Consider the following 144179-nt stretch of genomic DNA (forward strand, 5'->3'; position numbering starts at 1 on the left):
GAATGGTTTGATTATGAACATTTCTCGAAATATCTTAATTCGTGTTTATCAGTACGAACAAATTGATACAGGTTTGTAACAACATGATAGTCAGTACAGGTGAGATTTTTGGGTGAAATATACCACTGCTTTGACACGTGTAGCCTTCTGCAACAACACTACACAAATGCATTGAATTGTATGTGTGTATAAATGCACGTTTTTACAACCATTAAGTAATCCTTTAAAATAATTAGGATTATGATTTTTTACCATAATGTGTCCTCCGAGCCTTTGCACGCAACACTGCAGAGGTGCGCTCACGAGGACTCTTTTCTGCGTGCATGTGTCTCTCGTTCGTGCATGGTTTTCTTGACAGATCAGTTTGAGAACCAGCCGCTATACATTTTTTTATCTATGAATAAAAACAAGACCCTACGCAGGGCGATCTTATTAAATACAAATACTATGAGAGCGAATTAAGAGCATATGGTGAAGTGTGGTCTCGCAGTACGTTGATGTCAAATGCTGAAAGTCTTTCATTACGCTGTTATGCTGACTTAAACTTTGGGTTCTCAGATGGTGGAGGAGAAGTTTCACAGAGCCAGTAAAGAAGTGGCTAAAAGGATCGTTATGATGTCGGATGCCAGATCCACCTAAACTTTCATCTAGAGCAGTGTTTCTAAATCCTGGTCCTTGAGTACCCCCTCCTAGAAAGTTTTATATGACTCCTTATTTAAAACACTTGATTCAACTCAACAGCTTGTTAGGGAGACCAGTTAACCATTCTGGAAGGAGGCTGATTGGTTGTTTTAAATAAGGAGACATCTACAACTTTCTGGAAAGGGGTACTTGAGGACCAGGATTGGGAAGGACTGATCATGACGAAGATGGAAAGATCCTATTTCATCAAAGCTAAAGAAGCAGGAGACTTGGGACACAAGCACAAGCTCACTCCAGACATGGTTTCTGGCTTTCAGGTCTGTATAACATTTATATACAAAATCATTAATTGTATCTGTAGAGCTTAGTGGTAAAACATTGCATTAGCAGTGCAAAAGGACAAGTGTTCGAACCCAGGGAACACACATGGTGATAAAAATGTATACCTTATAATTCACCATAGGCCATTTTGGATAAGCATCCGCCAAATGCGTAAATGTACCTAGTCAAAGCCAGATCATTTCAGTCCTAACCTTTTGTTGTCACATCAAGTTTTCAATCCATACATTTTTCTTGGAAATTGAGCCCTCTCCCATCAGAGCTATGGGAACACACACAATTCTGGTCTTATTGGCTGTCACCACTTTACAGTTAATGATGAGAACTCCTTCACAAAGACCATTAAAGATCACATAACACACACGATTTCTGCCACTCCCATGTTAATCTTGGTTATCTATAGAGTAGTATTTCATCCTTCATATTTCCAAAGAGTCTTTCGTGTTGTCAGATTCATAAAAGACAGAACACCTTTTCCAGGTTTTTTTTTCCGGAAAAGATGATCTCTTGAAGGCGTACAGTGGGCGGAGCTAAAGAGTTATGAGTACACACAGCCTTTGAATTCTAATCCAACAGCTGATACATCAAAGTAAATAAAGCTTAAATAAAAACTGTTTTTTACATAACCTTGGCTTACAGTCAGATGCAGCCATTGGCCCAGAAATACTCTTGTCACATGCTCAATGGCTTTTTTGACATTATGCATTAGTTTAGCCTGAGGATTACAACTTTTAAACGATGTCAATAAGTCAAAATGCATGAAATGGCGTTAAACCCCTCCTTTAAGGACACTATCTGGAATGACCTCTCAAACAGATACCAGGTGTTCAGTGTAATCATATTCTCACTTGTTTTTAATTAGGATTATTTAGGGACTCATACTATGTTTTAGTCTTACTTGCAGGTTGACAGCGTCAGACAGTTTTTGGAGGAGGGCACAGCGTTGGATGCCAGATTCAAGTCAAAAGTGTCAGATGAAGTGTGGTACAGACTGGAGGAGGAGCTGATATAAATGAACAGGTGTTAACCATTATTAGTTATCTACTTCTCTTCGATTGTCGATATCAATATACATGACCCTCATATTCTATTCCATACAGGCTCAGGGCCAGCAGATGAATCAGGGGCTTAAAGAGAGAGCAGAAGACCAAGATGACTGCATATCTGATGAAGACATCTGTGCATCTGCCAGTGAAACAGTGGTAAGAAAATATAAAGGCATTCTGTTTTTTCCCCATTTAATTATTAGTGCAAAATGAACTGCATGTTTGCATGTACCTCAATAGTGATTTATATTTTTCTTTATTTCCTGACCTATTTGTTCACAGAAGAGGCCAAAGCTCTCTGCCCTCGAGAAGCTGTTTGCTGTAGAGAACATGGAAATAAAGTAAGAAAAGAGACCACCAGCACTGATAAGGCACTACAGATTACTTCCATCTCCTCAGTTCTCAGCGAGTCCAGTAACCCTGGTGGTGTGACATGAAGGACAAGGCCAATGCTGTTTTTGATATGGCTACAGGGTATCTCTGTGTGCAAGCATCATCCACACCCTCAGAGCGTGCATTTTCTACTGCATTGAAAATGTTTTAATGATACCTAGCCCTATATCAGTGTTTCTCAAACTTTTTCAGCACAAGGACCACTTTATCTTCAGATTTTTTTCTAAGGACCAACTAACAGAATCCCACTCTAACACGCCTCCAAAACAACAACAAAAGTGTAATATGAAACTGTTTCAAGTCAAAAACTAATTTTTTAAACACAAGTGCAATGATATGTTCAGAAATTATTATATTAATTTTATTTCATTACAAAAAGTAAATGTGAAATGAGTTGCAGCTTAATATGAACAACAAACTGCACATGTGAAAAAACTGCAATTAAACATAACAGCCTAGGTCCCACTTAATGTCATTCCAAAGAGCCATTAGTTTAAAACTGAGGTGGTGGGTATATGAAGTCTATGGTTGTAACTATGGTAACAATAAAATGCTGAAAAAAAATGTTCCCCTTAATTTCCAAAATCACTGAAATTACAGAACTAACAGATATGTGGATTTTAGCTGCTTTCAGTTGACGCTTGATCTTTTTTTTTCTCCTCTTTGGTTTAGCCACCGATCCATTTTTACGTTATTAAAACAGAATGGCAAGAACTGATATCACAGTTTCACAAGGGCATTAAAAATCTTTTTAAATAATTGACAATTTTGTATAAACACTTGCCTAGTTTAGGTCATCTTTTGGCAGACCACTGGGGGGTTTGGGACCACACTTTAAGAATTACTGCCCTATATAAATGTGAAGTAAATACTTATTATTATAATATATAAATATATTATTATTATATATTGATGGATTTTTTTTGTCCGTAGGTACAGATTAACTAGTATCAGCTTAGTAACCACTGATTAATCTAAATGTTTTCAAGTTAACTTCTCTTTTGTGTTCTTTTGCAGATGCTTTCATAAAACATCATAAGGTGGAAACTGTTGGACAGTTATGATAGGCTATGAACTCTGAGATGGCAAAGAGAAAGGAGACATAAGCCTGCCCCCAATCCAAATTTATGCTTTGATTTTATATCTGAAGTCTAGTATTTGTTGCTGGCTGGATTCATGTTGTTAATGTGCAGTTAATGGATATACTATATATGTGCTTAACATATATATTATGTGCATAAATGTATACCCCATTGTTTGTAAAATCTGATTTCAGTGCCCACTGATTTATTGGGGCAGTGTGATAAAAATTTCGGTCAAATTAAATTATTTACAAAAGCTGTGTGTTGAGTGGTTTTTATTTGTGGGAAATTTGTTTACACTGTATGTGAAATATACTAGAGGGGCTTTCACATACATTTTTAAATAGATTTACTTATAACAACAAAATAATATGTTGACAAGTACTAGAAAGAAATATATATGGTCATATATTGCAATATAAAACCATATATTTACATAGAAGGTTATCTAAATGTATTTTAATATAAAAGAAATGAATAGATGTAAATATTTACATAATATTATAATACATAAGATATTTTAACGTAGTTGATTAAGATTGACACAAAGACGTCATAAATGTTCTGTCGTCATAACAAATGATTTGTTGTCATACAGACGAGTACACAGTGTGTGTTCTATATTTAAATTATTTGTCTCTCATTGGCCAAGCGAATGGAACGTTTGACGTCACCGAACATATAAAAGGCCTGCCCTGACGTGTTCACTTCACACACTGGTGAATCTCTAAGCGAAAGCTATTGAAAACCACCACTACTACTCTCCTGACTTTAAAGACATCAAAAACCAAACGATTACCTTAAGTCTTTCAAACGACTAGTCAAGCAACAGCTGACAGTTATTTAATAGACTTTTAAAGACATTTTCAACATCATGTCTGATTTGAAGGATCTCGAGACCAGCAGGGGTGGTATTCTGCGAAAGCAGAATTCTGCCCCTTCAGGTTCTCGGGTAACCTTCGCCCGTCCGCGGGCTGAACCGGATGTGGAATTGAGCCATTCAGGTCAGTAAATATTATTTACGCCTTTTCTCCATCCGAAGGTTGCAGCTTACGAAGGTCGCATATGCAGGCTGCACATGTCTGGTTTATTTAAGTTAACTGAGCATTGCATTCGAAAGTCGTAAACATATTACAACAATTTAAGATTAACTGAAAATAATAGCCAACCTTATAATTGTTAATATTCTGCAAAAAGACGGTTTAGATGACGTATGCAGCCTACAAATGCGACCTACGAAGGATAACTACCTTTAACTCATTAACCTTCTGCCCGGTTGCATAAAGCACCTTAAGTGTAATTTTCCCTTAATTTCACCCTTATGTTTCCTTTAAAATTAAGGGTGTTGCAGAAAAACCCTTAAGTTTTTTCTGTTGCGTCTCCATGGCAACAATAGTATTTTATAACAACAAACCGGGGTCGCTGTCATGAAACACTTTACGATTACCTTTACCTAAGCGAACCATTTAAGGGATTATATGCAAAACACTTTAATTATTCTCTTACAGTAGTTAAGGGGAATTTACCCCTTAAGTGTCATACTTAAGGGAAAAACTTAAGGTGCTTTATGTGGAAATTAAGTTCAGTAGCTTTACTTTGCGCTATACAGACGAACGTTGCTATATGCCTGTATTGTTGGTGGAATTAAAGACTCGTATGCATGAGGCGTTTTGTTGTAGTTGATTTAATATGAACTGTGTCTATTTCAAATACGGGTTGATGCGAATGTCTGTTTCTTTACACGACCCTCCCGCCATCATATGGCAGAGGTGAGGTAATAACTTTTCCAAGTTTAGAAACCGACGCATTAATTAGCATTACTGAATGTGAATGAATTATTCGACGCATTACTTAAGTTATTAATTCAATAATGTCTCTAAATTATGAAATCAGGGTCATAATAAGGTAAACTTTACATTTTATAATGTTACGCGTTCCTTATTTTGTCTGATTTGTTTTGTTATGAACAAAGCAGAGTGTGATTTATCTTTGGACTCGTCGCGCGCGTGCTTTTGTCTGGTGCGGTTTCTGTCAAACGCAATAACTGACGATATTGTCAAACATATTTATTTGTCAAAGTGCTTCCATGATGTTCTCGTCAATGTATTATTTTTTTGAACCGTGTTATGCGCTTTGTTTTGATATTTGAGCATGAACTAATGAAAATATATATGGGATCGGTGGTAAGATTAAATGACGTCACCGGAGTTTTGGTTTAGGTGAATGGCTATTTTAAAGGGAGGGGGGGCACGGGGCAAAAAAAAAAAACGAAATGCGCGACCTGTTTTTTTACTGCTATTTGCACGACGCCTCATTTTGTGTCACCATACAGTTCATTCTTTAATGGGTCTACGTAGCCCAAACACAACTTTAATAAATCTCACTCATAACCTCGAGAAGAGGACTGACTTTCCTCTTTTATCGCACCACACGTTCATCTAACTCACGAAGCTTGAGTGCCATCTAGTGGTGCATTAATGTAAGGACATTACAGCGTGTACAGTGGGGAGCGAGATGCTCAACGGAGGTTGTGCGTCTCTGCCCCCGCAGCTTTAGAAATGTGGGCTGTCCCTCCGGGGACAGTTAATGATGATGAGTCTCTTTACACTATTATAATGACACATTAATATATATAATTTTAAAACACTCATTCTATATATTTTTCCACATTTTACAATAAGAATAAACGCAATAACAGTGTGGAATAACACAAATATATAACACTAGCATATATTAAATATTATGTAACAGGTTTTATAATGTAACAAAGTAACAATGTGTTAGATTTCAGAGAAGTTTATAATGTCTTCTTTTTGTCTGTTCTGTCCAGTTGGTAGATGGACTGAGAGCATGTCTACTAGACCAGCGCAGGGGCCAAAAGGCTGGTATGTACGAGATACATACCGGGAGTTGGCCTACGCTCCACCCTCATATTATCCCAAAATGTTTATCCTTCTGGGGAAAGCAGATGAGGGGGTCCCTGCAGGTCAGTTTGTTACACCAGTGGTTTGCACGACGCCTCATTTTGTGTCACCATACATTCAGCTCATTGTTTGATGGGTCTACGTAGCCCCTCATGAAGTCAAACACACTTTAATAAATCTCACTCATAACCTCGAAAAGAGGACTGACTTTCTTCTTTTAACACACCACACGTTTATCTAGCTCACGAAGCTTGAGTGCCATCTAGTGGTGCATTAATGTAAGGACATTACAGTGTGTAAATCAATCCTAACTATAGTTAGCTGCTGCGGACCTAAGATCAGCATAGGAAATGTATATGGCTAATTTGAAGGACATCTATATTTTGCTCATATTCTGTACCTTTTGTTGTAAATTGAGTCTTTTAAACGATCTTATGCCTAGAATTAGTGAAGGAGGTTTGCATGATTCTTTGGTTCATAACTATTGTGAAAGTTTGATCAATTGTGCATAATGACATGCAATAAATGCATACAGAGTTACAAGACCATCACTACTTCCGGTTCATGGTGACTTTCAAGGGCAAACACTACATTGTGTTTATCCGGGCCTGCTAATAAGAACACAAAAATCATTCATAGTGATCAGGACACTGGGTTTAAAGTGACAGCACATTGTTTTATGTCCGTTAAATGGAGGCTTGTAACTATAAGCAGATAAACGCTATGCTAACTTGTTGTTAACGTGTTCTGATGTTATAAACACTCATTTGTCAGCTTCCCGCAGCCTTGCGCCCTTTCCACTTCTGTCATTTGCATTAAAAAAGTGCCAGTTATAAAATTCTTCAACTATTTATCCACAATGTGAAAATACCATGTTAACTGTTAATGTGTTTTTTATGTCTGATCTGTCCAGGTGTTAGACAGAAAAAGCTTACATCAACTGAGAGGCTCAGGATGTCCATGACTAGAATGGAAGCCTCACGAAGGGCCCGTTTAAACTCGGATGAGGAGGCACGTTGGGCCCTTCTACAGATTTTGAAAGATTGGTGTGGCCCTGAAGGTCAGTCAGCACATCATTATTATGAAACCTCAAATTTAATGAAAAACATTTGACACATTAACTTATTATATAGATAGTAAAACATACATTAAGTTACTGTGTACTTGTCTTGGGTCTAGCATAGCATGAGGGCGGTGTTTGGTATTTTTGGTGTTTACATTTGTATGTATTATGTAATTATGTTTTTCATGTGAAGTTTTTAAATTAAATAAAATATGGTTCACATAGTTTATTAATTTAATAATAGTGATGATGTATAAAACATTGTGTTTATGCATAAGTAGCGGGCGGTGACTTCTCTTCCGAGGGGCACAAATCCGAAATATGTGTTCCGTGTGTCTTGTGTTGCTCGTCATGTCAAAATGTGTGTTTGTTGCGTCATGTAAACCTATGTGCATCATGCGTCATTTCAAAATACGTGCCTGCTGCACATGCATCGAAAGGGTTTATGACAAAGAGACGCTTACGTTCACAAAATACTCGCAAGACACCAACTTAAAACTAAACTCTGATTACAAATGACATTAATCGAGTATCTGGCAAACGCCTTTGAAGCGTCTGCAGCAGACACGTATTTTGACATGACGCGTGATGCACATAGGTTCACATGACGTGCCGAATATATGACGGACTAAATACATGTTCGCATTGTTCGCCCTCGAAAAAGAAGTCACTGGCCACCACTGGTACACATACATGTCTTATGTGATAAATTTTTGTTATTACTATTATTACAATGTTTGTGAAAATACCACAGTAACTGAGATCTAACACATTGTTACTGTATTAAGAAGTTTAAAATGTGTTCTTTGTGTCCGGTCTGTGCAGCTGATGAACGAGATAAGATCACGGGTTCATCAGCTGAGGGGCTCGTAAGTCTCGTTGAAAGCAGTGGGGAGCGAGATGCTCAACTGAAGTTGTGCGTCTCTGCCCCCGCAGCTTTCGAAATGTGGGCTGTCCCTCCGGGGATAGTTAATGATGATGAGTTGGTCCCTGCAGGTCAGTCTCTTACACTGTTATAATGACACATTAAATATATATAATTTTAAAATACTCAGTCTATTTATTTTTCCACATTTTACAAGAAGAATAAACGCAATAACAGTGTGGAATAACACAAATGTATAACACTAGCATATATTAAAAATTATGTCATGGGTTTTATAATGTTACAATAGTAACAATGTGTTAGATTTCAGAGAAGTTTATAATGTCTTTTTTTGTCTGTTCTGTCCAGCTGGTAGACAGACTGCCATGTCTACACCAGCTCAGGGGAAAGAAGTAACAAGCTGCGGTGAACGAGATTCACAACGGAGGTTGTGCGTCTCTGCACCCGCAGCTTGCGAAACAAGGTTTGTCCTTCCCGGGGCAATTGACGATGAAGAGTGGGTCCCTGCAGGTCAGTTTGTTACACCAGTGGTTCTCAAGGTTTTGCCTGGAGGCCCACTGCTCTGCACATTTTGTTTGTCTCCCTTATTTAACACACATGATTCAAATCATCGGCTCATTAGTAGAGATCTCAATGAACTGAACTGATTGTGTCAGATGATAGAGACATACAAAATGTGCTGAGCAGTGGGCCTTGAGGAACAGAGTTGAGAGCCACTGTTACACTATTATAATGACACATTAAATATGTGTGTGTGTGTATATATATATATATATATATAAATTTATATAAATTTACAACACAAATTTTTCCAAATTTTACAATAAGAATAAACTGTGGAATAACACACATGTAACATTAACATGTATGACATTTTTATGTAATAGGTTTTATAATGTTTTTCACAATACCATAATAACTATAAAGTAACAATGTGTTAGATTTTAGAGAAGTTTATAATGTCTTCTTTGTGTCCGATCTTTCCAGTTGTGTCTACATCTGCAGCGACTTTAGATGAAGAGGAGAGAAGCTTACCAGGTCAGTGTATTACACCATAATAATGACACCCCAAAAAGTATTGTTTAAATTAAACAAACAAACGTAAAATGAGAACGAAAGAAAACAACTCAAAGGCAAAAATCTAACACGGGTTTCACATTATGTCTTAACTGTTTTCTAAGCAAGGTTTTCTTTTAAGGTTTAGAAATTTACATTCGCCATTCTGGCACAAATCTCTCGTGTGGGCAGGACTTAACCATACTTTAATCCCATTGGCTAGTGAGATTTGAATTACAGATCTCTGATCAGGAATAAGGGTGGGACAATAAATTGATATGCTGATTGATCATTGTCTGTCTTCGTGCGTTACAAGAATCCATATTGTGGCATCAAATATCGATATAATAAATTAATAAACATGACTGTATATATATTTCCCAGTGTTATTAATTTATGGGTTTCCAAAAAACCCCTATCGATCGGGCTCTAATCTGGTGGTAACATCTGTTGTTCATCTTTTCTATTTTTGTCTTTTAGAACCAAAACCAAAAAGCCGGAAGAAAATCCGTGCTTTCTTGCGCAGAGCATTGCAGGCTATCAAAAAAGCTTGCTGTTGCTGTGGAAATGAGGATATAGTGGAGCCATTTTGATCCTCAGGTGCCCGTATAGATGAAGCTGATGTGTAGAACGGTTCTGGTCTTAAGCAAACGGGTTTTTAAGAACCACCCTATTGCCGGTCAGGTTCGTCATTCCTTGGATATATCAGCTTTCCAAGAAGCAGCTGATCATATGGTCCATTCGACCATCGCCCATGTGCTCCGGCAGATCAGCTGATTTTAAGTCGGGTTCTTCTTACCTGCACCGAGCTCGTGATAAAACACTGGCAGTATAGTCCCTTCGGACTCGAGCCGGCGAGCTCTTTTCCTTGGAAACATGCCCGTTCCAAGAAGAGGATGATCTTAAATGTGGTTTGTCTGCCACGGGCGTCATGCTCAACCGATCATGCTTATTAGTCAGTCAGGTTTGTGTAACCTGCACGAGCTCGTAAGAAACACAGGCAGTATAGTCCCTTCGGACTCGAGCCGGCGAGCTCTTTTCCTTGGAAACATGCCCGTTCCAAGAAGAGGATGATCTTAAATGTGGTTTGTCTGCCACGGGCGTCATGCTCAACCGATCATGCTTATTAGTCAGTCAGGTTTGTGTAACCTGCACGAGCTCGTAAGAAACACAGGCAGTATAGTCCCTTCGGACTCGAGCCGGCGAGCTCTTTTCCTTGGAAACATGCCTTTCCAAGAAGAGGATGATCTTAAATGTGGTCTACGGACCACGGGCGTCATGCTCAACCGATCATGCTGATTAGTCAGTCAGGTTTGTGTAACCTGCACCCATCTCGTGAGAAACACAGGCAGTATAGTCCCTTCGGACTCGAGCCGGCGAGATTGTGGAACCAGACTATTGCCAGTCTGGTTCATCATCTTTGGACATAACAGCTTTCCAAGAAGCAGCTGAATGGTCAGGTTCATCTAGCCTGCGGTCAAGCGATGGTGATCGTGAGTATAATGTTATTGTGTTCTGACCTTTATTGTTGGCTTTATTTTTTTCCCTTGTCAACTGTTTCTCTCCTTATTTTTCAAATCTCTGTCCAGTTTTGTAATACATGCATTTTAGGGGTGTCACGATTCGTTTCTCAATTTTTACTTCTTTTTTTAAGACAAAAAAATGCTATGCCTATTATTATTATTATTATTATTATTATTATTATTATTATTATTATTATTATAGTTTCACATGAACATGCACATTGTGTGCTTTTCCTCGCATGGGGTGGGGGGGGGGTTGTGGGCTTCACTACGTGGGAGAGCTTGTAGAGAGAAGATTCCTTCTTGCACGCACATGCACTTAATGCACGCGTCCTGGACTCCTAGCATCTGAAATAACCCAGCGCATCATAAGCAGCTGTGCTTCTCTCTGTCTCACGTGCTCGTGATCTAGCATCTGTCTGAAGTCTAAACATAAACAAAAGTAGTAATCCTTAAGTATTTGTTCAGTTTTATGCGATTCATGCGAGCTGAGGCAAACTATCGCCTCTCTCAATCTCATGCACGTGCAGAGAGCTGCGCTCTGTCCAAAGTCAGATCTTTAGTTAGTAATCCTGTTTATGATATGCATTTCAAGGAGTTGTAGCAATACATTATGATCTGCTCTTTATTGTATGCTTTAATTTTCTCCCTTGTCGACTGTATTTTATTGTTTCAAATCTCTGCCCAGTTATCGTAATAAGTGTGTTTTTCCTTTTATATTGGAAAAGTGTGCTTTTCCTTTTTATTGTCCTGATTGGCTTATTTAAAAAAAGATTTAGGTTTTTAAAAGTGGTTTCACTCTTACTTGATCCTAAACTTCTTGTTTATTCTGCTAGTAGCTGATTAGCATTTTATGTACTGAACAACTCTCCATTATCTGCACATACTTTAAATGAATATTTATTTTTGTCTGTTATGTTATAAGCAGCACTGCCATTGGAGTTCATGTGAGACACAATTCTTGTGTTAATTTTGTACTGATTGTTTTTCATTTCTTTATGTCATTGCTTTATGAAGTGGGAAGACAGATTGGAAGAGGTGCCTTTATTAAAGTGGATGAGGGGACGCGCAAATCTGATGGCATGAAGGTAGAACCGCTCTTTATCAAATTGTTTTGCCAACCCTACATTATATATGACTTACATATGATTATTTCTCTTTTGTACGTCACCATCAAATATATTAAGAAGTCTGGCAAGGAAATCTACACTAAAATACCCTCGAACCCAAGGACATTGAGACAAACAGACCCAGTTCCGGCCGCCGTGGAGGTCAACACACCACTGATCTACTGGCCGTCCTTCAACATGATGCCCAGCCGATGCCTGACCAACGACCACCAGCGGAACCTATTTAATCTCCTCATCCGTTTACAAATATCTCCCAAGGGTTTTTTCCCTCCTAGGACTTTTTTCCCTCCTTGCAAAAAAATTTGGGAGGTTTTTCTCCTAGGGGGTTTTTTCAACCCGGGGAGTCAGCCGACATTGGCTTTACATAGCACCCTCTTCTATACGTTACATTATTAATACGCTCGCTTGTAAAGTTTATTCATAGCCGCTGTATTTTGCTACTTATATTGTCTGTCGAATTTTCTGTGTTTTTTCTTGCTTCTATTAATGTAAAGCTGCTTTGAAACAATTACAAATTGTGAAAAGCGCTATATAAATACAATTTCAATTCATTTTGAGTTTGAAAGATTTAATGTTTTTAATATTTTACCTTTATTTATTTATTGATTTGATATATTGTGTTTTTTTTGTTCTTCTGTCAGTGAAGCATATTGTTAATAATATTAATGTACATTGTAAATACTACACCACAAAAGTATTTTTATTTTATTTTTTAGTTCTTGTTGTTAGTTTTTTTTTTTTTTTTTTGCTTTAAAAGCATTACAATAAATGTGATGCCTTTTATTTTCAATATAATGCATATTTTTACTAAATATAATAAACACACATAAATATGAAAAGCAGTTGTTTTGTTCTTTTTATCAACTTAATCCAATAAAAAATAAACATTTGTGACAAACAGTTAGAAAGTAAACTTTACCATTTCACAGTACAATCCATAAAGCCACAAAGGTCTAAGAGTTAATAACGAATAGTATTTACGTCACTGTTCAAAATTGCTAAAGAGATCCTAAACTTCAGTTTACCGCTGCACGTTTAGGATGTCTTCAACATCTAACACATCTGATTCAAAGTGATCAGCTATGATATAAGATTAATAGAGACAAACTCAAATTGAAGATATTTCCCACCTTAAAACATGTCTGAATAAAATAACATTAAAATTATTTAGTAACCTTCAAACATTTGAAGAGTTTAGTAACATTGCATAAGGAAGCATAAGATCTGATATCAAAAACATGCAGCGGTAAAGGATGCTCCATAAAAGAATGCTGGACAAAGCAATAAACACACAGATAGCTGTGGATGCCAAGTAATCCATGAACTTTACAACAAATACATCAAGTTGAATTACATCATCCAGGATTTCTTTATCTTATATCTGGCTAAAATCCGAGCTGTCCAGCAGAACTCTTTTAGCTTCCTGAATGACTCTGTCGGCCTGAACCCAACTGAGACAGACTAGATGCTCTCGAGGCGACAGCTGAAAACACTTTCCCCTCAGATCCATTTGGTCTGTAGGATTTTAAGCCTTTGAATTGAGTGCTGGCACTGCTGAGTACCACTTTGGTCCTAGAGAATGTTTTTCTTTATTTTAACCATGTATAAGCTATACAGTAAAAATCAATCAATCAATCAATATACAGTATATAAGATATTTTTTAAATCACACACTGTAAATATGATAAAGATGCAGAAACAGATAGTTGCAAAATAAGATATTTTAATAAGGTTTCTGTAGTTTAAGAGAAGTAAGTTTGGCAACATGATGGAGCCTTATCTTTAAAAACACAGACACAACCAATGACAACAAGTCAGACTGATGGTTGTCGATTCCAAACTGGGTCTCCGCAATGTGCTCTCTACGAAGGAAAACATCTTCTGTTCCAGATCCTCCCGCACGTGCATGACTGTTGACATCTCAGCTTGTTAAAGCTCGGCGGATCAAGCAGCTAACAGCACCTTATAATAATAATAATACACATTTATTTAGCGCCTTACACAATACTCACAACAGAGAAACTCTTGTAATTATTACTTTACTTTACCCCACCTCTCCCTGCAGGGTGAACACCGGCTGGCGAACATTAGCTGGCTACGATTTCAGTACAGTAATATCAATAATCCTGGCTCATTCTCAATTGTCTGGTAATATTCTATTCACAAAATACAACCAATAGTACGCTAATGTTAAAACTTACTTGTGAAAAGTAATCCCCCGGGGTCTATTTACGATGGTCCGCCGATTAGAACAGGAAAATCCTCCACAGTACTCTGGCATCTTATCTGCTGCCACGCAACGAAACTAGGAGTACGACCGGTTTAAGATGGCGGCCGTATTTCTCAGTCCCCAGTGGCCAATAGGGCATCTAGTTTCTATATGATATCTATGGCCATAATCAATAAACATTTTAATAATCAATCACGTACATCAAAATATGGAATGATAATTTGTTGATTAAATATATGAAATGTATCATATAATTTATTTTATTACAAAACAACAATTTTTGGTTAATTTTTAATATGGACCAAACAATAAAGAAAAATAGCCAATAGCATGCAGCTACTTCATAAAATGCCAAGAGAAAATTTTTGCACATTCACATGTGTCTGCTTTTATATAAATTTGTGATTTTTATTATTAGCCTTTCAAAAACCTTTTTACCTAAAGAGATATTGGTTTTCTCAAAGGTACCTATTAGTACTAAATGTATATGTATACATATGTATATGTAAATAGGGTACTGTCCCAGTGTCAGCTATTTATTTATTTATTTATTATTATTATTATTATTTTTTTAACTGTATAGTCCAGTCTTTAATATAACTTCCATTGATCCTGCAATACCAGTTTGATATATCTTGTGTCACTTTATCATCCAGGAAAGGGACAATGTTGTCATTGACCAGGTGCATGAGGTGTGAATACAAGATTTGTTCTCGGTTACATAAACAAGACCCATATTAAAGATGCATGCTGTATCTGTTACAGGTAGAGTGACACATTTGTCAAGCTCTTTGTCTTTTAAAGCCTGAAACACGTGCAGCACTGTCTCTTTTCAAATCCATGTGAGGACAATATAAAGACAAACATGCCAATATATGTAAATATTCCTGTACCTCAATGGTAGTGCATTGCATTAGCAGTACAAAAAGTTGTGGGTTCATGCAGGAAACACACAGACTGATAATTGTATAGACTATACTGTAATGCACTTTAAATCATTCTGAATAAAAGCATCAAAAGCGTAAATGTGGTACAGGATGGTACGAATGAATTTCCCTATGACCCAAACATACTAAACCAAGTGTATATGGACAAAAGCAGTTACACAGCTTCTGGTGTTTTATTGTGTTGTTGAAGTTTGTTAATGTAGTTAGTTTTATAATAAAATTTCACATTTGTGTTTTTATTAGTATTCGTCATTCGAGTTATTTTTAGGGTTATGTTGTTATGTAACGTTGTTTCAACTCAGAGGCCGGGGTCCACTAGGGGGCCTCAGCAAACTTTGAAAATGACCTAAAACTATTTAAAGGGATAGTTCACCCAAAAATGAAAATTCTGTCATCATTTACTCACTCTCAGGTTGTTACAAATCCGCATAAATTTCGTTGTTCTGATGAACACAAGGAAAATATTTTGAGAAAGGTTTGTAACCAAACCATTCGTGGACCCCATTCACTTCCACAGTAGGAAGAAAGAATACTATGGAAGTAAATGGGGTCCACGAATGGTTTAGTTACTAACATTTCTCAACATATCTTCCTTTCTGTTCATCAGAACAAAGAAATGTATATAGGTTTGTAACAACATGAGGGTGAGTAAATTATGACAGAATTTTCATTTTTGGGTGAACTATTCCTTTAAAATTAGAAAAAAACAATCATTAAAATAAGCAATGACAACAAAAAAATCAAGATCTTGGTGTTTGGTTATTTTCATAGCAAACATACATCATTCTTGTTATGCCAAGCTCTCAAAAAGGTTCAGATCCAGTGGTCTTTTATCCAGTGGGTGTCAGTAGCAGCATGCAGTATAACCTCCAACCGAACTCACAGCCAGTAAATACTGTAGTAAACTTGCCAACATCCTTAAATAAAACACAAATAATACAAACTATTCAGAAATGAAGAATTGGAAGTTTGCATTGCATTGAACTTGTTGCATATTCATGTTTTTTTTCTCAGAAAACCTGTAAGGATGAAACTAGTAGTTACAATGTATAAGAATAATTATCTTTTGCTAAAATAGGTAAGACTTCATCCAAATTATAGCAATTATACAGAATAATGTGCTTAAATAAATGAACCTCCATTGTTTTCTTCTTTCACGCTTCATCAAAGCTCTCATTTAGAAAAAGTCAAGTTATTTTTAGTGTGCGTGGGCTGAAATAAAAAGCATGCATTATATCTCTAGGCTTTTGTGTTCATTGCAGCCATTTTCTCTATGACTTTCATACTGGAGTAGTCCATTAGCTCAATGGTTCCCAAACTTTTTCAGCGTGTGGCCCCCCTTGTGTACGGTGCATTCCTTCGCGGCCCCCCAAAGAAAATATGTGACAAAAAACTGTTCTAAAACTCAACATTTTAATAAAAAAAAAAAAAAAAAAAAATTATACAAAAAGTAGTGCTTTTGGTTAGTAGCCTTATTTTTCTAGGTTTAATTACACAGAATTCATGATAAATTAATGTATTTCATAAAATGTCATAAAGCCGGGGCCCCCCTGGCACTATCTAGCGGCCCCCCCAGGGGGCCCGGCCCCCAGTTTGAAAACCACTGCATTAGCTCACAACACACAAAGGGGAAATATATTGAAATCTGACTTTTCCATGTGCAATAATTGGGTCCCCAGTGCTTGTATCAACCTAGAAAATGTGACAAAGAACAACCCAGTAACTTAGTTTTGTTAAACCATTCTGTGCAAACATGTGAAAAAAAAGGTCATTGAAATTTGGCGCCCCTTGTGATGTCAAAAGGGGATAATACGGCCCCTTAATCTGCGCATTTTAAAGGACACATCCAAAAACGGCACATTTTTGCTCACACCTACAAAGTGGCAATTTTAACATGCTATAATAAATTATCTGTGGGGCATTTTAAGCAAGAACTTCACATACGCATGGGGACACCACAGATTTATTTAACATCTTAATTGAAAAGTCCCCTTTAACACTAGTATTCCAAGTGACGCAAGGGTACACCTATAAAACTGTTCTTGTGCCTTACATCTATTTCCACCAACATATACTACCCTGTACATCTATTTTAAAAACACCATCATTAAATTTGTATTGCATGGTGGGTATTTGAGAACTGTACTGAGACCAGTGCACTCGATGTACTTGTGAATAGGAGCACTGGTGGCATTTTGTTTAATGACTGTCCTGTTCCACTGCAGAAAGATAAACGAAGCCCTCAGCACCCAGCCTGCTTAGCACCTTGTTAACTTTACACGGTCGTGCAATGAGCACAGCATCCAGCATTGAATGTGATGTGACCTGTGAAGTCATTGACTGTGGAAAAATGTGTCTCAATCGTGAAGAACCAATTGAGTAGTTAGTACACTGCCCAGAAAGTCCCATTGTCCAATAGTTTCAGTGCTTTTATAAGTTCACTCCAAGTAATTCCTAGAATGAGACACAGCCATTGTAACTTGCCTTCTTTTGATTTTAGAAACTTGGTGAAGCAACCAAATTGTGAACAATGACAGAAAAAATGATAAAAGATGTTGTCCAAGGGGCAGAATCATTTATAAAGGTTTATAAAATGTAACATTTAGGTGCAGAGATATGTATACATTTAGTAACAATTTACCTTTGAGGTACTAATATTCACTAATATGAACTCTTTAGGTGCAAATGTGTACCGGCCAAGTGACAGCTAGGAATAATGTTTGAACATTTATTCTGACAGTATATACATCCATGTACTTCATTTAAGTTTTTGTTAAATTGAAAGAAAACAACCACTGCAAGATAATGCGTCTCTTTTCTTTCAATGTCAAAAAAGATGCTCTCTAATACGTCAGCTGGCAGGCGAATTGGAACATTTGTTTTTAAAGAAGCTCACTTCATCAGAATAGGAAAGACCTTGAAGCATTCAAGCCTCTTGTGCCCACTTCTATGCTACCATGGAAACACTTACAGCGAATAGAGACTGACCTCTGATTTTAATTCTTTTAGTGAAAGTGTTGTGTTCCCACCATTCCTTTGAGCGTGGGAGACACTATCTGTGCCGCATCTGAATATGGCGCTGTGCTATCATTGGCTCCGGTTCGTGCGAGGAACATGCCGTTCATCTGCACTTACAGCTACACATTGTCTAAATTAAGCCTGGCATGATTTATGCCAAGCTAGTTGTCAATGTCAGATGTTTATTAGGATTTTGTGTGAGTGATTGTTTGAGGATATTATGTAGTAGTTTGTTTAGTAATTTATTAGATGATTTTAAGTAAGCAAACATTTACATTTATGCAGACGCTTTTATCCAAAAGTACATTACAAAGTATGAATTTTTATCAGTTTGTGTGTTCCCTGGGTTCGAACCCATGACCTTTTCCGCTGCTAAGGCATTGCACAAAATATAGTACACTATTATAAAATACAGAATAATACAGAGACAAACAACCTAAGGCAACCCGAGGTCAAGTAAAACTGCATATTCAGCAGTGGCGGCCAGTGACTTCTTTTTTCGAAGGGCCACAATGCGAAGTTCGTCACAACATGTATGTGTGTGGTTCGTCATTTCAAAATATGTGTTCTGCGCATCGAGTGATCCTATGTGCATCACGTGTCTTGTCAAAATAAGTGCCTGCTGCAGACGCGTCTAAAGGGTTTATGATAAAAGAGACGCTTGCGTTTGCCAGATACTCAATCTCATGGGTAATCAGAGTTTACTGTTAAGGGAGTGTCTTGCGTGTATTTTGTGAACGTGAGCGTCTCTTTTATAAGAAACGGGTTTGACGCATGTGCAGCAGGCACTTATTTTGACAAAACACGTGATGCACATGTTCACATGACACAACAAACACAAATTTTGAAAACACAAGCAACACACATGACACTCCGAACACTTATTTTGAATTAGTGACCCTCAGATGAGCATTCACGAGCCGCTACTAATATTTAGTGCAATAAAGGAAAGAGAATGCAAGACTTGATTTTAAACATCAGGAATCGACTGGGTTGTCAAATAAAGGAAGGTCAAAAAGGTTTTTTGTGGTAAGTTATTGCAGAAATGTTTATATATGCTAGAATGGAGCTACGGTAGTTGGATGAAGGTGAGAGGGCAATAGGCTCGGACCACCCTGGACTTTTTGCTATCAGGGTAGGAAACATCAGCATTGAAAGATAATAATTTCAGTTCAAATTGATTTCACTTTTATGATAAATTATGAAAACGTTTTTCTTAGAATGCAATGTGCAAAGATGAACTGTTCGCACCAAGGCTGGTATGTTCTGCGAAAATAAATAGTGTGACTGTAACGTAGCAAGCTGTACTTGTTTTTTGACCATGCGATGCTCATAAACAGAAATTTTAAACCAGGGTGAACATAAAAATGTTCCATCTCATTTGGATTATGTTGATCATTTTGGCTTTGGTGTCCCAGCCAGACTGCAGCCAAATCTCCTACTGCGTTTAATGATACGATCATTATCGAGATGAACTCAACGCCTGATAATGTTTCTTAAGGGAACCTGCTGGTTGATATCTAATGCTGTGAACTTAACCTAGAACTTTATCCGTGCCTCACCTCAGAAGCGTTACAGTGGTGAATCTATGCCAGAGAGCAGCAGGTTTCTGCATACACAACTGATTTACCTGACAAAGCCAGCCAGTGTTGTTTGCTAAACTACTACTAGCATTGTAAAGATGAAATAGGTCATTTCTGCAAACAAAAAGTCCTGCCCCAAACTCACACCACCAGTTGGGCCAATATTGCTTGAGCAAAACATACATACTTTTTAGAGAATAATCAACCTGTACATAGTATACTTACACTGTCAGAAAAAATTGTCCAAAAGGTCCCTATACCCGTCACTGTGGCAGTTCCCTTTTAAAGGGCCTATATAATGCAAAATCCACATTTACAAGGTGTTTGGACATGATTGTGTCTTGGCAGTGCCAGTGTGTAAACACAACCATACAATGAAAAAATCCACCCACTCCTCCTTATTTAATCTCCATTAAACCACAGCAGTCTCATTAGACATGCTGTTTATATTTTCTTGCTCCACCAACGGCCAATGACTGACTGGTTAACTTTACCCAAAAGCTTTTCTAATTGTGTTTGTAAGCACATCGTAGCACTAATGCAGCTATACTATTGTCCCAGACTGTATTCACAGGAATCAAATCTATTTTTAACCGAAAGCTGTAGCTCATTTGCATTTAAAGGTACAGTCTTGTTCAAAATAATAGCAGTACAATGTGACTAACCAGAATAATCAAGGTTTTTAGTATATTTTTTATTGCTACGTGGCAAACAAGTTACCAGTAGGTTCAGTAGATTCTCAGAAAACAAACAAGACCCAGCATTCATGATATGCACGCTCTTTAAGGGCGATTTATAGTCGTGCGTAGGTGCTACGCCGTAGGCTATCCGTAGCCTGTGCGTAGCTCTGCGTAGCCTGACGCGCACCTCACAAAATTCCTAACAGCGCGTCGGACCTACGCGGACCGCAAGCTCTGTGATTGGTCCACCAGAACCCCTCCCGTCAGGTAAAAAAAACTGCGTCATAGGTATTTCCGGTTGAGACGGTGAAAACAAAGATGAGCCAAGTCGAGGAGTGATTTAACTAAAACTGCAACATAAGTCGCTGTTTATTTACTTACATCATTGCTGGTCTTCTCAAATTATACACAACAAGTTGCTATTTTTTCTTCGTTTGTGGGTTAACTTGCTTAGCTTCTTCTTCTGTGACGACTTCTGCTGCTACTGTGGTTACACGCGTGATTACTGCCAACCAGCGGTTTCGCGTGTCTTTGCACGTCGACGCGGACGGCGACGCACAAGTATAAATGAAAACCGACGCGGAACCTACGCCGTCGCTGCTACGCCGTAGGACCTACGCACGACTATAAATCGCCCTTAAGGCTGTGCAATTGGGCAATTAGTTGAAAGGGGTGTGTTCAAAAAAATAGCAGTGTCTACCTTTGACTGTACAAACTCAAAACTATTTTGTACAAACATTTTTTTTTCTGGGATTTAGCAATCCTGTGAATCACTAAATAATATTTAGTTGTATGACCACCGTTTTTTAAAACTGCTTGACATCTGTGTGGCATGGAGTCAACCAACTTGTGGCACCTCTCAGCTGTTATTCCACTCCATGATTCTTTAACAACATTCCACAATTCATTCACATTTCTTGGTTTTGCTTCAGAAACAGCATTTTTGATATCACCCCACAAGTTCTCAATTGGATTAAGGTCTGGAGATTGGGCTGGCCACTCCATAACATAAATTTTGTTGGTTTGGAACCAAGACTTTGCCCGTTTACTAGTGTGTTTTGGGTCATTGTCTTGTTGAAACAACCATTTCAAGGGCATGTCCTCTTCAGCGTAGGGCAACATGACCTCTTCAAGTATTTTAACATATGCAAACTGATCCATGATCCCTGGTATGCGATAAATAGGCCCAACACCATAGTAGGAGAAACATGCCCATATCATGATGCTTGCACCTCCATGCTTCACTGTCTTCACTGTGTACTGTGGCTTGAATTCAGAGTTTGGGGGTCGTCTCACAAACTGCCTGTGGCCCTTGGACCCAAAAAGAACAATTTTACTCTCATCAGTCCACAAAATGTTCCTCCATTTCTCTTTAGGCCAGTTGATGTGTTCTTTGGCAAATTGTAACCTCTTCTGCACATGCCTTTTTTTAACAGAGGGACTTTGCGGGGGATTCTTGAAAATAGATTAGCTTCACACAGACGTCTTCTAACTGTCACAGTATTTACAGGTAACTCCAGACTGTCTTTGATCATCCTGGAGGTGATCATTGGCTGAGCCTTTGCCATTCTGGTTATTCTTCTACCCATTTTGATGGTTGTCTTCCGTTTTCTTCCACGTCTCTCTGGTTTTGCTCTCCATTTTAAGGCATTGGAGATCATTTTAGCTGAACAGCCTATCATTTTTTGCACCTCTTTATAAGTTCTCCCCTATATTCAACTTTTTAATCAAAGTACGCTGTTCTTCTGAACAATGTCTTGAACGACTCATTTTCCTCAGCTTTCAAATGCATGTTCAACAAGTGTTGGCTTCATCCTTAAATAGGGGCCACCTGATTCACACCTGTTTCTTCACAAAATTGATTTCTCAGTGATTGAATGCCACACTGCTATTTTTTTGAACACACCCCTTTCAACTAATTCAACTAATTGCCCAATTGCACAGCCTTAAGAGCGTGCATATCATGAATGCTGGGTCTCATTTGTTTTCTGAGAATCTACTGAACCTACTGGTAACTTGTTTGCCACGTAGCAATAAAAAATATACTAAAAACCTTGATTATTCTGGTTAGTCACATTGTACTGCTATTATTTTGAACAAGACTGTACATGCATGAAACATCACTTTTTTGCTCATGTCCAAATAGGGGCTTTTTGGATATGCTATTACAAATGATCTATGAGGTATTTTGAGCTGAAACTTCACAGAAACATAGGCACACACAAGACGTTTACATCTTTTAAATATTTGCATAATATTGGCCCTTTAAAAAGCTCCTACCATTAAGGTACAGACATACACATTCGGTACCAATATGTCCTTTTGAGGTACAAAATGCACCCTTTGGTACAGTATAGACCTCTGAGGTACTAATTTTTAAGGAGCAATTGTGTACTTTTTGAAAGGGTAATGCCCCAGTGACAGTAAGGGGCCATTTTTTTAATCATTTTTGACAGTGTACAGTTATATGCACATTAAAGTTTTACAACATTAATGCAAAATACACACTTTACCCTCTTTTAATCTTTTTATTGTTCATTATTTAATTGCAAACATGCTCATATTCATCCTTAAAATTGCTATTGTTATTGTTGTTTGACCTTCCTTTTTTTATATTTTATGTCTTTGTAATTTATTGTCAGTTTCTCCTCTACACTCCTTTTCTTGTGAGAAAAGTGTCATTGTATCAAAGTACATATCACAACAAACGTCTTGGGGCACCACATGTCTTTACTGATCAATACAAATGTAAAATAGGACTGTTATATCACAAAATTCATATAAGAAACGATTGTGTAAGGCACAATTTCCTAATTATAAGTGATACAGTTTCCCGTTTCTGAGCCAGCAAAACATCTTCATAATAACATTGTGACTGCGCTTTCTGAATTATTGACTATCCGTTTATGGCTTTCACTGATGCCCCCTGGAACATCCCTAAACATGTGATCGAACCAACCAACAGCCTGTCTTCCCCTTTGTTCAACCATCTACAGTGATATATGGTGACTGTTACTGTATCTGTTATATTGTTTAAGTTGACAGGCTCATCCTTTGCTCTACGGACAGCTGGCATGCCCCCCTCACCCTAGAAAGGCACAAGGAGCAGATTTAGGCTTTATAGTAACTTGATTTTTTTAACGAGGCTGGCTGTATCATTGTTAGTGTAAACTTCACAGTTATTAGAGAGCATGCACTGTAAAAAAGATTTGTTGGTTCAGCCTTAAAATTTAATTCAACTTAAAAATTTTAGTTAACTCAAAAATGTGTAAACATTTTGTGTCAACTTATATTTTTAAGCTAAATTAACTCAATCAGGTAACATTTACTATTAACAGAGTTGTAACATTGGACACAGAGTTACATCATCTGTATTACCAAACTATTAAATCTGGAGCGTACGATTATACGAATGTAAGATTATGTTTCTAAGCCGACGCATAAGTGTCTCCTAAGGTGTGGATTGACATGTGATGTATAGCTTGAATATCACAGACTGAATTAGAAGCATGAATGTTTCCCAGGGGGGCTTGCTTAATTTGATGACATACTGTGTATAATAGTGAAAGACTGGATTGGTTATGTCATCCTTTGTGATTGTTGAATTGGTTTAAAAAGGATGCATCTTGAGTGTTTAGTGATGCTTGTGTAAGCTTTGAGACACACTCTAAAAAGTGGTTCTTGAAATACCAGACTTCTGAATTGTACAGAAGCCCGTTTCAGGGATCAGGTTACTAATGCGTCACACGCAGAAGAAAATTGGTTGAATTTTGATCTTATGTTGACTTAAAAACCTTAAAGGCGAGGTGCAAGTGAGAAACACTTTGGAAAAGGGAGTCGGGCCTAGTACCAAAACACACTTGTAGCCAATCAGGGACATGTCTACTAAACAACATCGTTGCCTGGGTTGCGTATGTGTGGGGCGGGTCTATCAAAAGAAGGTCCAGGTTCTATTGGGGTAGGGGTGTGTTTGTTTTGGTGATTTCAAATGTCAACATTGGCTTTCAGAGATCATGCACCCCATAAGACATAAGATGGTCTGCCAAAATTGATCAGAAATAATTCATTTTGTATAAAATGTTGGCAAGGTTTAGTTTCAATTGTGGAGATGGGAGATTTATTGCTAAGTTATTGTCTACTCTCTACACTGGATCAACTTAAACCAGTGTGTGGTTTGGCACAAACTGTTTCAGTATATTCTGTGTTGTGTCTGTTTCAAAGAGAGATCACATTCCTCTGGATGTTGACACCTGTGTGTGTCTAGCTATGTTAGGGATTCACAGACAGTGACGTAGCAATTCTCAGCTTACCTGTGAGTCAGTAAACTTTTGGTCTGTTGCTACAGTGCTACATTTTCTCTGTAAAATTACCGTATTTTCCGGACTATAAGTCGCTCTGGAGTTGCATCAGTCAAAAATGCTTTTTGAAGAGGAAAAAACATATATAAGTTGCACTGGACTATACGTCACGTTTATTTAAAAAAAATCCAAGTCGAAGAAAAGACATTTAATCTGGAAAGGCAAGTTATTCAATTAAAGCGGACCCTCGCGGCTGAAGACGGTAATGGTTTCTCTTGGTTCATATGAAATAATTTTGACGTATAAGTCGCACCTGACTATAATATCCAGAACCCGCCAAAATATGAAAAAAGTGCGACTTATAGTCTGGAAAATACGGTAGATCATTCCCTTGATTAAAACTTACCTTGGTTTCCATCGTCACAAACATTTAACCAATCATATCAACACAGTTGAACCATTTTTTAGTGCTATATAGCACCTATAAAGTACCTATGAAGAACCATGGGGGTGTTATAGCACCACTATAGCACCAGGAATGGTTCTATATAGCACATTATGGTTCTACACAGATGCTACAGTATATGGCACTAAAAATGGTTCCCCTATATGATTACAAGCCTGTGAACCACTTTTAGTGCTATTTAGGACTGTTTGTTTTTAGAGTGGATGCTACATTGTTGTTTGACCTGATGTTGCACATTTTGACATAACGAAAATTTGCATACTATGTAGTTTTTACACTACATACTTCAAAAAGTAAACGTAGGATGCTATTTTTAACATAGATGATGTGTTTTCATTTAATATAATTGCTCCATTATCGATGTATGCTCTATATTCTGACAAATAAAACATATCAGAAAACTTGCATACTATGCAGTGTGTATATATACTGCAGTAAAAATAAACCTACTGTAGCATGCTAGTTGATGCGTTATTATGTAATGCATTTTACATTTATCCATTTATTATAAATACGTTTCTGCTTGGCAAGTAAGGATAAGCCCTACAATAAACTGTCACACTAAACAGAACGGGACATTAAAAGGATTATGTAATGTGTTTCTCAAGGGTAACAGAATGCAAATGCTAGCATCAAATGATAAAACCAAACCTGCCAGCTGGCTGAGAATGAACATCAGATTGCCTGACTGCACCTGCCTTCATCACTCATTGCCCTATCATCAGGTTCCTTCCCTGCCTGGGTCAAACATGTCAGCAGCAGCCGTCGGGCACACAAGCAGGAGATCCATAGCATCCAAACAGTCTCATCACAGCCTATGCCGTAGCTGTTGTATACAGTATACAAGGACTGGATCATTATTTTTTTTTACCTTTTTGGATTCATCTGAGTTGAGGTGCCTTCGGTGGAAATGGGCCCTAGGGCAGAATCAGAGAGAAGAGAGGGAGAAAACAATGTAGATAAGGTGAGACGATGAAAAGGGCGATCAAACAATGTGAAAAAAACATTAACTTGAAACTACACACTGCATTCACAGGTGTAATAGTAGTTTTGGATTGTAGTGATTTTTTTTTAGATCTTTAGTTAGACACTAGGTGTAATGTAATTCACAGTAAAAAAAATTGTAGAATTAGTAGAATATTGTTTTGTATTAGAAGTCTTTAAAGTGTCTATGAAGCCATGGGCTGTACAGTATTCAGTTAAGTTTGCTGTATAAAGGAATGCAAATAGTGCCTTCATATTTATATGCAAAAACAATCTGACACTATCTGAAAATATTTGGGTGCTTGCGACATAAGACTGTTGTAAATCATTATTTATTTTAATGGCGTAAGTATAGTTTAAAATGTGACATCTTACTGAAATAGGTTTCCTGAAGTGAACCGCTTTACTCCGTAAACAGCATGAAAGACTCAGCAGAAAACAAGCCAAACAGAAACGCTATCTGTCTGTCAATTATTTTGGGCATTTAAGTCTGCTCACATTAGACTTGTTGACATACGGGTGAAGTTAGCTAAATTTAAGGCCCACTTAAATTAATTTGTAATAAATAAATTGCTTTAAAAAGCAAAATATCCAAAAAGTTGGATTTTAAAATTGCTTACGTTTTTCAACAACACATTTGTAGGCGTTTAAATTTTTTAGATAACATACATATTTAATCTATAGGGGAAAATCCTTTTACCAAAACAAGGTAGTCCCTAGTGTTTAGGCTTAAGGTTTCTACCTTCACCCAAGCAACATTAAGGCAAAACATTGAGGCAACTCATCTCTTGGGTTTAGTCCTCTGGTAAACCCATACGACAAGACAGATGTACGCAAGAGTGTTGCAATATAGATTTTGCATGTGTTGATGCATTTTATGTTTTCTTGATTAATTTAACTCAACAGTTAAGATTTTTAATGTTCAGTTACCCAACCATGGGTTGAAACAACCCAGCACTTTAAAGTTTACAGTATAGTGTAACTAATTTCAATCATTCGTAGCCTGTAGCTTGACCGGTTAAAGTATCAAGTATAGCACTGTTAAAAGTGTGAGGTTACTTTGGCACAATGGTTGGCTTAGTCAGTAGGGCACCTGTGCTCAAAGACTCAAAGTCTAGGTCAAAGCCAAAACGAAATCCAAAGCTTTTCAGATTAATTAGATGTCAGCTGTACTTGCCATCCAAACGTGAATAGATGCTGAATGTTTTCATTGTCAACCTGTCCCATGCATGCCCTTTGTATGGGTGTGTGTGTGTGTCTGATAGGGATTAACCTATGTGAGGTCTGGCCCAGACGGCTGACCTCGATATACAGTAGATAATGTTCCTCATGTTGCTTGTATAAGTAATGGAGGCATTGTCAGTTTATCTCTCATTGAACTAGTAACATATAGATTTGTATATCTCCAACATCAGTTGCTATCCAGCAGGATTTAAAGTCACTTTTGTTAGCGGCACTATTATGCTTTATGGTTAGGGATTAATGTTACTGAATGCAACTCGTCCCATGTATTCGTGTTTCAGATCAACACTACCTCAAATCTGCTATTTATTAATATTCCATTAATGATTCCCTCCATGTCTTGACAAACCCGAGCTTTTGAAATTGAAGCCAAGTGAACAGCTATGCACAATGAAACAGGCTTCATTTTATTCAAGAGTATGTAATAAATCTGTATCGTGTGAATGTGGACTGCTATAAGCCATGTGATAGTAGATAATAACACATCCACTTCACATGGAAAACCCCAGTGGCCATGTGTAATGTCAACAGATCCATTACATAAGCATAGAGTGACACTCTTAAATTGATGTCTTTCAATAGTCAGTCACAATGTTAACAAATACATTTGGTAGACACATTTACATTTTTCAGTTGATGGCCAGTGCGCCCTGACCGATCCAACGTGTCCTCTTTTTAGTGGTGTTGAGAGATCTGTGTATACAAATGAGACCCCACAGACCCCAAAGATGCAATGGTCAGAATATTATCCTTCACTATGAAGGACAAGACTTGTTTTCCCACTCTGTCCAAATTGGTCCACGTGTTACAGTGGAAAGCTACTGTGTGCCTGCCGAGGGATAAGGTTTCTTTTCCGTGCTTTGCGACTGTTTGTCAGGTTCCTGGGGGAATGTAAGGAATTATCTCCAGCGCTGTCTCCAGGAGACTGCTTCAGGGAGGGAGGAGTAACCAGAAGCCCCGACAAAATCTGCTTTGGCTGCCCTTGAATGGAGCTCCGCTGTCAGGGATCACTCATCCGATCTCCCCTGATGCTTCCCATAGAGAAAGAGGAAGATGATGCTGAGAGCCCCCACAGCTCGATCTCCGGCTCAGGATGGATCCCATGTGGGAACATCTCCACACGTCACCAAGCTCTCCCTCTGTGCACATTTCCATCCTTTTATCAGTGACTGCAACTCACATCTCTCTCTTAAGATATCCTCTTCACTTGAACCTATATACAGTATGGAGAGTGTTCATTCGCATAGCTGAATGCAGGAAGATTACAACAAATGGCTCAGGTTTGACCATGGAGCATAACTGAAGATCAAACAGGCTAATCTTAATCCGCGATGGTTTCTAGTTATCGCCAGAGTTTTCTTACATGCAGGTGGATATGATGCGGTATAACTCAGGCCTGTAGTTTTTTTGGGCATGGGGAGAAGCTATGGGTGGAGAAGGGACAACGCTATCCTGCTGTGGATTTGAGATCCTCCAGAACTGCTGGGGAACGAGACCGAATCAGAGGAATAGGAGGGTTCAACCCGAGGTAAAGATTTGTGGAGCTATGTCATCTCCTAAAGTATCCATCGCTTCTATTAGTACTAATGAATGATAAATAAATGTCTTATCAATGTTAAGAAACATTTTGTGTACCACAGTCAGTGCGTCTGAAAATGATTGACTTGATTGCAAAATAATAATTTATCATCTTTGATAGGATGTATTTACAATAAGGAAAGCTTAAAGGATTAGTCTATTTTCTTTAAAAAAATCCAGATAATTTACTCACCACTATGTTGTCTAAAACATTGATGTCTTTCTTTGTTCAGTCGAGAAGAAAATATGTTCTTTGAGGAAAACATTCCAGGATTTTCTCATTTTAATGGACCCCAACACTTAACAGTTTTAATGCAGTTTAAAATTGCAGTTTCAAAAGGACTCCAAATGATCCAAAACAAGGCATAAGGGTCTTATCTAGCGAAGAGATTGTCATAAAAAATATGCACTTTTAAACCATAACTTCTCGTCTTCCTCTGGTCCAGTGACATGCCAGCGCGACCTCACGTAATTGCGTAATGCCGTGGAAAGGTCACGTGTTACATATATGAAACGCACATTTGTGGACCATCTTAAACAATAAACTGACACAAATAAATTATTTAGTATCATTCCTTATACAACAACGTCGGAACGGTCCTCTTTCTCCACACTTGTAAACACAGGGGCGTAGTTTTGCATACGTCATCTGTGACCTCTTGACGTGATGTATTATGTGAGGTCGCGCTGGCGCGTCACAGGACCGGAGATAGACGAGAAGTTATGGTTTAAAAGTGCATATTTATTATTTTTCTTGCCAAACATGAGAAACGTTTCGCTAGATAAGACCCTTATGCCTCGTTTGGGATCGTTTTGAAACTGCAATTTTAAACTGCATTAAAACTGTTAAGTGTTGGGGTCCATTAAAGTCCATTAAAATGGGAAAAATCCTGGAATGTTTCCCTCAAAAAACATTCTTTTTTTCTCGACTGAACAAAGAAAGACATCAACATTTTGGATGACATGGTGGTAAATAAATTTTTTTTTTTTTTAAGAAAATTGACTAATCCTTTAATAGAAAATGTATTGAGCAATAATCTACTTACTTTCATTATATTAAGTTATACTTTGTATGTGATAATGAAATATCTAAAGATGCTGAAGTGGATGTGGACCAATAATACAAAAAATAAAATCTGATGTCAGGTGTTTTGAGCGGTGCATGCTTCATGATTTAAATTTTTGGACGAACTTTTGCTTTAAGACAAGCATTTTAAATTATAATGTCAAAAAAATGATCAAAGAATTGAAAAGGCTCTCTTCAGCATTTCCCTATGCCGGTCGAGAACTTAATATTGTTCTCACACGTTATGTTAATTACAAAAATCATAGTAAGATGCTGAATTGCAAAATTGCAAATAATCAGGTATGAATCATTTCCAGCTGTGAATATGTGAGTAGTGTTTACCTCACAGATTTCCATGGCCGCTTTCATTTAAGCAGAGCTGTTATTTTTGTAATATGGAGTCCTGAATGGGATGGACACGAGAAGCGGGCTGGCTCACAAGGGTTGGGCTGGCAAAAAGACGTCATGTGTGTCCCCTTTCTGAGCCCTATTGTGCTGAAGCAGCACTTCAGTTTATCCCATAGCTCACCATGATTACTGGAGCACCTCAGTGTTATGTAACAAAAACACTAATCATAATCAAACCTCTCTCTCTCTCTCTCTCTCTCTCTCTCTCTCTCTCTCTGCTTCGGTAGGCAGTCTAGGTTGCTCTCACAAGGGAGTAATTAGTTACAGTCGGAAAGCTTTTCCGAGACCGAGCTATGTTAAGATGTTACACGTGCACCGTTACAGTTGAAGATTTGACTTCCATAGTTACAGTGATGTCAACCTTGACGTTCTTGGAAAAGGTTTAATGTAATATGTAAAAAATCTGAACGTAGTTAACCCCAAAATAAAAATTCATTATTTGCGCCATTACCGAATTGTCTTTTTGGGAAATATTCCTTGAACCATTATCTCAGTAAATGGACCTTATGTAATTAAGAAATCAGTACTCCATTATTTTATTGTGCATGAAATGTGCATTTAAAAAGCACTAAATGAATAAAACTTACATCACCTGAATGTGAATCCATATAAACATAGTCGCCTAAGTGTGACATGTGAGAAAGGAGGTTCGATAAATAGTCACGTTGTATCAGATAGAGCATACAGCTTCCACCTCTGCCATTACATGTGAGCTGGGTAGTCTATGGGGAACTTGTGTTAAGGTTTATCATCAACACTATAAAAATAATGCAGCAGCATGAGAGTCAATTTAACCTAGTATTTTATGTTTAGACCTGTGATAAGTTTACATAACTTATAAAAACAAGTTGAAATGGTTTAACCAGTGGCGGCTCGTGACTGTTCATCCGAGGAGGGCAAATTCAAAATATGTGTTCAGAGTGTCATGTGTGTTGCTTGCGTTTTCGAAATATGTGTTTGTTGCGTCATGTGAACCATGTGCATCACGTGTTTTGTCAAAATAAGTGCCTGATGCACACACGTCAAAACTTTATGATAAAAGAGACGCTCACGTTCACTAAAAACACTCCCTTAACAGTAAACGCTGGTTACGCATGAGATTATGTGAGTATCTGGAAATGCAAGCGTCTCTTTTATCATAAACCCTTTAGACGCGTCTGCAGCAGGCACTTATTTTGACAAGACACGTGATGCACATAGGATTACTCGATGCGCAGAACACATATTTTAAAATGACATACCGCACACATGACGGGCTACATACATGTTGTGACGAACTTCGCATCGAGGGCCCTCGAAAAAGAAGTCACTGGCCACCATTGGGTTTAACTTAAGTTAAAGTAACATAAAAATATATGCTTATTTGACAAAAATTCTGCATTTTTTACAGTGTAGAAATGAATAAAACAATTATTATTTTACTTTCCTTCACAGCCAGTAATGGAAAAAAAATTTGTTAAACATTTGTCCATCAGTCATTTCATATTCAAAAGATTTCACTATTTTCATAATTTTAACCATAAATGAATATAGAAATTTCATTGGACGCACATGCGGTGCCGCATTTAGGCGTCTGACCCAAAGTTAAAACATCTGCTCTGTGGTTGTTTATCGGTCCGGCTAGCGACTAAACTGACCTCTTGAACAAATATCTTGTGAAAAAAGTTTAGTTTGCTAAAAATGAGGGGACATGGATCACAACTGTGCAGAGAGGTTTGACAGCCAGGTAAGAATTCAAAGATCTGTAGCTAGCATTGTATACAAAGTTATAGGTCAGTGTAATGGTTGATATGCTTTAGCTTGAACTAAGATCATTTACTGGTTTATTTTGCTTGTCATCTCCTCTAGAGGGACTCTGTTGTTATTGATTCTATGTTGAAGTCTACCGGAAGTTAAGTTTGGTCCACAAAAGCCGTTTGTGTATGTTGTTGCTGCTGAAAACGTCTATACTCACGCTCTCGCTCTCTTCATGTCAGAAGGCTCCCTTCTGACATCACAAGGGGAGCCAAATTTAAATGACCTATCACATATTTGCAGAGAATGGTCTACAAAAACTAGGTTACTAGGTGGATCTTTTTTCACGTTTTCTAAGTTGATAGAAGCACTTATACATGGAAAAAGTCAGATTTTCATGATATGGCCCCTTTAATTGTACAGCTCCATACTCTTGATGCATTTCAACAGTTGTATCATTTGTTTTAATTTGTTCATTTGTTCTAAGTAATTTAAGGAGAAGTATAAGATTATACTTAAAACACAGCATACATAAACTCTGTTTAATCTTTCATCAGTCGTTTGAACGTTAACACTACTCTTTCATTGCATGAAATGAAAGCAAAATTTGCAAAGAAATAAATACTAATTTAAAACAAAGTGGGAATGAGAAATTAATGACCACAATTTCCTTTTTGGCTGAACTTCTGTAGAAAATGTGTAACATTCTGCCTCCAAGGCTCAAAATAAATGTCCTGTATTGATTTTTTGCCAAAATAAGCACTCAAATCAAATATAAGTTAAAATCAGTGTGTTGATCTAATCAAAGCTAGGGCGTATTTGATTTGATCAGTGAGAAGTTGATTAATCATTTGTGGTGGGGCACTTTCACTGCAGTGTATTTTGTCCTCCCTATTTATCTCCCATTCAAATCAAAACACACTTAACTTACATTTAAATGCTTATTTTCAAATCGACTTACAGTGCATTATACAAATTATTTTGTCAGCTTGCGATTGAACACATGACCATTGCCAACGCAATGTTCCAACAAATGAGTTAGCCTACTACAGTAACTTTTAATGACAGTTTAGGTCGAATAAGAGGGCTTGCTCACTTACATTTTTAAGCAGGCTTTGACAATGATGGCAATATTGTTCGTTGACAGATGGAAACTCAAAAAGAGTGCACGCGGTAAACGGATAGTGAGGAAGGCGGTGCGAGGCGAGCTGATGTCAAAGCGCTTGAAGCACTCATTCACTCACGCGGGTCGGTTGTGTTATTAACGTTAGAGGCTGCAGACTACGAATGTAATGTCTAGGATGGCAATATGAGTTCAGTAATAGGTAGACAAATCTATATCCAGTCAGTAAAGCTGAACAGGTGGCGTATCTGAGCGCGAGCAGACGGACAGCTTCCGTTAATCTCTTGCTGACGAAAGCTCACCGGGAAAACCTTCAGTTCGTCAAGTTCTCATCCTACTGTTTGTACCTCCGGTAAAGGATTCTTTTTGGAATTTAAAGTTTCCCGTTGGATTTACTAGCAAACACCTTGTTTTGTTTTTTATGCCTTGTGACTGTGATGTGGTGAATGTCCGCGTGTCAAAAAGCGAGATGTTTCCTGAAATTAATAACAAGGTATGTGTAAAGGAGAACAATTTTTGTCTTCTTTTGCATATATTTTCAATATTTATGCCTTGTAAAAACTTTTTTAGATTTTGTTTCATACACATTAACATCAGTTTAGTTCATAATTTGTATTTTTTTGTTTTATTCTGGCTATTATCAGATTTAGTGACATGCACCTAACCGTTTAAAATGACTTCGTGTAACTTGATTTAGTCAGATTGAACAGTCATAAGCATTTAAAGGTAACCTGAGAAAACATTTTACTACGGTAGCCTACTGGTAAAATTATTTAAATCTCCCAAATTTTCTCAATTCACCCTACTGTTTTTATTATTATATTAGGATATTTAGTATAAAAATGCACAATGAATTTTCCTCAAATAGTGTAACGATCTCAGATTATTTCTATTCATCTATCTCTTTGATTGGGTTATTTGTTTGTTTGTCTAATTTAATAGTCTTAGAGAACTTTATAATGTTTGTTTATTTATGTTTCAACGCACTGAATGTCCCAGAAGCTTTAGATTTCATCATATTAGAGATGACATTAAGCTTCAATGTGTCCAATTGGTTTCAATGGTGATGGTCTTACCTTCATGTGCATCTGTACTATTTGTCCCACAGATTAATTGCATTTTGAAATCAATATTGTCCATCTTCTGACATAGATTTATGGCAAATAGACCCATTGAACCCTGTGGTAGGGGTATATTTGGTGTCTAAGTATTACCACTTGGGTTGTTGTCAGCAATACTATGAACGGCGCTGAGTGTTAAGAATTGCATACATTTATGTTCTTATCATGGGTGTGGTTTGGGGTTTTCTTAAGACCAAAGTAGTTTTTAACTGGATTAAAAATTCTATTTTTGTTGTTTCTGTGACAAACATAGTAAAAAGCCACACAAAAAGGTACAAGAAGGTACAAAAGGTGCATATTGATACCTCAAAGGTACACACTGATACATTTTTAAAGGTACCATACCAGAGTGTGGGATATAAACAGCAACATTTATACTGGGATAAAAAATGGAAGTTTAAATTGTACAGAATATAATATGGCATACAGTATTTTATACATAAAAGTAATACAAAAATTCCCTTTTTAAATGTATTAAATCTTAAAAATTAATAGTTATTCTCCAAAATTGCAAACCATCTGTAAAAAGTTGATAATTCATAGAGGTATGAATGTTATTTGTGTGTTTTTGCTGTGAAAATGACTAGCAGAGGTTAACCTGAGCAGGTGTGCTTAAGCCAGAGAAAAGAAGCTTTCATGGTAAATGGTTAGTTAGCTTGTAAGAAACTAAGTCTCTACACATCTATGCATTGCACACTGACTCACATTGTAACAGAAAACCATAGTTCTGCACACAGAAACTTAAAGGTGTTAATATTTGAATGAGTCTTTTAAATCCTGGTGCTCATTGCACGGCTCATCGTGCACAACCTTAAGTGTAATACATTTTTACAGCTTGTTTTCTAAATGCATCCATTTGTTGCTGCCACGTTTGTGTCCATCTACTCTCGAATACCATGCACGGCCCTTTATAAGCCCATATGCATGCGAATGAATGCAGTTAAGACCCAACACATCAGCCTAGGCTATACAGCCGAGCCACAAACCGTCATACTGTATGTTTTAGACTTTGTAGATAATCCCATTGGAGATTAAGCATATGAGAGTCACACAAATCCCCAAGGTGTGTATGGGTGACACCATTCCGTGTATGTGTCTCCTTTTGGCCAATCTGTTTGATTTATACTGTTGGCAATGACACATGTCCACCCTCTAAAGTCCTGTATTTGTATCCTGCCTTCTCAAGAGCCTTCAACTTTAGTGATTGCCCATCTGGCCTGGAGCTTTTCATCTTGTCCATATGTTATCTGTCACCACTATTGACGCACCAACCACTGATTAAGATTGATGTGGTCTTCAAAATTAGACGTGTCTGTGATTTTGACTGATGGTAGTCATCGCAGACCCACTTAGCATTGGTGGTCATGAGGAACATTAGTCAGGAGATGAATACTGTGACGTAGAGAGTACCGTGAAAGGGGTCCGTGCGTTGCAATCTATAGAAAAATAAAAGTCTGTTCAAATCTGTTAATTCAGAACATCGACCTTCATGAGTCATCGGATGTGTTGAATAACACAAGGCTTGTTTCTAGGAGATTTGATTCTCAGAGTTATATACAGTACTGTAGATGCATCCCACACTCATGGAGTTGCCTTTAGAGATGACTGAGTATGTGGGTTGTATGCATGTGCCCACTCGCCCAGCGCTCATGACGTCTTTCCTCCACTCTCTTTCACAGTCAGCCAGACCCGAGGCTTTTCCTCAACCTCACAGGTCTCAGGCAGAGAACACAAAAAAAGGGCCCAACTCCTACTCACAGGTGAGCTCTTATTTATAGAGTCTCAGACTGGATTTCAGGAGCAGTTGCTTAAAGCTGATCTGCTGATTTGAGAACAAAGTTTTTTCGTACCTTTATTCCAAACTGATTTGCAAAGCTTTGTGAATTGCTATAGTGCAAATAAGAGCTGTGTTTGGGGGTAAAACTTTGAGGTCATGTTGGATGCATGGTCACACTAGACTTTTCATTCCATTGATTTTCATTCATATGCATACGAATGCAGCAGACTGGAAACGGAAGCTCATGCGAAAAAAATTGTGGTGAACTCTGATCTGCGAATTTATATCACATGAAGATGTATGACCAGATGATTAATACATCACAGCGTGACCTTTTATAGGACAATTTTGCATAATTGTTGGTACATTTTGTACAAAAATAAAAAAATAAAAAAGCAATCACGTTGTTAACTTGTCAGAATCTGTGATGTGCAAATAAAAAACAACACTTCAAAAAAACGTAACATCTAGTTGGAGGTGATATACGCAAGGACACTATAGGCTGGGCACTAGGGCTGATTTTTGATTAATCGTTTTTTAAAACGTGGTCGATTAAAAATCGATTCTCAAAGAGCAGAATCAATCTTTTTCATATTTATTTCCGCAAACATTGAACGGAGAAATGGAAGCATTTTAGATTTCGCAAACAAGACGTGTTGTGGCTTTAAATTTATTTGTATTAATTTCCCACTTGTAAACTGCTGTTCACTGTTCTTTTTTATTAATATAGTATGTGTATTAAATCTATATTCAAAGTGTTGAATCGAGAATTGAGTATAAAAACCTACCTGAGAACCGGAATCGAAAATTTAATCGAGAATCGAAATCGAATCGATCTGGAACATCTGAATCGATACCCAGCCCTAAATGACACTGCATAGAAATTTTGGGTAACACTTTACAATAAGGTTCATTAGTTAACATTAGTTAACTACATTAGTTTACATGAACTAATAATGAATTGCAGTTATACAGCATTTATTCATCTTTGTTAATGTTAATTTCAACAATTAGTACTTTATTAAAATCTTGTTAACGTTAGGGACAAACAATTAAAAGCTTTATTTCTTTTAACTAACATTAACAAAGATTAATAAATAAATACTGTAACAAATGTATTGCTCATGGTTTGTTCATGTTAGTTAATACATTAACTCATGTTAACTAATGAACCTTATTGTAAAGTGTTACCAAATTTTGCATGCTGAAAGACTTTTTAACCTTTAAAAAGTGAAAAATTGGATTTACTTAAAAATTACTTTTAATAGGTTAAAACAAATAAAAAAATTCAAGTTAAATTTACTCACTGAAAAATGTTTGTTGAAAAAGTTTAATTTCTTAGGTGTTACCAATTTTAGTAATTTTTCACCTTACATTTTCTCACTTTCAGTGAACAATTTAAAGGGGACATTTCACAAGACTTTTTAAAGATATCAAACAAATCTTTGGTGTCCCAAGAGTACATATTTGAAGTTTTACCTCAAAATACCCCACAGATAATTTATTATAGCATGTTAAAATTGACACTTTGTAAGTGTGAGCAAAAATGTGCTGTTTTTGGGTATGACCTTTAACATGCAAATGAGCTGATCTCTGCACTGAATGGCAGTGCTGTGGTTGGATAGTGCAGATTAAGGGGTGGTTTTATCCCTTTCTGACATCACAAGGGGAGCCAAATGTTAATGACCTATTTTTCACATGCTTGCAGAGAATGGTTTACCAAAACTAAGTTACTGGGTTGATCTTTTTCACATTTTTAGGTTGATAGAAGCACTGGGGACCCAATTATAGCACTTATACATGGATAAAGTCACATTTTCATGATAAGTCCACTTTAAAGAAGCTTGAAAAATAAGTCTGTTGTTTGGTTTACTGGATCTGGATACATTCTAGTGTTCAAAAACATTTTGAATCATTTTTTTTTTTTACTGTAGCATATATGCTGTCTTAAATCGCAGCAGTCACTGATGTCCGTCTGGCTGGTGTGGCAATGCTTGTAGCAATGCTCCGAATGCATAAAGCACAGCATGCTAAGCCTTAAAATAACTACTTTTAGTAAAAGATAAACTATTCAACCTCACTGAGCAACTTATTGACTAATCCATTATGACCTATTAGTAAAACAGGATACTTTACAGTTGAATCAGTTGAATTATTGAATTGAACTGAAACTAAAATGAAATTTTTTTTTAACATGCAATAGCTGTTTGCCTGAATAATATATGAAAGTATCATTCAGCTGATGCTTTTGCAAGAATACACTGTTTCTTTTTGCATCATCTGATGTGCATAACATTAACAATGGGTGAGCCTTCAATGCTATGGAAAGGTGTGTTAAAACTTTAATGCTGAGTGTGAAATAACAGTTACTTTATTGTCATTATCAAAATGCCCCAAATTAGAAACCTTATAAAAAGCACTCATATTTAAGGACAGCATTTTGCACAGAGCTTCTTAATGTCGCTTAACCTAATTGTAGTTTCAACGCACCTCTGTGGTACCTGAAATGCTTAGGTGCACCTTGTTTACAGGCAGCTTACTGTATTCTTGTATGTCTCTGCAGGTGTCTCTGCTTTATATTTAGCTTCTGTTTCTATGCGTCACGATCGAGTTGGCAGATGTTGCAGTAGCCCCAGTATACGAGACCGAATATCGCGTCTATCTATAGATGCACTCGCTCTTTATTTTCACCCTGGAAGTTTGTCGAGCACTGGCTTTGAACCGCAAGTTGGGGAAAACCTGCAAGATACAAATGAGCACATCCCTCGTGCATTGTCCTACATTTGTATCAGAGCGAGGGTCTGTTTGATTTTATTCCTAACAAAAAATCTGCATAAAGAATTTTAATGACATTGTGAGCATGTGGGGCATTAAATATTAAAACTGAATTGTTTAGGGAAAATCTTTTTGCATAACATAATGGCATACTACATATTTAATAATTAGACAATACAATTATACATAACATAATGTAAATAATATACACTCTAAAAATGCTGGGTTATTCTCAACCCAGCGCTGAGCCCAGACCCTTGGGTGGTCATTTAACCTAGGCTGGGTTGTTTTAACTCATTGGGTCAAATATGAACATATTCTGGGTTAATATAACCCATTGGCTGAGCTCGTCCCTTTTTGACCCAATGCTGGGTTGAAAAAAACACAGCTTTTTTGAGTGTATTTCTTTTTTATTATTTTTAATAATTTGTTATAGTTCTCATGTTTTATACATAAACAACAATTATATATTGGTGGAATTTCTGTTAAACATTATTTTAATTAATCTATCTACTTATATTCATTACTAATATTTATATATTATATTTCTCTTTTTCTATGTATTTAATGCAACCACCGCACGAAGTATGTAAAACAACCTTGTACATTAAAAGCTATAAACTTTGTTGGCCACTAATATTCTGTACTGATCACTCGTATTTACTGTATTATTGTCTAATACCGCCAAAACCCAATAATTTAGATAGTATGTTCATTCCTTAAGATGGTCTGATCCCTGCTTTTGTCCCCACGTTGATGTTGAAATTCCATCCTCTACTCAGGGGGTCTAGTTCACCGGGTACATTGGCCACTCACCCTGTGTGAAGCTCATGTATCCCCCCCGCACTTCCATCAGACCTTGTTACTGATTTATAGAGTTTTTCATGTTGAACAGTACCCAGACGATTGTATCCTTTTGTTTTGTAGAAATGCGGGACAGGGGTTGGCACGTTGCCCCAGCTGGAGGCTCCGGTCAAGCAAGTTTTTGTGAGCAATGGCAAACTTCTGCATTCAAATGGAACCTTACCCAGTATTGTCAAACAGCTGGTGCAAAGCACCCAAGGGAATCAGGTGGGTTCACATTCACCAGTGGATAACTGAATATTTTATGGATATTTTACAGTTGACCTACAAATAAAAATACAGTCTTTATCTAGCCCCCCCCCCCCCATTGTCTTATGTTGTTTCCATGAAACACAAAAAGTGAAAGTTGGATCTACCTAAAAAATTAAATCAATTAGTAACACTTAAAACATTTAGTTTTATCAAATAAAATGTTCTCACTTTAAATTTTTAAGGTAAAAAATGTGAAAAAATATTTCAATTGGTTACACCTAAAACATTTTGAAGTTAAATTTAAGGAAATATTTTTGTTTTGTTTTTAGAGTAATCTAACTTTCACTTTTTACAGTGTATGTATGAAAACAAAAAAGGTTGTAATGTTGTGTGATAAAGGTTGTTAAGACTTGGTAAGCCCCTTTTTCAACGTGTTAAGATTCTTTCAAAGTCCTTTTGTGTTTGATGGAAAAATCTCTGAACTTTCATAGGGATGCACCAATAACACTTTTTAAGGATTGAGTACGAGTACCAATATGTTTTCCCTGGTTCTCGCCGATAACGATACTTGTTGTACTGTTTTTTTTCATGTGGCAATTTTCTAAGAACAACGCAATGAGACTAATGAACATATCAGCATCTTGATTTTAAACAACTTCAACTCATATGAAAAAACAAATCTTTCTTATGTGCTTATCATCACAAACTTTAAAGCCAAAATTTCACAGTGTCCAATAACCTCCAAAGGGCAAAACCAAGGACGTAATGCATGTAATTTTTACCTGCCTGTCACAAAGTTGTCAAACGCTAAATAAATCGCACACAAGACAGTCAAATTTGTCATAAAGTTCGTCACGTGAGGTATCGGTCTTTGGTATCGGGGTATTTTTATGAGTACGAGTACAAGTACATGAGCTTGGTTTCTTCGATCTGACTTCCCTGTCTTGTACCACAGGAGGAGAGACCGAGGCCACAGTTTCCCAATCGCTTTGGTTCCTCTGTGGAAAACATTTCAGAATCCTTAACTAGGAGCATCATCAATAAGTTTGAGAAGATCAGGACATACGAGGGACAGAGGCTGCCTATGTCTCCAACAAGTATGAAATGCTCAGATGTACATTTTTCTTAATTTTATCATTGTTATAATTCATTAAACTTATTTTTTAATTTCAAAACAGCTGCACTGAAACACTTCCAGAGCCAGCTGACAGAATACGAAAGGGAGGAGATCATGGACTACTCTGAGATCTGGTATCTGGGATTGGACACAAAGAAGATTGAAGGCACACAGGGATCCCCACAGAATTCAGGATATGATGATGAGCATGGCAGCTACATCAAGGTTAGATCCATCGTGGCATGTTTGTCCATTCTCCGAACAAGCATAACAGGGTCGTAGGGGGATATAGGCTGTCCTAGCATCTTGTTCCACAGGCAGGGTACACAGTATTATATACTGTGTTATATTAATTTTACATTGTTATATTGCCCAATCGATTGATGCTGTGACTTTAAATATTATGATGAAATTTATGAAAAAATAAATTATTTAAATGCACAATGTTTACTTTTCTTGTGTATCGTATCGTGTTAAAGGATTAGTCAATTTTCTTAAAAAAAAAATCCAGATAATTTACTCACCACCATGTCACCCAAAATGTTTATGCCTTTCTTTGTTCAGTCGAGAAGAAATTATGTTCTTTGAGGAAAACATTCCAGGATTTTTCTCATTTTAATGGACTTAATGGACCCCAACACTTAACTTAACAGTTTTTTTCAACAGAGTTTCAAAGGACTCTAAACAATCACAAACGAGGCATAACGGTCTTATCTAGTGAAACGATTGTCATTTTTGACAAGAAAAATAAAAAATATGCACTTTTAAACCACAACTTCTTGTCTATCTCCGGTCGTGTGATGTGCAAGCGCGACCTCACGCAATAAATCATTATGTCAAGAGGTCACGGATGATGTATGCGAAACTACACCCCAGTGTTTACAAGTGTGGAGAAAGAGGACCGTTCCGATGTTGTTGTATGTCGAATGATACTAATTAATGTCTTTGTGTCAGTTTATTTTTTTTAAATGGTCCGCATATGTACATTTCATTGATGTAACACGTGACCTTTCGACGACACTATGCAATTACGTGGGGTCGCGCCAGCGCGTCACAGGACCAGAGATAGACGAGAAGTTGTGGTTTAAAAGTGCATAGTTTTTATTTTTCTTGTCAAAAATGTCAATTATTTCACTAGATAAGACCCTTATGCTTCTTTGGGATCGTTTAGAGTCCTTTGAAACTCCATTGAAAAAACTGTTAAGTGTTGAGTTAAGGGTTAAAGGTGCAGTGTGCTAATTTTAGCGGCATCTAGTGGTGAGGCTGCAAATTGCAACCAACAGCTCAGTCCACTGCTCTTCACTCGCTTTTGAAACACATAGAGAAGCTATCATAGCCGCCACCGGAAAAACATATCATTGACGGAGACAACTTAGCAAAAAAAGTTTGTCCATTAAGGGCTTCTGTAGAAACATGGCGGCACAAAATGACGGCTTCTACGTAAGGGAACCCTCGGTGTATGTAGATAAAAACGTCTCATTCTAAGGTAATAAAAACATAAAAGGTCATTATAAAAAGGTCTTTATACACCCCTGATAATATAGTTTTGTATATTATTGAGAATTTCTGTCAAGAGATCCTTTTAAAAAATTACACACTGCATCTTTAAGTGTTGGGGTCCATTAAAGTCCAATAAAATGAGAAAAATCCTGGAATGTTTGCCTTAAAAATATAATTTCTTCTCTACTGAACAAAGAAAGACATCAACATTTTGGATGACATGGTGGTGAGTAAATTCTCTGGATTTTACTTTTTAAGAAAATGGACTAATCCTTTAAGTTAAATATATTAAATACATCATCTTCATTTTTATACTGGTTTATAAATGGTACAGTTGTTTCTTAGCAAATAATTCTGAGTTAAGATTGCAAAAAATGGTGGAAAAGTTATTGAAATTCTTTGGTCAGGAAATGTGTGGGAATACTTCAAAATCATTCGTATTTATAATATTTTATGCATTGTTTAATACTGTATGTCTGCTATGGGTCATTGAACTTTCTCTGTAAGTTAATATAGCTTCACCAAAGCAGAAAAACTCTGCACAAACAGTTCACTAAGTGACATACTAACCTCATTTTTAACTCGATTATAAATGGTGAAATTGCATTACATCACAAGGCTGGCATTAGATTGTGTGGTCTGTCCCATAACATCTTCATGGATGTCCCTGTTCAGAACAACATTCCACATGATTGCTGGACATTTTTGGGAATTTTTATACTCAGTGCCCTCAAGCTTGATTTATGCATCCAATAAACATATGCACAAAACTATCTAACCCTAACTTGTCATTATGATTTCTAGGAAATACATTTTAGGAAAAAAGCTTTTATCCAACCCAACTTGCAGTGCATTCAAGCTATATTTTTTATTATTATGCGTGTTCCCTGACCATTTCTGTATCTCAGTGTTACTGTTGCCATGTTTCACTAAGTAACAGGAAGTCTGCCACTAGAAAAGAGACGTAAATAATTATGCTGACCTGTTTGTCATCTGACTCTCTCTAAACCTCTGCGCAGGTCCTGCATGACCATATAGGCTACCGTTATGAAGTCCTGGAAGTGATTGGAAAAGGATCATTTGGACAAGTTTTGAAATGTTTGGATCACAAGACAAATGAGATGGTAGCCATCAAGATCATTCGAAATAAAAAGAGGTAAAAACAATCAATAAATCTCTTCAAATGCTTTAGGAAAATTCTTTAGCACAATTGTCATAACCTCGTGTCAGAAGGTCCTCGAAAGGTCTTTGATCTATGCTTAACTGGGTCGTACCTTACACTAGATTGATACACTGGACGGGTGTTAAAAACTTTCTCACATTACATGACAGAATTTAGCCAATACCATTCCACTGTCATCGCACCTACTTTGATTGATGCATTAACCTTAAGCCACCTCAACATGCAAGCCCAGGGTATAAAGCCCAATAAAATGGCCTTGGCTCAGAATTCGAATCAGTGCTATATACGTTTTAACATTTCATTAATTTATACATCTTTAGTATGCTTGATAGTGATTTTGTTATTAATAGCGGTAATTGGTCTGGTTTTCTTGACTGAAAATTGCGTTGTTACGCATAGTCAAAGTTTTAGGTTGATGCGGATAGCATGAAGACTGTAGCCTGGTTTCCATTAAAGATCTGTACAAACATTTAGCGATATTTTCTTAATGTCGATAAAAACCTATGCGAAATGGCAACGTTTTCATTAACGATAAAATTAATCTGAGATAACATGAGCAAGCATTGCGTAGCTGGCTGTGCTACATAGCAAAAAAAGACTTTCTTACTTAGTATTTTTTGTCTTGTGTTCAGTAGAAATATCTACAAATTCTTAAATACAATGTATTTTCTTGATGAGCAAAATTAACTAAGAAAATAAGTCTAGTTTTTAGACAAAACTATAAAATTTAAGTAAATTTGTGCTTAAAACAAGCAAAATTATCTGCCAATAGGATGAGAGAAAATTTTGCTTATATTAAGTGTTTATGAAAAAGAAAACTTATTTTTTGATTTTTTTTCTCACCCCATTGGTAGATATTTTTGCTTGTTTTAAGTTTAAATTTACTAAAATTTTATATTTTTTTGTCCATAAACTAGACTTATTTTATTGGGTCATTTTGCTCATCAAGAAAAAGCATCTTAATTTAAGAATTTTTAGATATTTCTACTGAAAACAAGACAAAAATACTAAGTAAGAAAGTCATTATTTGCAGTGTATAACATCACACAACAAGTTTTTACTTCGCACTTCAGTGGAAATAAGGTACTGAATGGCGTTCTACCCAGACTTAAATAGACGAGGGCTCCGGCCAAAATGGCAGGCTCGAACACCATTGGTCTGTGATTTTCACGGAGGTTAACCAAGAGGCTTACAGTATTATAATCCACATAGTGTCAGCTACTGACCCAATGCGAAGTGAACCGTATTGAAAGAGAACTGATGTTATACGATTACCTATGCAATTTTTTCCTCTAGCAAGTCATTCCAATAATTATGAGGGCGGATTTTGATAGGATTACATATATCACATGTGACCTCTGTTCACCTGTAAATCCAATGTTTCCATTGCTGTTTTCGGATAATTCCTTTTTCGAATTGCCTGAAAAACCACCTCATGTGACCTTAAAAGGGTTTTTGCGAAATATATGAGGTTTTTGCTAATTGATGTGTTATATTCAATTTGCACAATTTGAAGAGTAATGGAAATGCAAGCTAGAAAGAGTGGGGCCTTCTTTTGCTAGAATTAAAAAAAAATCCATTTGTTATCCGACAATGACACCAAGGTAACTGCTACAATGTGCATTCAAAATTGATTGACCGGTCTGGTTCAATGATTTTGCACGTGGACATCATGTGGCTGGAAAATGACTCAATGGACACACACCAGATAGTTCTGGTCTTCTTGGGTCCGTTTGGCAAAAAATTACATGACCTGTGTCCGAGGCACATGTGAAACTTTTAGACCCGAACCCACTCGGACCTCAGGTTTTCTGATCTAAGTGGAACCTTGAAGACCTCTTATATGGCTTTTTTAAATATATTTTATTACATACAGTAATTTAAATAGATTTTACAAACTTAAACCATTAAGATATCGCATTAATAAGCAAGTTATCGCACATTGCATTTTTTCTTCAATATTGTGTAATCCCGCCAAAAACAATGTAACAGGTTAAGCCATTGAAAACTGTGTTTTCGATATTCTGTTTGGTAATGCGACAGTAGTAATAGTACCAAAACTTAACATTTATGTAATGAATAGAAATAGGCTTATTTTTTCTTTAATAATTAAAAAGTTATTGTGCTGTTGGTTTTCAGGTTTCACCATCAGGCCCTTGTTGAGTTAAAGATCCTGGATGCAGTGCGGAGAAGAGACAGAGACAACTGCCACAACGTTATTCACATGAAGGAGTACTTTTACTTCAGAAACCACCTGTGCATCTCCTTCGAGCTGCTCGGGTAAGTGGAAAATACTTAAATCATTAGCTGCTGTATTTTTAGTATTGTATTTTATAATCTGTATGGTAACTCATGTTAAATACAGGACTCTCTATTAGCGCTTAAATAGAATCTCTCTATATAACTGCAGTTCATTATAGACGGCCGTTTAAAGACATCATGAAATATAATTCTCAAACTATTTTACATGTGAAACAGTATATGACGGCAAAAACACAGATGGGATTTTACCGTGGGTGAAAAAGTCCTTAGCAACACATGTTACTATTGATAAATATTTTTTTTATATATATTTACAGTAGAAAATGTACAAAATATCTTCATGGAACATGATCTTTACTTAATATCTCAAAGCCGCCATGAAATTCGCTGTTATTAGCAAATAGCAACACGACCCAACTTCAAACAATTCAATCAGATTTCAATGGACAAATTCAAATCCAGCCCTGCCTTATTTCATTTCAAAAACTGGTTTCACTTGGATATACGCCACCACGTATAAAATATGGCAATTGCTACTTTCGTTTCATGGCAACTTTAATGATTTTTGGTATAGAAATTTTTTTATAATTTTGACCCAAATAATGTATTGTTATATGCCTGTACGACCTATGACTTATATTTGTGCTTGGCTGACTAAAGCATCCACACAGCATAAATCGGTTTTGCTTAGCCAAAAAAAAAAATAATTATGCCACACCATCAGGAGCAAACTGATCAATTAAGTCACTTTGCAATAAAGGCAGCTTCATCTCTTTCAATCTGACCTTTAGAAACATCATACGTGTCTTTCACGTCTACTGTTACTGTCACCCAATCCATTACTTAATACCTTGATTAGGCCCCTATCTCTTTCCCTACCACTCGTGGTGTGAAGTCTCCAATTACATGAAGTTGTTGCCAGTTGCTCTTGCTGCTAAAGATAATGGCTTTCGGGAATTACTTCTACAAGGGCTTTTAAATCATACTGCTTAGTGGTTAACACTGTCCAACGGTGAGATTTTTATGGACATGCTTACAGTAAGGATTTAGTAGATGTGCTTGTTGAGTGACCATGCGTGTGCTTGTGCAATGTTGCAAAGCATGGGTTGGTACAAAAATAATAATTAGCTGTACTGCTGCCCTCTAGAGGGATATAGTGAAATTACACATTTTGAAAGGTACAGTTCACCTAAAAAATTAAAATGACCCTCATGCCATTCCAAATGTATACGACTTCCTTTCTTTACACAAACAAATCATTCTAGACAAAAGTGTGATTGTTTTATACCTTTGTATGTGACCCAAAATGTTGAAGCTCCCAAAAGTACATACACTGTAAAAATGATATCAAATCAACATTTCACAAGACCTTTTTAAGATATAAAATAAATCTTTGGTGTCCCCAAAGTACGTATGTGAAGTTTCAGCTCAAAATACATATAGATAATTGATTATAGCATGTTTAAATTGCCACTTTGTAGGTGTGAGCAAAAATGTGCCGTTTTGGGGTGTGTCCTTTAAAATGCAAATGAGCTGATCTCTGCACTAAATGGCAGTGATGTGGTTGGATAGTAGTGGTGCAACGGATCGCAGTTGATCCGTGATCCGTACGGATCACGACCCACGGTTCGGCTCGCATGTGATTCGCGGATTAATACGCAAATTTAAATAGGGAAAGTTTATCATTTGTAAGTGTTATAAAGGTTTGCAAATGTTAACATTCAAGTGATTTTAAACAGTTTAACTGCAAAACGGCGCTAAAGTGATCAGTTTACTTTATGCACAAACGCACGCGTGCGGTTGAATGCGTCCGGTCCAGCTCGAGTCAGACATCATCCTTCAAAGATCAGAACTCTTGATGTGTAAACTTCAGAGAGTTGCGCTACTCTCTCTCATACTGTAGTGTATTAAAATACATTTGGCTTATAGAGCAATGAAAAACAACGTAACGTTTTTATGTGGGACGACTGTAATGCTACGCCGTCTGTAATTCGCCCTCTGTCTGTGTCTGTGCACTCGTTTAAGGGGACTCGGTAGTGCACAAACAGAGAGATGCAGTCTGTGCATATTTGGTCTTAAAGAGACAGTAAGCTCAATTGACCTACTTAAGTCTGTGTCATTAATGTTAATCAAAGAACCCAAGACAAAGAGAAAATCACTTCTGAAGCTTTAAAAAAATAATTACATTTAATTAATACAATAAATGCAGTGTTATTATTCATTTGATTTCTGTAACTAATGATTTTAGACCTTACTTAATGTGCAACCTTGTTCTTTTTATAAATGTTTGTAATTTCTTGATTTGTTATTAGAATTTTCCCATACTTTTTTTTTGCTGATCCGAAAAATGATCCGATCCGTGCCTCAAAATCCGTAATGTGATCCGAACCGTGAGTTTTGTGATCCGTTGCACCCCTATTGGATAGTGCAGATTAAGGGGCGGTATTATCCCCTTCTGACATCACAGGAGAGCCAAATTTCAATTACCTATTTTTTTCACATGCTTGCAGAGAATGGTTTACCAAAACTAAGTTACTGGGTTGATCTTTTACACATTTTCTAGGTTGATACTAGAGGGGGTCGCACACCGGCCGCGCAGCTCAGCGCGGAAGTGCACATTAAATAGCGCAAGCTTCGTCAGATAGCGTCTACTTCAAAATGCAAAATATACATTAGCAGCCAATGTTAATTGTTAATGATTTGGGACAAATATGATGTTATTTAATGTTAAACTATGTGAGTGGCGCTGTGTGGCAAGACAGGGATTTGAGCAACTTCCTGAGTCAAAGCTGGGCGGCGCGGGTGTGCGTATACTCATAGAAAACAATGTGTTTGATTTTTTTTAGAACGGCGCAGCGCTGCGCCTCCGGTGTGCGGTAGACTTAGGGGTGTGCGGTATATGACGATATTTGATGGTTAATGATTAAAATGTCTCCAGAATCCACTTTTTTGGAAACATCATTGTATTGTGATTTGTGCCTACATCAAGTACGTGACACGGCGTGCTACATGAAGGCTAGGTAAATAGCCTGGGTATACCTGTTTTCGCGGGTGCAGCACTTTCAAAGTATACTCACTGCGGCTATGTGCGGATGGCCGCATTTCGACACATACGCAATACAAATAATTTCGTATTCAAACTCTACATGGGTTTCTTGGCGACGTCATCACTGCTTGCAAACGAAAGGCAGAAAGAAGAGATGTGCCTTGTGTTGTAGGCAAGTAGCGGTGACTGGAAGTCAAAATGCTGGGTGCCTGATGTTACATACCAGTAGATGCGACTATTACGTTACTAGCCTAACATTATAATTCATACATGTATCACAGTAACACTGCGTGCGCATCCTGTAATGTTTGTAAACAGGAAACCCGTGTATTACTCTACCAGTTGATTTGCAACATTTACAGTACATTAAAAAAATTTGGATAAGTGAAAAAAGTAGCCGATCCACCAATGCAAACAGAGTTTAGAACAAACAACAAGAAGAACAAAAATCATTATGGTGATGAAAAAAATGCCCCACAGCTTTCTGTTCTTGGAAGATGTGAAAATAAAAATAGAAAATGATAGTGTGTGTGCAAATGCTGTCTATTTCCTTTGTATAATTGTTTGTAGTGGAATGTCCTGTCTCAATATTTTCTCACGCATGCGCTATTGTACGCGTACTGTCCATGCACTTTCTGTGCATATATTTGTTACCTTGTAGGACTGCATTTTTAAATGGGGGCATTAGTATGGTTCTATTAAGGCTCAGTAATGGCAAAATAGTCTTTAAAAAAACAACATGAAAAAGAATCGTGATAAAATCGAAACCAATCTTAATATGATATTTTTCCCATATCGCCCACCCCTAGATACAAGCACTGGGGACCCAATTATAGCACTTACACTTGAAAAAAAGTCAGATTTCCATGATATGTCCCCTTTAAACATTTTCAACTTTCAAGTTTTTATTTAATATGTCAACTTATCACAAGTCAAAACTTAAAATAGTGAAGTTGAATTGACTTGCAAACCCAAACTGTTTTAACTTCATCTTGCCTTTTCCTATACTTATATTATTAAAGCAATCCAAATGACTCCAGTGTGTTAATAAATATCTTCTGTAGCAAAACAATAGGTGTGTGAGAGAATCGATTAATAATTTGAACTTATTTAGTAAAACTGAAATCAAAACAAGCACATCTGAGCACTAAACTAAAATATGCATACACAACGATCACTTCCTGCCTGTCTTGTGATTAGTGTTATTTTACTACAAAACACACAATAACCAAAACGACTTAAAGTTATCATTGACACATTTTAATTAAGCACTTAGATGTGCTTGTTTTGTCTATTTAAGGCATATGAATTTACTGTATTTCAAATGTATCTCTGCTTTATACACACTGTTACTGTTTCAGAGACATTGATTCCTTATTTTGTGTCCATACAGAGCGAACTTGTACGAGCTCATTAAAAAGAACAACTTCCAGGGCTTCAGTCTGGGGTTGATTCGACGTTTTGCCCACTCGCTGCTCAAATGCCTGCAGATGCTGCACAAGGAAAAGATCATCCACTGTGACCTTAAGCCGGTAAACATCACCACTGTTTCTTAACAGGTTTCACATCATGGGAATTAGTACTTTAGGTGTGAAGCTCAAAGCTAAACGATATAAATGCATTAATCTTGTTAAATGGATAGATCTAAATGAATTTTTCTTCTACAGGAGAACATACTGCTGACCCAGAGAGGACTAGGAAACATTAAGGTGGTCGACTTTGGATCAAGCTGCTATGAGCAACAGAGGGGTAAGTTCACGGTGTCATTTAGTGCTTTTTGGTACTGATAAACCATAGCAGACTTAACTATACAATAACGGAGTACTTATCTTTTCAACAGTGTACACTTACATACAGAGCCGCTTTTATCGCTCACCAGAGGTGATTCTGGGTCATCCGTACAGCATGGCGATAGACATGTGGAGCCTGGGCTGCATTCTGGCTGAGCTCTACATCGGCTATCCTCTCTTCCCAGGAGAGAGCGAGGTGGAGCAGATCGCCTGTGTCATGGAGGTGAGAAACTTGTTGGCACCAAACCTTAATGTGCAGCTATTACAAATGCATTGTTTGCTAAAAAAAATCATCTTTGCTTTGTAGATCATGGGGCTGCCTCCAAATGACTTTGTTCAAACAGCATCACGGAGGAAATTATTTTTTGGTAAGATGAGCTCTGATACATTCATACATTTAACTTTTTGACGTTATTGATCATCTCACCTTGAATTTTAAAAAAAAAATCAGATTCCAAAGGAAACCCGAGGAACATCACAAACAGTAAAGGGAAAAAACGCAGACCCAACTCCAAAGATCTCGCCAGCGTTCTGAAGACAAACGATCGTCTGTTTCTGGACTTCATACGACGTTGTCTTGTGTGCGTGTATACCAACCATCTTATTTTAGTGTGAATCAATTACTTAATATCACCTTGACGTATATTTGTGTGACATCTAGGTGGGATCCCACCAAGCGCATGACACCAGATGAAGGCATGCAGCACGAGTGGATACACGAAGGCCGTCTCAACAGACTTCATCCTAAACCGCGAACTCTCCGGAGAGACAACGACAACAACTTTGAGTTCACTTACCGCAAAGCAGCAGTAAACAGGACAAGCAAGGGTAAATATATACGCTATGGTTAATTTTGCTGATATGGTTAAACTTTCCTGGTTTTATATCATTCATGTTTTTGGGTGTCTGTCTATAGTTGATAAAACCGCATCTGACGAAAAGCTCAAAAGGGTCAGCGACGATTCAAGCAAAGGAGGCAAGACGGCATCAGAAGAACGTCTTCAACCAATAGGAGCCTCAGCTGAGGAAGACAACAGCGAGGACATGAGCAAAAGCATAAGCCAGGAAAGCAAAGATAGCAAGACCGAATCCAGCGGAGAGCGATCCGTTCAGATCATCATCAAACCTCAAACAGGGTCGAGCACTGATTCAGAAGGACAAGATCCTCAGTTTCTCCCGCCTATCGTATAACACGCGAAAGATGTTTATTTGTAATATTGTGATGTAATATTGATTTATACTTCAGCCGCTTGGTCTGGACCTACCTGTTGTGCGGCTATTGTTGTATTGCAAAAAAGTCAAAATGTTATTTATATTTTAGCTGTTTCTTACTTGCTAGGGTTCTGTAAGTCTAAAAAAAGTTAAAATTACAGAAAGTGGTTGAAAGGTGTTTAATCAATGTTTTGACTACATTGTAAAAAGTGAAAGTTGGATCTACTTAAACAATTACTTGGTAATATTAAACAAATTAAGTTTTGTCAGCATAAAACTGCTCACTTTAAATTAAAAATGTAAGGTGGTTTTTTTTAGGTGTTACCAATTGAAGTAATTTAAGTTAATCCAACTTTAACTTTACATTTACATTGTATTTTAAAGATATGTTGGATTCTAAATGAAGTGAACAATTTTGCATTTGATTGTGATATATTTTAAAAGGATTGACTAGTAACACTGGCATATTTTTGCAGCGCATAATGCCATGTGCATGTTTATCGGGTCTAGTGGGCTTTTTTATTTACTTTTCACCGCGTTTAAGCTTTTAACGATTTTTAATGGAGTTTAAGGAAATCTTGAGTACAAAAGCTGCTTTCTTGTGCAATATTACTGCATGGATTAAACAGTGTTTGAATGTTTCGTTGTCATTTGCCAGATTAGTTTTCTATGAGTTACTGAAGTAAGCTCCCTGTCAGTGCAATAATAACTGAGCCAAAGAGATTCAAAGAGATTTAGCCTTTATATTTTCGTGCTTGATACATTATAAAAAAACTTAAATATCTGATTCAAAGCACAATAGATTATAATGTGCACAAGACCTGAATGATTGTATTGATGATAATGTTTGTTTCTTAATAATATAAGGAATTAGATTTTAAAAGTTTCTGTTAAAAATACTATTTAAAGTTCTAACTGATGTGATTTTAGAGATAATTCAGTTTTGTAAACTAGTGCTTGACCATATGTTCATACTACAGTTTATGGATTTTAATTGTTTATTTTTCTGTATATACTAGTATTCGTATTGTAAACACCATGCACCATATGTGGATGCTATCAGTCATGTAAACATTAGACAAGGTTTTACTTGTTCATATTGTTTATTTGTTATAGTTGCGAAAGAGATTTTTACTACCGTTTGCTATCTCTATCCAATGAGTGTTTCTTAATCATTTTGTTAGAAGAAAGTCAAGGGTCTTAGGTACAGTAGTGCCTTTCAGTATTAGAATGAAATGTACTCATACATAACATGACAATAAAGATGTAATACTGTCTGTTTCTTAAGTTATTTCATCAGATGAACATAAACCCAAAGGTTTAAAATTATATCGTCAGCTACATGAGTTTTACATGAAATCTGCTTCATACAGGGAGTTTCTTGGGTGAGCTTATAACACAGTCGGATAGTCAGACTTGATACAATATCAGATAATCGGTAAAATTATTATTTTGTTTTAGTTGATTAAAAAAAACATAAGTTATTAGTGTAGAAAAGTGTAGGAAACATTTCTGGATACTGTAGTAGTGTTTTGAACCTTGCTATAGTAATAAAGTTATACACTATTTATTAGTTTTATAATGAACTATAGTTGATACTAAACATTACATTACCAAACTGTATATATTACTATTACATATATACTACTACAGTATTTACTGAAAAAAAAACAGCTAAACACAGCATTTAAGCTGGTCCTCTATAGCAGTGGTTCTCAAACTGGGGTCGTGAGACGGTGCCAGGGGGGCCCCAGTTTTATTTTATAAAATACATTAATTTATCATAAATTTTGTGTAATTAAACAAAAAAATAAGCCTACTAACCAACATTACTACTTTGTATAATTTAATATGTTTTGTTTAATAAAAATTTTACATTTTAGAACTGTTTTTGTCATAAATTTTCTTTGGGGGGGGGGGCGCGAGGGAATGCACCGTATACAAGGGGGGCCGCACGCAGAAAAGGTTTGAGAACCACTGCTCTATAGTCCACCTGGCTTGGCAAAGCTGGTAGTCCAGCCTTAAAAGTAACAGAAAAACTAGAAAAAACACAGCTAAACCAGCTTGCTACACTAGCTTAGACCAAGCTGGAAGACCAGCTAAAACCAGCTCACCAACCTATGCTGGTTTAGCTGGGGTTTTTTCAGTAGGAGACAGAAGGTGGTAAGAATCCTCAATCATTTTTAAAACGTCTTATATATATATATATTTATTCCTTTACTTATTTATTAATTCAGGTTTCCATACCGCATAACCATACTGAACGTTTAAAAATAATTACATTACCAAAATGCAGCACAAGTAGATGAGATGAGAAGCTGCTATTTCGCGTTTTTCATCTGGTGTTTGACCCTCCACAGTTTTCGTACTCCGCGCTGACGTAGTAATCATGGCGGCCGTCACTCTGTTTTGCCGTCCTGCGGGTGTCCTTCCCAAGCTTTCAAGTAAGTTCACATTTAAATTACTTAACTATATACACTCTGTGACTGTAAACAGATATTGTTATGTATAAAGCTGTTAAGCGGTCGAATAACATACAATTAAAAGATGTTTAAAGGAAATCATATGTAGTGTATCTACTAGTGACCCCGGTTAACAAGATCAGGCCTCGGTTGTGCATTAGTACATTTGTAGTGCTGTCAGAAATGTCATTTAAAGTCGTAAACGCGAATTTGAAAAGCAGTTTAGAGTATTGATGTTTTTGAATGCGGGTAAATATATTTAAACATTGCTAACTGTCACATTGGAAGCAGAACACTGTATTTCCAAACATAATGAACTCCCCACATAGACAACAGTTTAGACAGCACAGTCGCGTTTAAACATTTTTTTCATTTTAATACATTTATGCATTTAGCAGACACTTTTGTGCAAAGCAACTTGCAGTGCATTACAATGTATACATTTTAATCAGTATGTCTGTTTCCTGGATTCGAACCCATGATTTTTCGCGCTGCTTACGCAATGCGCTACCACTGAACTATGCAGTCACAAACATGCATTTCAAACGTATTTCAGCATACTGATTTATTTATATCCAGTTAAACAGCCATGCTTTTCTGTTACATTGGAAAACACTGCTACTTAAACTCTGCCTGTGTTCACACACATACATAGCGAGCTCCCATCATAAGTATGCATTTTATATATTAGCATTTTACGCATTTGCGTTTTTACAGTGAATTTGAGGTATAAAGATACACTGTGTCTTCCTATGAAATCAAACCCAGTGCAATGCTTTACCAACTAAGTTATAGTCCTATAGAGTCATATGTTTCATCATGTTGTTATGCAGGCACCTGTTCTCCTGTGGTGCTTGCAGCTGGACCCGTGGTAGTTCAGCACAGGAAGATCCATCATGCCCTGGTTCCCAAGGGTAAAGGAGGCCGTTCCTCTTTTAGTGGAGTAGCAGCAACAGTGTTTGGGGCCACAGGCTTCCTTGGGAGATATGTTGTCAACCGACTTGGTACGTTGAGATATGTTTATGGCAAAAGCAAGAATGGATTCCACTCATAGGCCACTGTTTAATTGGTTTGTAAATTTGATTGGTTTCGTTTTAGGGCGTATGGGCTCTCAGATTGTGATCCCTCACCGATGTGATCAGTATGATCTCATGTACCTTAGACCTATGGGTGATCTCGGCCAGATCATCTTTATGGTAAATACATCTATCATGATGTGTCTTGCATGTCTTGAAGACGCCTTCTTTTGTAATGAAATGTTACCCTGCCTGTGAAAACCTACTGTTTTCTACATAAAATCATCTTACATGAAAATATAACCTTGATATCTAATTTAAAATCAAACTTTGATGCTCCTAATCTCATATTAGATTGAGACCTTAACCTGGATTTCAGAGACAATGTCAGAAATGTTGTTTTAACTTGAGCTACGTTGATAAAATGTGCTTTGTTCCTATCACAGGAATGGGATGCGAGAGATAAGGAATCGATCAAAAGAGCAATCGCTCACTCCAATGTGGTGATCAACCTTGTGGGAAGAGAATGGGAGACCAGGTATTGCATATACTGTAATTACTTCTACATTAAATCGATAATGTATGCAAAATTTGAAATTGCATGGCTATTTGAGTTATGATGGGTCTGGATCTGATTCTTTATTTGTCAGAATGTCATTGTGATACACTGTGTGTTTGTCCCTTCTTAAAGCAACTACAAGTTTGACGATGTCTTCGTCACCATCCCCCAGCAGATTGCGAGGGCAGCCCGCGAAGCCGGAATTCAAAAGTTTATTCATATGTCCCACCTCAATGCAGACATCCGTAGCCCCTCCAAATATCTGAGGAATAAGGTAAACATAAAAAACGTTTTATTCTGCGTAGTTATATAAAAAATAATAAACGATTTCTAGCTTTGTATAACTGATCGTAACCTCTTGCAGGCTGTAGGTGAGGAAGCGGTGAGAGATGAGTTTCCTGATGCCATCATTATGAAACCATCTGAGTGTTTCGGAAGAGAGGACCGATTCTTCAACCATTTTGCAAGTAGGTATCTGATTTTTGACTCATTCTTGAGTCATTGATGTATTTGTTGTACGTGGTGCATGACAGCACAAATAGGATATTCTTCCAGATAACTGTAGGGGGCGACTAGTTCACACTAAACCAAAAGTGTTGCACGTTTGATCCCAGTACATTATCTTGTATCTAAGTGTATTATAATTGTCTTTCTTCAGACATGCGTTGGTTTGGTAAAGCTGTACCTCTGATTTCAATGGGCAAGAAGACAGTCAAACAGCCTGTTCATGTAAGCACATGAGTACATTAATATGTCTCAAATGTAATAGTCAATAATTTTTCTTTAATTTTACCCATTTAACAACGCATAGTGGTTATATTTACTACCTTACAGCCTTACTGTCCATTTAAAACAAATTTACCTTGATGTACTTAAAGGTGGTGGATGTGGCCAAAGCCATTGTCAATGCCATCAAAGACAATGAAGCTAATGGGAAAACGTATGCATTAGTTGGGTAAGGATGGTCCCATTTACTCCTATGTTGCTTTAGTTTGTTGAGTGTCAAATTTTGGTCCAATTTTGTATGATTATACTGCGTAAAACATAGAAGTATTGCATACATAATTGTTGTGCCCAACAGGCCTAACCGATACCTGCTGCATGACCTGGTGGAGTATGTGTATGCAGTGGCCCACAGGCCGTTTGTAGCTTACCCCATACCTCGTCCTATTTATCAGTAAGCCACCCTCTGATCCCATAAAATTGGATTTAATCATCAAACTATCTTAGCCTGTATTAAGGTTTCATTTTTTGGTTTAGCTTGGTTGCAAGATTCTTTGAGATGAACCCTTTCGAGCCCTGGACAACCCGTGACAAAGTCGACCGGGTATGTATTCGGAACATTTGTATATTTAAGATACATTAAGTTTGCCTTGCAGATAAATATTTTATGTTTAGCCCAATGACAACATAACCGAATCTACTATCCACCCCCATTTTTAGTTCCACACAACAGACATGAAGTACCCCGACCTGCCAGGGTTGGAGGATTTGGGCATAACACCTTCCTCCGTTGAGCAGAAGGCCATTGAAACATTACGTCGTCATCGCCGTTATCGTTTCCTGGAGGCTGAACTCGGAGACGCCAAGCCTGCCAAAACAGTCAGCTATTAATCTGTTGGTTAAACCTGTTCCTGGTCAGCTCTCTGCTGCTCTTCACATGTTGTCTAATTTGAGGTTTTTCTGTACATAAATAAAGATATTAAACTTAAGGTTTTGGTTTGGGCTGTTTTGTTCTGATGATTGAGAAATGCTTTCTACTGTATATGTGACCCTGTCTGTGAAAACCCAGCCGAAGTCATTTTGGTGATTTACTGTTTTAAATCAGCCTACATAAAGATATCACCGAATGTTCTTTACATTAAATGTAAAATATAATCTTGAGATCTTTAACTTCGATGAAGTACCGTGGAGCACTGGTGTAGAACCATATGTGGTGATATATAATCCCTGTATGGTTCTTCAAAGTTGCTATATAGCACTAAAAATGGTTTCTCTATGATAACGAGTCAAGAACCACTTTTAGTACTTTTTAGCACCGTTTGTTTTTAGAGTGTAGATTATGAGACTTGGATTTCTCAGTCAGGGTCAGAAATTCAAGCAAAAATGTTACCTTGGACTAAAAGTAATGAGAGTCAATTTTTTATTTTATTTTTAGATTTGTAATAAGCTTTCTATTGATGTATGGTTTCATACAATCGGTCATAACCCGGATTAACAAAGGCACCACGGGACCCATGATGCCTTTGTGCCCAGGGGCCCAATTAGTTACAGGTAAAAAAAGGCAACAAACACATTTGGAAAGGTTGATTGCAGGCCATTTCTTAACACAATCTGCAGCAGTTTTGAGTGTGATTAGGGTGGCCATTCGTGCCAGTTCTGCCGGACACATCCCGAACATGTTTTCGGGTTCGTTCTCCGGAAGTCGCGTTGGTCGACCGCATACGTCATCAAGGTTTAATATTTCGGGTTTAATTTCAGAAAAGCAACCGTTTTATTTCAAGGTAAGAATGAAACTACAATGAATGTATGTCTTAAAAGAAATAAAGAGAACGAACCCGAAAACATGTTCGGGATGTGTCCGGCGGAACTGGCACGAATGGCCACCCTATGTGTGATTTATCCTGCTCACCTCTTACAAAGAATTACAATTGAATGAGCTTGTCTGTAAAGCTCAGATCCAAATCAGTTGGGTAAGCAAAGGAAAGTGAGTGTATTGGCCCGCTTACAAATATCACTGTTTGCAGACTCCTTCACATCAAACAGAACTCCAAAGCAATCATTCAAAGGCCTGTATGCATCCAGTCATTGATTGAGACAGCTGAGTAACTGATCAGTCATCATGTTGAAAGTCTCAACTTGAAATATTTGGCTCCCTCAATTGTGACTTCATGCTCCCTGGTTGCCTCTGCAAATGCTTCCCATTTCCTTATCCGATGAACGTTGTTGCTGAGAGGTCTGGCACATATCTCTAATACCCATGGCAGTCTGAAAACTGATCCCAAAGTGATGCCACAAATGACAGCAAAGACTCCAGTAGTTGCACAGCAGTCTTTAATTCAATGTCGCTTTTCTTTGTCATCTTAAACCTGTGTAGGACGACATCCCAGGAGGCTGTTTCCAAGCATTCCATTTTGCCACACAACAAAGCTGCCTCACGTCATGTATTAAGAGCTTCATGCATTTTACCTGACAAACTGCCCAAAGCATACCTTAATAAGCTGTAGTTCTTGAAAGTGCTGATGTTGGGTCAGTGCTACAGCTCCATCGCGTGCTTGATGGGGATTTCAGAGTCATATTTACTTTCATGTCAGCATTGTGAAAAACTTTATTCCACCGGTGAGTTGATGCACCGCAAAAACTGTACATGGACTGCAGAATCCCCAAAAAATGTCGGAGAGTCGTGAATGATAAGCATGTTACTAAAATTTTTTTGCTACTGTTAGCGCATAGTTTTTTTAGCCTATACAATGTTGTGTCATTGACAATTGTAATATAATGCTTTAACACTCAGTGTCAGTTTTAAAAATACTGTTATGGTTTTGTGTTACCTGCCCTGAGCAGATGCTATAGCTGGCCATAAATTTGAGCCTTCTAGTATTGAGCGATCAGGCAATTTACTCATGTGAATGTATTTTCCCTACAGTACGACAACAAAAGCACTTGAACACAACACACTGATAAATACCAGTTCACAAATCGTCTCGGTTACTTATGTAACCTTCGTTTCCCTGAAGGAAGGGAATGGAGACGTCACGTCATGACCGACGAATTGGGAGCCGCTCTGCGGCGACCTATCTACTTCGAGAAACGTATAAAATGGCAATGAACTTGGCATGCAGGTATTTGCATAATGCAGGCGCCGCCTCGCCAGGTGAGTATACAGTATAAGCCGCAGGTGCAGAATACCAAATGAGCTATATTATTGCTGAGAAAGCCGAGCAACAGTGCCCGGCCTGGTAACAGCAATGGAACAGCAAACTGTGGTGACGGGACATGACGTCTCCGTTTCCTTCCTTCAGGGAACGAGGGTTAAATACATAACTGAGACGTTCCCTTTCAGTTGGTCAATACGATGTCATGTCGTGACCGACGAATTGGGAATCTCTCTCAAAACGCCACTGCACCTGAAACCTTCCAGTGCCTGCAAAAGCCCTCCACCCTCCACTAGGGGGCGGAACCTAAGGCGAAGTGCAGAAGGCCGGTCACTACCTGTTCCTTAACCCACGATAGTGAATCAGCAAACTGGTGAAGCGCCCTGGTCTGGTGGAACTAGGAACACTGCGGAAGCCATCCCCTAAGAAGGTTAACTGGATGACATAAGAAAATACCCGCGGCGAGCAGAGCAGAGGTGATCGTGGATGTGTCTATTTCGGCCACATTGACAATAGTGTTGTGTAATGTAACACTCACCTGAGTTCGCTGAAGAGAGGCTGAACAGGTGAGACTCTGTGAGGGTCTCAAGCTGATCGGAGCACTCGCTAGCGATGGAGGAGTGGCAGGACTGTGGGTTATGAGCCCGTTCGTAGCTCCGCGTCTCCTGTAAAGAGCCAGAGGACGAGGAAGGGTTATGAGCCCGCTCGACACTCCAGACGACTTCTGAGGACCTGGGGATGAAGGAGGAATTAGCTGTTTTTGTGACTGAGTGGGTGCCGGCTGAAAAGCCGGCTTAACGGAAACAAAATGAAACCAAGGATCTTTACCCTTCAGAGCTTTAACCTGATGAACCTGCAGCAATGCCATGGCATGCAAGGCTAAGGCTGCCTCCCCACAAGCTCGGTAAGCAGCACCAGTTAGAGCGGAAGTCTTTCGTGTCTGGGGCTCCTGCACGCTGAGGCAGCGTTTCATGATAGCTCGTGCCCCATCTGTGAGAGCATGACGTGAGTGGAGAATAGGCTGGTCCCGCCAGGAGGAAGCAACACCGGCCAGACACAGTTGCACCGTGACCGGCCACTCCACTGACGGGATACCAGTATACCCCCTGGCAGCCCCACCATCGAGAGAGGTGAGGGGTGAAGGCTGAAACGGCCGGTTCCGGGCGGAACACAGGATTTTCCACGACCTAGTCAGCTCTTCATCCACCTCGGGGAAGAAAGGCACGGGGGGTGAGGACTGAGAAGTCCGGGCACCCCCGAAGTACCCATCATCGAGGCGGGACGGTTCGGGTGGGGGAGGTTGAGTCCACTCCAAGAAACGACACCCGTCTCCATAGATCCACCATAGTCATGCCCTCACAGATGGGGCACGAGCTATCATGAAACGCTGCTTCAGCATGCGGGAGCCCCAGACACGAAAGACAACGATCATGGCCATCCCGGGGAGCAATGTAGATACCTCATCCAGGAACTGACCATAGACGGAATGGCATCTTTAAAAAGACGCACCCGACCGTGACATGAGTGCGTGGCTGTCTTTAAAAGACACAAAGCTCAAACGTGCTGCTCTTTTAAGGAAATCACTCTTTAATTCTGCACCTGCGGCTTATATACGCACCTGGTGAACGGTGCCTGCATTATGCAAATACCTGCATGCCAAGTTCATTGGCGATTTACTTGTTTCTCGAAGTAGATAGGTTGCAGCGGAGCGTTTCCCAATTCGTCGGTCATGACGTGACGTCGTAGTGACCGACTGAAAGGGAAGGAAAATTTTCCATAGCATGTGAAGGCAGCATTATTGGCGGGTTGCCTACCAATTGAATGCCAGTCTAATTAATATGCGGATTAGCGTTCATTTATGGTTAAAAGCGGGTGGGCTTTGAATTTCTATTGAATTGCAATTCTGCTTCCTTTAATTCAAATTCGAATTGTAATTCTAGATCCTGTTTTTGATTCAAATTCAATTTAAATTTAAAAATTTAATTGGAATTCAGGAGTCATTCTCAGTTCAATTCTATATTGTGCACAAGCCTGGCACAATTAAACTTTTAATAAGGATAATTATGCAACGTTTTATAAATGAGACCCCTGCTATTTGTTTAAATTTGTCAACCTTGACTTCTAATCCATCTGACAATATCATGGATTGTGTAAACCACTCCCAGGTCTTATATCAGATATTCATATTAACAGACAACTGCACCTGTGGACAGACACCTTTATAAACAGGTGCTCTTACATTAAGAGTGAATCACAAAAATCAGGAGAGATTTAAAATGCGGATTGCTGCAAGGGTCAGTGTTTTAATTTTCTGTCTCACAGTTTACTCTCTAGTGTATTTATCATTTGTTAGACATCAGGAGGGGTCTAATGATAAGATAAAAAGACCAGAAGATCTCGAATTCCTTACAAGACTGAAGAGAATAGAAGATCAAGTTTATAAAATAGGTGAGTTTGTGACACTTCACTGACTGTATACTACTTTTTTGACTAAATTACATAGCTTAACATTTACTAAAATGTCCTCTAAATTGGTTTTTATAGCCAAGTAACCAAACATGGTTAACGTTTTGTTGTATTTGTGACCTTATTTGTTTCTGTGCATGTTGCATGATTCATTTATGACTTTACCATTTAATGTTGTGTTATTGATATTGAATTCTTGCTAGAAATGTGTTTTAGTCTGGTACTATGAATTGACTTTGAGAAATATTATTCCTGTTAAAATGACTTCTCACCTGAAAACCTTATTTGATCTTTTTCTTTTTAGGCAAATCCATAGAGGTAAAAAATGAACAAGTGAAAGAATCTCATGTGGAGCAGAAAAAAACGATGAAAGTTAAGAAGTTGTATCCACATTCGTTTCTCTTCAGTTCATGGGGAAATGAACTTTCAGAGGAAGAACAGACACGAGCAGAAAAGCTCTTTCAGGAATATGGATACAATGTGTTCTTGAGTAACAGATTACCTGTCAACCGAACAATCCCTGACACTCGAGATCACAGGTAACTATCTTTGTTTATTTATGCCCAGATTTGTATAACACTCCCTGCCATGCACCTGGATTAAAAGGCATTGAAATATAAAGGCAGATGACTAATGCAGGTGAAAACTGTGTGCAGTGATGTAATAGTACAAATAAACATTATCAAAATAATGAAAAAGTGACTTGAGATACATCTGTGCCCCCCCCAAAAAAAACTTTAACCTCCTACCAAAACTTTGGTTTGTCTTTTTTCAGATTTCTTCCAGATATTTTGGGGTTAGGAAGAACCAATAAATATAACCAAATATTTTTCTTTGATCATAAAGCAGTGTAATTGCCCACGTTTGTGTACAACAGGTTCCAATTACATAATTAAGTATTATGGTGCAAACAACAAAAAAATATGATGTCCACGTATCTGAACACAGGTCTTAGGAGGCTAAATTGCAGTAAATCAGTCTAAAGATACATTTGAGGATACACACAAGCCTATGTAGCTTGTTCAAATGTAATTTCCAAGAAAAGAGGGCAGGTCTTAGAATGGCTATGTTAAAAAAAAACACAATCCGTGTTAGTTGTCCCAGAATACACACATCTCTGTTATTATTGGAACAACACATGTTGTGTAACTTTTAACACAAAATCAACACCAAATGACACATAATGGGGCGGTGTCCCGGACCAGGATTAGCTTAATCCAGGACTAGGCCTTATTTAAATTAGGAAATATAACTAGTTTTAACAAACATGCCTTACTGAAAAAATTACCTGTGTGCATTTTGAGGTAAAACAAACGGCACTGGTGTATTTTAAGATATGTCGGTGCAAGTTGTTTTCAGTTTGGAGAGCTCTTAAAAGTGTTTAAGTCTAGGACTATTCTAATCCCTCTCCGGGAAACCGCCCCAATGTATAAAAAATTAGACTGTTAGATATTTAATTTACACAGATAATTAAGATCACATTAATGTTTGCAAAGGGTTTCTTTGTTTTCACAAAACTTTTACACACTGTAAATAGTGAAAAGTTGGTTCAACTTAAAAAGTTACTTCAATTGGTAACACCTAAATAAATTAAGTTTATTGAAGTGAAACTAAAGGAAAATTTTAAGTTGAATAAACATTACTAATGGAAGCATGCACTGTAAAAAGTGAAATTTGGATCTATTCCAAAATTACTTCAAAATTATGTAAAATTACTTTAGTTGGTCACACTTATAAATATTTAAGTTCTATCAACTTAAATTTTGTCACTTTAAGTGAAAACCTGGAAAAATGACTGTAATTGATAGCATCTAAACAGGTAAGAAAAAGTGTTTAGTTTTAGTTAATCCAACTTTAACTTTTTACAGTGTGACTGTTTCCACTCTTTTTTTGATCGCATGTTGTTTGTTACTGTACCTAAGACCACCTTTATATGTAACGTATTTGAAATGTGTGACAATGCCTACTATATACGAGTATTCTAATTATCCTCAACTCATTTCATATACAAAAATGCAGGTGTGCTGAGAAGATCTACCCTAAAGACTTACCTACCATCAGTGTGGTTTTGATTTATTTAAATGAGGCTCTGTCAATCATACAGAGGGCTGTCTGCAGCATTATTGACAGAACGCCGCCTCATTTACTAAAGGACATCATCTTGGTTGATGACTACAGCTCCAAAGGTTTGTTATTATTCTTACAGTCTTCACTTACAATAATTTTTTTGTCATCAACATATAATTTGCGTTTGGCCTGTTAACTTGTATTACTAAATGTCTTTCATGTATTTCATAAGATTATTTTATGCTTATTGATAGCTTTTGTCTCTTTTGAGGAGACTGAAGTCCTCAAGTCATTAGATTAGATTAGGGTTTAATTTCATTCGGGTTTAAGACATGCGGTTACCTGTTATTGCTAAAGTATAAGGGGAGCTCACACTAAATACTTAACAATGCTTAAAATTTTATTTAGTTTTTAATACTTTTCTGGTTGTATTCTAATAAAGAGACTGAGAAATAATTACAGTCCCTATACCATTGCAAAAACAACAAATCTAATGGTGGCATGATGTCCTAAGACTTTTGCACAATACTGTAAATGTCGTCTAATTATATTTTTCCTGACAGTTGATCTGCAGTTGGCTCTGGATGAATATATTGATCAAATTAATAAAGATAAGCCTGGTTTACTTAAGAAGGTGAGACACACAAGGCCGATGGGTCTTGCGAAGGCGAGAATCTCAGGCTGGGAGGCGGCAACAGGCCAAGTGGTAGCCATTTTGGATGCCCACATTGAGGTTCATAAGCAATGGTAAGCAATAGATATGATGCAGAGTCCTGCAACGGGTCGGATGCCTGCAGATTTCCCGCATAAAAGTGTCTAAAATGGGTGGATTGTGATATTCCTAAAATTCACGTGCGGGGATGCGGGCGGATAATTTACTCTGTGTGGGCGGGTAGTAGCGCAAATGAAAATATGTGCAATATTTGTATGTCTAAATTACCATTATACGCGCAACATATGACATTAGACCCATCACCTCACCACCACTGCGACAGTACGCAACCTTTGTTGATTCTTCTCATAGCCTAGCTGGAGCAAGCGTTGTAGGAGTTACATAAAGTTTTGCCGTTGATAGCCAGAAACTGGGAACGTAGAAAGCATTTTGAGATGAGCATTTTCGAGCCCAGCAGGGGTTGTGTAGGTAGGTGGTATTTTTTCTTGTTCTTTTTTTCATTAATAGGTCTATTTGTGTATAGTTATCAGGTTCCATTTGTGCCGATTGTGGGCTACTTGAATGCTTGCAAAACAAAGCACACTTTAGCCTGTTTCATTAGCACATTCGTGACACTGTTGTGATGTTGAAAGAGGTACGAGATAAAAAATAAAGCACTTTAATTGAAATAATTTTAGCATGTGTGATTAATGCGTGTACGGGTAACAGTCTAAAAATTAATGGGTCGGGGTGGGTGCGAATTAAATTTTGATATAATCACATGTGACGGGTCGGATCTTGCGCTAAACTTTGCGGATATGGGCGGGAGCGTGTCTCCAAAAATGGACCCGAGCAGGACTCTGATATGATGAAGTAGATTTTTTTTAAATAAACATTGTAATTACATAGGATCACTTTGTTGCTCTAGGGCAGAGCCGCTCCTTGCAAGAATCAAAGCAGACAGGACAACAGTGTTGTCCCCAGTGTTCGATAAGGTAAAATTTGACACCCTGGATGTTGTTCACTATCACCCATCAGCTCATGCATTTGACTGGGCCCTTTGGTGCATGTATGAGTCCTTCCGGCCAGAATGGTTTAATCTTAATGACCCATCAGAACCTGGAAAGTAAGTGATGTAGACATAAACACTCTTCTTAACCACTGGATATCAAACTTTTTGACTTTAAGGTCCCACCATTGCCCACTGGTTTAATATCGGTTAAAACTGTGATCATAGGCAGAGTTTTGCGTTTGTGCTTGGGGCACCTACCAGCAAACAAGGGTACTGCAATACTTTGAGATTAGTGAGAAAGTTCCATTTTAAACGGTCACTACGACGTCACGACCGACAAATTGGCATCGCAAGAAGCCAACACCTTTGCCCTCGATGTTGGCTCCGTTCCTCCCTGGGGCTTCTTCTAAGAAGCAAGGAATCGGTTGTCAGCAGTCTGCCCCGCCCACTCAGCCCGCTGCCTAAGATGGAAAATGCAAACACCGTCAATTAATTCGGCTCCGCTCACCACGGGTACACCAGTCGGGCCGTTAATCCCTCTCGTTCAGTACCTGGGGGTTTGGCAACAGCTTCCAAGCCTGTCAAATTGGCTCTTACCCACAATCTGTCTTGGCTATGCGATTCAGATCTTCCAACAACCCCCCAAATCCTCAGGTGTTCGTTTCATTGAGCTGCTGATGCCCACATACTGCGTGCGGAGATTGCTGTCCTACTGGTGAAGGACGCGATTAAGCCAGTCCCTCCAGCCGAGATGAGGTCTGGGTATTACAGCCCTTACTTCATAGTACACAAGAAACGGCGAGTTGCGACCGATTCTGGACCTGCGTTTGCTGAATCGAGCTCTATACAAGATACTGTTCAAAATGCTCACGCCCAAAAGCATATTTCCATGCATTTACATTTAGTCATTTAGCAGACGCTTTTGTCCAAAGCGACTTACGAGGTAAACAATAAAAGCAATTAAAACAACACAAGAACACAATACATAAATGCACTGGAAAAGTCTCATCAAGTCCAACACAGTATACATAGACGAGGGTTGGTTAGTAATTTTTTTTAAGAAATGTACAGATAAAGAGAAAGGAAAAATAGAGAAAGATAGTAAGTAATTTTTTAGGAAGTGAGGAAATGGTGGAAGAGATGGGTTTTTAGAGTCTTAAAGAAAGCTACAGAGTCAGCAGATCGTGTCACGACAGGCAGATCATTCCACAGTTGTGAACAGCTCCTGACAAGGTACGCGCTAATGTTTTTTTTTGAGATGGCACCACAAGCTCTCGCTCGGTGGCAGAGCACAGGGATCAAGAGGGTACATAAGGCTGTATAAGTAAGTGAAGGTAAGCGGGTGCTGACCCAGTGGTGGTTTTAAAGGCCAGGAGCAGAGCTTTAAATTTGATGCTAACTGCTATAGTAAGCCAGTGTAATTTGACAAAGAGAGGAGTGAAGTGCGCCCTCTTTGGCTCATTGAAGACCACTCTTGCCGCTGCGTTCTGAATCATCTGTAGGGGTTTGGTCATGTAGGCTGGAAGCCCAGCCAGTGGCGCCTTGGAGTACGTTCCCAAGTCAATCCTTTCAAATCAGGTGGGGAACCTGCAAGTGTTGCCGGTGGAGGGGGCAGACCCAGCCATGGCTTTGTAATGTCCTGTAAACGCACTGCAAAAGCTTTAGGACCTCAAACCAGCTCTTTGTCTGTTAAGGTGTTCAGCAGAAAGGGAAAGCTGTCACCAAGCAGAAGATGTCCCAATGGATTGTGGACACAATAGCCCTTGCCTATCAGGAGCAGGGCATTCCCATACCCTTTTAATTTGAGAGCTCACTCTACAAAAGTGTGGCATCATCTTGGGCATTAGTTCGTGGATCCTCGTTGTGTAGCCTGGGTGACACCTAACACATTAACTAGATTCTATAGTATTTGTATCGAGACTGTATCCTCTCGTGTTCTCTCCTCAAACCAGTGAGAACTCAGAGGGTCGGCTAGTGTGTTGACTTGATTCCACCATTATGGAAGTGTCGAAATGTTACAAAAAAGTTTGCTTTCCAGTTTGCCCAGTTCACTACCATGGGTGAAGCTACAGGGGCGCATTGGTAGGGATTCACAATTTGTCGGTCACAACGTGATGTCATAGTGACAAACTCAAAGGGAATGTCTCGGTTATGGATGTAACTCTCGTTCCCTGACGGAAGGAAACGGAGATGTCACATTCCGTCACCACAGTTTGCTGTTCCACTGCTGATACCAGCCGGACACTGATGGTCAGATTTCTCAGCAAACAATAGCTGATTTGGTATTGCACCTGAAGCCCGTTTCTTGTACGGCAGAGCGGCGCCAGCAGATGCAAATACCTGCATGCCAAGTTCATTGTCGCTTTAGTAGTTTCTCGAAGTAGATTGTTCCCGCCAAGTGTGTTCCCAATTCGTTGGTTACGACGTGACGTCCCTGTTCCCTTCCTTAAGGGAATGAGTGTTACATCTGTATCTTAAATATAAAAAAGAATTTAAACTAATTTATCCTTAAGTTACACACACAATCTACCAAAATATTAAGATTAGGCAAATAAAATATAAATTCTTATACTTGGATTTCATTAATAGCTGAAACAAAATCATAACTGGCTCTAGTCAAACTCTGCCTATGACTGTGATATAATACAAACATAAAAGCTGCGGAAACATGTAAAACAATTAAATATACACAGGTTTTTATTGTTTGACAAAATCAGGATCCACATCAGATTGCAGTTTTGTTTCTGTGCATTGTTAGGAGTCCTTCTGTAATGGGTATCCTTGTCGCCGATCGTCAGTTTTTAGGAGAAATTGGTGTTTTGGATGAAGGAATGGAGATTTATGGGGGAGAGAATGTTGAACTAGGAATACGTGTAAGTCATACTTCACATTTTTGGGCTGAAACAGTAATATGTGTGAAACAGTCATTTATTTTTGTTTTTTTCTACATAGAATCAGCCGACATAATCTATAAAAATAATTAAAAATGGTCCCTAGGTATATATGGGGCAGTAACCTTTCAAAAAAGTAAACTTTTGCACCTAAAGGGTTCATATTTGTACCTCTGATAGGTACCAAATGTATACATATCTGTACCTAAATGGTCCATATTAGAACCTTTTTAAAGGCTACTGCCCCAGGGACAGCTTGGGACCATTTTCTGACAGTGTATCTTTAATATTAACTAAATAAGGTCAAATAATATTGAAATTTAAATGAAATCAATGATTGAAATCTCATATTTAGATACAACTTTATATTTATTTGATTTCATAGGCAGAGTCACAATTGGTTAAATATTTGTTATATGAAATAATTATATCAGGTCTGGCTTTGTGGTGGAAGTATCGAAGTGGTGCCGTGTTCCAAGATAGCGCACATAGAAAGAGCACATAAGCCTTATTCACCAGATCTCAGCAAGCCCATGATTCGAAATGCCCTGAGGGTGGCTGAAATATGGATGGATGAATATAAATCAAATGTGAATATTGCCTGGAATCTCCCTTTCAAGGTTAGTAAAAGACAGAGGCAAAGAATCATTTATTTAAGCAAAGAGATATCCACCCTAAACCTGGATTAAGAAATTAATACATTTCTTCCCTCTAGGATCATGGGATTGACATTGGAGATGTGACAGAGAGAAAAAAGTTACGAGAGAAACTCAAATGTAAACCCTTTAAATGGTACCTGGAAAACGTTTATCCACTGCTTGACACCTGGGAGAACATATTGGGTTATGGTGTGGTAAGCATCATGTTTACATTTGCATTTATTGATTTAGCAGACACTTTGATCCAATTTAACATTTTGTCAGTGAGCTAACAGTACTGTAAGTGTACTCTACAAAGCCAGGTGTAACGACCCCTTTGTTACACCTGGCTTTGTAGAGTACACTTATGGCGCTTTTCCATTGCATAGTACCCCACGGTTTAGTTTAGTTTGGGTCGGGTCAGCTTACTTTTGGGAGCTTTTCCATTGGGTGCAGTACGTAGTACCCGATACTTTTTTTCGTACCACCTCGGTTGGGGTTCCAAGCGACCCGAGCTGATACCAAACGTGACGCGAAAACACTGTAGATCACTGATTGGTCTGAGAGAATCGTCACGTCATCGCTATAATGTAAATATTAGCTTTAGCTTACTGCTAGCTTGCGCTGTCTCAAGCAAACATGTGCCAGGTGCGTATATAAGCCACAGGTGCAAATATGGAAATTAGCTTCATTTCGCTGAGAAAGCCGGAAAGTGTGACCGGCCGATAAACAGCAGGGAGCAGCCCTGTGGCGACGGGACGTGACGTCTCCGTTCCCTCCTTCAGGGAACGAGGGTTACATACGTAACCGAGACGTTCCCCTTCAGTCGGTCACTACGACGTCACGTCGTGACCGACGAATTGGGAATCCCTACCAAAACGCCACTGAGGGCTGACCTCTTCCAGTGTCTGCGTAAAGCCCTCCGGTTCCACTTAAGGATAAGGAGAATTAGGTTTTAAGGCAGAAGGCCGGGCACTAGATGTTCCTTTAACCCCACAGTAGTGCCAGCGACTGGGAAGCGCCCTATCTGAGCGGTATAGGGACCCTGCGGAAGCCACCGCCCCGTTAAGGGCTATTGGTGGGCGAAAGTCAACCGTAGTTGAGGTATAAATGACAGCCGTGGCTGTGTAAGCAAAGCAGTGCTCTGCTGAGGGAAACGTGGGCTAGTAGGATTAACCCCACGGAAAATACTCACAAAGGAACCCGGTGGGACGCAATGTGGATGCCCGAGCCAAACACAGGTTCGCGAGGATGCAGCTAGTGAGAGGCTGGCAGCGGATGCTCCGCAACATCAGGCTGCCAAGGCAGCGGAGGAAGGCAAAACAAATTATTACGCGTTTTTGCCTTGATGGCCTTCCATACTGAGCTCAGTTTGGAGCAGCAGTCGGAGGCTGCAAGCCGACCTGCGAGCCTGTTCTCTGTGCTTCCCCTAACGAGGAAAGGGCACGAGAGGAGACAGGCTCGACACGAACACTAAAATCTAATGAACGTATTAGGTGTCGCCCAACCAGCAGCTCTGCAGATGTCTGTAGCGAGGAACCACGAGCGAATGCCCAAAATGAGGCAACACTTCTAGTAGAGTGAGCTCTCAAATTAAATGGACAAGGAATGCCCTGCAGATTATAAGCAAGGGCGATAGTATCAACTATCCAATGAGACATCCTCTGCTTAGTGACAGCTTTCCCTCTCTGCTGACCACCATAACAAACAAAGAGCTGATCTGAGGTCCTAAGGCTTTGTGTGCGATCCACGTAGATGCGTAACGCTCGTACGGGGCATAATAAAGCCATGGTTGGGTCTGCCCTCCTCCGGGGGGCAGCGCTTGCAAGCTCACCACCTTATCTCTGAAGGGAGTGGTGGGAACTTTGGGCACGTAGCCTGGTCTGGGTCTCAGTGAGACAGCAGGACCAAACTGAAGGCACGAATCGTCAACAGAGAATGCATGTAAATTCCTTACTCTCTTCACGGAGACCAATGCTAGCAGGGTCAGAGTTTTCATTGACAAAAACTTCAGACTCGCAGACTGCAAAGGCTCGAACGCGGAACCTGTAGTAGGGCTTCAGCACCATGGACAGGTCTCAGGAGGAATAGAGGGAGGGCGCGAGGGGTTTAGCCTGCGAGCGCCTCTTAAAATCTAATAACCAAATCATGCTGCCAACTGATCTGCCGTAAATAAGCGAGTGATGAGCAGAAATAGCGGCGATATCAACTTTAATGGCGGAGGGACAGCCTACCATCTAACCTATGTTAAAGATATAAAAGCACAATGTTAATGGGCATTCTCTGGGGTCCTCGCGTTGCGAAGAGCACCAGGTGACGAAAAGGGTTTCATTTAAGCGCGTAAGCCCGTCTTGTGGACGGTGCTCGTACCGCGTCGATGGTGTTAGATACCGCTTGCGATAAATCACCTAAACCTTGCGCGCACTCAACGACCATACATGGAGATCCCACAGGTCGGGGCGCGGGTGCCATAATGTGCCCCTTCCTAAAGAAAGAAAGTCCTTCCTAGGGGAATTCGCCAGGGAGGGGCTGTCGCGAGGAGCGTTAACTCTGAAAACCAATTCCTGGTCGTCCAGTATGGGGCGACTAACGAAAGGCTCTCCTCGTCCTGCCTGACTTTGCACAGTGTCTGTGCAATTAAGCTCACTGGAGTGAATGCGTATTTTCGCGTCCCCCGCGGCCAGCTGTGTGCCAACGCATCCACGCCGAGGCTGCCCTCGGTTAGTGAATAAAAACCGGCGACAGTGGGTATCGTCCGGCGACGCAAACAGATATATCTGCGCACGACCAAACTTCTTCCAAATTAGCTGGACCGTCTGGGGGTGGAGTCGCCATTCACCGGGGCGCGCAGCTCGGGAAAGCGCGTCTGCCGCTGTATTGAGCGAACCCGGGATGTAAATGGCACGAAGGGACCTCAGATGCTTCTGACTCCAAAGGAGGAGATGACGAGCGAGATGCGACAGGTGACGAGAGCGCAAAAACCGCCTTAACGGTAAATAACGCAACAGTCGCAATGTTGTCGGTGTCGGCTAATACATCCTTCCCTCGCATCTCCATAGCGGAGCGTACAAGTCCCAGATATACAGCGCACCGCTCGCGGCAGTTGGGGTGCTATGCACACCCCTGAGACTGCAAGCCCGTCATACGTGGCTGCTCATCCCGTGCTGGGGGCATTGTATGTGCTACAGAATGCCAGGAGACCCGACTCAGGGGCATATCTTGCTATCAGAAATGCTGGGTCTGCCACGGGGTAAAATTGAAATGACACAGGTGTAATGGTTACACAGTGTATGCCGTTGCGCCACGCTCTCCTCGAGACTCGATCGTAAAACCAATGCTGAAGCGGTCTCATATGAAGCAGCTCGAGCAGTGTCACAGCCGCAGCATGCTGTCATATGTCCAAGAGCTTCTGAAATTGTTTCAGAGGGACCGCGTACTTTCCTCGAATTAAACCGAGGCAAGTCAGAACTGACTGGTTGCGCGCTCTTGTAAAACACGCCAATAAATCGATCGAGTCTATTTCCAAACTGAGAAAAGGATCCTCTGCACGGGGCAAAGTTGCTCTTTTCCCAGCTGACCTGATGACTTAAACGAGCGAGATGCTGAAGCATTAAATCTCTGTGTTCGCGCACGTTTGCCAAGAACGAGCCATTATAGTTGACGTAAATATACTGTAAGCAGAATGCGAACAACGCTCTCTCTCTCGGAGATTTAAATGCCATGACTAGCACTTTCATGGAGACACGGGGAGAGAGAGACAGCTCGAATGGTGTACTTATTAATATGCCCACCCCACGAACGCAGAGCGAAAAACGGTCTAGGCGAGGGGAGATGGACACAAAGTACACGTCTACAGGTCAAAGGCTGCAAACCGATTTGAATATTGAAATACGAGCCTCGGCGTATCATCCTAAAGGTTCACACTTGTAGAGCCGGAGCGTAAATAAATCGGTCGTAACCCACCGCGTATTTTGGGTAATATGAGATAAAGGCTGGAAAAACCTTATCATCATTCTCGGTAAGAGGGACCGGCTCGAAATGTCCTTCGCCAGCAGGACATCGACTTTTGCACGCAGTACATGTGCATCGGACGCTTTCGCTATAGTGAAACGAATGCCCGAGAATTTGGGGGAGTGCCGGTAATTGTATTACGTAACCGAGGCGGATAGTGCGTAAAACCCAACGAGACGGGCTGGGAACTGAAGCGAAGCATCCCGGGACCGTACGAGGAGAATTAACGACACTACCGAAGTACCCGCGGTGAGGCAGCGAAGCGAAACAGGTGAGACTGCCGGTGCGTCTGCCGTGACAGCATAAACATCTACAGTATGTGTGTGTGTGTGACACTGACCTGAGCCCGCTGAGGGTGCTGGTGGTCCGGTCTCCTCAGTGGAGAGCTCGGACTCCTCAGGACACCCGCTGGCGATAGAGGAGAGGTAGAGTGAGCAGGTGTACGCCCACGGCTCTCTCGATCCTCCGGAGACCCGGAGAGGAAAGAGGAATGCACTCTTATGTGTGGTTAAGTGGGTACCGGCTGGACAGCCGGTGGAACATATGCAAACCAAGGATTTTCCACCCGACCCTCTACCGGGGGAAGGAGCGAATCACGGTCTCCTGAAGAGTGATCCTCTGCCACTCCGGGTCGCCCGTCTCTGGCCACTTAAACTCCCGATTTTCACGGGAAGCGGCTAAGCGGGCGGGGCGAGCTGCTGACGACCGGTTCCCCTGCGCTGCCGAGATGGGGTCCGAGGAGGAGAACAGAGGTGGCCGCCGCAGGACGCCGACGGCGAGAGGCAGACTGAGGAGCCGGCGTTGGTGGACCAAGGGCAGCTCTCATCCGCCGGGGTACGACCTAGGAGATCGCCTCAGTCTGCGCAGCGGAGCTGTACGACTCCCCGGGCTCGCCGAAGAGGCCGGTCTGTGAGACAGGAGCATTCATGAAGTTATTCCGTCATATAAGCCAGACATAGCCAAAGGTGGCGATCTTGAACACTGTGGTGGACATCGCACGACTGAAGGTCGCGGCTTCCCTCGTATATCTCTAAAGCCTTCGCTTGGTGAACCTGCAGTACGTTAATGCGTGCAGGGCTGAAGCCGCGTCTCCGCATGCCTGATGGGCAGCGCCCGTAACCGGACGACTGTCTATACAAACACGGGAGGGAAGGGTTGGGTGGTCCCTCCAGGAACGCAGCTGCATCGCAACCCCCCGCTCCACTGAAGGGATCCCCCTTAGCGGCTCCGTTAGTGAGGGAGATGAGGGGTGAAAGCTGAACGGCTGAGACGGCCGCAAGTCACGTCAGCTCTTCGTGCCGTCGGGAAAGGCAGGCACAGGAGGTGAGGACCGTAGAGGCCCGGGCAGCTCCGAAGTACCAATCATGTGGGCGGGACGGTTCGGGCGTAGAGGGATTAACCCCTCCAACTCTACCGTTTCCGCCGCTCGAGCGGGCACGGCCGCCATCTCCGGGACGACTCCGCCTCGGAGGGAAAAAATGGGCACCCCTCTGATGCTGCAGAAGTGACGGGACCAGAAGGAGGTCCAATGGATTCGGCAGAAATCGCAGAACACGACTCTGCAGTCTCCACCGGAGCCTCAACCGGCTGAGGATGAGAAGGCCGGTAGGTGAAGGACGCATCCTCCGTCCTACTCAGCGTAGTGATGCGAAGAGCGTCCTGCAAGCGCTTGACAGCCGCACCATGACGGCGTTCAGCACTGCAAAGGCGCGGACGTCGTTCCCGTAGAAACGACAGTCGTCTCCACAATCCAAGAGGGTTATGCTCTCACAGAGAGAACAAAAGCTCTCCACGAACGCAGCCTCGGAGTGCTCGATGCCCAAGCACGAAGACAGCGCTCGTGACCGTCACTGGAATCCCTGTACTTCTCGCATCCAAGATCGCACAGAGGAAAAGCTATCCTGAAAAGGACGCTGATCTCCGAATATACGAGAGAGTGGCTGTCTTTAAAAAGACACAGAGCTCTCACGTATCACTCTTTAGGGAAATCACTCTTTAGGTGCTCAGCTGATGATGCGCACAGGGAGAGGCAACGCACACACTAAACTCAAAACAAAAAATATGCAGAGCAGTGGAATACTGCGAGCGTCCGCTGTGTCAATACTGCTTGTCAATCAACTTCAGCAACCGTTCCCAGAAGAGCAGAGAGTAGCTTCTCAGTAGCAGATAATGCCGGCTTTCGAAGCGAAAAAAGCTAATTTCCATATTTGCACCTGTGGCTTATATACGCACCTGGCGGGGCGGCGCCAGCATTATGCAAATATCTCAATGCCAAGTTCATTGGCGTTTTAGTAGAGTACGAAGCAGATTGGTCTCTCTAAGCGAGTTCCCAATTCGTCGGTCACGACGTGACGTCGTAGTGACCGACTGAAGGGGAACCATGAACATAAATTCAGGAAACTTATGCTCAGCAGACGTGGTCAGGACAATAAGCTCAGGGGACTTAGATTCGGACCTTCCAACTGAAACATGAAGTGCAGGCGACTCAGGTGAACCAGACGATTCAGGTGAATCAGACTCAGGTGAACCAGATGACTCAGGTGAATCAGACGACTCACTCGTGGCAGAATGTGCATGAGGTTCAGGTTTCTAGCCGTGACAGGAGCTGTATCGGATGATTCAGATTCATGGGCTTGAGAATCCTTACATGAAAGACAAGAGCAGAAAACAGACCACACACCACAGGGCCATGGCAAATACAGGAAGCGCAGAGTTCAAAGGACATACCTCCATTACCATAGGGACCACAGAACTGGACAAAACTTGACTTGAGATCCTAGCTGTCTGCACAGACAACATCGGGACATCCAGCAGACTTGACATCAATAGTCGGGTCTTGGATAACAGGTGCAGTTATGGTTGTAGCCATCCTAAAAACAGGTGCAGGTAAAGTGACAGCCATCTTGGCTGCAGAAACTGGCTTGGTGGCGGGCATCTTAGAGACAGGCATGGTGGCGGCCATCTTAGAGACAGAGACAGGCTTAGCTTGAGCTGATTGTGGCAAAACAGGCATAACATGGGTTGGTGTATTGTGAACAGCCTCTGGTTTTCCATCCACAACACCCACAGTGAAGGGAGATCCACTCATTAGTAAAGCAAAGTCAATATATCCCTCCAAAGACAAGGTTGAGGCTTATGTGGCATATGCAGGCGTAAATCCCTATCAAGTGCATTATAAAAGATGTCCTTCAGCATGTCATTATTATAGTGTATCCGGGAATTCCTTGACATAATCCTCAAACGGTCGGTTGCTTTCTTAAAGGATGGACTGTGGGTGGAGGCTGAAAGCAAATTTCACCAGAGAGGAAAAGAGTGGGTAAACATTTTTAAGTGATTTGGTGCCTCTTTGTGATGGAACAACCAGGCAATTTACCAAGCTTCCAAGCATAAATGGCGAGAGGGGATGTTTGACTGTAGGAGTTAGTTGAGGTTAAAGAGCCCCTATTACATTGCTAAAAAGAACCTTACTTTGTGTATTTGGTGTAATGCAATGTGTTCACACGGTTTATGGTAAAAATAAATTCTCCACATATGTACATTATTGTTGTTCCTCTGTGCCCCACCTTTCTAAAACGCATCGATTTTTTTACAAAGATCATTGTTCTCAGAAAGCATGGTGTGCTTTAATTGGCCAGCTATTCAGTGCGTTGGGATTGGCCAAATAATAAATTCAACTCCCAACAGGAGATAATGTTGTCCTTTCTACCTTATCAATACAAGCCTGACTCTGATCCAGAAAATGCAGATGACCAAAATGATCGTTCAACTTTGCCAGCCTGGCTTGACCAGAGCATAACAGATTGGTATAAGGATACTAAAACCATATCTGCATTTGTGATTGTAGAAAGGACAAACAACAAGCGCTACTCCATACTGCTCAAAACATGTGTTTGAATCATGATTTAAATAGTCACTAGTAAATTCTTTAAATATGAAAACATAGGCTTTCAGGCTGCGAGTCTGAAGCGGGCAGAATTATGATAATGTGCATCAAGTCCACGTCAACTCGCTGCGGAAGTAAACTGTTGCCTACAATCCTTGCTTTTATTGTAGTCCAAGAAAAGAGATTTCAGTTGAAGATTATAACTTGCGTCATCGTAGACTTTGGGATTTGTAACTTTGCAGATGTTTAACATGTACTAACACACACTTACACACAAGTAAAATCATGAAAAAAAAATATGGGCTCTTTAAAGACCTAAAGTCCAGTGTCAAAGACTTCAATTTGATCCAGGCTGCTACAGCAAGTGGAGTGAGGTAGCAACAATAAGAAGAAATGTGCCTTAATGTTTGGAAGTAAAGAAGTTTGAATATTATAGAAAAGAGGACGGGGCCAAAAACTGAACCCTGGGGAACCCCAGTGGTCAGCTGGTATGACCTGAATGTCACTCCTCTTCATTATACCTTGAATGATCTGTCTGTGAGATACGAGTTAAACTAACCGAGCGAAACTCCAGTGAATGCTGACTATGCAGTAGGTTGCTTTGTGAAAGATTAGCATATAGCCCTGCTGAAAAAAACAGCTAAACTAGCATCAAACCAGCATAGACCAGCATGATTCCCTGAGAACAGAAGAGAATGTTGAGAATAATTGTCAGGTGTTTGAAGTGTTATTGATCTTGTTTTGAAAATAAGTGATTTTGGCTGCCGAGATATTGCAAAAAGAGATTCAAGGACACAGGAGCTGAGCCATAGAACTGTGGTCACCAACCCTGTTGCTGAAGATATACTTTCCTGCAGAGTTCACCTCTTCAAATAAACCTGAACCTGCTAATCAAGCTTTTCACGGCTACCCGAGTCAGGTGTGGGGAAGCAGGGTTGGATCTAAAGTAGCCAGGAGGATAGATCTCTATGAACAGGGTTGGTGACCACTGAATGACCAGCAGAATGTGTTATTAGAAAACTTATATTTGCTAACGTTGATCATATTTGCTCTCAGTATTAACATTTCTTACTGCATATTTGCCTTCACATGGCTAAACAAGTTGATCCTTTTTGATTTTATATCAGGGTACATATTGTCTAGATCAGTGTTTTTTTCAAACTTTTTCAGCCCAAGGACCACTTTATCTTCCATTTTTTTTCTGAGGACCACCTAACAGAATCCCACTCTAACACACCCCCAAAAAACAACAAAATAGGAAGGATAAGCTAAATTGAAGTTTAATATGCAAAAGTCATATTTTAAACACAAATGCAATGCTATGTTCAGAAATTATTATATGAATTTTATTTCATTTGAACAAGTAAATGTGAAATGAGTTTTAGCTTAATGTGAACAACAAACTGCACATATGAAAATAACTGCAATTAAACATAGTATAAGAGCCTAGGTCCCACTTAATGTCATTCCAAAGGGCCCTTAGTTTAAAACTGAGATGGTGGGTATGTGAAGTCTATGGTTGTAACTATGGTAACAATAAAATGCTGAAAAAGTGGTTCCCCTTAATGTCCAAAATCACTGAAATTACAGGGATTTTACACATGAAACAAAAACTAGTACATTACAAAACTAATAGATCTGTGGATTTTAGCTGCTTTCAGTTGACGCTTGATCCTTATTTTGACTCCTCTTTGGTTTAGCCACCGATCGATTTTTACATTATTAAAACAGAACGGCAAGAACTGATATCACAGTTTTACAAGTGCATTAAAAATCTACTTAAAAAAGTGACGATTTTATAAACACTTGCCTAGTGGTGGACCACTGGGGGGGTTTGGCGGACCACTAGTGGTCCGTGGACCACACTTTGAGAATTACTGGTCTAGATACATATCATGTGAGTTCATTAATATGTAGCCTATTACTATCTTAACTTCTCCTTTTCAATCTCTAAATTTTTATTTTACATAACAGTTAAAGAACGACATAAAAGAAGACCTCTGCATTGATCAAGGACCTGTACCCGGAAGTGTACCAATTCTTTATAACTGTCATTATTATAATCCTCAGGTAATGTATAAAGGATTATAATGCAACGGACTTATAATATGTGATCCTTATGTAAAAATCAGGCTAAAGTCTCATCTTCTAGATATAAGATCAAGGGGCATTAAAGTTTGATTTCACTCGATTTTAATCTTTGACATGACCTTACTCGGTCAATATTAAAGATATTAAAGCTCTACTGTGTACTTTATTGAGTTAATTCTTAACAAAAACCCATGTTTTCTTTCAAAAGTATGTGCTCATTCATGTGTAATTACTTCCCACCCACTAATGAAAGTATTCTCGTAAGTGTAGAATCTGCTATTTAAAATGCATACCGTCGAAGCGCTCTCTGGCTGAATCCATGTTGTGCCTCCATCTTTGAAATACATTCGCCGACGAGGGACATTCCTGAAATTCAAGCTCCGCCTTTCGCGCTTTCACTCTACACTCATGCTGGCCGATAGCTGAAGCCTCCAGAGGTTGCATGTGTAGGCGGTATACGTCATCAAGGCAGTCTTATTTCAGAATATTAACAATTATAAAGCTGACAATTATTTTTAGTTAATTGTAAATTGATGTAATATGCGTATGACTTGCGAATGTAATGCTCAGTTGATTTAAATAAACCAGGCTTGATGACGTATCGTATCCAGCCTGTGACCTGCGTAGCTGAATCCTTCGGATTTTACAACAACCGCACACCGTGATGAACCTGCGATCTAATGCTTTGATTTGAAAGCCTGTTGAAGACATATTCTCGAGGACATTAAAACAAATCGCCAAGGAAGCGAAACGGGGATTTTAAACGACAACGCGACAGGAAAAACATCAAGACCAAACTCACTATTGGAGTTAGTTTTCCAAGAGGGGGCTCAAGGGACACTGAAGTTGCACTTTCTATATTCTCCACAGGTAATTCAGCATATTCGTTTACATCTATACAGTCCATGTTGTAAACTTGAAGTTTTATAGTTCCTTGGCTAACTTTAGCATGATTATGCATAACACTTGTTAGTGTAAACATGCATGTGGTTTAATGTGTTCAAACAGACAGACGCCGTCTCTCCGCCCATTTATGTAATCTGAGGTACTGAGATAAATGTTTTTCATCTTTTCTGACCTCTAGCACAAACACACTGTGACAGCGCTATTTTTAGCCTTTCATTGATAAAAGCGTCTGATCTGCGCGTCTTTCGTTTCATTTTACAAGCGTGTGAAAGTTGCGCGATCTTTTTTCACCAATATGAGAGAAAGCTCTTACATATACACGGACATGTAACGTTTACTTAAAACATAAGCATTGTACTCTGACATAATGTCTGACATAATACTCTGATAAAAGCGTCTGATCTGCGCGTCTTTCGTTTCATTTTACAAGCTTGTGAAAGTTGCGCGATCTTTTTTCACCAATATGAGAGAAAGCTCTTACATATACACGGACATGTAACGTTTACTTAAAACATAAGCATTGTACTCTGACATAATGTCTGACATAATACTCTGATAAAAGCGTCTGATCTGCGCGTCTTTCGTTTCATTTTACAAGGGTGTGAAAGTTGCGCGATCTTTTTTCACCATTATGAGAGAAAGCTCTTACATATACACGGACATGTAACGTTTACTTAAAACATAAGCATTGTACTCTGACATAATGTCTGACATAATACTCTGATAAAAGCGTCTGATCTGCGCGTCTTTCGTTTCATTTTACAAGCGTGTGAAAGTTGCGTGATCTTTTTTCACCAATATGAGAGAAAGCTCTTACATATACACGGACATGTAACGTTTACTTAAAACATAAGCATTGTACTTTGACATAATATTAATTCGCGTCCATTTAAACCCGTCATGGTTGCTTTTTGTATGTGATTTTAAGCGGACATATCATGACAATCAGACTTTTTTCATGTTAAACATAAATCGGTGTGCTTTGATGGATCACAGGCAAAGGACATTGCAAATTGTTCATTTTTTTCTCATTGCTTTTGCTTTGTAGCTACTGGAAGCCATGTTAACCTTGGCATGACACGGCCGGGCCACCGTACGAGTTAAAACGCGTTCCGAATGGGGGGGGCTAGAAAGTATTATTCAGTTGCTTGTCATATAGACTTTCACCGCTAGATGGGAGTAGATCTTACACAGTGGAGCTTTAAGGTTATGTTTCACAGAATGTTTATTACATTATGTAGGATGAGTTGTGTAGATAACTGTAAATCACAATAAAATGACTTTAGCTAGGTTTTCACATCATAATATGGTTTAATAGCTTTTCTAAGAACATTTAAGCAGAATTATTATTCAATAAGTGTATTAAGAGTGAACCACTCATTTTATTGTCTCTTACAGCATTGTTACTACAGCCATAATGGGGAAATTTATGTTGGAGGCATCAAATCTCACATTTACAATTCTAACCGGTGTCTATTGGATTCTGGCTCTGGAAATACACCAACATTAATTGACTGTAAACATGCCAAAGAGAAAGGACTTCATATACAGTGGAGCTTTACCCAGGTACGGTACTGTGATTTTTCTTATTAATCTTAAGGCTTTAGGCTATGGTCCAAGACTAATACACATGTCCTAGTCCTGGCTTTAGCTAAACCATTTCTGTGAAACCAGGGCCCGGTTGCATAAAGCACCTTAAGTTTTTCCCTTAAGTATGACACTTAAGGGGTAAATTCCCCTTAACTAAGAGAATAATTTAAGGGTGTTGCATACAGTATAATTCCTTAAACGGTTCTCTTAGGTAAAAGTAATCGTTAAGTGTTTCACGACCCAGGTTTGTCGTTATAAAATACTATTGTTGCCATGGAGATGCAACAGAAAAAACTTAAGGGTTTTTTCTGCAACACCCTTAAGTTTAAGGGAGACATAAGTGTTAACTTAAGGGAAAATTACACTTAAGGTGCTTTATGCAACTGGGCCCAGGCCTTAGTGTGTTAAGTATGTGTATTAACAATTAGTGACCTTTATGTTGTATTTTTAGGGCCAAGAAATAAGAAATAAAAATACAAACCGATGTCTTGAGATTGCACAAGGACAGGATTCACGCTACCATCTTGTTATCCAAAACTGCACAGGTCAAAAATGGAAAATACAACATGTTGTCAAAGAATTTTAATGAAAGGAATTTAAAAACATACAGTTTTAGAAAAAATGGTCAAAAGATCCCAAGCTGTCACTCCTTAAAAAGGTCCTAATACGAACAATTTAGATACAGACATACTATACATCTGGTGCCAATATTGAGGTACTAATATAAGCTCTTTAGGTGTAAAGGTGCACTTTTTAAAAGGGTATACTGTCCCAGTGACAGCTAGGGACCATTTTGTGACCAGTTTTCTGGGCCAAATACACATCTTTATTCTTATTCATTGAACATTTGTGTATTTCTGCTCTGTTTTATGTTCACCTTGGTGCTTTGCAGAACATTTTATTCATTTATCTTTTTTAACTTTTGGTGTATATATCTTAAAAGTACAGTATACAGGGTGTGTATGGCTTCACAAACTTTGGAGGTTGTTTTCACCAATTTTCTGTAATTTTACTGTTTACATAACGCTTTTCTGTGTTTTGTATGAATACATTACATTTGTTTGTGCTTTAATACATTTGTTTGTCTACCATTAATTCATTGTGGTTTATCACATTGGTACATGTTACTTGACTTTATTAGCTCTTGTTAATATGAATAACAGCTAATATTAGTTGTTATTATTGTCTCTAATAATAGATGACAGATTTCTCTCACCACTAATGAACTCTGTATCTAACGGTATATTTGTATTGAATGTTACTTTTGGGAGTGCTCTGTCCATCAGAAACCATCAATAAACACTTTATGCAGCATGCATGGTAATTTTTCTTTTGTACATTTACAGAGATGTAAATGATCCAAGATCTGAAATGCTTTAACCTTTAACTGTCAGTAAACAAACTTTTAACTCTTTTCTTATTGATGTTTTTAAATGTGTATAAAGGGTTTTTTACGGTTACTGAGAAAACATTTTGTCATAAACAAATTATAATATAACCTGGACTTTATAGTGAGCAAATGTTCGTGTACTTGTGGTAATAAAACTGTTAGAGGTTAAATCTCTTTTAAGCCTGTTGCGTTTGATTTCACTGTCAAATAATTTACAGCATAGACAAAATAATTATCAACAAAATGTGACGCTGCCTGCCTGTGAAAACCCAGCTGAAGTCTTTCTTTTGTGATTTTACTGTTTTCTACATAATATCATCCTATCTAATGTAAAGAACCTTCTGTGAAAACATAATCATGATATCTTTAATATTGACTGAATAAAATCAATCTTTGATGCTGCCAATGTCATTATTAGGTTATGAGACTTCAGCCTGGATTTCACAGACAGGATCAAACATGTACAATATATGTAATTTTGTAAACAGTTGTCTCCTAATGTGCCAAGGCATATCTCTTTCATCTGTGTATTTGTAATTTGAAATCTGTAAAAAATATTATCTACTACACCATCCCTAGGTACACATCTAATCATATTTTCTAACATAACATTTCTTATTTGAATAAACAAATGTTAGCATTTAGCTGTTTTCTCTAAATAAATTCACATGACATGGTTTTAAAACATTTAAATATAACACACAACAGTAACTTATTAAAAAAACAATTATTGTACCGAATTTACTTATTTAAAATGTGAAAATAATATATTCTGAAATATGGCTCTTACATAACGGCCCCTAATTGACAGGCAGGCAGACTGACAATTACCTTTTTAACAGAAACAATAGAGTAATATGTACATTATGCATCACGTTAGAGACAATAAGTGTCTATTACCTATTTTCTTGAATATCAAAAGTCTTTGTAAGACTGAGACACGCTCCGTAGCCTCTTATGGAACGGCTGAAATTCCACAAGAGGGCGCATTTGTTCCTCAGACGTTGCACAATAAACATGACATCCGAATATATTCATTATAAATCATGAATGAAAAGTGAGATTCGAACGAATGTCTGTTAGTGAACTTATTGTATACACTATTTATATCGTAATTCGGTCAGAAACTTCAAGATTGTGAGATGAACAAATCGTTTTGGATTAAAAGGCTTGGATATTCCATTTCCTTGGACTTTTGGGGATTTATGAACAATTTGTTTTGGACAATTTTACCGAAGCGGATAAAGGAAAGATTTTGAAGGTAAGTAAATATCCTAAATCGGCGCCGCCCGGTTCAGGTAAATAACAACTAGATTACAGTTTTATGACTGCTAAAAATCATATTATGCTTTCTGTGTGCGCTTAATGGAATCCCGAAAGTCTAAGCTTTACAACGATGTGCCGCATGACCGTATATTTTGAAGATTTAATGCTTCAAAGTTTAAGTTACAATGACGTAATGCAGCCTCACGTGCAAGGGAGGGGGTGTGCCGTGTACGGCACAGTGTTCCTTATCTGAAGAGTGTTAACAGTCCATCACAGATAAGGCACAGCTTGTCAACAGGCCTTTCCAATGTATTTGTCTTAGTTTAAACCAACACACGTCTTACCAGTCCTTTTTTATTCTTCCACAGACCTATGAATTTCTTGGGAACAAGTCATCTATGATCAGGACAACATCTCCAACAAGATACTGAATTTGTTTCCACTTGCGACGTGCATACATGTCTTCCTTTTTGAAAAGTCCAGGAGCCCTTTCATTAATAACAGGTGATTATGTGTTAATGGTTCTGAATCTGTGAGATCATCTGTTGAAATGGTAGGTGGTCTGTTGTTTATGTTGCTTCCACTTCGCACAGGAATGTATGCAAGCTCTCATCAAGTGTTTGTTCTTTCAGCACAGATCTCAGGATTTTTTTAACAGACCTTATCTATCTTTCCCACACTCCACGGAAATGAGACCCAGAGGGTTGGTTGAAAATCCACTGAATTCCTTTTTGTAAGAAAGTGCTTTACATTTGGTTCCACTGTTGAATGGCTTTGCGTAGTTCAACCTGCAGCACCTACGAAATAAGAGCCGTTTTCCCTTCAAATGATTGACACTTGACCCCTCCTGCTCACAAAGCGTTGTGTGGCATTTAAACACAAGTCTGTGTCCAGAGTATGTGCAACTTCAATGTGCACAGCTTCTGTTGCCAGACAGGTAAACAATACCTAGCTTTTAACATTACTTCTTGTTTAACCTCAAACAGTATAAAGTAGTCAGCCATGACATTGGTAAAAGGGTGGTTGATCTGGTATTATTCTGTGGAGTGGCACACTCTTTGAAGTTCTGATGTATCATTATTGACACGTGCTCCCAACTTAAAACATTTATAGCATTAGCGTTATTTGTCATTTTGCTAAAGTTATAGTGAACTACAAACAATCTTCTAACCACCAAACTAGCTACCAGATGCGCTGTGCCATGTTAGCGGAAGTCGGTTGACAAAATGCGGAAGAGCGAAGAATTAAAAATGGGCGGGGCGGAATAAGGTGAATAATAACAAAGTAATACTGTAATGTTACAGTACTTAAGTATTTTGGGGTGTATATCTGTATTTTACTTGAGTTTTTACATTTCTGCCAACTTTCACTTTTTCATGAATAAAATAAAGACTTTTACTCTGATACATTTAACAAGCATGTTCGTTACTACAAAATAAAAAGGTATAAACAGAACAGAGACTGACCAAAGTCAGCAATCCGGTCTAGGTGACAGTGCCCAACCAATCACTGCATAAAAACGAGCTATCATTGGCTGACAAGTATTGTTTTACAGAAACACTTTATAATAACAAAATTGAATGCAAATTAATTAATCCACAAGCATTTTAGCAAAAATGCCTGAAATCTGAATAGCACTGCCGCTACTAAGTTTCTGCACCAGATGGCAGTACAAGCAAATTTAAGGCTTCTCCTTACATCAAACACACACAGTATATATAATAGTCTTCACACTACTGTATGTGCACATATTTGTTTTAAAACAGCAGAGTAAACAATACACTTAGTCCAGAGTTTAAATTGTCATGGATCAAATAAACTCTCCATGACAAATTTGTCACATTTTACTAGCAAAGCTGCAAGCCTTTTTCTTGATTTGATTTGGCAATGAGCTGTACCTAGAACAAAGAAATCAGACTGCAATGAAAGTTAAATATATTAAAAATATTGTTTTATACAAACATCACAACATAAATTAGATAAATTAACACCCAAATACAATAGTATGTATTACATCATATTAATTTATGTGACGTTTTTGGTAATAGGACATTTTATATCCATTTTTAAAACCAACTCCCAATTTCACAATTATATACATATGTACTGTATACACTTCAAACAAATGTGACCCTGGACCAAAAAAAAAACAGTCATCTATTTTTTGTAAAGATGTATACATCATCTGAATAAATAAGCTTTCGTTATTGTATGGTTTGTTAGGATAGGACAAAAATCTGCAATCTGAAGGTGCACGAAATCAAAATATTGAAAAAAAATCACCTTTTAAGTTGTTCAAATGAAGTAGCAACACATATTACTAATGATAAATACAGTTTTGATACATTTAGGAAATATCCAAAATATGACTACAGTTTTCGCATCCTCTTTGGACAAAAAAAATTCAGATTCATCGGCGGCATGTGTGAAATCTTAAAAGTGTGGAAAAAGGTGCCCCAGGATACGGCAGCGCATCATGTTTTTTTTTTCGGTGTGGGTTCACTTTTGTACACATAAGACATGAGTCCAAAATTAAATTGGTAGTTTTGCGTAAATCTGCAAAAGGCTCATGACTGCTCTTTCGAGGGGTGCAAATTCAAAATATGTGTTCGGAGTGTCGTGTGTTGCTTGCATTTTCAAAAAATGTTTGTTGCATCATGTTAACCATGCATCAAGTGTTTTGTCAAAATAAGTGCCTGCTGCACAAAACCGTTTATGATAAAAGAGATGCTCACATTCACAAAATACACACAAGACACTCATTTAACAGTAAACTCTGTTTACCATGAAATTATGCGAGAATCTGGCAAACACTAGCGTCTCTTTTATCATAAACCCTTTAGATGCGTCTGCAGCAGGCACTTATTTTGACAAAACACGTGATGCACATTGGTTTGCTCGATGCGCCGAACACATATTTTGAAATTACGAACCACACACATGACTTCTTGAAGACCTCACACCATACTGATTTCATATAACTGGAAAACTTTTAAAATATATGCACAAATGAGTTCAAATAGTAAAAACAGTTAGTAAAACTGCTAGTGTTTAACTAGCACATTGTATAAACTGATAGTTTTGCCATATTTCATGTGTATTTTATCAACATTTGTGGACCCCGTTTACTTCTATAGTAGAACAAAAGAACACTATGGAAGTAAATGGGGTCCACGAACGGTTTGGTTACAAACATTTCTCAAAATATCTTTCTTTGTGTTCATCAAAACAAAGAAATTTATATGCATTTGTAACAACATGAAAATTTTGGTGAACTCTACTGCACTTTATTATAAATGTAAACCCAAAACAATCTTCACCACAATATAGATGTCTTTAATCAGTTGGTAGATGTTTGCATCTTAATTTACAAGTGGTTTAACAAACAATGCCCTGTTTTGTCCAGAGATGTATAATACTTAAGTATTTTAGTTACATTTTCCAAGCATCTGTGCTTTATCAGAGTGTTTGTCTTGAAAAGAAATTAACTTTTCTGTACTAAAAAATGTTCACTACATTCTAAAGCAGTAATTCTCAAAGTGTGGTTCGCGGACCACTAGTGCAGTTTGTTGTTTATATTAAGCTGCAACTTAGCATTGCATTTGTTTTTAAAAAATTAGTTTTTGACTTGAAACAGTTGCATATTAAACTTAAACTTAGCTTATCCTTCCTATTTTGTTGTTTTTTGGGGGAGTGTTAGAGTGGGATTCTGTTAGGTGGTCCTCAGAAAAAAATTGGAAGATAAAGTGGTCCTTGGGCTGAAAAAGTTTGAGAAACACTGTTCTAAAGCATAGAATCATACTGTGTATTCATTATATGTTGCATATTAAAATTGATTTAATGCCTAATTACATAAAAATCATGTACTTTTACTTTCTTGAGTAAAAGTACGGAAAAAATTCTACTAAAAATTTCTAATTTCTACAAAAAATTACTAGATGTTTAATGTACTTAAATATTAAATATAAACCAATAACTTGAAATTATGAAATGTAGTGGAGTAAAAATGATGATGGTATGTTTTGGAATGTATGTTTTCCAAATAAAAACGAATAATTGAAAATGTACCTTTATGTAGAAAGTAAAAATACTTAAGTACTATACAACTCTGGTTTTGTCTTAGTGTTTTCATCGCATTAATGCTGTCACATACAACAGGCACTCCACTCAGTGTTTAAAGATTTACATAGTAAAATATAAACAATCTTTATTATGTTGTAGAATTTATGTTGACAAAAGATGAAAACGATTGTCTAAGCAAATACAGCTTAGAACGCCTAAAGCATGGGCTTGGTTAAAGTATTCAAATTGTTGATAATCAGGGTTTGTTTGCATAACAGGCAAATTGTTTAAATCAGTTTGATAAGTAAAAAAAAGATGTTAAATTCATGCCTAGATTCCCTACTATTTTGTAAATAAATGTTCTTAAAAGTATATTGTTGAGTTAAAAGTCTTAAGCTAAATTTTTTGCATGGTTCAGTTTTAAAGCACTGGATAGAGGACATGCAAAGTAACAGATGTGTGACAATCACTAAGTAACTAGATCACCAAATTAAGATCTGTTTATGCATGTGGATTTAGCTTTTCATACTAATTCAGGTTCCCTTTATTTTTACAACACAGAAAGACGATATAAGACAAAGGCAAATTAAATTTCTATAAAAGTGTCACACTTTGTCTGAACAAGATGTTTAAATGTCCTAATGACTAAAACTATGGTAACATTTCACACAAGCATTTTATATTTCTTAAAGCTAGAACCAAAACTTGATCAATAAACCGCATTCACATTTTTAAAGAGAAAATGAAACTTTTATGTGCTAGTTTTCTTGATCTGATGTAGGCTTTAGAGGTATGCTGTGAAAAAACTAAATGTTTTCAGGTGTAATTTCAGTATTTTTAAAACCTTATACAACATCTTGGGGCCCCTCTTTAGCTCAAGAACATGTATGGCGGGGTCATGAATGCTTTTAATGAGAACCTAGGAAAGGGTTCAAGAAACCCTAAATCTAAGATAAACCTTTAATTTTGTCAGAAGCGTGACTCTGGAGAAACTATTCATCTTAAACATTTAGTTTACCTATTAAAAAACAATCACAGATACTCCTTTACAAAGACCCCATGATGAGTTGTAAGGAAGGGAAACACACAGGGAAAGACTATAAAGAATGACAGACAAACCACACAAAAATACCAAACAACTTGATTGACACTTTCATAAACTCATTAAATGACTGTTAAACCTGATTGAAAGCTAAAATGACGCCCAAAACTGAAAAAACTAAATGTTTTCAGGTGTAATTTCAGTATTTTTAAAACCTTATACAACATCTTGGGGCCCCTCTTTAGCTCAAGAACATGTATGGCGGGGTCATGAATGCTTTTAATGAGAACCTAGGAAAGGGTTCAAGAAACCCTAAATCTAAGATAAACCTTTAATTTTGTCAGAAGCGTGACTCTGGAGAAACTATTCATCTTAAACATTTAGTTTACCTATTAAAAAACAATCACAGATACTCCTTTACAAAGACCCCATGATGAGTTGTAAGGAAGGGAAACACACAGGGAAAGACTATAAAGAATGACAGACAAACCACACAAAAATACCAAACAACTTGATTGACACTTTCATAAACTCATTAAATGACTGTTAAACCTGATTGAAAGCTAAAATGACGCCCAAAACTGAAAAAACTAAATGTTTTCAGGTGTAATATCAGTATTTTTAAAACCTTATAAAACATCTTGGGGCCCCTCTTTAGCTCAAGAACATGTATGGCGGGGTCATGAATGCTTTTAATGAAAACCTATGTGAGGAAAGGGTTCAAGAAACCCTAAATCTAAGATAAACTTTTAATTTTGTCAGAAGTGTGATTCTGGAGAAACTATTCATCTTAAACATGTAGTTTACCTATTAAAAAACAATCACAGATACTCCTTTACAAAGACCCCATGATGAGTTGTAAGGAAGGGAAACACACAGGGAAAGACTATAAAGAATGACAGACAAACCACACAAAAATACCAAACAACTTGATTGACACTTTCATAAACTCATTAAATGACTGTTAAACCTGATTGAAAGCTAAAATGACGCCCAAAACTGAAAAAACTAAATGTTTTCAGGTGTAATATCAGTATTTTTAAAACCTTATAAAACATCTTGGGGCCCCTCTTTAGCTCAAGAACATGTATGGCGGGGTCATGAATGCTTTTAATGAGAACCTATGTGAGGAAAGGGTTCAAGAAACCCTAAATCTAAGATAAACTTTTAATTTTGTCAGAAGTGTGATTCTGGAGAAACTATTAATCTTAAACATTTAGTTTACCTATTAAAAAACAATCACAGATACTCCTTTACAAAGACCCCATGATGAGTTGTAAGGAAGGGAAACACACAGGGAAAGACTATAAAGAATGACAGACAAACCACACAAAAATACCAAACAACTTGATTGACACTTTCATAAACTCATTAAATGACTGTTAAACCTGATTGAAAGCTAAAATGACACCCAAAACTGTCTGTCTGACGTGATCTCAAAAACACTTTCACTTTTGCTAATTTGAATTTTTCAAAAATCTATTTAACAATGTGAACTTAATTTAATCTAGGTTATTTAACAAAAAAGTATGTCTTGTCAGCTTTACTAAAAAAATATTTGTTTAGCCAACATAACATTGTTGCATAAAAGTAACAGAATAATAAAACCAATACAAATTTGCATCTCATTGGATTTTGCAGTGTATTATGGTTATTGTTGTTCTGGCACCCTCTTGCAGAGGTGTAGCACCATTAGATAGGTGTGTGTGTGTAATAAGTGGCCAAGTATGAGGCAATGAACTTGTTGTGACATATTTTAGAACAAAACAAACAAAGAAGCTGTTTAGTTTGGAATGTAACATTGCATTTCAAATATGTTTGTGATATGTTTGATAAACTGTAATTAAAAAAGGTCTATATGATGAGTTCTATTGAGCAGCTGCACTCTGATTGTCGATTCGTATTATGGACTTATTAAATCCTATTTAAAGGGGGTGGAGTTTATAAAATGACATTATAATTTTTTTTGTCTTAATTAATTAAATTATTCTTGTACAATTAACTCAATTGTTGTTTGTTGACTCTACTAAGGTTTGTTAAGTTTACTTAAACTTCTTTTGTAAAATGAACTAAATTATAATAATATTTTTAATTAAACCCAACATTTACATTTTTTGAGTTTGTACAATTTTGATTGACAGGGCCATAAATCTAGGGGCCATAAATCATAATTGAGTCTATGATACAACTACTTCTAGTGGCTCTGATGAGTGAATTTGTAAAGACCAGCAGCCATATCACCCTGTAGCCCAAGACAGCTTGCACACTGAAGCTAAGCAGGGTTGAGCCTGGTCAGTACTTGGATGGGAGACCACATGGGAAAACCAGGTTGCTGCTGGTAAAGGTGTTAGTGAGACCAGCAGGGGGTGCTCACCATGTGGTCTGTGTAGGTTCTAACATCCCAGTATAGTGACAGGGACACTAGACCACCGTCTTTCGGATGAGACGTTAAACCGAGGTCCTGACTCTCTGTGGTCATTAAAAATCCCAGGATGTCATTATAAAAAGAGTAGGGGTGTGCCCCGGCATTCTGGCCAAACTTGCCCATTGGCCTACTAATCATCCCCATATATACACTAATTGGCTATATCACATGGTCTCCTCTCCACTAATAAGCTGGTGTGTGGTGGGCGTTCTGGTGCATATTATGGCTGCCGTCGCATCATCCAGGTGGATGCTGCACATTGGTGGTGGTTGAGGAGATTCCCCCATTCATATGTAAAGCGCTTTGAGGTCTGCAGAAAAGCGCTATATAAATGTAACGAATTATTCTTAAAACGTAAATGCTACTGTTAATAGCCATCTTGTTTATGTATACTTTCATTCTTTCTTGTTTGATGCTTGAAAAGAATAAAAAAAATTCGGAAATCAGAATCTGGCAATTTGCTTTTGCAAAAACGGTATGAAAAATCAAGATTTCCCTCATTTCAGGGTTAACATAGTCAGTTTTCGCTAAACCTTCTTTCTGAAACGGGCCCCAGGTTATTTGTTCAAATGTGTCAACTTTGACTAGTCCTCCTGACAATATCATTAATGTAAACCACTCCCAGGTCTAATATCAGATATTCATATAAACAGATAACTCCACCTGTGGACAGCCACCCTTATAAACAGGTGCTCTTACATTAAGAGTGAATCACAAACATCAGGAGAGATTTAAAATGCGGATTGTTATAAGGGTCGGTGTTTTAGTTTTCTGTCTCACAGTCTACTCTCTAATGTATTTATCATTTTTTAGACATCAAGAGGGGTCTAATGATAAGATACAAAGGCCAGAAGATCTCGAAGTCCTTACAAGACTGAAGAGAATCGAAAATCAAGTTTATAAAATAGGTGAGTTTGTGACACTGACTGTATTCTACAATGCTATATGTTGACTAAATTACATAGCCTAACATTTAATAAAATGTCCTCTAAATTTGTTTATATTGCAAACATTCTTAATATTTTGTTGTATTTGTGATATTAAATAGATTTTGAGAAATATTGATTAATATTATTCTTGTTAAAATGTAAAGACTTCATTTGGATTTGGAAACCTTATTTGAACTTTTCTTTTAAGTGGAATCCATAGAGGTTAAAAATGATCAAGTGAAAGAATCTCATGTGGAGCAGAAAACAACAATGAAAGTTAAGAAGTTGTATCCACAATCACAACTCTTCAGTTCGTGGGGAAATGAACTTTCAGAGGAAGAACAGACACAAGCAGAAAAGCTCTTTCAGAAATATGGATACAATGTGTTCTTAAGTAACAGATTACCATTCAACCGAACAATCCCTGACACTCGAGATCACAGGTAACTTATTTCTGTTACTTAGTCCCAGATTTGTGTAACACTGCCTGGCATGCACCTGGATAAAAGGCGTTGAAATATAAATAAGGGCAGATGATTAATGCAGGTGAAAACTTTTTGCAGTGATGTAGTAGTGCGAATAAAAATTTGGCATCAAAATAACGAAAAAGTGAATTGAGATACATCTGTGGACCAAAAAAAACCCAACAGTAAATCAGTCTGAGCATCTAAATATACACACAATGTAGCTCGTACCAATGACTCATTTAATTTCCAAGAAAAGAGGGTAGGTCTAGAGATACAACTGTTAGGTATTTAATGTACAAGGATGATTAAGATTACATTAACGTTTGCAAATGTTTGTTTTTTTGTTTCCCAAAATTTTTACATTAACTGTAAAAAGTGAAAATTGGATCTACTTCAAAATTAATTCAAATTTCTTAAAATAAATAAAATTACTTCAATCGGTAAAACTTAAAATATTTAAGTTTCATCAAATTAAATGTGTTACTTTAAGCGAAAAAAAATCAAATTTTTTCAATTCAATTTTGCACTTCAAGTAAAAAAGTAGTCATTTTTAAATGAATCCAGCTTTCACTTTTTACAGTGTTTAGTTTGTTACTAGACCATTATGTAAAACTACTTTACTTTATTATGTCCCAACTACTTTATTTATTTCTAAAACACCCCTGGAGTTTAGTTTTCAAAAGTGTGAACAGTCTGTGTAAACCCAGCTAGTCTTTTATATTCACTGTTGCGTAAACAAAATTCTGTGAAATACTGTAGCCTTGATATCTTTAATATTGACCGAGTAGGATCATGTCAAAGATTGCAATCAATTGAAATCAAACTTTTATGCTCCTTGATCTCATCATTAAATTATGAGAATTTAGTCTGATTTCAATTTACATTTAGACATTTCGGCATTTTATCCAAAGCGACTTACAAAGATAAAGAAACCATAAAGGGATTTTTCATGGGGAGGCAATAATACAAAAGGTGTTTATACCAAGTTACAAGCTTTCATCATTCCAAAACAATAACTTTTTTTTTTCAAAGAAGAGGTGTGTCTACAGTTAGACGGAGTGAGGCAGGTCTTTAACTGTGAGGGAGGGGTTGAGTGTGGCTTTTTTAAGCAGGGGCGTGACCAGGGCCTGTTTAAACATGGATGGAAATGTACCGGTGAGCATGGAGGTGTTTGATGATGTGTGTGAGTGTTGATGCAAGTGTATCCGAAATGGCCTGTAAGAGATGGGTGGGAATTGGGTCGAGTGGCCTGCACCGTGGGTGCAAAGCCCTATTGTTTTTGCTCAGTTTCTTCTGCTTTTTCTTCTCCGAAATGAATCGCATTTTTGAGGGCCTAAACATGCTCAAAAACTCATGAAACTTTGCACACGCGTCAGAAGTGACGAAAATTTACATGTGGTTTAGGTGACAGAAGTGGGCGTGTAGAAATGGCTCGATAGCGCCACCTGCAAAATTTCAAAAGAACAACCCTCCCGCTACGAAAAACGTACAGATACAAAATTTGTTAGGGTCATCTATCACCTCAAGATCTACAAAAAAGTCCCTTGGAACCAGGCTCTAAAACCCACAGGAAGTCGGCCATTTTGAATTTTCGCTGTGATTTCTGTGCAAATTTTGGCATTTCCAGGCTTCGTACTTTAACGAACTCCTCCTAGAGATTTAATCCAATCATCATCATATTGAGTCAGTATCATCTAAAGGCGATGTTCATCTCCTTTGCGATGTTAAATTGCGGAGCTTTTGACTTTTTGTTGTAGGGTCCTTGGCGTCCTGACAAATTTCAGCGTTTTCGCCATGAAACAGGAAGTTGTTATAACTCAGGCATACAATGTCCAATCTGACCCACGCTTCACATGTTTGATAAGGGTCTTGGCCTGAACACATTTCAATGCCAATATTCACCTTCAGTCATAGCGCCACCTAGATGCAGCAGGAAATGCCTTGTTTTATGCCATGATTTACTGCTCTTAGAGATTTAATCAAATCATCATCATATCTGGTCAGACTGATCTTAAGCCCTTAGCGATGATAAATAGTGAAGATCTTGACTTTTCGTTGAAGGGTGTGTCCGTGGCAGCCTGGCAAAGTGTGATGTTTTGCAATGAAACATGAAGTTGTTGTAAATCAGGCATACAATGTCAGATCTGTCCCCGATTTCACACATTTGATAAAGGTCCTGGCCTGAACACATCAACATGGCATAATTCAGTAACAGTCATAGCGCCACCTAGAGGCAGCAGGAAATACCATGTTTTACGCTGTGACTTACTGCTCTTAGAGATTTTACCATATCAACATCATATTTCATCAGTCTTATCTCAAGACCTTGTGTGATGATAAATAGACCCCTTCAAGGTTTGTAAACATTGAATGACTATCGGGTGCGCGCACAGCATGGGGTCAAACTGTTCATACCATCCAGGCTTTATAATTTAATCTAACAGGGCTGAAAAATGATGACTTACCTCAAATGAAGTGAGCACTACAAACACAAGCCTCTTTGATATTTGCATTGTCCGAGTCTGCACGTTAATTGCTTGCAGCCGCAGATGTTGTATTTTTTTGTTTTTGAGATTCTGCATGAATCGCGAAAACTTAACGGAAGACCTGGTGCGATTTTCAAAGCCCACAACGTAAGTAGGCATTTTTGACGATACCGAATAATACGCAACTCAATCTGCTGTAATGACTTTTCTGACCCCGACATGCGCAGTGGGAACCGCCTGTGACGTGAACCGTGAAGGGGTCTATAGCAACGACCTTGACTTTTCGTTAAAGGGCGTGTCCGTGGTGGCCTCGCAAAGTATCGACAAATGAATCGCAATTTTGATAGCCTAAACAAGCTCAAAAAGTCATGAAACGTTGCATACATGTAAAATGTGATGAATTTTTTTATTTGAAATAGGCTTTAGAACGGGAGGTGTAAAAATGGCTCTATAGCGCCACCTACAAAAATTCAAGACAGCAGCCCCCCCACTACATTAAACGTACAGATACGAAATGCAGTAGGATTATGTATCACTCCAAGACCTACAAAAAAGTATCTTGGAGCCTTGCTGTAAACCCCACAGGAAGTCTGACATTTTGAATTTTCTCTGTAATTTGAGTGCAAATTTTGCTATTTCTGGGCTTCGTACTTTAACAAACTCCTCCTATAAATTTAATCACATCACCATCAAATTTGGTCTGTGTCATCTAAAGGCCTTTGCGATCTTAAATTGCGGAGGTCTTGACATTTCGTTGGAGGGTGTTTCCGTGGCGGCCTGCCAAATTTCTGTGTTTCGCAATGAAACAGGAAGTTGTTTTAATTCAGGCTTAAAATGTCCAATCTGACCCACGCTTCACAAGTTTGATAAGTGTCCTGACCTGAACACATCAACATGTTAATATTCAGTTAAAGTTATAGCGCCACCTGCTGGCAGCAGGAAATGCCATGTTTTACACTGTGATTTACTGCAAGATCATCATCATATTTCGTTAGTCTGAACTTAAGGAAGTCACAATGCTAAATTGTGAAGATCTTGACATTTAGTTCAATAGGCGTGTCTGTAGTGGCCTGGCAAAGTTTGATGTTTTGCCATGAGAAAGCTGTTGTCACTCAGGCAGGTGTGGCACATCAAAGTTCTTTTGAATATCCAGCTATATTTACCCACTTAAATTTAAATCCCCCTGGTTCACTGCTTTACTAAGACCATAGGGTGGCGGTGCACATGCGTGCGAGGGCCCTTTCATCGCTGCTTGCAGCTTTAATTTAAGATTGTATTCTTAAAAGTTAAAAATTGTGACTCATATTATCCTTAACTCATTTCAAATGTACAAACATGCAGGTGTGCTGAGAAGATCTACCCTAAGGACTTGCCTACCATCAGTGTGGTTTTGATTTATTTAAATGAGGCTCTGTCAATCATACAGAGGGCTGTCTGCAGCATCATTGACAGAACGCCGCCTCATCTACTAAAGGACATCATCTTGGTCGATGACTACAGTTCTAATGGTTAGTTATGCTTACAATCTTTACTTACAATAGCTTTTTTCTATCATCAACATGTGCTTTGTGATTGGCCTATTAACGTTTATTAGACATTTCAGATTCATGAATAGGTACCAAATTACGTTAGCCCTAAATGTCTTTTATGGAATTCATAACATTATTTTATGCTTATTGGTAGCTTTTGATAAAAGGTTCGTCTCTTTATTAAGATACAAAAAGAAAATACAGGAAATGTTTTCAGAACAAAGTAGTTTCTTCAGGTAGAAGTCAGTATTTAGGCATGATGGCCTAAGACTTTGCACAATACTGTAAATGTCGTCTAATTATATTTTTCCTGACAGTTGATCTGCAGTTGGCTCTGGATGAATATATTGATCAAATTAATAAAGATAAGCCTGGTTTACTTAAGAAGGTGAGACACACAAGGCAGATGGGTCTTGCGAAGGCGAGAATCTCAGGCTGGGAGGCGGCAACAGGCCAAGTGGTAGCCATTTTGGATGCCCACATTGAGGTTCATGAGCAATGGTAAGCAATACCATGACATGATGGATTTTTTTTTTTTAAATAAACATATTACACTGGATCCCTTTGTTGCTCTATAGGGCAGAGCCGCTCCTTGCAAGAATCAAAGCAAACAGGACAACAGTGTTGTCGCCAGTGTTCGATAAGGTAAGCTTTGACACCCTGGATGTTGTTCACTATCAGCCATCGGCTCATGCGTTTGACTGGGCACTTTGGTGCATGTATGAAACCTTCCGGCCAGAATGGTTCAACCTTCATGACCCATCAGAACCTGGAAAGTAAGTGACGTAGACATAAACACTCCTTCTTCTAAACCACTGGATATTAAAATGTTTGACTTAAAAGTCCCCCCATTGTCCATGTCCAATTGTTTAATACCGGTTAAAACTGTGATCATAGGCAGAGTTTTGCGTGCTTGGGGGGGGCAAACAAAGGGTACTGCAATACTTTAAGATTAGCGCGAGGGTTTTTAAATATGCTTTAAAAGAATTAAAAAACCATTTAGCCATATGTTACTCAGTCTAGCTAAAATATTAAGATTAGATAAATAAAATAGACATTCTTATTAGGGCTGCACGATTCGGAGAAAAAATCTAATTGCGATTTTTCTGATAAAAATTGCGATTCGCGATTTAAAGTGCGATTCATTAGTATATAATAAAAGAGCTACATCCAGGCTTGTTGTGGTGGTTTTAATAGCACCAAAGAAAGATGCTGTGCTACTGTTTATTTAAAACCTCTTAAACATTGTACCAAGTTGTCTGCAGGACTTTGCTCTTCTGCAGACAAACTTTTTTTTAATCTAAGAACATTAAAATACAATTTAACAAAAATTTATTGAAAGTTTTATTTAAAATAACATATAGGCCAATGTATTTTGGCTGTCACTACAACAATGCTTCTGACAAGCAAATGTTTAGTTTTTTCTTTTAATCATAAGACTATACTCGTCTTGTTTTACTTTTCAGGCATCTGTAATAAATGTAAATATATTAGTTATTAGAATCTATGATTTAACATAAGCAAAAAATACAAATAAAACACTGCACAGTCCTCACTGTACGATTTTAAATGTGGAGCTGCAGAAGCTTGTACAGTTAAGATTAAGGAGTGATTTTAATTTTTGGTGTGTAATAAACATTTCTGACACAGAAAGCACCAGGTTACTGTCTGTCACTTTAAGACACAAGACAGCTTTAAAACTGCTCTGCTTCAATATACTGATAAACATCCAGCTGTTTATGTTCACTTAGACAAGAAAGAAAACTTAAGTTTAGTGATCACGCGTGTGCTGACTGCTCTCTGTGTGCGCGCTTCATGAACCCTAGTGCCTGTAAATATTCAAAGTGGTGCAGATGTGCGGGTGCAAGAAAGTATAATGTACCTCTTTCGTCTGCTGTGTTCCGGGCTATAAACCTGCTTATAGTCTGATGAGGCGCTTGTCATTGTTTGCGATGCATGACGAGAAACGGACGTATATACCTTTCTTTAAGTCCAACATTACACAAAAGGGAAATGTTTTCGCGCATTTCTGTCCTTTCATTTGCCGGTTAATGAGTTATAATGGGTTTTTAAAATGACTGAATCCAAAACCTGCCAACTTCATGACATTCCGCGTTGTGCAGTTAATTCCATTAGTATGCATTTCGCGATTCTGTTGGTGTTTTCCGCATCGCGGAAATCATATGGCCGTACACTTTGTTGAGGAGTTGAACTGCTGCTCGCTCATGTTTTCCTAATGGTGTTATCTGACGTGTAGTCAGCACCTCAGTGTTAATGCACTCTATTGGTTTAAACTGCATCAAACGTAAAATGCGCATGAAGCGAACTGTCAAAAACTGCGTACTAGATGATTGTTATATTTGATAGTTTTGAATCGAAAAAATCGCAGCTCTTGCGATTCGAAAATCGCATCCATTCACATCGCGATTTCGGTTCAAAAACGATTAATCGTGCAGCCCTAATTCTTATATACTTTGATTTCATTAATAGCTAAGACAAAATCATAATTGGCCCTAGTCTGGGGGGATAGGTTCCCCCACGCCCCCCCCCCCCCCCAAAAAATTAGTTTATGACTGTGATATACATTATACAGACATTAAAGGTGTTGAGTCATTAAATATACAGTTTTTATGATTTGACAAAATCAGGATCCACATCAGATTGCAGTTTTGTTTCTCTGCATTGTTAGGAGTCCCTCTGTAATGGGTATCCTTGTAGCAGATCGTCAATTCTTGGGAGAAATTGGTGTTTTGGATGAAGGAATGGAGATTTATGGGGGAGAGAATGTTGAACTAGGAATACGTGTAAGTTATACTTCACATTTTGGAGCTGAAACAGTGATATGTGTGAAGGGTTAATATTTGAAATGCGACTCTGCTTGTGAAAATGTATTTTTTGTGTGGTTTTCTACATAAAATCATCCTACATAATATAAAAACATTTGGTGAAAACATCCTCAAAAAATGGTCCCTAGCCTTCTCTGGGGCTGTAACCTTTCATAAACTAAACCTTTGCACCTAAAGAATTAATATGAGTATATCTGATTGGTACCAAATGTATACATATCTGTAACTAAATGGGGACCATTTTTATTTCTAACAGTTATCTTTAATATTGACTGAGTAAGGTCATGTCATATTGAAATTATAATGAAATCAATGATTGAAATCAAAATTTGATTCATATTTAGATAAGATTTAAGCCTAGATTTTAGACAGGGTCTCAATTGGTTAAATATTTTATATTAAATACCCTTATATCAGGTCTGGCTTTGTGGTGGGAGTATTGAAGTGGTGCCGTGTTCCAAGATAGCACACTTAGAAAGAGCACATAAGCCTTATTCACGAGATCTCAGACCGCACATGATTCGAAATTCCCTAAGAGTGGCTGAAATATGGATGGATGAATATAAATCAAATGTGAATATTGCCTGGAATCTACCATTGAAGGTTAGTAAAAGACAGAGGCAAGCAGCATTTATTTAATCAAAGATAAGTCCACCCTAAGCCTGGATTGAGAAATTTATTAAATTTCTTCCCTCTAGGATCATGGGATTGACATTGGAGATGTGACGGAGAGAAAAAAGTTACGAGAGAAACTGAAATGTAAACCCTTTAAATGGTACCTGGAAAATGTTTATCCACAGCTGGACACCTGGGAGAACGTAGTGGGTTATGGTGCGGTAAGCATCAAACTAACATTTGCATTTATTGATTAATTAATTTATTGATTATATGGAAACAGAGTTAGACTATGGAAAAGTTGACAGTTAAAAAAATGGTCAGGTGAATGCTGAAAAGGTTGTCAGTCGTTTCTTGAAAGTTGTGACGGACTCTGGGTGGAGGCTGAAAGATAATTCCATCAGAGAGGAACAGGATGGGTACACATTTTTTAAGTGATTTGGTCTATTTTTGTGCTGGAATCTATAAGTTTGGGATTTGTACCTTTGCAGATTATTCACATTTACACACATTTACACACAAGTGAAATCATAAAAAGGAAAACAGGGGCTCTTTAAAGACCTAAAAGCCAAAGTCAAAGACTTTAATTTAATGCAGGCTGCTACAGCACGTGGAGTGAGGTAGCAACAGTATGAAAAGAAATGTGCTTTAATGTTTGGAAGTAGAGAAGTTTTGTATGTTATAAACAAGAGGAGGGGGCCAAGAACTGAACCCTGGGGAACCCCAGTGGTCAGCTGGTGTGACCTGGATGCCACTCCTCTCCATTATACCTTAAATGATCTGTCTGTGAGATATGAGTTAAACTAAGTGCAATCCCGGTGAATGCTGACTATCCAGTAGGTAGTTTTGTGAAAGATTAGCAGATGGAAGGAATGGTAAGAGTGAGACTGGTCTACAGTTGCTAAATGCTGAAGTGTCAAGTGTTGGTTTTTAAAAGTGGGGTTACCCATGCCTGCTTGAATAAGGTGGGATGCTTTCTGTAGTAATGGATGTGTTTACAATGTGTGTGAGTTGCAGCAGAGCTATAGCTTGTAGCAGAAGAGGGGGTTGGGTCAAGAGGGCAGGTGGTGGGCCTGGGTATAAAAAAAACAGTTTTGGAGACCTCGGTCTCTGTAAGGAGAATGTTGAGAATAGTTGTCAGGTGTTTGAAGTGTTGTTCATCTTGTTTTGAACATAAGTTGGACGGTTTTTACACATATGCACTCTAAATAAAAATAAGAAATACATACAAAAAACAAAGGCAAAATGATGAACAATGAGGTACATTTATTTTCTACAAGTAATAGTTATAGAATATAGAATATATAGAGATAGAGCCAATGTTGCAATGAAAAGATGATTATGAGTGGGTGGTAATGGTACAAGAAGAATTACAGTACACGGAACTGAATAAAGAAATGATCAGAGATATCCAAATGGATAACCAGAAGATTATGTATAGTGCAGTTGCAAGTGAAAATCTAGCTGTTGTTCTCCTTTGCAAGTGGGAGTGGTGTTGGTCTTAAATAGCTCAAACAAGGACAGAGGAGCAGAGGTTTGACTAAGTTGTCTAGTCCTAGAACGGTTCAATTCAATTCAATTTTATTTATATAGCGCTTTTCACAATTGATAATTGTTGCAAAGCAGCTTTACATTAATCACATTAACAGTGATCACAAACCCTGTTCCTTGAAATCAAATTCATCTCCAACCCCAATCAAACACACCTGAACTTGCTATTCAAGCTTTTTATGGCATCACAAAAATTAAAGGCAGGTATGGGTGGTGAAGCAGGCTTGGATCTAAAAAAGGCAGGATGGTAGATTGCCAGGAACAGGGTTGGCGATCACTGCCTAGAAAAACCAGCAGAATGGCATCTTCAATATTTTGATGTTATTTCAGGTTGCATATTGTCTAGATACATATCATACAAAGGCATGCTAGTTTATTAATATGTATTAATACATATTAATAAATATCTAAACTTCTCTTTTTCAATCTCTTAATTTTGATTTTACATAACAGTTAAAGAACGACTTAAAAGAAGACCTCTGCATTGATCAAGGACCTGTACCTGGAAGTGTACCAATTCTTTATAGCTGTCACTATCATAGTACTCAGGTAATCTATGAAGGATTCTAATGAATCAATCGTATAATATGTGGCCCTATGTGAAATCCAGGCTAAAGTCTCATCAAGTAAATATGAGATCAAGGGGCATTAAAGTTTGATTTCACTGATTGATGTTACATCGATTTCAATCTTTGACATGACCTTACTCGGTCAATATTAAGGATATCAAGGTTATATTTTCAAGACGGTTTTTAGCTGGGTTTTCACAGACTGATTCACATCATAATACGGTTTAATAGCTTTTCTAAGAATCTCATACAATGTACATGTACACTACATTTAAGAATTATTTTTCAATAAGTATTAAGAGTGAACCATTCATTTTATTGTCTCTTACAGCATTGTCACTACAGACTTAGTGGAGAAATTTATGTTGGAGGCATCAAATCTCAAATTTACAATTCTAACCGGTGTCTATTGGATTCTGGCTCTGGAAACACACCAACATTACTTGACTGTAAAAAAGCCAAAGAGAAAGGACTTCACATAGAGTGGAGCTTTATTCAGGTACAGTACTGTGATTTTTTTATATTTGTTTATTTATCAATCTTATCCCCAGTTTTACAGACAAGCATGTTTGAACTGTCGAAAGAACTTGCATTGACGGATCTTAAAATATGTCAGTGCCATTGATTTGTCTCAAAATGGCCGCCATGTATTTTCCAGCACTGTAAAAAATGAACTACACTAAGTCAAGTCATATTGTTGCTTTGATTCAGTTAAGTTGGGATTTGGGATGCATGACTTGTAATGTTATGTCAACTTAAATGTAGGTGTCAAAATAAAAAGCAGTAAATTATGTGAACTTACTCTATCAATCCCTTTGCATGTCCCCTTAAAAGGAAATACTTCCCACTGTATACAGTACCTTCTTAAAACAACAACAACATAACATACATACAAGCAAAAGTCCTTCTTCACTAACACATTACAGGTCCAACATTGACACTCAAAAATGTTCAATCTAAATGAACCACACTCTCTGGGGACAAATAGAGGTTTAACTAAATAATTTTATGACTTATGTATTAACAAAACAGTAAGGCAGATGCTTTACCTAGAAACAAAACCATTTCAATAAAGGAAAAACCATTACATAGGCGGTGTCCCATCTTTCCAAACAGTCTTTTATGTTTTTGGACATTTGAAATCTCAAGGTGAGCCACTAGCCAATCAGATTACCACTTGCATGCTAGGCCCGCCCACTTCCACATAAAACCGCTGGAGTATGCTTCTGCATTGTCTTAAAAAACAATCAACAGCAACAACATAAACAAACTGCTTTTGTGCGCTAAACTTCACTTCCGTTAGACCTTTCATAGAATTAATAACAGCATAGTAAACCTTTGTAGGTGTTTTGATGTTAAAAGCCGATTGGGGTGTGACACACAATAACAAAGAAATAAAGGCTTGAAATATTTCACTCTATGTGTAATGAATATAATATATAGGTTTCACTTTCTGAATTGAGTGACCAAAACTGTACCTTTTTATATTTAATTTTTTTTAGATGTACCTGTTTTTATTTTATTGTAGTGATGAACTCTAACTTAAAGGTATTGCGGAGGATTTTCTTTTTCCAGGTGGATCATCAAGACTATTGGTCCTCCTAGTTGTCAGTCAGGAGTGTTGCGCAATTGCATTTTTTTTTTAATTTGAGAAGGCGGTTCTTTTCTAAAATTCGAGAAAATCCTCCGCTACACCTTTAAGTATTAACTGTATTTTTCTTGTTTACTATTTTGGGGGATTAATGCACTGATAGTTTGATAAAAGATATTGAATTTATACAGAGTGAGGATGCAATTTCCTTTAATATACGTAATATCACTACGCCTGCCTCAGCCATGTTACAGCAGAAAAGTCCTTGATTATTACGCCAGAATGAGAGTATAGTTCCTAGACATATCTGCCTAGAAAATCGCAACTTTTAATTTTTCGTCAGTCTTAGCACACATGTAACTACAGAAGAGTCAAGTTTTAAATAGGAAAAATATTGAAACTCTTTGGTTATTTAATTTTTTTGGCGCGATGCTAATGGTCTAATCAGATACAATGGATTGTGCTAAGATTATCTAAAAATGAGCCTATGTTAAAAAAAAGTGGAATGTCCCTTTAAAACACATCAGTACCCTTTGTTTTGCCAAAATGCACAGGTAATGTTTTTAGTAAGACATGTTTGTTAAAACTAGTTATATTTCCTAATTAAACTAAGGGCCTAGTCCTGGCTTAAGCTAATCCCTTTTGGGGAAGCCTCCCCAGAATCATTTTTTACAGTGTATTTTTTTTTATTAACCCAACATGTGTTTACCCATTGGGTTAAAAATAACCCAGTAGAATTTGGAGTGTCTATCTATCTATCTATCTATCTATCTATCTATCTATCTATCTATCTATCTATCTATCTATCTATCTATCTATCTATCTATCTATCTATCTATTTATCTCTCTGTTGTATTTTTAGGGCCAAGAAATAAGAAATAAAAATACAAGCCGATGTCTTGAGATTGCACAAGGAGAGGATTCACTCTACCATCTTGTTATCCAAAACTGCACAGGTCAAAATTGGAAAATACAATATGTTGCCAAGGAATTTTAATGAACAAAATTTGAAACATACGGTGTCAGAAGAAATGGTCAAACATTCCCAAGCTGTCACCCTTTATAAAGGTTCTAAAATGAACCATTTATAGACATCTGGTACCAATATGCAGTAATATAAGCTCTTTAGGTGTAAAGGTGCACTTTTTTAAAAGGGTACTGTCTCAGTGACAGCTATAGGGACCATTTTTTAACCATTTTCTCTTACTGTGTAGGGGCCAAGTGAGAATTATTTTTTACTTTTATTCATTTAACCTTTGTGTATTTCTACTCTGTTTTATGTTGAACAATACACTGGTGGTTTGCTTAACCATTACATTATATTTGTTATATTTATCCCTTCATATTTCAACTATTGCTTTATGGATCTTAAAAGTACAGAGTTTTTATAAATTATTATTTTGTATAGATTTGATTGTGTTCATTTGTTTGTCCTTTAATACATTTGTTTAATTCATAGTGGTTTATCACACTGTTACATGACTTGACTTTATTAGCTATGATTAATATCAGACCATTTTTGTTTATGTCTCTTATAATAAATAACAGATACTTTCAATTAACTCTTTATCAAACGGTGTATTGGTATTGAATGTTTCTGTTGGGGGTGCCCTGTCAACTCAAACCATTAATAAACCCTTATGCAGCATGCATGGTGATTTTTCTTTTGTACATATACAAAGCTCCAAGATCTAAAATAATTTTAATACCTTTCTTACTGCTGTTTTTGACTCTGTGTTTACAGGGTTTTTTATGGTAACTGAGAAAACATTTGGTCATAAAATAAATTATCATATAACCTGGACTCCCTTATTAGAGGAATTTAAAAGGATTGTGTATTTTCAGTAATAAAAATGTTAATAAGGTTAAATCTCTTTTAAAGCCGGTTGCATTTGATTTCACTGCTAAATAATTTACAGCATGGACAAAACAGTGGCATAGCCTAAATGGATGCCGAATAATTTTGTATAGTCTCATTAAAATATTTACTAAACTTGGGCTATCGTTAATTCCTTAGAATATATATATTTTTAAAATCAACCCCCTTCACGCGTAAGTAAAAAATATTTTAACTGACCTCGCATGGCGACGCGTCATGATTGTCACGTGAAACACCGCAGCCACAATAACTAACAGATGTATGCTAATCGTTTTATTTTCTTTATCCTTTTTTATTAAAAATATTCACTACCATGTTAACTATCTGATTTTCTGATTCTTCATTTAAAAACCTTTATACATTATCTTGTTTTATAACGAGATGAATTTCCCAATTTCTCCCGAAACACATGAAAGTAAGTGGCTGTTGAACTGGGAAAAGAAAAGAGACTTCCGCTATGTGTGTCTGATATATGAATAAACACGTCGGCAAATTACATTTGAATAAATTGTTTTTTCTGCTTCCCTTCTATATACATCAATGTGTATTTTACAAACTACCTTCTGTGAAAACGTATTTTTGATATCTTTAATATTGATGAGTAAGGTCATTGAATCAATGTTTGAAATAATTTTTTGATGCTTCCAATCTCATTATTAGGTGACTTCAGCCTGGATTTCACAGACAGGGTCACACACATAGCCTACATGAAATTTTGTACACAGTTCCCTCCTAAACGTGCCAAGGCATATCTCTTTTATCAGTGTATTTTGTAATTTGAATTCTGTACATTTAATAAAATTCAGTATTATCTTCAGATTTGAAACAGTAAATGGTGACCTGTGGCTTATAGCTGCAGTGAATTTCTAGATTGATTTACGACCAATTTAATTATATTATTATAAATATATATCACATGTATTTTGTAAAATTATTAGAAATTTAATTTTAATCCCTTCATAACTACTTTTTTAGTATCACAAAACAATAATTCTGTATTTACAATAAACTTCCAAGTGTCTTCTTTCAAATGAGACCAAACTTATGTTTTTACAGCAAAGACTGTCATGAACTGTTTAGTTTGGAAATTACTTTTTGTTTTAAAAGTAGGGTAAATGCCAAGGAGGTTAATCTTTTCTTTAACATGTTTAACACTAAATTATATTTTTTGGAAAATGTATTTAGGTTTTACTGTGATTAAAATTTTATTTTCTAGAAGGCATAGGAAATGTCGCGACAGGACTTGTTTAAGCACCAATTTTACTATTTAATGCTATATTGCTAATGTCTATTAATTTTGTCTTTCAGTGGCTTTTAGGTTTCTCCTATTTGTTTTCTAAGCTGTTATATTTATTTAAAGTGCTAACAATATATGTTACATTAATAATAGCAATATAGACAGTTGACCCACGTGGAAAAAGTCTGGATCCGAACTTTATTTCCGTTTTCGTTTTTTTAATGGTCTGACTAGTTGCTAAACTAATCTCTTGAACAAATGCCTCGTCGAAAATAACAAATGTTTTGGTTTCCTAGGTAATCTATGTGTTGTTTTTTTGCTTGTTATATAAATAAACTAAGTTTAAAGTACTTTGTTGTTATTTATTCTTAGCGGAGTTTACCGGAAGTTACGTGCGGACCGCAACAGCCGCTTGTTTATGTTGTTACAGCTGAAACTTGGCACTCAAAATGAATTAAGGCGGTACAAATGCATATGCGCTAGGGAGCCAAGCAAAACAATGCCAGGTAAATTCCTTCACAGCCCTAGACCTATTGTATTTTCGGAATGCATAAACAGAAATACAAAAGAACAGAAAATTACACACTGTTCTCCACGTAAGCCATTATCTATGCCATCTCCTTATTTAGTTTTTTGTACATTTTGTACATCTAATTTTGGCATAAACTCACTTGTGATTTGCACTGAAATTTTTTTAAATTGACTTAAGTTTTAAGTTTTCGCACTCAAATTCAAGTGAATTTCATACTTGTGAAATAAGTCAAATTTACTTGGAAAAGCTGATTTTAATTAACAACAACAATAATAATAATAATAATAATAATAATTTACTTAAGTTTACTAAGTAAAGTTAAATTACATTGTAAAAATATGTGATATTTACTTAAAATATTCTGTATAATATTGTTACCAAAACATTACAAGTACTTTTAAAGGGTTACTTCTTTAATGGAATCTTCCTGAATTAATCACGTAAAATGTATTCTTTCCTTAAAATATTTAATATTACATAACACATTATGTTGAGCAAGTGAGAAGATACTGCTCTTAGTACTGGCATTACAGTTATTGCTTATTGAGTGAATTAACCCACATCATGATTTTCAACGTGTCAACTAGTACACAAGCACCACTCTTCCTTGAGTTTTTTTGGTCACCATCATTCAGAAGAAACAGAAACTTTTCTAAATCTCAAAGATAAATGAACATTAAACACTAACATGTCTTTTTTTTAGTTAAAAACATAAACATAAAAAACATAAATTAGCGTTTAATTTTAAATTTTACTCTCCAAATGCAAGCATGTTGGGAACTACAAGTCCACTGCCTAGTTAGTTATATCTACTTAAATCATTCTAGTAGTTTCAACAGAAAATTATTAAGTTAATTTCCTTCTAACAAATTTAAGTGAATTTTACATGATAAAATTAAGTAGAATTTCATCATGATCCTGTCAGCCTTGCATGTGTTTTGCCGTGTTTCATGTGACAAGATCATGACAGCCCTTATTGTTGTCTTGTTTTGTGTGGAGAGTCACGTAGCCTGTGTTTATGTTTTGTGTACCTAGTTAAGTCTTGACCTCGCCCTCAAAACCTCAGCCTTACCTTGTTAATTATTCGTTACGCCTTTCACCTGTGTGTCCTCGTTCCCTAGTTCCCTCGTTCCCTACTTAATGCAGTTGTGTCTACCGGCTTGTGCTGGATTGTTGTGTATGGTCAGATACCGTTGTGTGTGCGCGCCTTGGTCTGCCTTGTTATGTTTAGTATTTGAATTATTGTCGGTTTACCCCCTCAAGGCTGTTTTTGTTATCAGTAAAAGTATATTTGGTTGAGAGCTGTAAGAATTTATAGTCTGCCTTGACACAGATTCCACTCCAACTTAGCTGTTGAAACAAGCTCATCCCTCTCAAAGGTTTGAAAATCATAGGTACTCTCAGTTCAAGCGATACCATAATATAACCTGAAATTATTTTTCTTAATGGTAGTATGGGAGCAAAAGTAAGAAAACAAGAATTAGTATTTATTAAATTAAATAAATTATTAATATTAAATAGAATTTACTCATTTTATTTAGGGAGTGATTTTTAATGCCGTCCCTTCATGAAAAGCCAACAAGTTTTAACTGGGACCACAGAAACCTCGCTGGAATTTGGACAAATGCACTTTTAAGATTTTTCACCAAATGTGGGACATCAGGCATAAAATAGAAATGCCTGTCTGGTGTCGCTAGATGTGGCACTGATGTTTTGGTGTGATCGACCACAAAGGATTTCCACATGGTCTGGTTAGGGTCAGTGGTAATATTAAGCACATGAATGATGCCCTCTCTATTATTTCAATAATAATGATTGGTTTGGACTTTAAGATGAATTGCCATTATAATGATGTGCTACTACTTGCTTCCACTGTGTTGTGTATCCAACATAAACACACAAACATGTGTTGCTACTCCTGTGTGAGCTGGTAAAGTGACATCACCATACAGTTTGGGCATGTGCAGCTCCACACTTGGAGTAATTGCCATTTCATCCAGGGCCAACACACACTCCCAAGGTCTGTCAATCCATTTACCTTAAGATTTAAAAAATCAAAAACCTCTGTCAACAAACCAGGCTCAAATTTAACACACCGCAGGGTTCTGATTCGCAAAGTGAAATTTGAATGCCTTCTTGATTGCGTCATTGCTCCATTTCATCCCTTTTGTGGTTAGTCTGCCTAATGCCTGAATTTGGTCTTTTGAAAAAGCTCTTCTTTAAATGTTTGTCTTAATTTTCATTGTCTTCTTGAGGGATGAATTTTCCTTCCTTATTTTTCTTAGTGCTGCCTTTGTTTTTAATGACTTGTTTCTTTAATTTGTTTAATAGATAGTTGACTGGCTGGTGGCTCACTGGCATGAAAACTGGCTGATGGCTCACTGGGTTGCTGATTGGCTAGTGGCTCACTGAAATGCTGACAAAGCGAGAAAAGAGATTTCGTCACCATTGTTTTAGTTTTTTAAACATTTATGTTGTTTACATACAAAACAAACGTTCATTCAATTCCACCTGTCAAGTTCAATAAAATAAACAAGAAGTGATTGTACATTGTAAATGTCTACATTGTCTTAAATTTATTCTGTCCTAAAATCTCATCACAATAAGTAGGTTCAAGTCCTTTTTTGCTAACAGCCTGTGATTGAAGTATAAAGATCCTGCACCAGATGGCAGTACAAGCCAATTTAAGCCATTACAATTCAAACACCAACATCAAACACACACTGTATATAAATCTTTGGATATATGAAGGATGTAATACTACTCGGTACTCCAGATTACAGTGGTGTCAAAAGTATCTCCATTCATTACTCAGGTAGAATTACAGATGATTTAAAAAGACTTCTGTAGAAGGAAACCAACGGCATGAACTGTTCTAGTGCGTTCTGCCTTTTCCGGCGCTTGCAGATGACGTTTTACCATTACGTAATTTAGGTACATTTATCTGACTCCAAATATAAAGATCTAGTTTATATTATATTACAAATCGGATTGATTATTCTTTTTTAACACTTACAGAATTTGGATACATGTTTGTTTATTCTGATTAAGCTCTGGTATTACACTCGTTCATTCGGTTCTCACAGTCGCACAAGATCCTAGTATGGGCCTTATAATTAATATACTGGTCAACGGTCATAAGCGGATCAGTATTGGTCGCTGCAGAGGTTGGACTATACGCTTAAGCGGCCGGTCTCTACGTGCTCAACTTTAAACGTACTTTATTTAGTCCTCTTAGAGGTGACACTTATAATGATTTCTAACCAGAGGTAATGAATAGAATAATATTGAAATAATCATTGGGTTGAGACTGACCCTATTTGGAGTGATCAGAAATGTTACTCTAAACGGAAATACATATTGTAGCCTCCATGCTTCCAAGCACACTTAAACTAACGCCAAGTGCTAGTCGTATCTCTCAAATCCTCAGCTGATGTATTATTCACTATCTAACTGGGATTTAGGCTGATCCTAGCCTGATTTCAGTCGGTAACTACGGATCCATTGTTATTACTTGCAGTGTCAACATTTACTGAGCACCACAGAATAAAATCAAACATAACATTTTTTAAATGTATTAACCAGGTAGGAAAAACATAATTCAGAAGCCAATTTACGTTCCAATTCAAATACGAAACAAACGAAAAACCATTGCATACCTGGTAAAGGTGAAGATCTTACTATGGATTCCTCAAAGTATCAAAGGTACAGCATCATTGAGTGAATTTCCAATTACAGAAAAACCAAAAAATAAAATAAAAATAAGATATCAAAGATACATGGGGTGAATTTCCAAGTAAAAACCAGCTGAACCATTTACAACATTTCTTTAAATATCCAGAGAGACAAGCATAGGAATTTGGTACTGATTGGTTGTTGTAAAACTCAGGGCTGTCCTTAATTTGCATACAGTGGGTGATTGGTTGATGTTTAGGATGGGAGGTGTCTATCAACATTCAAAATCCGTGGCGGAAGAAAGTAGTTCTTAAACACAGAGGTTGTTTGGTAAATGGACTGCATTTATATAGCGCTTTTAACTCTTTCACCGCCATTGACGAGATATCTCGTCAATTAAGAGAAAACGCTTCCCCGCCAATGACGAGATTTTCCGTCTTTCAGCAATACCGCTATTATCCACCAGGTGGCGCCCTTCCACAACTTTTTAAACCCGGAAGTATTGCCCTATGGCAAGCGGTTTCATGTCCGTGTCTGTTTTAAAGATCGCTCTGAATGGGATCTCTATGAAAAGTCCGTCACAAAAATGGAATTATCTCTGCTTTTTGCTCAAAATGTGGTGTTTTTGCAGAAACCTACCCATATTCAAAAGCTGATTACAAAAGAACCACTGAAGGTAGGATGAAACGTTTTTTTTTTTGTTTGAAAGCAGAGGGTCTGTTCTTTCATTTGGAATATTGTATGTTTATATATTTAAACAAGAACATTTTCTGGAACTTTGGTGAAAATCATGAAAAACGCTGGCTGGCAACTTTTTTTAAAAACGCTGGCGGTGAAAGAGTTAACAGACCTATGGCCATCCAAAGCGCTTTACAATTAGCCTCACATTCACCCATTCACTCCCACATTCATACACCGACGGCGGTGTCAGCCATGCGAGGCGCCAGCCAGCTCGTCGGGAGCAGCTGGGGTTAGGTGTCTTGCTAAAGGTCCGGTGGAGCCGGGGATTGAACCACCAACCTTCCGGTTTGTAGACAACCTACATGAACCACTAGGCCACTGCCTGACATGTTTCCTCATTTTCGTTTTTCAAACGTGTGCCGTCGAACTGTTGTATAAAAGCAATATCGCTCTCTGAGTCGTGTGATATAGGTCTACATCATCACGGCTGTGATTGCCTCCGGCACTCGGCCTACAGCCTTGTGCCTTTGGCCTAATCACAGCCATGATGATATAGAGCTATATCACACTCCTACTCGAGCGATATTGCTTAAATATTCGTATATTATATTAGTGCAACCAAACGCAACAACCAGACATTTTGATGCTGGGAAATGTTTTAATAAACTTTCTGAGTTGCTAACATGTTAGATCCGGGTGTGCCTCATAAGTCTTGAAAAGTGAAGCCTCTGGCTCTTTGATCGCCCCCTGGAGGCTGGCTGCAGTACAAGTCATAAACTTGTCCGCCCTCTCCATTCAAACGAATGGGACTCTGCTCTAAATAAAAAAATGTACACTTCCAATAAAAGTTTCCAAAAGATGGTTTTGGTCCTTTCAAGTATATAGTTATTATCACGCTGATATACACTGTAAAAAATTCCGTAGAAATTGCAGCTGGGTTGCCGGTAATTTACCGTAGATTTACATTTATGTTATTTACTGGCAAGAGTTTGTTCAAAGTTAAATGAACATTAAACATTTACAAGTCTTTGTCTTTACAGAGTAAAACTATAAAAACCGCATCAAGCAAAACATTCTGGGAAACAAAATCTGAAGCAAAAAAACAGAAAAAGGTTGATGATGATTTCTGGTTCCCAGAATGCTTTGCATGAGGCTGTAATTGTATAGTTTTATTCTGTAAAGATAAAGACTTGTTAATATTTAAAATGTATTTAACTTTGAACAAGCTCTTGCCAGTAAATTACATAAATGTAAATCTACGGTAAATTACCGGCAACCCAGCTGCAATAACATTGTAAATTCTACGGAATTTTTTTACAGTGTAAGTTCAAGTGCTCACTTTTGTGATAAGTTTCATTTTAGCATGTAATTTGATGCTATAGAAACGGGGCGTGTCGTTATGATTGGTGTGGTTGAATTGGTTGCGCACGCGTTTGGGCGGAAGTTTGATACCGCGGCTCTGCCTCTGGCTCCACGGACGATTCCTTCTGCGCATGCCTTGGCTCCAAACTGACGATTTTACGGAACATGCCGGCGACCGTGGTCGGACATTTTTGGCTTCAATTCATTACAATGCTGGGAGGCGACGTTGCATTGTCCATCTTTTTTTACAGTCTATGGTTAGATCCACTGGGGAATAACACCATCTAATAAGTCTAATATTAGGCTACATGATGGTCCTAATAATAATTAAAAGAACAGTATGTAGGATTGTGGCCAAAACTGGTATTGCAATCACAAAACTTGTGGCTAAAACTGGTACTGCAATCACACAGCTGGTGGCCAATACACAAAATGACAACATAAACATCAGTTGAGGGCTGCAACTCCACTTTTTAAATGACAATATCCTGGCCGGACCACTGTTGTGAGTGATATAAGTATTTGAAATGAAAATTATTTCTTAATGTCTAGTGACATATCAGGGCCATTTTATGATTAATTGATATAAATTTCTTACATACTGTTCCTTTAAGTAAAAGCCTATTTTAATTTTTTAGACACCGCGTGTATTACATGCAAAAAATAAGATTTTAACATCAATGAATATGCAAATTAGAGTTAATTCATTGTCATCTTAAAAGTGTATTCATTAAAAGCATTTACACCATTAAATTACACATGATAATGTTACCAATAGTTGTCGGATAATAGCTTTTGAAAGAGTGGATTTTTTCTCCTTCAATGGATGTGTTAGCCAAGGATTGAAGATTGTAAACAGTTTTTAATTTTAATTAACAGTTGAGTAACTTTTGGCCCTGAGTTAGATGTTGATTAACACTAAACCAGTTTCCCCAGCTGTAAACCCATTGGTTGTTTTTCTTATAACCAACTGATACCACATTCAGTTTATGTGTTTATGAGTACACTTTCATAATGCTCTCATTTACATGAAGATCAATACTTTATGCATCTGTGAGTGTGGTGGTGCTTATGGGGTGACGAGTGAGCATAAGGGTGAGAGGGAAAAATCACAGTATACTCACTACAAAAATCTAGACTAAACCACTGCTACCCCAGCACTAGGCTATCTGTTTCAGCCGCATATATGTTCTGCTCCTTGTAAATCTATGTGGGGAATAAAGATGTTTGAGTAAATGTTACTGTGTCAACCATAAATTACAACACACATTCAACATTGCTTTGAGAGCACATGAGGCTAAAGGGCAACATTTTGCTCTGTACCAGATTAAAGAAGCAATATGTCAAAGAAACCTGTCTTTTCTGCATTGAAAAAATACAGCAATTTAACACCCTCCTCCTCTGGTAAACATAAAGCCTCCTTAAATACCACAGTGGTTTGCCGCGATCTTCTTGTCCTACATGGAGTTGCACATTTATGGAAAAGGTTCTAGACATACCTATATAATCTAGAATCTACATTTAAATCATCAAATTCCATACACAATTGTTACTGTTGTGACAGCAAATGTAAAACATTGAATCAAACATTAACAATTGAAATGTGATGTTGGATGATTTAACTGCAGTGGAAGTAAATGTGTTTGCATGTGAGTTTTATTTTTGGCTTTTGGGCGCACGTATACTTTGAGTTTAGTATACTTTTTATTCACAGTATTTTAAATGAGACCCCTGGTTATTTGTTCAAATGTGTCAACTTTGATTTATAGTCCTCATGACATTATCATGGATTGTGTAAACCACTCCCAGGTCTCATATCAGATATTCATATTAACAGACAACTGCACCTGTGGACAGACACCTTTATAAACAGGTGCTCTTACATTAAGGGTGAATCACAAACATAAGGAGAGATTTAAAATGCGGATTGCTGCAAGGGTCGGTGTTTTAGTTTTCTGTCTCACAGTTTACTCCCTAGTGTATATATCATTTATCAGACAGGAGGGGTCTAATGATAAGATACAAAGGCCACAAGATCTTGAAGTCCTTACAAGACTGAAGAGAATAGAAGATCAAGTTTCTAAAATAGGTGAGTTATGATACTTTTATGACTGTATACTACTGTGCAATATGTTGACTACATTACATAGCCTAACATTTACTAAAATGTCCTCTAAATTGGTTTAATTCAATTCAATTCAATTTTATTTATATAGCGCTTCTCACAATTGTTAATTGTTGTTTATATTGAAACATGCTTAATAAAATTGTTGTATTTGTGATTTTAAAGGTTTTTTTGTGCATGTTGCATGATTAATAATTACTGACTTTACCATTTTATTCTGTGTTATGATATAGAATTTTTGCTAGAAATTTCTTTTAGTCTGGTACTATGAATAGACTTTGAGAAATTTTATTCCTGTTAAAATAAAAACCTTATTTGATCTTTTCTTTTCAGCCCAATACATAGAGGTAAAAAATGAACAAGTGAAAGAATCTCATGTGGAGCAGAAAAAAACTATGAAAGTTAAGAAGTTGTATCCAGATTCATATCTCTTCAGTTCATGGGGAAATGAACTTTCAGAGGAAGAACAGATACGAGCAGAAAAGCTCTTTCAGGAATATGGACACAATGTGTTCTTAAGTAACAGATTACCAATCAACCGAACAATCCCTGACACTCGAGATCACAGGTAACTGTCTTATTTCTGTTTATTTATGCCCAGATTTGTATAACACCACCTGGCATGCACCTGGATTAAAAGGCATTGAAATATAAATAAAGGCAAATGACTAATAGGTGAATACTGTATGCAGTGATGTAGTAGTACAAATAAACATGATCAAAATAAGTGACTTGAGAAACATTGTGGACCAAATAAACAACAACTGTACAGTAAATAGGATTTACAGATTTAACACAACTGTAGTTGATCTAAAGTGCTTTACATTAGCCTACGTGTGTCAAGGCTAGCTGTAGGACCTACACAAAACTAATGAGCCCCTAAGGCCATGAAAACATTTCGATTGAAATTAAACTTTGATGCTCCTTAATCTGATAACTTCTTTAGATTGTATTCATAAAAGTTAAATATTGCGACTCATGTTATCCTAAACTCATTTTAAATGTACAAAAATGCAGGTGTGCTGAGAAGATCTACCCTAAAGACTTACCTACCATCAGTGTGGTTTTGATTTATTTAAATGAGGCTCTGTCAATCATACAGAGGGCTGTCTGCAGCATCATTGACAGAACACCGCCTCATCTACTAAAGGACATCATATTGGTTGATGACTACAGCTCCAAAGGTTTGTTATTATTCTTACAATATTCACTTATAATGGCTATTTTCTATCAACAATATGTGCTTTGTGATGGCCTATTAATGTGTAGTCCTAAATGTCTTTTATGTAATTCATACAATTATTTTATACTTATTGGTAGCTTTTGAAAAAAGATTTATCTCTTTATTTCCTCTTTTGAGGAGACTGAATTCCTAAGGTCATTAGATTAGAAATAAGGGTTTCATTTCACCAGAATGATGCCACGGAAAGTCGTGTTATAGTCACAAAAAAATGTATTTATTTATTTGCGTCTATGGCACAAAATTTGTCGTGCACGAATGTCTTTTTCGTGTCACTCGCACAAATTTCTATAAATTGTTTTTCCTGTTAGTTGCACAACTTTCTTTTATCTTTTATTGTTTGGTTTACTCATTTATTTTCCTTTTGTTACAATTGTCGCTTGGGGTTAGAATCACTAGATATCCTAACCCAAACCCCAACTCCAGACGAGAATAGTTTTAAAAGCGGAAGAAAAACATGAAGAAACCAATACATAAAAGTACATCTTAACCTGAACCCCAAATTTAACCCCGAGTGACAATGATTTAAAAATAGGGGGAAAATGAGAAAGCAATACATGAAATGACACGAAAAAGACATTTGTGCTCAAGGCGCGAAAAAAGGCTGAATTTCGTGCCATGTACATGTAATCAAATTTTTCGTGACTATAACACAACTTTTTGTTAAATCATGTTGCATTTCATTTAGGTTTAAGACATCCTGCAGTTGCCTGTTATTGCTAAAGTATAAGTAGAGCTCACTGACTTCAGTTTTAAATTTTATTCAGTTTTTAATTATTTTTCCAATAAAGAGACTGAGAAATAATTACAGTCACTATACCATTGCAAAAACAACAAATCTAACGGTGGCATGATGGCCTAAGACTTTGCACAATACTGTAAATGTAGCCTAATTATATTTTTCCTGACAGTTGATCTGCAGTTGGCTCTGGATGAATATATTGATCAAATTAATAAAAATAAGCCTGGTTTACTTAAGAAGGTGAGACACACAAGGCAGATGGGTCTTGCGAAGGCGAGAATCTCAGGCTGGGAGGCGGCAACAGGCCAAGTGGTAGCCATTTTGGATGCCCACATTGAGGTTCATAAGCAATGGTAAGCAATATACTTGATGGATTCGATTTTTTTTAAATAAAATTTATTGCTATAACATTGGATCACTTTGTTGCTCTATAGGGCAGAGCCGCTCCTTGCAAGAATCAAAGCAGACAGGACAACAGTGTTGTCGCCAGTGTTCGATAAGGTAAACTTTGACACCCTGGATGTTGTTCACTATCAGCCATCGGCTCATGGGTTTGACTGGGCACTTTGGTGCATGTATGAGTCCTTCCGGCCAGAATGGTTCAAACTTAAAGACCCATCAGAACCTGGAAAGTAAGTGACGTAGACATAAACACTCCTTCTTTTAAACCACTGGATATCAAACTTTTTGACTTTAAGGTCCCCCCATTGGCCACTGGTTTAATACCAGTGAGATTAGCGAGAGTTTTTTTTTAATGAATAAAAACTATTTAAGCTATGAGTTACCTATTAAAATATTAAAGAGCCCCTATTACATTGCTAAAAACTACGTTATTTGGTGTAATATAATGTGTTTGTGTGGTTTATGGTTCACAAAACACATTATTTTCCTCACACGATGCATAATTGTTTCTCCTCTATGCCCCCCTGGCACCCTGAAATGCTTTTATTTTGTACAAAGCTCATTGTTCTGAAAAGCGCAGTGTCCTCTGATTGGCCAGCTAACCAGTACTTTGCGATTCGTCGTGTCCACGTAAACAGGCCAAGAAAGTAAACTGTTGCTACAATCCATGTGTTTGTTGCAAAGAGATTTAAGTTGGTGATGATAACTTAGTTTGTACCTTTGCATATCGTTAACATGTACTAACAAACACTTACACATATGTAAAATCAAGAATTAGAAAATAGGGTCTCTTTAACGCTTTCCACGCCACCATTTGTTTTTTAAAGTTGCCAGCCAGTGTCAGCATTTTTTATGATTTCCACAAAAGTTTCATGCCTTCCAGAAAATGTTCTTTGAATATATAAACCTACAATTTATAAAATGCAAGAACAGACTATCTGCTTTTAAAGTGCCCGTATTATGAAAAACTCACTTTTTCTGGGTTTTGGGGTGTTCATTTGTGTCTCTGATGCTCCCACACGCATACAAACTCGGAAAAAAATCCATCCATGCTGTTTTGAGTGAGATACAGGTTTCTGAATGTCCTCTGCCTTGAGTCTCAGATTGCGGGAGTTCAAACTCAGCTCCGTTGTGACGTAACAAAAAGTTTCGTCACATTCAGTTTGAATTTTCCCGCCCACCACCCCACTCGCAGGTCTCCACCCACCAGGTAGCTAGAGAGCATAGAGCAGTCACTTGAATGAGACCCTCTGTGCTGTTATCATCTCTCACGGAAATAACAGCGCTATTTGGATATTATGGATTATACTCCCACCTACTTTTAAAAACAAAGTTTTAACGCGTGGTTATTGGAACCCGGAGTAATCTTATATACAGTGTGCTACGACGCAAACAGTCCTCAGATTGTAGGCGATAAGACCTTCATGCGAAATCTGATGTAAACAACAGACTATGTATCTATATTTCACGGATTATACGCATTTGTGGAAAAAAATGGTCATTGGATGTATTTTATTGGACTTTCATGGATCATTCACACATCTGAAACAGACTGGATTCGATTCGCGATCGCGTTGTTTCATCACAAAGGTAAGAAGTCACGTTATATTTTGCATGTTGTCATATTCTGTCACAAAATACTACATTTATGATGCTAGAGCTAAAAGCTTTTTGCCAAACTAACCGAGACCGTACGCCCCGGCTTTTCTGACGAGGCGAGCCTCTTAATAACTTTACGGTGCGCATAGATATATACACGGTCCGGACCTCCCGCTAGCTTCTAGCAATTAGCACGCGGTCCACAAGCAGTATACATCCCCCGCCGGGTCTTAATTTCTGTAATTTGCGAAAATAATACGTTTGAAAATGTTTATAACGGGAATATGTTAGTATGGTCCAGGGAAAACGAGTGTATTGTTCAGACTGCTACATCACAATTTACGCTGGAATTTTGTGTGTCATGATGAGTTTGACACACCGAGACCGGGCCTTACCGCCCCGGCTTTTCTGATGAGGCTAACCCCCGAACGGTCCGGACCTCCCGCTAGCTTCTAGCAATTAGCACGCGGTCCACAAGCAGTATACATCCCCCGCCGGGTCTTAATTTCTTTAATTTGCGAAAATAATGCGCTTGAAAATGTTTTATAATGGGAATATGTTAGCATTGTCCAGGGAAAACGAGTTTAATGTTGTGACTGCTAACGTAACATCACAATTTACTCTGGAATCATTGTGTGTCATGAGTTTCTTCTCCTGTAGTGTACTTATTAGTGATACTTTTCTGTATGATTTGTCTGTTGGCAACATAAACCGTCAATAATAATAATATATAAAATAATAACACCTTATGGTCTGTACTGCTCACGATACCACTGAGCATGCGCACGGGGACATGACGTTAGTAGTGGGGCGTGATCAAAGAAGCAGCAGCTCATAAATATGTAAGACTAGCTCAAAACGGCACAATCTGAACTGCCCTGAAACAGAGGCTACTAGAGATGGGTAACAATCTTTTCCTACAAGCTATTTCGAGCAAACAACTTTTGAAACATGCTTGATGGAACTCATACACTGATATAACTTGTGGAAAAGCAGTCATAAGATGGGCACTTTAAACAAAAAAAAAAAACCCATTTCATCCTACCTTCATTAGTTCTCTTGTTATCACGTCTCAAATATGTGTAGGTTTCTTCAAAAACGCCAAATTTGAGCTTTTGTTAGAGATCAGATTCAGCGCAATCCTCAAAACATACACAGAGTTCTTACTCTTTCACGTGAAGCGTTACTTCCGGGTTGCATAAGTTGCAAAAGTTTTCGCATAATCGACGAGTTAACTCATCAATGGCGAGCAAAGATTTAAGATAAAACAAATAAAATATAAATTCTTATACTTCGATTTCATTAATAGCTCAGAAAAAAAATCATAATTGGTTTTGGTCTGGGTGGAGTGGCCCCCCTACCCCCCAAACTCTGCCTATGACTGTGATATACATTATACAGACAAAATTTTTAATATTTAACAAAATCAGGATCCACATCAGATTTCAGTTTTGTTTTTCTGCATTGTTAGGAGTCCCTCTGTAATGGGTATCCTTGTCGCCGATCGTCAATTCTTGGGAGAAATTGGTATTTTGGATGAAGGAATGGAGATTTATGGGGGAGAGAATGTTGAACTAGGAATACGTGTAAGTTATACTTCACATTTTGGAGCTGAAACAGTCATATGTGTGAAGGGTTAATATATGAAATGTGACTCTGCCTGTGAAAAAATTTTTTTTTAACATAAAATCATCCTACAAAATGTATAAACATTACAAAAAATTAATCCTTAGCCATTTCTTTTATAAACTAAACCTTTGCACCAAAGAGTTCATATTAGTATATCCAATTGGTACGATTATTTATATATATATATATATATATATGGTTAAATATTTGTAATATTTGTATGAAATAAATATATCAGGTCTGGCTTTGTGGTGGGAGTATCGAAGTGGTGCCGTGTTCCAAGATAGCGCACATAGAAAGAGCACATAAGCCTTATTCACCAGATCTCAGCAAGCCCATGATTCGAAATGCCCTAAGAGTGGCTGAAATATGGATGGATGAATATAAATCAAATGTGAATATTGCCTGGAATCTACCATTGAAGGTTAGTAAAAGACAAAGGCAAGGCAGCATTTATTTAAGCAAAGTCCACCCTAAACCTGGATTAAGAAATTAATTAATTTCTTCCCTTTAGGACCATGGGATTGACATTGGAGATGTGACAAAGAGAAAAAAGTTACGAGATAAACTTAAATGCAAACCCTTTAAATGGTACCTGGAAAACGTTTATCCACAGCTGGACACCTGGGAGAACATATTGGGTTATGGTGTGGTAAGCATCATGTTTACATTTGCATTTATTGGTTTAGCAGACACTTTAATCCAATTTAACATTTTGTCAGTGAAATTAGGTACTCTACAAAGCCAGGCTAGAGCTGAAATTAGGAAAGATAAACAACATGGAAGATTTTCAATATATATATATATATATAGGAAAGCAACCATATAAGAAGATATGTGCTTTAATGTTTGGAAGTAAAGAAGTTGTGAATATTATAGAGAAGAGGAGGGGACCAAGAACCGAACCTTGGGGAACCTCATTGGTCAGATCTATCTGTGAGATAAGAATTAAACTAACTGAGTGCAATTCCAGTGAATGCTGACTATCCAGTAGGATGTTTTGTGAAAGATTAGCATATAGTTCACTCTTTAAAAAGGAATGGTAAGAGTGAGACTGGTCTATAGTTGTTAAATGCTGAAGTGTCAAGTGTTGGTTTTGAAAAGTGGGATTACCCAAGCCTGTTTAAATAAGGTGGGGACACTTCCTGTTGTAATGGATGTGTTTACAAACTATGTAAAGTGCAGCAGAGTTATAGCTTGTAGCAGAAGAGGGGGTTGGGTCAAGAGGTCAGGTGGTGGGCCTGGGTATAAGGAAGAATTTTGGAGACCTCAGTCTCTGTAAGGGGTGAAAAAGAGAAGAGTTGAAGATAGCGTGGAGTTAGAAAGGGGTTGTTGATGCTTGGTGCAGAGAATACCAAAGTGGGGGGACCGACTACAAAAGAAGAATGTTGAGAATAGTTGTTAGGTGTTTGAAGTGTCATTGATTTGAAAATAATTGACTTTGGCCTCAGAGATGTTAGCAAAAAAGAGATTCAAGGACACAGGAGCTAAGCCATAGAACAGTGGTCACCAACCCTGTTGCTGGAGCTCTACTTTCCAGCAAAGTTCGCCACCATCCCTAATCAAATACACCTGAACCTGCTAATCAAGCTTTCCACGGCTACGCGAGTCAGATGTGGGGAAGCGGGGTTGGATTTAAAGTAGGCAGGAGGATAGATCTCTATATGAACCGGGTTGGTGATCACTGAATGAGCAGCAGAATGTTATCTTCAGTATTAGAACACTAATATTTGCTAATGTTACTAATATTTGCTCTCAGTATTTACATTTCTGACTGCATATTTGCCTATCTTAACTTCTCCTTTTCAATCTCTTAATTTTGATTTTACACAACAGTTAAAGAACAACATAAAAGAAGACCTCTGCATTGATCAAGGATCTGTACCTGGAAGTGTACCAATTCTTTATAACTGTCATTATTATGATCCCCAGGTAATGTTTAAAGGATTATAATGCAACGGACTTATAATATGTGATCCTTATGTAAAAATCAGGCTAAAGTCTCATCTTCAAGATATATGATCAGTGGGCATTGAAGTTTGATTTCACTCGATTTTAATCTTTGACATGACCTTACTCGGTCAATATTAAAGATATTAAGGTTACATTTCACAAAATGTTTATTACATTATATAGGATTAGTTATGTAGATAACAGTAAATCACCATAAAATGACTTTAGCTAGGTTTTCACATCATAATATGGTTTAATTGCTTTTCTAAGAACCTCATGCTATGTACATGTACATAAGTGCATTAAGAGTGAACCATTCATTTAAATCTCTCTAACAGCATTGTCACTACAGCCGTAATGGGGAAATTTATGTTGGAGGCATCAAATCTCACATTTACAATTCTAACCGGTGTCTATTGGATTCTGGCTTTGGAAAAACGCCAACATTAATTGACTGTAAACATGCCAAAGAGAAAGGACTTAATATACAGTGGAGCTTTACCCAGGTATGGTACTGTGATTTTTTTAAATTTGTTTATTTAACAATCTTAAGGCTAGTCCAAGACTAAGGCCATGTTTACATTGGAGCATTTGCGTTTTAAAACGGCATTTTAAAATGAAAACGACCCTCGTTTAAACTGGCTATGTTTACATTAATGCGTTTACCTTTTAAAACGCATAACTTTTGCCACGTTTACGCCTTTCATTTACACTACGTTACCGTTTTCGACCCTCATAAACTGAGTCCTTCATAAATGCTGAAGACCCTGTTTTAGTTTGAGAACTCCGGGGTTGCGCTGCAGTGTAAATGAACATAGACGGAGTCTTATGTAAACGAACAGCTGATAACGTGACAGTGCATCATTTTCAAAGTAAAAATTATTTTTATTCAGGTAATTGGAGGTTTGCAACAGAGGTTTTGCCAAAAAAAGTAAACAACTACCAACCAGCTATTATAAACGCTATATCGGATTGTTTTAACATGTATCCTTATAGATAATGTCTGTTTTATATTTATGTTTGAGTATTGTTGAGTTTGAATGTTGTTGTAATGTTGTTTATGTTTTGTTTAAATTTAGTTAGCTTATTACGAAAGATAGACTGTCATTTTAAACGCCATATAGGGCGTTGTAAAGGCCAATATGAAGGGAGAATTGTAATGGTCAGACATTATTTCCGAGTTTAATTTAAGTTTTGTTTGCTACTTTAAAATGAATTTCATTTCATATAATCTGTCTCTTAATTTTAATAGTTTTTTTTGTTCATAAGTTTTGTGTATATAAATTAATAAAAACAATAAAATCAACGTCATATTAATATTTAATGCTCGTTTAGCCGATTGCGCTTTATGCTATTTCTGTGTTGCGGACCTCGCACACTTTTAAAAATTAACGTCATATTAATTTTTAATACATTAGCCGGCCACGCTTTTTTGTCGGAGAACACGTGTGAGGGAACACACACACGCACTGAACAGCGACAAGTAAGGGAAGATAAGTTATTTGGTGTTTTTCTGAAAGTCAGTTCGTATCCAAAATTTTCTAATGGACTATAAGATCATAAATATGAACTGCGAACAATGAACTATTATAAATATAACAGCGTGAAATGGCTGAAGAGGAACTCCCTACATTAAAGCAATAAGCATTTTTATAGGCTAAAGCTATACTTCACCTCTTATTATGTTTGATTGAAGTTTGCATTTGCTGAAATTTATTTTTGCTTCAAGTTCGCTACTTTTTAGTACTGTTCACTTGAATGCTTCCTTTTTAAATCATAAAGACCTTTCTGTTTGGTTTATAACATCAACATTAACCTATTATTCATATTAATATGTTGTAGGGGGGAGCTAGAACAATATAAGACTTTCCCAAACACATTTTTATAGGTTCAAAAATAGTGTCTGTTATAGTTGCCAACAAAGGATCCAGGTATGAATTTTTGTCAATATCGCACATCCATAGGCTGCAAAAATGTGCAGAGGTAAGCTATTATTAGACTAATAAGTTATTTTACACTTTTATGTGCATGCCCAGTTACGTGATTGGTCATGTTTCATGCGTTTATGGTCATGTATGATGTGGATGAAGATTCTTTTAAAAATGCCAGTATATAAACAAGGAATGTTTTCATTTTAAAATGCAGTTTTAAAACACAAATACTCTAATGTAAACAGGGCCAAAGTCCTAGTCATGGCTTTAGCTTAACCATGTCTGTGAAAACAGGCATTATTGTGTTAAGTAAATGAGTGATCTTTTATGTTTTATTTTTAGGGCCAAGAAATAAGAAATAAAAATACAAACCGTTGTCTTGAGATTGCACAAGGAGAAGATTCATACTACTATCTTGTTATGCAAAAATGCACAGGTCAAAATTGGAAAATACAACATGTTGTCAAAGATTTTTAATGAACAGAATTTGAAACATACTGTGTCAGAAGAAATGGTCAAACATTCCCAAGCTGTCACCCTTTATAAAGGTCCTAATATGAACCATTTAGAGACATCTGGTACCAATATGCACATTTTAGGTACTAATATAAGCTCTTTAGGTGTAAAGGTCCACTTTTTTTGACGGTGTAGGTGCCAAGTTAGATTTTTTTACTCTTATTCATTTCACCTTTGTGTATTTTGCTCTGTTTTATGTTAAACCATACCTTGTTGGTTTGCAGAACATTTTATTCATTCATCTGTTAACTCTTGCTATATAGATCTTAAAAGTACAGCATGTCTGGCTTCATAAACTTTGGAGGTTTGGGAACACCAGTTTTCTGTATTTATACTGTTTACATAAAAACACTTTTCTGTGTTTTGTATGAATACATTTTATTGTGTACATTTGTTTGTGCTTTAATACATTTGTGTTTCTACCATTAATTCATTGTGGTTTATCACACTTGTACATGTTACTTGACTTTATTAGCTCTTGTTAATATCAATAACAGCTAATATTAGTTGTTTTTAATCTCTCTATAATAGAGGACAGATTACTCTGTATCTAACGGTATATTTGTATTGAATGTTACTGTTGGGAGAGCTCTGTCGACTCAAACCATCAATAAACACTTTATGCACTATGCATGGTGATATTTCTTTTGTACATTTACAGAGTTGTAAATGATCCAAGATCTGAAATACTTTGACTTTCTGACTGTGTGTTTAAAGGGTTTTTTACAGTAAGTGAGAAAACATTTAGTCATAAAACAAATTATCATATAACCTTTACATTTCTCCCTTATCAGAGAAATGTATAGGGAGCAAAGGTTTGTGTACTTGCAGTAATAAAAATCTTAGAGGTTAAATCTCTTTTAAAGTCTGTTGCATTTGATTTCAATGCCAAATAATTTACAGCATAGACAAAATAATTCTCAACAAAATGTGACGCTCCCTGTGAAAACCCAGCTGAAGTCTTTCTTTTGTGATTTTACAATATAATGTAAAGAACCTTCTGAGAAAAAAAATATTTTGATATATTTAATATTGATAAGTAAGGTCATTGATTCAATGTAAAATCAATGTTTGATTTTTTTTATGCTGCCAATCTCATTATTAAGTTATGAAATTCAGCCTGGATTTTACAGACATTGTCACACATGTTAGTATATGTAATTTTGTAAACAGTTGTTTCCAAACTGTGCCAAGGCATATCTCTTTCATCAGTGTATTTGTAATCTGTAAATAATATTATCTCACATCTCTAGGTACACATATAATCATATTCTCTAACATAACATTTCTTATGTGAATAAACAAATGTTAGCATTTAGCAGTTTTCTCTAAATAAATTCACATGATGTGGTTTTAAAAAACATTTTATAAAATTCAGCGTTTTAAAGGTATCATCTTCAGATTTAACCCTTATAAGTCCCTTGGGGTCAATCTTACCGACACTTTTCTTTAGTTAAAAAACATGGTTCTCTTCATCTCAGTGGAATAAGATTTTGTGACTTTTCTAGACTATCTGTAAATATACATATAAAAAACTGGGCTTGATTTGGTCATTCTAAAAATGTGTAAAAAAAATTACCAAAATGGTTTACCTTGGGGTAAAAATGACCCCAATAGAAAATGAATGGGAAATGCAAAAAAATATTTTTTTTTCTTTTTATTTGTCAAAAAAAAATTCAATGCATCCAGAATAAATCTGAAAATTTCAACACAGAAGAGAAGCATAGAGCACAAATGCAATATTGAAAAGACATGCCCAATCACACACAGGACTGCCACAGAGATCATTTTTTAAAGAATTTGGCAAAAAAACAGCCACAGATGCAAAACAAAGATGTAAATTGGTGGCTTCTAATGCTCACACAGGTGCATGCACACACACACACACACACACACAAACACACACGCACAAACACACACACAGACTCACACACAAAGACACAGCACACACACACGCACACGCACAAACACACACACACACACAGACTCACACACAAAGACACAGCACACGCACACGCACAAACACACACACAGACTCGCACACAAAGACACAGTATACACACACACACACACACACACACACACAGAGAGAGAGAGTAAAAAATCCAACTTCAAAATTGTTCTTTCAACAAAGATAATTAAGTAAATTGAACAAAGATTTGTTTGTTGAAGGGTGTCAATTTATTATTTTGTGTTTACTGAATGAAATATCATAATTATCCAGCTAACAAATATTATTTTGTGTAGTATTTAGGTGATATGTAAGTGTTTGTCCAACTTGTTACCCAACTTGCCAAACTGTCTGAACAAAAAATAAAAAAATTGTCTGAATGATTCCCAGCATGCATTGAGACATGTTCACTCCTTTGGTTCATATTTATTAAAAAGATGACCGTTTTAATGTTTGCTGGCTTTATTTATGTTGTTAATGTTAGTTTAGAGTTGAATGATGTTTGTTCATTGTTACCATTTTTGAGAACTGTTTGTTCAGTGTAGAGGACGGCACAGTGGGTTAGAGCGCATCATTGTTGCCTCACAGCAGAAAGGTCTCTGCTTCAAGCAAGGGCAAGTCAGACAGAAACTTTGTTCAGGAGACCTTTCTGTGTGGAGTTTTTAAAGAGCATTTTTTAAAGAATTTAGCAAAAAACAGCCACAGATGCAAATCAAAGATGTAAATTGGTGGGCTCTAATGCTCACACAGACTCAGACACACAAACACACAAAGTTATGACTGCCACAGAGAGCATTTTTATAGAATTTGAAAAAAAACCCCCGCCACAGATGCAAAAACAAAGATGTAAAGTGGTGGGCTTTAATGCCCACACAGACTCAGACACACACACAGACACGCACAGAAAGACAAAGTCACACAAACACGCACACACACATAACATCTAGATCAATTTCTAAAAATACCGGTAATTTAAATCAAATTTAGATCATCATTTATGTGCATTTTTCATACAAATTTAACAGGAAAGCCAATAGTATAGTTGAGGGATTTAAACAGGTACAAAAGTACTTCATATCTCCCAAAACACAGCATTAATGTATAGATGGAAATGATATATTATTGCTATCATTAAAAATTTATACATTTTGTAATCACTCTTTTAATTTATGGGGTCATTTTTACCCCTGCAGAACTCTAACATATACAGGAAAATCTGGGTTTATGAGGGTTAAAACAAAACATTGTCATACCTGTGGCTTTATAGCTGCAGTGCATTTCTAGATACATTTAAGGCCAATTCCAAGTATCATAAATGTATATATCAAATGTATTTTGTAAAGTTATTTGAAATGTACTTTTAAGCCCTTCATCACTACTTATTTTGGTATCACAAAACAAATATCCTGTCTTTACAATAAACTTAAGTGTCTGCTTTCAAATGAGACCAAACATATGTTTTTAGAGCAAAGGCATCATGAACTACCTATTTTAGTTTGGAGATGACATTCTTGGGTTTTTTCTTTCAAAAGGAGGGTAAATACAGAAGAGGTTAATCTTTTCTTTAACATGTCTTACACAAAACAATACTTTTGTTGGAAAATGTATTTAGGTTTTATTGTGATTAAAATTTTATTTTATAGAAGGCAGAGTAGGATTTTTTTTTATTTTACGCACCAATATTACTATAATAATACTAGATACTGCTATGTAATATTGTATATTGTCTAAACAAATCTAAAACGATCAATGTTTTCTTTCAGTGGCTTTTTGGTTTTTCCAATTAAAATAATTAAATTGTAATGATTATGATTGTGTGACTGTGATGCTGATATAAGCATTTAAGGAATAAAGGGAAAATATATATTTTAATTATAAATATCATATTATATTGTAGGCTATATTGGTTAACAGATTCTGTTTCAGAAGAGTTAAAACTTGTAACTTGTTATAAGCACTTCTTGTTTAATACAATAAATTCAAGTTGTATTATTGTCTCCTTATGAAAAATCGCTTTATTGTTTCCTACAGTTTGGATAAAATCATCTGCTAAATGCCTAAATGTAATAAAAATAAAAACATGTTCTTTGTATACCTTATTGTGTCCTCTGACTGTCTAAATTATATGATTTTAATTGTAATAACGAGTTGGATTATGACTGGGGTGGCACAGTGGGTAGCACTTTTGCCTTAGGCTACAGCAAGAAGGTCCCTGGTTCTAGGTCGGGCGGCCTTTCTGTGTGGTGTTAGCATGTTCTCCCTGTGTCAGCCTGGGTCTAACTCTGGGTACTCCGCTTTCCTCCAACTGGACAAAACACATGACAGTTATTAAGGGAATTGGAAATACCAAATTTCCCCTCCAATAACCTGTGTTTGGTGAAGAAGACGGACGCAGGGCACATCACAAAAGTGTTGTGTCCAGAAACAAAACAATAAAATTATTATATCTGTAGCCTATAACCATTGATAAATGTGGTGGTTTCTTTATTTTAACCATAGATATATACACTAGATGTCGCCTGGGGGCTCTGAGCATGCGTCAAAACCCCCGCCCTCTTAGAACAGGGGTCTTGTCATAAGGAAGTAGCTAGGTAAAGCTGCTTTTTCCGCCTGTACTTCGAATTCATGGACGATGCCGGACTTTTGTGCTGCGTATGGATGTTACTAGCACTATGCATTACAGTTAGAAAAAGTACATTTTCATAATATTAAAACTTTTATTTTTTTCTGGACTAAATGCTAAATACAGGTCTGACTGTTGAAAGGAACCAAAAGAAAACCGCGTTCATGACGATTTATGGTGATTTTATTTGTTACACCATTGCCTACAATGACGCTGAAGCGGGGTTCCCCTGTTTCAAGATGGCGGCTGTAGTTGACGCATTCGGTTCAATGAACTGCCGTAGCCAATGCGACATTTAGTGTACATATCTATGTATTTTAACAAGCGACCGAAAGATGGCGCCATTTTCAAACAAGACACGAGTCTTTAGTATCTTAGCAACGCGTATGTTTGCAGTAGTCGCGTGTCCCCTGACGCTCGGTGATTAGATTACATTTTTACATTAATACTAATAGATTAACAGAGGTGATATTGAAAAATGAGCCACGTTGAACATCTTTGTGACCGAACCGAAGCTTTACAACTCGACAGGAGGAAAACCAGAGAGGAACAACGCAAAGAGAAGATTTTCAATGATAAAGTTCGGACGACAGGAGTAAGTTTATTTTATATCTCGGTACCGTTAAATGACCGTGGTCCAGGGGCGAAAATCTCATCTAAATGTTGGGGGGGACAATAAACATAAAATTTTTCAAGAACAATTTTTGAAGGGGACACCAATAATACAGGCAAAATTGTACTTGCAAGGAAATGGGTACAGATAGAAAACGTTTCTCTTTCTCTATGAACGGACGCAAATTTAATTTTAATACATATGAATGCAGAGGTGAAAAGAGTAATACAATTTTCTACTTAAGTAATAGTAAAGTTACTTTAATAATATTTTACTTAAGTAAAAGTAAAGTTACTGGTCTAAAAATCTACTCAAGTAAAAAGTCATTTTAATTTTAAGAGTTACTTTTTTACAGCGGGGAGAGGTTTCTAGTATAGTTCACAAAGGAAGGATATATACATCTCAAACTATGTTTTTAATTGTAAACATCTCTACAATTAAAGTGCAATAACAAATGTTAATAAAATAAAAAGCTTTTTATAACTAAGAAACATTTATGGAATTATTTAATGATTTTTACAGGTGAGTTATGCACTTTTGAAGCAAAAATAATATGAGGTCAGCAGCTAGTAAATACAATCATTATATGAAGGTTGTAATTGATGTATTGCTGGTAACATACATTGTTATTAAACTATATACATAAATGAACATATAATGAGATGAGTGCCATGGCTATACACTATACATCCTTTACACGTTTATTAGCTCCCAGACCTGTGTACCTGATGTCTTTCAATCTATCTCTCTCGCGCTCTCTCTCTCTCTGCAATGTCTAATGATCTGCGCATTCTCGAGGACGTTCTCAAGTTGTTTGACTTGACGCGAAGCTGCTAGACCTCGGAAGATAATGCGCATGTATTAAAAATGCATCGTGCAAATTAGCGGTTAAACACGGTCGGCAATTCTCAAACTCCGTACTCAAGAGCATGAACCCTACCTGAATGAAACAATCGCTTTGCGTCAATGGCCAGGGGTTTCTTTCGTAAGAATTGAATTGAGGGTCTGCATTAGCCTGCGCCTGTCTCGTCCCTCTCCATGGTTCTTTTTGCGCGTTCCCCCGCCCATCAATCAATCATCCGACCGTGGCGCGTCTTTATCACCTTACTTTTTTATTTATTTTTACTCAGTAACGGATATGATTTAACATGTAGCGAAGTAACCAACAATACTTTAAACATACTTAAGTAAAAGTAAAGTACAGATTTTAAAAACTACTCAAAGTAAAAGTACACAAAAAACTCAGTTACAGCAAGGTGAGTAAATGTAATTTGTTACTTTCAGCTCTGCCTCACCTCTGCATGAATGCATAAAAATGTTTTCTTGATCGTTTATCTGCTTCTGTTCTCAGAAAACGAAATATGTTCATGTTTATATGTCAAAATAGTCCAGTTTTAAAACATATGAGGATAAACTGATAAGTGATGGGAAACGTTGTATTGTATATAGCTTATTAACGCGTCGGCTCCGTACACTTCTCTACCACCGGAATGTGTGGTGGTGAGGTAAAAGGGGCGTGGGCAGTGGACCAAACCACTGTGAGGCAAGGGAGGGGGAATCCAAATATTTAAAACGTTTTTTTGTTGTTGCTCCGTTTGCATTTGTATTGTTTCACTTCTTACACAACTAGTTTAAGTATTATAAATCATTAAATTATTTTCAATACACATATTCTAATGATAATTTAGGGGGGACAACCCTCAGATAGGGGGGGTCCTGTCCCCCCCGACCCCCCCGGGATTTCCGCCCATGCCGTGGTCTATCTTACGGCTTTGAATTATTGCTTTTTTCTATCGGTTGTTAGGTTGATAAAGATGCCCTCGACCAACAAGTTAAAGAAAGAAGAGAAAAAGAGCAACGAGAAGCGGATGAATTTAACGCTTATGGTTAGTCCTGTGAAACTATATCATCCAGATTATAATTTTTTTTTTTTTTAGTATTAGCCAATTTACACCATTACTAGATTTTTTTCAATAACTGTTGATTTATTACCATTAATTTAACAATTATTTATGTAGATTTCTCTCTTGAAATTTTATTGTGTGACGTTATTTGGTGGAATGGGAACCAATATAGAGCACCATTAAATCTTACTGGGATAAGACGTAAAATAAAGGAATTTTGTTAAGGTTTTAATAATAAACAGCTGGCCCTACTGAAAAGATCAACTAAAACTAGCCTAAGCTGGTTGGGTGGTTTTAGCTGGTTAAGCAGACTGGTTTCAGAGAGGTTTTGGACACTTTTTTTTAGCTGGTCAGGCTGGTTTTAGCTGGTATCTTCAGTAGTGACAGCTGGTTCATAAAGGTTTTTGTAATGAAAAACCATTACAATTTGTATTGTTTTTTTAGCAGTGATGAAAAAAATATAGGCCTAGTATACAATTGTCACATAACAGAAAAAAACATTAAGCAACAAGACTTAAATGTTTTATTCATGTGATTTTAGCTAATGACCTCATGTGTGGAGATCGTGTCGCTTGTATCCTGGACCAGCGACAGAAGAAAGATGAGCGCCTCCTGAATGAAGCCATCACACAGTTCAGACAACAGTTTCAACAGGCCAGCAGCAGACGTGAGTTTGATCTGAATGATCCAGAGCTGCTGAAGAGGCAGGAGGGGATGGAGATATTGCCCGGCCTGACAGGAGAAGATCTGGCCTTGACGGACCGGCGAAGAAAGCAGAAGGATCAGCTTAGAGCATGGTGCATTCAACAGCAGCAAGAACGAGAAGAAAGCAAACAACATCTAAAACAAGAAGGTATGTTTGTAGATAGGAATCCATTTACAATTCAAGAACCCTTGGATAGAGGTGCAGCAGTGACTTCGGCGGCATAAAGAAACAGAGAGTACCTTTGTGATAACTAATCCCATATTTGAAAAATGCAATAAAATTTTCTCGCTAAAAAGCAATCAAAAGGTGTAAAAAGTAAAAATATAACTTTATTTATACTATATTTGTGATCCAGCCACTTTCTTGGCCACTATTTAATTTTTTTAAACTCAACCAATCCCATTTAAACCCCTATGAATTCTCCAAAGACGCCTAGGGGTCATGGACCACCTGTTGAAGTCATATGCAATACTGACATGGTTATAAACTGTAGAGTAGATGTGGAGTTTTAACCCCATATAAGGGAGGGGACAAAAACTATAAAATGTTAAAATCTTTTGTTTACATACTGTATAGTGCATCAGTATGATCAAAGCAGACTGTCTTTGGACAACCGAGCTCTTGAACTGCAGAAGATGGAGGAGCAATGCAAGAAAGCCGCAGCCGCTGCCACCAAAGACTTCAACTTGGCACTGGTTAGTCCCAAAAATAAGAAGAGTAGGAAATACGATTGGAGAATAAACTGCATGTATATCATGATCATGCCATCATGTTTTTCCCATCTCCCTGGTCATAGGCTGCAGAAATTAGACAGAGGCGTCTTCAAGAGCGTCGAGAGGAGGAGGAAAATAACCAGACGGACATCTTGAACCAGCTGAATGGAGACCTGCTGACCGAAAACCCTGAACAGAGTGCTAGCGTGCTGGGTCTGTCTCGCCTCCGCAGGGACTGTTACAAGGGAATGACCCCGAAAGAGCTCCAACACTATACTCAATACCAGCAACAACAGGCAGAGGAGAAGAAGGTAAGCGGGAAATTTCGTTTTAGTAAAATCTTGCATGTAGCAGATGCTTTTGGTGAAATGACTAGCAGTGCAATTAAGCTGCATGTATTATGAGTATGTGCATTAACTGAATATGAAAATGTGTAGTACATTTGAAAAAAGTTGTTTTTTAAATTAGTATAAATGAGATTATTCAACATTTAGGAGTATGCTAGAATAAAGATGCTAGAGATGGACCTAAAGCCACAAAACTTTTGATTTCCTGGGTTCTCAAAAGTAAAAAATGTGCAATAAACAATGTGAACAAATTTGGTTTGTGCAGCGTGCCAGCCTTCAGCAGCGGGAGAAGGAGATGCAGGAGTATAACTCGCGAATGGCATCAGCTCGCACCGCATTGCTGCTTGAAAGACAGCAGGCACGTGCCAATAAGGAGCTGCGCAGGGCTTTGGACAACACCAACACTCGGCTGGCCCAGGACCACGATGCTCAGTGAGTGACTCTAGCCGACAGGCCTGCATTACTAAATTTGTGAATTATTTTAAAATGTTTCTTTGAAGTAGTAAGCAATGTTACCGTTATTTATACTTTTTGCACCCACCTGTGTCTAGTTTATCCCAAAGCACTGAAATTATCATTGCATGTCAAATGAAACCTCTGTGTTTCTATTTACAGGCAGAAACATCTTCAGGTGGTTTACACCAACATTCCCGAAGATCGCTATTTTGCCCAGTTTAAAAGCAGCAATAGATAAGAATGACCATCAGTAATGCCGAGCAAATGCAGGACAATTAAACATTTGACATAAATTGGCCATTCTGATTTTGGCATAGACATTTTGTCACCATTGTTTTTGTTTTTAAACATTTATGTTGTTGACATACAAAACATATGTTCATTCAATTCCACCTGTCAAGTTCAATAAAAAACAAGAGTGTTTCAAAAACAAGAAGAGATTGTACATTGTGAAAGTCTACATATTGTTTTAAATGATTCTGTCCTAAAACCTCATCACAACTGGTACTGAGGTTCAAGTCCTCAATGTTGTTGTGAACAGCCTTTGAATGAATTATAAAGGTTCTGCACCAGATGGCAGTACAAGCCAATTTAAGGCATTACAATTCATTTCCTCAAACACACAGCGTATATAATAGTCTTCACACTCCTGTATGTGCAAATATTTGATTTAAAACAGAGCGAACAATACTCCAGTGTTAAAATTGTCATGGTTCAGAGACTAGTGGTACTTCCTAATAAACTCTCCAGGACAAATTTGTCCCATTTTACCAGCAAAGCTGCAATAGCCTTTTGCTTCAATTGATCCGGCAATGAGCTGTACCTAGAAAAGGAAGTCAGATGACAAGAAAAGAAAGTTAAAAATATAATAAAAAGATTTGTTTATATAAAGATCACAACATAAATTTGATAAATTATATTTGGATTAGTATATATATGACCATATATAATAGTAATGTATTACATTATAATCATTTATTTGAAGTTTTTTGTATTAAGACGTAGAGCATTTTACGTAGGCCTACTATTTAAAAATCAGTTTTATATCAAATTTTAAAACCAACTCCCAATTTCCCAATTCTAATTCTATATGTATTATCAAGCAAATGTGACCATGGACCACAAAACCAGTCATAAGGGTAATTTTTTGTATTTGAGATTTATACATCATTGGAATAAATAAGCTTTCAACTGATGTATGGTTTTTTAGGATAGGACAACATTTGGCCGAGATACAACTATTTGGAAATCTAAGGATCCAAAAAATCTAAATATTGAGATTTTATATATTTACGGTTGGAAATGTGAAAAATATCTTCATAGATGATATCTTCCAATATGATCTTTACTTAATATCCTAATGATTTTTGGCATTAAAAAATAATAATTATGGCCCATACAATGTATTGGCTATTGCTACAAATATATGCATGTGACTAATGACTGGTTTTGTGGTCAAGCGTCACAAATGTTTTAAGACTTTTAAAAATGTAGAAGTTTAAAAAATTATTACCTGAGAGAGTTTATGGTCAGCTTTTTCAATGTGCCTAAATCAGAGCTCAATCCTCCAAATCCCACAAAGGCTTCATAGAAATCATAAGAAAGTCCAGTAGCCCCAAAAAGAGACGGATCATCAGAGCTGATCACTAAAGGATGACCCTCTGCCATTAGCGCAGCCGCTGGGTGATTCCTCAGGTCTGAGACCAGTTTCAACACCTAAAACAAATCAGCACTGTATTCAAAACATTTTAATTATTTTAAAGTGGGGGTCTTAAACTATTTCATGCATTCTGACTTATTAACAATGTTTAAAAGTAAGATTTAGAACACACAGAAATGGTGTGTACATCACATAAACCCAAAATTTGGGCCAGGTGCAGGACAACTGGATATGCAATCAATTAATACAAAATGAAGTTCTTCATTTTGTTTTAATTAAAAGTAAGATTTCTCATGCTAAACATAAGCAAACTGTCAAAAAAAAGCGTTTGGAAAGTTTCGGAAAGTTTTTTCGAACATGAAAGATTCATACGTAGCAATGTTGCTTTATTTCTTTTATGGGCAAGTTCAGTGCAGTAAGTACAGTGGAAGTCCTTATATGGGCACTTGAACCAGAATTGCGCACGCACACCAACCAAGAACTGACATGAAATCAACATCACCAGAGTTTTGTTGTTTTTGACGAAAATATAAGCTTGTCCAGCTTCCCAATGAACCCAGCATTATGGAAACAATTGATATAGTTTGTTTATCTGGAGTAGATGTGGAGTTGTGCGTGTGTGTTTGTTTAAAGCTGGACTTTGTTGAAATTGGGCGGTCCAAACCGGGTCACGAGTCACAGGCGGTATGTAAAACTATATTAAATGGGACAGAGAATGAAAAACTATTTTTACCTTGTCTTTGTTGAATAATGGTAGTCTACCCGCATTCACAAACATACAAAAAGTGCTAGACATGCTAAACATCTCAGGTTATAGAAAATCCTCTTTTATAAATGTCAGCCAGAAAACAGCCCAATCTGAAAAACTGATGCTTATGATGACATCACGGGCATCTCACTGCCCCTCCACTTTAAAATAATTGGCTACATTTTTTGAGTGGCAGCAAAGTCAGCCAATCAGTTATGAGATTTCAAGTTAAGCCAGTAGGGGGAGCCACTAACTTGTTTAAAATCCCCCACCCTATTAGAGCTATCTGAGAGAGGTTTTTAGGAAGCTTTTAGGGCATTACAGACCCAAGCAAAAAAAATTGTCACATCACAGAACAAGGATAAATACCCCATTCAATCATTCTATGTCACCTTGAAATGTCAGTGTTTTGTTGGCAAAAGGCAAGTAAGTGCATATAATGTAAACGACACGAACATGTAGTAAATTATAAGTTATTCAGAGAAAATGGGATAATGTTTTGTGTGTGCTGCTTGCTTGTGACTTGCCGCGGTACGCATAGCCCTGTCTTAATCTAAACCCTGACCTGGAAACCACTGCTAAATCAAAGTGTCAGTTTAATCAAATACATTATAATTAAACTATGACTTTTGAAATACCTGATTTGAGATAGGACAAACTTCTATGGGCACATCCAACTTTCTGGACATCTCTTTGACTAAAGGGTGATGTGCCAAGGCAAAGCCGTGACCAATACGTGTGGTGTTGAATAAAATAGCATCCATAATGTTCTGATCCACATCTGCTCCTTGTAAATCTACATATGGAATAAAGATGTTTGAGTAAATGTTATTGTGTCGACCATAAAATAATACACACATTGAACATTGCTTTGAGGGCACATGAGGCTGAAGGGTGACCAGATGAAAGAAACATTAATATGTAAAAGAAACCTGTCTCTCCTGCATGGAAAAAGTAAGGGAGTTTAACACCCTCCTCTTCTGGTAAACTCAAAGCCTCCTTGAAGTACCACAACGGTCTGCCGCGATCTTCTTGTCCAACCTGGAGTTATAGAACTGTTAATTCATCCATCTATAAATAATTCATGTATCATGAATGTCAGAAAAATGCTCAACTGGCATATACCCACAAAGTCAAAGCCTGCCATGATGTCTGGAAAGTTCTTCTGTAATATCATGGCCTCCTTTATTGCGCTCATAGCCTCGGTTTCATTCACACCCCTGCAAGATCCAAGAGAAACAAAAAAAAAATAACTTGACCGGACTGAATGCATCTCTGTTCTAATGCAACGTGTATCTGACCTGTTGACGGTGAAGATCACCCGAGCCCCTAAGGAGTCTGGGTAATCTGCTGTAAATCTTTTTACTACTTCCTGGTAGGCCTGCATACTCCAGTTTCTATCATTTCTTCTACCATCAAGTTCGTATGTCTTTAAATGGTCAAACACAAATGAACATTAGTATATAGTTTAACGCATTTGGGTACTAACTAAAGACCAAAAATATCCATACCAATGGTAGCAAAGCTCTGATTTCCATATACATGATGTTGTCCGCATAGAACTGCCTGAGAGCTTCATAGAGGTAGTCTTTAAAAACAGGTGCATAAGTCACCAGTCCAAATAACACAACAAATGCCTTCTCGAACCTCTTCCACACCACATTTTGGCTGGGATAGGCCCTGTCTGGGTCCTCGGTGAAAAGTGTAAGATTTCGAATGAAACTGTGGAAGGGAATGAAAAATAACTTTAGAAAAACAGAAAAAAACATTTCAATTTTAGACTCTCCCTGCATCACCTGTTGTCCAACTCAGTGCTGTTTTTTATCGTCTCCCTGAGGGATCTAAGCAGGATCCATGAGGAGCAGTGCAGACGAGATGCAGGCGGCCTCCAGGAGAAGATAAACTGGACAGATTGATCATCGGTGAAGCACACATAGCAGTTCTCTCTGTAGGTAACGTTCTTCACCAACCATTCCACATCGACAATGGAAAAGTCGTGAACATGTAGGGCGGCACCTGGTCATGGGAAGAAAATATGATTTAATCCTTGATGGAGTCCCTGAAGGAAAACAACACTGTTTTTCAATATTTTACTATGTTCTTGCTTCAACTTAGACAAATTAATACAGCCCTTTTTTTTTCAATGTGTGCACTTAATCTTTGTACAGTGCGTCATGAATATGTTAGCATTTAGCCTAGCCCCATTCATCTCTTAGGATCCAAACAGGGATTAATTTAGAAGCCATCAAAGACTTCCATGTTTTCCTATTTAAAGACAATAGTTACAAATAGTAAGTATGGTGGCACAAAATAAAACGTGGGGATCTTTTAAGCGGATAAAAATTATAACTATATTGTTTGGCGAAGAGCACTTAGTTTGCAGCACTTCGACCTCGGTGCGCAGTGACATCATCACTCCTGCCTACTCCCCCTCTCGCTCAAACTTCTATATAGTTCTCATTTTTTATCCGCTTAAAAAAATCGTCACGTTTTATTTTGTGCCACCATACTTAGTTGTGTAACTCTTGTAACAATCTTTAAATAGGGAAAACATGGAAGTGTTTGGTGGCTTCTAAATGTATCCCTGTTTGGATCCTAAGGAATGAATGGTGCTAGGCTAAATGCTAACATATTCACGACGCGGTGCACAAAGAGTAAGTGTACGCATTGAAAAAAGATAGATATGTATTAATTTGTCTAAATTGAGGTAAGAACATAGTAAAATATTGAAAAACTGTGGTGTTTTCCTATAATCGGTGATTATAGTTTATTTAGTATTCAGTATAATTCAACTACAACACCTTTAGGCATCTTCTGAAGCAAACCAAAAATGGGGCTTTGCTCGATGAGGGGCTTTGCCTTAAAGAAATGCATGGACGGAGGAAACTGTCCTGTTTCCAATTCGTGCTGTTTTAGTTTCTGGAGCTTTGCATCAAGGAGTTTCTCGTCCTTGTTTAGCTGTATGTCACCTCCTGTCCGTCTAGACTTCTCCTGGTTGATCAAATCTTCACGCTTTCTGGGATCTGGTCCACAGTTACATGAGGCAAACCACAGAAACAGCATCCATACCTGTATCAGGCTTGGTAGCGTCAGTGTTTGCATGGCTTTTTTAGCTGATGGTATAATAAAACAAAGCAAACAAAGTAAACAGTAGAAGGGTACACAAAATCATTTTAATGCTTTGTAGGCTTTATACTGACACCATAAGCATGAAGCGGACTGCGGCTGACCAATGCAGAACATTAGCGTTAACCTAGGAAGTTTTGTAATAACTTTTGTTATAATGAAACTGGGGTTTCCCGCTGATTCTCTTTTTGTCAGCAAGTTTCAACCATAAAGTTTCCTGTGGAAAATCAGCTGACATTTACTCAAACTCTGGACGTCTACAAGCATAGTTTAAACTATAATTGTAATTGATTAAGGAAATCCGTGTTGTTGTCCTCCTACAAACAATGAGAGCATCTTTACAGACCCTGTTTAATGTAAACAAACCAAACCAAACACATGACAATCAGCAGCCTGCAAGTTAGCTCTGCCTGTTTTCACTTATAACGTTGGTTAACCGTTTCACGTGTTTTTTGCTAAATAAAATAAAAATCACTGATTTTGTCGATACTCTTTAAGAAGCCTTAAAAACTATTTTAACTGAGATACCTATTGGTTATGCAAGTAAACATACTGTCACGCTTCAAAAAACGAATCAGTTGCGGTGCGCTGGATGACACAGATACAGGCACTTTAAAACAAAAACACGTAACATACAGCAAATTAAGGTTATACTTCTTACCTGAGACGTGAGTAAAGTGTGTCGTTTGCAAATAGATCTTATTTAATTAAACCGATCTACATCGACTTTCAACAAAGTGTCTCTGCTACCACACAACAGACAGCACAGCTGCCTGCTTTCCAAAACATAGCGTGACGTCATAACCGTTCTCGAAGCTGATTGGCTTCTGCCTGTGACAAGAGCACAAAGAACTGTAGCGTTTTCAAAACGTTGCTATTTATCTATTAAAATGTAGTATATAAAGTAGATTTTAATATATTTTCTTGTTTTTCAACGCTTAAAACGTCCACAAGGGAACGGGTCAGGAAAGTCAATGTGATATCTGCGGATATCTCTCACTTTTGGTCACTCTCACCTGACTGAAACCTATGAAAGCCGCATTATTGTGAGTATAAAAACCGTAAGCACCGAAACCGAAAAACACGACGATTTATCTTTACATATCAACTAGTAGCCTTGTTACTAACAAATAATTACAACCCCTTACAAAAATAGCCATGATTTCATTACTAAGTAAACCAAAAGACATGGTTACTGTAGTTAAACAAAGCAGTTTTACCATGCCTTTAATAAAATCATTCATATTGTAATCAATATGCAAAAAAAAGATTACTAAATTTTTACTATAATAAAATCATAGTTAATTTTGTTTGATAAGTAAATAATCAAACGCTAAATTCATTCATCCAAGATGCTGGCACCTACTAACAAAAATGGACCATTTGTAGTATTTTGAAGTACCATGGTATAGCAAGTCTGTCATGTGGGCATATGTAGTGTTATGTCAACCCATTATCGTACAATGACAATGCTACACAGTGCATTTATGTAAACGACAAAAAAGGCACATTTAATCAAACTTATTTTATTCTAAGAAATGTACAGTAGAGAAAATACTTAGTCCCATTTCCAAAATAATTTGCGAGGCAAGAACATGTAAACTTTGCATTAAAATGAAAGTTACAGGTGTCCTTTAGCGTGCCATTTTGCTACCGAGGTAAAGTAAAAAAAATTGAGAACACAATAAAAAAGACAAAAATATACAAAACATAAGAGCAAATAAATAGGATTCACATTTAGCCAACTAGTTACTTAACTAGTGCAGAAAGAAAAGATGACAGCAGAGATTCAAGAGATATTGGTTGTTACCCATCAAGCAAATGAAAATAAAATAAAAAACAGACGACACATCTGTACACCGCAAATAAAAACAATCTTGTAACCTACTATTGCTAAATAATCCCTTTACATTTGAACAGGTGAATCTGAAATCTCCACCAGAGATTTCTTCTATTGTCAAAGTGATGTAATTACTGGTAAGCTAAGACACATTTATTACACAAAACTAGTGGACAGCATTCATTTCATCTGTATTTTTCATATTCCTATTTCATAAAATACATACAGTATATTACACAGAATTCTCAAAGGTATCATAAACATTTTGTCAGGTCCTTTGTCTTAGATGTACAATTTCTTTCATTGTCTACAAAACCCCAAAATTTGGACAAAACGTGAATAGGGTCACATTGATATCTACTGTAGGATGCTGCCTTCATTTCCCGAATGTTTGTAAAACACAGAGACATTTAAATAGAATGCAAATGTTTAACTTCTAACTTGGCACTGATTATTTGAACGTGATCATTACGTTTTGCCAGTTGAATTTTAAGGCTTTTATAGTTTTGATTTAAGGAAGACACTATGAAAAAAAATAATAAAGGGTATATTTTAGAGAACAAACATTACAAGAAGTGACAAAAAATTATCTCAGTGTGTGCATCTAAGAAAGGAATGGATAATGTGGCAAATCTGACATTATGAGGTAGATTCTTTCCATATTAATTTCATATGCTTTCATAAAAAGCAGTTTATTTTGGACTGTTTTGTAGAAATTAACTGAATTTGAAATTAATCCAGATATACCAAATGGAAAAAATATTCAAAACAAAAAAATTAATTTAGTGCAGGACAACAATAGTAGGAATTATGAAAATCAAC

At 37.5% G+C, this 144179-nt stretch overlaps 9 protein-coding genes, 1 long non-coding RNA gene and 1 pseudogene across 17 annotated transcripts in view; 9 read left to right on the top strand and 2 right to left on the bottom strand.

Annotated features, from left to right (window-relative positions):
* The window catches only part of LOC135764918 (uncharacterized), a 13091-nt gene extending 9358 nt beyond the window's left edge, over window positions 1–3733 (top strand). For 2 of the 3 annotated variants that reach the window (XR_012335833.1, XR_012335831.1), the window contains 5 exons: window positions 559–959; window positions 1874–2001; window positions 2082–2183; window positions 2310–2368; window positions 3438–3733. This is a non-coding gene — a long non-coding RNA (uncharacterized lncRNA). The remainder of the gene's footprint in view (window positions 1–558; window positions 960–1873; window positions 2002–2081; window positions 2184–2309; window positions 2369–3437) is intronic. The other variant, XR_012335832.1, reaches the window with a different exon arrangement.
* Window positions 3734–4234: 501 nt separating this feature from the next.
* On the top strand, window positions 4235–11156 carry LOC135781815 (uncharacterized). The gene is made up of 6 exons (XM_065292384.2): window positions 4235–4506; window positions 6333–6488; window positions 7340–7486; window positions 8315–8485; window positions 8724–8885; window positions 9363–11156. Exons 1-6 carry the CDS (start codon window positions 4377–4379, stop codon window positions 9431–9433), a joined length of 837 nt encoding a protein of 278 aa, XP_065148456.1. The 5' UTR covers window positions 4235–4376; the 3' UTR covers window positions 9434–11156.
* A 14845-nt stretch (window positions 11157–26001) lies between these two features.
* dyrk4 (dual-specificity tyrosine-(Y)-phosphorylation regulated kinase 4) lies at window positions 26002–53557 on the top strand. Of its 6 annotated transcripts, none has more exons than XM_065275591.2 (14): window positions 26002–26270; window positions 36242–36322; window positions 40042–40185; window positions 41126–41267; window positions 41349–41512; window positions 43807–43943; window positions 46110–46250; window positions 50672–50810; window positions 50946–51027; window positions 51119–51291; window positions 51376–51436; window positions 51520–51649; window positions 51730–51896; window positions 51985–53557. In XM_065275591.2, the coding sequence occupies exons 1-14, from the start codon at window positions 26217–26219 to the stop codon at window positions 52257–52259; spliced, it is 1890 nt and encodes a 629-aa protein (XP_065131663.2). In that variant the 5' UTR covers window positions 26002–26216; the 3' UTR covers window positions 52260–53557. The 6 variants fall into 6 exon arrangements, with proteins under 6 accessions (XP_065131663.2, XP_065131667.2, XP_073669359.1 ...); XM_073813258.1 differs by lacking the exon at window positions 26002–26270 and adding an exon at window positions 28423–29060; XM_065275590.2 differs by lacking the exon at window positions 26002–26270 and adding an exon at window positions 33605–33934.
* Window positions 53558–54593: 1036 nt separating this feature from the next.
* ndufa9a (NADH:ubiquinone oxidoreductase subunit A9a) lies at window positions 54594–58029 on the top strand. Its single transcript, XM_065275562.2, has 11 exons — window positions 54594–54724; window positions 55576–55746; window positions 55841–55938; window positions 56205–56296; window positions 56450–56591; window positions 56682–56784; window positions 56976–57046; window positions 57196–57272; window positions 57399–57494; window positions 57578–57644; window positions 57761–58029. The coding sequence occupies exons 1-11, from the start codon at window positions 54670–54672 to the stop codon at window positions 57929–57931; spliced, it is 1143 nt and encodes a 380-aa protein (XP_065131634.1). The 5' UTR covers window positions 54594–54669; the 3' UTR covers window positions 57932–58029.
* Window positions 58030–61921: 3892 nt separating this feature from the next.
* On the top strand, window positions 61922–84201 carry LOC135764902 (probable polypeptide N-acetylgalactosaminyltransferase 8). The gene is made up of 12 exons (XM_073813397.1): window positions 61922–61926; window positions 62546–62640; window positions 62963–63197; window positions 64678–64844; window positions 65289–65472; window positions 66306–66503; window positions 69148–69262; window positions 69715–69900; window positions 69996–70133; window positions 79787–79882; window positions 82208–82375; window positions 82851–84201. Exons 1-12 carry the CDS (start codon window positions 61922–61924, stop codon window positions 82983–82985), a joined length of 1722 nt encoding a protein of 573 aa, XP_073669498.1. The 3' UTR covers window positions 82986–84201.
* Window positions 84202–92383: 8182 nt separating this feature from the next.
* Window positions 92384–92500, top strand: LOC135764949 (5S ribosomal RNA; annotated as a pseudogene).
* Window positions 92501–93268: 768 nt separating this feature from the next.
* LOC135781312 (probable polypeptide N-acetylgalactosaminyltransferase 8) lies at window positions 93269–106954 on the top strand. Its single transcript, XM_065291726.2, has 11 exons — window positions 93269–93492; window positions 93722–93956; window positions 97808–97974; window positions 98313–98496; window positions 98574–98771; window positions 100685–100799; window positions 101259–101444; window positions 101540–101677; window positions 103461–103556; window positions 103908–104075; window positions 106030–106954. The coding sequence occupies exons 1-11, from the start codon at window positions 93321–93323 to the stop codon at window positions 106162–106164; spliced, it is 1794 nt and encodes a 597-aa protein (XP_065147798.1). The 5' UTR covers window positions 93269–93320; the 3' UTR covers window positions 106165–106954.
* Window positions 106955–116453: 9499 nt separating this feature from the next.
* Window positions 116454–127217, top strand: LOC135781814 (probable polypeptide N-acetylgalactosaminyltransferase 8). Its single transcript, XM_065292383.2, has 11 exons — window positions 116454–116622; window positions 116992–117226; window positions 117676–117842; window positions 118810–118993; window positions 119075–119272; window positions 122113–122227; window positions 122509–122694; window positions 122785–122922; window positions 124107–124202; window positions 124562–124729; window positions 126497–127217. The coding sequence occupies exons 1-11, from the start codon at window positions 116454–116456 to the stop codon at window positions 126629–126631; spliced, it is 1791 nt and encodes a 596-aa protein (XP_065148455.1). The 3' UTR covers window positions 126632–127217.
* A 4314-nt stretch (window positions 127218–131531) lies between these two features.
* On the top strand, window positions 131532–136280 carry ribc2 (RIB43A domain with coiled-coils 2). The gene is made up of 7 exons (XM_065291725.2): window positions 131532–131839; window positions 133662–133743; window positions 134303–134614; window positions 135044–135162; window positions 135264–135491; window positions 135793–135959; window positions 136143–136280. The coding sequence occupies exons 1-7, from the start codon at window positions 131723–131725 to the stop codon at window positions 136219–136221; spliced, it is 1104 nt and encodes a 367-aa protein (XP_065147797.1). The 5' UTR covers window positions 131532–131722; the 3' UTR covers window positions 136222–136280.
* An 89-nt stretch (window positions 136281–136369) lies between these two features.
* Window positions 136370–142334, bottom strand: ada2a (adenosine deaminase 2a). Its single transcript, XM_065275583.2, has 10 exons — window positions 142179–142334; window positions 141193–141504; window positions 140188–140407; window positions 139903–140113; window positions 139693–139820; window positions 139521–139611; window positions 139324–139432; window positions 139030–139187; window positions 137497–137699; window positions 136370–136806 (listed from the first exon to the last, which is right to left on the bottom strand). Exons 2-10 carry the CDS (start codon window positions 141491–141493, stop codon window positions 136698–136700), a joined length of 1530 nt encoding a protein of 509 aa, XP_065131655.2. The 5' UTR covers window positions 141494–141504; window positions 142179–142334; the 3' UTR covers window positions 136370–136697.
* Window positions 142335–143027: 693 nt separating this feature from the next.
* Window positions 143028–144179, bottom strand: part of cecr2 (CECR2 histone acetyl-lysine reader) — a 41172-nt gene continuing 40020 nt past the window's right edge. The window contains exon 18 of the mRNA XM_065291723.1: window positions 143028–144179. This exon is cut by the window's right edge and continues 1561 nt beyond it. The gene's annotated coding sequence lies outside the window, so the exon portion shown is untranslated.

The sequence above is a fragment of the Paramisgurnus dabryanus genome, chromosome 23 (assembly GCF_030506205.2).
Source record: "Paramisgurnus dabryanus chromosome 23, PD_genome_1.1, whole genome shotgun sequence".
In the NCBI taxonomy this organism is placed as follows: Eukaryota; Metazoa; Chordata; class Actinopteri; order Cypriniformes; family Cobitidae; genus Paramisgurnus; species Paramisgurnus dabryanus.

Bases quoted from the DNA above. Each gene is read 5' to 3' on its own strand.
- LOC135781815 (XM_065292384.2), top strand. From the start codon at position 4,377: ATGTCTGATTTGAAGGATCTCGAGACCAGCAGGGGTGGTATTCTGCGA. The intron at 6,489-7,339 runs GTCAGTTTGTTA...TGATCTGTCCAG, and splicing joins AGATGAGGGGGTCCCTGCAG to GTGTTAGACAGAAAAAGCTT. The intron at 8,886-9,362 runs GTCAGTTTGTTA...CGATCTTTCCAG, and splicing joins TGAAGAGTGGGTCCCTGCAG to TTGTGTCTACATCTGCAGCG.
- dyrk4 (XM_073813258.1), top strand. From the start codon at position 28,959: ATGGGTGGAGAAGGGACAACGCTATCCTGCTGTGGATTTGAGATCCTC. The intron at 29,061-36,241 runs GTAAAGATTTGT...TCTCTTTCACAG, and splicing joins ATAGGAGGGTTCAACCCGAG to TCAGCCAGACCCGAGGCTTT. The intron at 41,268-41,348 runs GTATGAAATGCT...ATTTCAAAACAG, and splicing joins GCTGCCTATGTCTCCAACAA to CTGCACTGAAACACTTCCAG.
- ndufa9a (XM_065275562.2), top strand. From the start codon at position 54,670: ATGGCGGCCGTCACTCTGTTTTGCCGTCCTGCGGGTGTCCTTCCCAAG. The intron at 54,725-55,575 runs GTAAGTTCACAT...GTTGTTATGCAG, and splicing joins TGTCCTTCCCAAGCTTTCAA to GCACCTGTTCTCCTGTGGTG. The intron at 57,047-57,195 runs GTAAGCACATGA...ATGTACTTAAAG, and splicing joins CAGTCAAACAGCCTGTTCAT to GTGGTGGATGTGGCCAAAGC.
- LOC135764902 (XM_073813397.1), top strand. The intron at 63,198-64,677 runs GTAACTATCTTT...ACAAAAATGCAG, and splicing joins CCTGACACTCGAGATCACAG to GTGTGCTGAGAAGATCTACC. The intron at 70,134-79,786 runs GTAAGCATCATG...TTTACATAACAG, and splicing joins ACATATTGGGTTATGGTGTG to TTAAAGAACGACATAAAAGA.
- LOC135781312 (XM_065291726.2), top strand. From the start codon at position 93,321: ATGCGGATTGTTATAAGGGTCGGTGTTTTAGTTTTCTGTCTCACAGTC. The intron at 93,957-97,807 runs GTAACTTATTTC...ACAAACATGCAG, and splicing joins CCTGACACTCGAGATCACAG to GTGTGCTGAGAAGATCTACC. The intron at 97,975-98,312 runs GTTAGTTATGCT...TTTTCCTGACAG, and splicing joins CGATGACTACAGTTCTAATG to TTGATCTGCAGTTGGCTCTG.
- LOC135781814 (XM_065292383.2), top strand. From the start codon at position 116,454: ATGCGGATTGCTGCAAGGGTCGGTGTTTTAGTTTTCTGTCTCACAGTT. The intron at 116,623-116,991 runs GTGAGTTATGAT...TTTTCTTTTCAG, and splicing joins AGATCAAGTTTCTAAAATAG to CCCAATACATAGAGGTAAAA. The intron at 119,273-122,112 runs GTAAGTGACGTA...CTGCATTGTTAG, and splicing joins GACCCATCAGAACCTGGAAA to GAGTCCCTCTGTAATGGGTA.
- ribc2 (XM_065291725.2), top strand. From the start codon at position 131,723: ATGAGCCACGTTGAACATCTTTGTGACCGAACCGAAGCTTTACAACTC. The intron at 133,744-134,302 runs GTTAGTCCTGTG...ATGTGATTTTAG, and splicing joins GGATGAATTTAACGCTTATG to CTAATGACCTCATGTGTGGA. The intron at 135,960-136,142 runs GTGAGTGACTCT...TTCTATTTACAG, and splicing joins GCCCAGGACCACGATGCTCA to GCAGAAACATCTTCAGGTGG.
- ada2a (XM_065275583.2), bottom strand. From the start codon at position 141,493: ATGCAAACACTGACGCTACCAAGCCTGATACAGGTATGGATGCTGTTT. The intron at 140,408-141,192 runs GTGTTGTAGTTG...TCCCATGACCAG, and splicing joins GCTTCAGAAGATGCCTAAAG to GTGCCGCCCTACATGTTCAC. The intron at 136,807-137,496 runs GTAATAATTTTT...TTCCTTTTCTAG, and splicing joins CTGACCATAAACTCTCTCAG to GTACAGCTCATTGCCGGATC.